This window comes from Sinohyriopsis cumingii, chromosome 3 (assembly GCF_028554795.1).
Source record: "Sinohyriopsis cumingii isolate HCF-2022 chromosome 3, ASM2855479v2, whole genome shotgun sequence".
Lineage (NCBI taxonomy): Eukaryota > Metazoa > Mollusca > Bivalvia > Unionida > Unionidae > Sinohyriopsis > Sinohyriopsis cumingii.
In genome coordinates this window covers 32,896,086-33,040,264 of record NC_142963.1, presented here as the reverse complement: position 1 = coordinate 33,040,264, position 144,179 = coordinate 32,896,086, and the positions used below count along the sequence as shown (strand labels likewise).

General features: G+C 36.1%; 2 protein-coding genes across 3 annotated transcripts; both read right to left on the bottom strand.

Annotated features, from left to right (window-relative positions):
• Positions 1-27,699: 27,699 nt before the first annotated feature.
• On the bottom strand, positions 27,700-28,229 carry LOC149802651 (uncharacterized). The gene is made up of 2 exons (XM_089953806.1): positions 27,989-28,229; positions 27,700-27,872 (listed from the first exon to the last, which is right to left on the bottom strand). The coding sequence occupies exons 1-2, from the start codon at positions 28,227-28,229 to the stop codon at positions 27,700-27,702; spliced, it is 414 nt and encodes a 137-aa protein (XP_089809932.1).
• A 3,692-nt stretch (positions 28,230-31,921) lies between these two features.
• Positions 31,922-136,734, bottom strand: LOC149802650 (uncharacterized). 2 transcript variants are annotated; one of them, XM_089952012.1, is made up of 26 exons: positions 136,690-136,734; positions 135,289-135,419; positions 133,994-134,140; positions 132,787-132,939; positions 126,362-126,898; positions 121,986-122,400; positions 114,796-114,963; positions 111,457-111,524; positions 110,591-110,729; positions 108,380-108,400; positions 96,668-96,717; positions 93,467-93,643; positions 92,437-92,684; positions 89,528-89,580; positions 79,504-79,577; positions 77,827-77,886; positions 76,021-76,138; positions 73,804-73,925; positions 71,861-72,046; positions 70,677-70,806; positions 64,970-65,052; positions 60,663-60,736; positions 59,091-59,142; positions 57,241-57,327; positions 53,503-53,594; positions 31,922-40,905 (listed from the first exon to the last, which is right to left on the bottom strand). In XM_089952012.1, exons 2-26 carry the CDS (start codon positions 135,400-135,402, stop codon positions 40,773-40,775), a joined length of 3,501 nt encoding a protein of 1,166 aa, XP_089808138.1. In that variant the 5' UTR covers positions 135,403-135,419; positions 136,690-136,734; the 3' UTR covers positions 31,922-40,772. The 2 variants fall into 2 exon arrangements, with proteins under 2 accessions (XP_089808138.1, XP_089808139.1); XM_089952013.1 differs by lacking the exon at positions 108,380-108,400.
• Positions 136,735-144,179: the final 7,445 nt, after the last annotated feature.

Here is a 144,179-nt window from a genome sequence, read left to right as displayed (position 1 = left end):
CACAGACACTAATTTTTGGTACATCATGCTTGGAGACTATCCATTGCTCTGAAGGGTTGTTCAGCAAGGAATTTCTACAAATACAAATGTTATTGTCATAAAATAGACAAATTATCTATCGTCCATACATATTCTAACAGGCATAACTTTTCGAAAAATAAAGGCGCCAAATCCTTACACTCAACAATCTCCGTATTACAGCAAAGAATGTTGTTAACGCTAAGTATTTTCATAAAACAGAGTTTACCCACACTAAATCTTAAGATTTTGGTTTTAATTCAAGCGTAGTTTTTTTTTACAAACACTGAACTAAGTATTTGATGTTATCATACCCGAGTGGAGAAAGTTAAAAGAGGATTCTAGTTAACTCTGGAGCTATCACTTCGAAACTGATAAAATCAAACAATCAGAACACAATCAACCTCTGCCGTGAATAAAATTAAAATAAAATAAAGTAGGATTTTTACTAAGTCATACGTCTATCAATTTGAATTTCATCACTGTTCCCCTCCAATTAAGTTTTTTTCAAAGCTGTGTAAATTACGTTACTTGCTGTACATCATTAGAGTTGTATAGAAAACATATTTACCCGTGCCTTCCCAACTTTTAATGGTTCTCCAAAAACTCTTAAGCGTAGCATTAGGTTCCACTCCAGTTTTCTTAGTATTTTGCACGGGGGTGAAATTCTATATAAAAAGAGAATCCTGACATTCAACCTACGGATTTGTATTTATTTAAAGACCATTCCGGAAATGCTCGTTAGAGTGAACCAGTTTTTTAGGCATTCAATATTGTTACGATTCTAGTCTTAAATTATGTAAGGGAAAGAAAGTGAAACCAGCAATTTATGTAAAATCAACAAGCAATATATTTTTCTATAATACAAAGTAAAAATTCAAGAGACACTTACAGCGGTGTGAATAAAATCTTCCTTAATGGTCGAAAAATATAGAATGTTCCGAATGAATTTCAGTAGCCTTGAACGTCCTGATGTAGAATAATAATGCAATCCAGTATGTCTCTGGACGAGTTCACGGTAATCTAAAGTAGTGTATATAAATTCAAAAGTGAATGAACACTTTGGTAATTCCAATGAATATTTTAAGTAAATAATTCCTCTTGAGTTTTATCCGATGTCAACAACAATGCTGCATCATTTCAACAGAAAATTCCATTCTGATTGTAAGCATGACTGAGCCTAGAATGATTCGAAACCAAATGTAATGTAAACATTATATTTATAACTTCCACTAAAGGACAAAGGTTAGCTTCGTAAACAATCTGTTTACAAATTACAACCATGAATAAAAGTTAAACACACAATTGCAATTAAATATACATAATAATATGTACCAGATGCTTTCGATATCTGTATATTTTGCTAATAGCTTCTGATGGGTCGGTGGTTATTTCCTAGTTCTTCCAAATATACTGACAGCCATGATTAGCCTATCATGTGCTGAAAAGTGGTGTTTAACCACAAATGCCACCACAAAAAAGTCCAATAAGCATGGGCAATTTTACGTTTTGCACAAAAACCCCACACATATTAACAGTTTTTACCAAGAATACTGGGGCCCTAATTGTCCGAGTGGTCTAAAGCGCTCACCGTTACGGATCACTGCCATATCACTTCTCTCTGCGTAGGTTCGAGTCTCGGGCTCGATCAATGTGGGTATGTGATAAAGCTAGGCAGTAGCTTCTCGTGGGTCAGTGGTTCTTTCCGGGGTTTTCCCGAGTTCTTCCTCCCCCAATTATACTGGCCGCCATACATAGCCTAACTTGTGCTGAAAAATGGCGTTAAACCCTACAACAACAACTAAAAATAATTGTTCCTCTTAACATACAGATGAGTGTAGGAAAAATATCCAGAACTGGATAGTAAATTGCCAGATAGCAGAGGCGCTTATTTAGCAGCGATGGTGCAAAGTGATGCGAATCCATTTATTCAGATTGCAATTTGGTTTTAAAAACCACAACATAGTAATAAATGTTTGAGACGAAATTAGACAAAGTTAATAAGGTTGGATTTCCTCAAATTTTGTCTTGAAAAAGTCAAATTCGGGTATTAACATCTCCATATGAGTGTACTTTTAGGAAACTTCATTTTGCCCGAACAGCGACAAGCAATAAATACTTTAAAAAACGCATTTTTTGGGTGGATTTTTGATGGTTTACATATCAGATTTAAATGGGTATTACATGATTTTGAGCAGCAGGGAGGATGAACAGACACATTTTGGAGCAAATCTTTTTTGAAAATAAAGCTTCATCAAAAAATAAAAAATGAAAATTCAAGGTCAATAACGTCAAACCGAAGCCTCTAACAGGTCGAGATTTTCTCTAATTGGGTTAGCTCATTTTGTTATTTTATCTTTGTCGTTTGTGTTTTTAAATTTGTATGTGTGTTCGTTTACCCGTCTGTCACGTTATAAGTACGGAACAATAGCCAAATTGCAACATGTATATGCTAGACCCTGAGGCTAATTATTCGCTTCATAAATGATGCGAGCGTCAGCCGACATCAAAGACGGGGGGAAGCCAGTTGTATATAACATAGCCATAGGAACTTGTTACTGGCGGCTTATTCTGCTGAATGCGATTCACAGGTAAGTGGCAGGAATTGCCGGTGTTGGCTAAAAGGAAATCAAGTGGGGGTCGTAAATCCACCCTTGACAGACTGCCGGGGAGGGGGCAACGTCTGCTAATTATGTAGACCATGGGTGAATCGACATCCACTCGGAATTAAGCAAGGCGTGGCCACCACTGGAATCGCAAGTTTAAATCTAGTGTCTTGAAACTAAAAGTCAGTAGTCGCTAAACCATCTTGCGGAAATTACATAAGGAAGTTCTAAGCTACTCCGACGTCATTCGAAATTGGCGGGAAACATTGTTGTTCTGGGAATTACAAAGGAGCTTCGGAAAGGAAGCTTTTAGGGACCGGAGGGAACTGTAGGAGACAGAGAATGGAAATACCCTGGTACAGTTGGTCCCGAGTCTCAGGGAGACAAGAAAAAGAGAGAACGGAAGTGGAGGAAGTGAAGGGTGAAGTACGTGGTTATTGGACTGAAGGTGTACTGGATACCAGTCAAGAAATACTACATATCAAGAGATGAGTAGAAACACAGGACAAAAGGAAAATCAATCATACTGTCAGATGATGAAATAGGCCGTCACTTGGTCGAGTGAAAGACGAGTGATAGGATTTTGAATATTGAATTTCATTTGAGGAAGGATTATCTGTAATTGAATGACATTAAATTTGTTGTTTATTTGAATTTCACCTTTTGTGTATTCAATAATTTAACTGTCGGCATCGCTGACTGGGGACTCGGAGCTTTGCATCTCTATCACTACTTCAATGTCTAACAAAAACGAGCCAGGTTGGGTCTTCTTTAATAATTAAAGATAATGCTGGGAGCACCCCACCCCAACCTAGGGTAGTCTACTACGAGACCCCTTTACACTGTCGGACACTCATTTTCGGTCACACCCTCCCTGCTGCTGTAGTGTGTGAGTAATTAAATCATTATTTTATCAATAATAGAATCTCACACAGCTAGATTAGCTCGAGAGCGACTAGACGCAATTAAGAAATATATCCCTGTTCGTGATGCTGTCAAGCAGCAGCTACAAGCGCGTCATGAGTCTCAGGTGGAATTTGTAGAAGGTACAGAACAGTTATTGAAACCAATTGTCAAACCAACAACAAAAAACTTTTACAGCAAATGAGGCGGCTCAAAAAGTTCTTGAGACATTACCTTTGGATATTATTTGCCGTTTTCAAGCAGCTCAACCACCACCCCAGCAACCTCCTCATCCACAACCTGAAGTTCAACCACAATCTCTGCCAAGTCAGAATTAACATTACAGATAAATTCACGCCTGAAGGTATTGCCGCTATCAAAGACCCAATCCAAGTAATTAATATTACCTCGTTTGGATATCATGACAGAGAAAAGTATGTAATATCCAAATATGTTAAAACTCTAAAAGCTGCTGATTGGGTCAGGGATATATATATCGCATCACTACTGATACTCCGCAGATCAGATCTGAGCAAGATATTAATAGTTTTGACCTTTTCCACAATACAGTATATGAATATATTGAACGAGTAAAGCAAGGAAGGAGACTAAGAGAAGAAAAAATGAAGCAGCAACTTGAAAAAGCAAAAGCAGAAAGGAAATCAGCCTCAAGAGCATGGTTGAAAAAAGCAGATAAAACTACAAGTGGGGAAGAAGGAGCAACTGGAAGTGGTATTGCTACTCTAGGAAGTGGCCTTATTACTCCATGTCCCAATAATGTCATTGCCGATGTTGAAATTCTGATTGGCGGAGGACGAGTCAGTAATAATTACCCATACATTATTAATGAAGAAACTTATATTTGTCAAATATTTTTACAGGCGGTATCATGGACATTATTGTTTATCGGTCCCTCATCTATGAAATCGCAGATGATTACCACAGTGATTAAGGGTATGCAATTGGATACAATGACTAAAATAAGATGATCATACACAATGCTCAACGTGGACCAATCGTGGTCAGGGTGATAAATTCGCGATTACCTACGTATAAAGTTAACTACAGAGATAGACTCGGCGATGTTATTCAGGATTTATTTAAAATGATAGCCCCAAAAGCGATACCGATTGCAAGGCAGCTGGGAATGAAAGCTATTGACGTTGTTCGTGAAAAAGGTATTGGTGCTGTTGGTGAAGTTGCTAGTAAAGCATTCTCGGCAATCAAGGATAGGCTAGCACGATTAATACGACGAAAACCGCAATCAGCGAAATGACCCAGTACCGAAGTTATGCCTTCAAATGTGAGTTTAAAAAAATCAAGCTGCAAATTAAAAAAATAGCAGAGTTGGCTGGTGTACCACTATCAGAAAACAAAAAAAAAAATACAACTGCTAGTCTGATAGCAGGGAGTGGTCTTCGTGTTAGATAATAACAATTATAATAAAATGTTTAAACGTGTATCTGATCCAGCATTTGACATAGATGCGCCAGTTCTCAAAGATGAGTCTGTGCTCGATTATCAGTATTATTCTTATGACGCACGAGAGCCAAATCAACGCGGACGAATCGAACTTCAAGTTTAGGATGCAAGAAAATACTTCTTACCCTCTGAGGCATTCACTAGAGTAGAAGGTACACTTTTACAAGCAGATGGTAAAGGAATCGTAATTGGTGATCGACCTGATTTTGTTAACAATGGTAGTGTGGCATTATTTAAAAGTGACATATACATGATTGACGGAAGACCCATTGAATCATGCCTGTAAAACGTCGATATTGACACGACGATACTTGGCCTTGCAAGATACAGCGATGATTACTCAAGATCAGCTGGTCCGTCAATGATGTTCGCAAAGGATACAACTGATCATCCAAAAGCCAGACACGTAAATATAGGTAACGTAAGAAACGCTGCAGGGGATGGACCTACTGATACATTAATACCAATGAACGATTAATTCCACTTAAGATTTGCGGCACGTAGATTAATGTCAAATGATGAAGAAGAATTTTCATGTGTGATTCCACTATCACATATACTTGGATTTTGTAGACATGTCAGAAGTTTATTTTTGGAGTCAAGCATACAGTTGTACTTGTAAGAAAAGACAATGACAAAGCAGCAGAGGGGCTGTACAGACCGAAACTTTTTGCACAATAAACCCCTCCAGGAAACTATTCCTCGATAGAGGGCTTATTTCGACGAAATAAACCCTTCTATTCAGAATACAGGACAAAAAAAAATGTCCCCCGAAAACTCGAAGAGTTTCCAGGGACAAACTCGTTGAGTTTGCACTGACAACTTGGGTTACTTCAATAAATCTGAAACAGTTTCCGTGGCGGGGTCGTTATTGAAAAATCCATGGGTCGGGTCCATCCCCTCTGCTGCTCTGGGAAATGAGTTTCCAAGGAAAAACATTTTTATGTTGCAAATAGTGTATCAAGTCCAATACGGTATCTTGTTCTGGGATCGTGTAAATTTATTGTCACAAATCCGTGAGGTTTTCTTTGAGCATGACTGAAGAAATTTTTAAATTTATTTAAATCCATATCGCCACCACACCAGGTTTGATGAATATTTCTCAGTGTATGTGTATCAACTCCATTGAATATCGCAAGAAGATTACAATTATCCCTGATTACTTTAGGAATTTGTGTATAACGCTGAGTAACATAAATCACATCAGTGTTTTTGTGACGTCCCCGGGAAAATATTCTTGCGGGATTTTTTTGCTTGTCCAACATAACATCATCATACACTACTAGGTTGTTAATTGATTCATCAAGATCCTCGACGCTGGGGGCTTCTTCGATATCAGTGATAAATTCAACAACATCCTCACCGTCTTTACTCAGCGCGCTTGCACTCTCATTAAAATCTTTTATAACGTTATAGCATCGTTGATCATCTACAGATGGAGCTATCAAATACAGTTTATCCCATTTCATCCACTTCATTATCAAGTTCAGCAACAGCTGTGTTTTACCTGAACCGGATGGCCCAATTATAATCGCGCGGATAGAGTTTGGTAGCACTGAATTATGCTTAACTGGCTCTTTCTTTTTTGTCGCAGAAAAATCTGTAATTTCCATTTGTATATAAAGAATAATAATTATGGATCTATATTGTGTGAAGTGTAAGGCACGAACCCCTACGAATGATCTAACAACCATTACAACAAAAAATAACAGACAAGCACTTTCTGGTAAGTGTACGCGATGTGGCACAAAAAAATTTAGATTTCAAAAAAAAAGCGAGAATTTAGCGGAGGTGACATTGCAGCCAAACTTGGAAAGCTGCCCGGAACTCCCTGGGCAAAGTATCCCGGAGAAAAACATCTCCCAGGATACAATTACTGCGGTCCAGGGACCCGACTAGATATCAGACTTGATGAACAATCTAAACCAAAACCGGGAGAGTATCCGATAAACGCTATCGACGCAGCGTGTCACATACATGATGTTGCTTATCGAAGTAAAGATCTACAAGACAGGCATATCGCGGATGTGAAATTAATTCATGCACTAAGCGCCATAAAAAATAAATCATTTAAGGAGTCACTCGCTAATTGGTTAGTAAGATCAGCGATGAAATCTAAATTAGTATTAGGCGCTGGATAATTAAATAAAAATGCAAGCGATTTATTATTCCCCAATCGGATACTGGAGAGGTAACTCAGCAATTAATAAACTCGCCAACGCGGCATCAGTAACACGCGAGGTTGCCAAAAATTGGCTATCAAAACAAGCAATATGGCAAATCTACTTACCACCACCTCGACAAATCAACTTTGCACATTTTGATGTTAGTGTGCCCAATGAAGTTCATCAGGCTGACATACTATTCCTGCCTCATGATACTGTCCGTAGAAAAATATACAAATACGCGCTAACAGTAGTTGATGTTGCCAGTAGATACAAAGAAGCAGAACCGTTAGCGACTAAAACAGCGTCCGAAGTCGCCTCTGCGTTTAAACGAATTTATCAACGAGGACCTCTAAACTGGCCACGATTATTACAAGTTGATCCTGGCAAGGAATTTCAGGGCGCGGTGTCATCACTGACAAAGCAGCATAACGTTACCATACGACGAGGACATACTGAAATTCATCGGGATCAGGCAATTGTTGAGCGATTTAATAGAACACTCGCTGAGAGATTATTCGGATACCAGTACGCGAGGGAATTCATTTACGATACGAGATCTCGTGAATGGGTTGCAAGACTGCCAAACGTGATAGCCGCACTGAATAATGAAATTACCAGAACAACAAACATGAGACCTGTAAATGCAATCACAAAAAAATATATACCCCGCGTCAGTGAACGCGGACAACAGCAACAAAATGTTTCAACGCAGCCAGGGACGCTAGCGTCCCCACTGCTGGGTAATGTCACCGTTAGGTATTTATACGAACCAGGCGAACTAGAAGGAGGAAAAAAAAGAGCAACCGATCCCACATGGAGTGTTACTACACATAAGATATTCAGCATAACCAGATCAACTGGGAGAAACGCAATCTACAGATTAGATTCGACTGCTCCTCAACGCGGATTTAAACGCGAGCAACTTCAGGTGATTCCCGAGGATACACAATTACCACCCCGATCACTAAAGTGATCCGCACTGAAGTGATTCAATCATTTAAATAACTGCAGCAACACCTCTGCGTCGGTTACACTCAAGACAGGTCAACATCACATTTTCACGTGTATGACCGCGACTGCTATCTATTCTATCTACGGTGAATTGCCTTGGGTCGTTTTTCGAATACTGCCACAGCAATAAACAATTACAACTCGCACAGTGATTATTCTGCTGTTGTTGTAATTGTATTACAAATTCAACATCCAAACTTTGTTTGGGATCAAACTCTCTACCATTTTTTTTGTCGCTCTGTTTGTAACCGGCTAATTTCTTTCTTATTGTGTCATCAGCGATTGAGCTGTCGTTGACAACATCATCTAATACAATTCTTCGTAACTGACCTATCCTTCTTACTCTTGACACGGCTAAATAAACTAAATTTGACCACTCGATGCGATCATCAACAATCCAAACTGTTGTATCTGAAATAGTTAGTCCCTGCGAACTGTGGATGGTCATAGCGTATCCTAGCGTCCACGGGGATTTGCTCATTTTCAGTGCCTGTTCAACAGCATCAACATCAACTGTGACAATATCATTTAATACTAAATTCTGTTTCTCCGGACCCGACGCAGTCAGGCGCCCTGGAATATCAACATCAATATTCTGCAATCGCGTATCAGCTGGTCTATAACACAACGGCACTGGCAACATGGGAAATTTCTTCTGATGTAACTGAAATAACCGCTGCTGAAGTGTGTCCCTGACTATCTTTCTACTTGCCACAATTAAATCACCTGGTTTCCACGTTTCCCAAAAGTCGCTCAGCGAAGTCTCTGGAATTATTTCACGCATTATCTCACACTGGACTTTATTGGTTTGTAGCCTGATCAGTGCCTTAAACTCTTTCAGCGTTTCATCGAGTGCTCTAACATCGTTAGTTATTTCCTCATAATAATCTACAAAAGTTTTCAGCCACTCGTGTGGAGATTCACCTGTAAATGGGGGTGGTTGACCATGATCGCCGCACATCACCACTGCGGTATTTTTCTTTAGCAGCCAATCCAGAAACTGTTTTAATGTATCCAACGGCACAGTGTCTATCTCATCCCAGATGATTTTCTCGGGAATATATTTCGTTCCCATTCGTTCAGGTGTCCACGTGCCGCCGCTGTATTTGAAAAAACTGTGATACGTGCACGCGTTAACATCCCGTTGTCTCATCTCCCTGGCAAGTCTGTGTGTGGGTGTTAGCACAATCATGTCAGAGTTTCTAAATAATTCAATCGCTCGAGTTGTTTTACCAGAACCACCAGGACCGTTCAGATAAACTGTTTTGTGTCTTGTAACAGGATCGTGCACCGGCGGCAACAACGAAGTTGCCCCCGACGAAACCATCGAAGATATTTCTGCGCTGCGATACTCATCCTCGATTTCAACATCAGCCGATTTACAATATCCGTGTAACATTTCATTCTTTATTCTCCACGAGCCCCACGATGGATCATCCGATATAACATTATCCAACAGCGCTGAGTGTTTTTTATCAATATAAAATGAATCCGTTGCAACTCTCACTGCGGCAACAGGGAATCTATTGATCATCGACAACAAATTTATGGATACATAAGCCAGCATCGAAGATCTCAAATGTATGTACTGAGATGATTCTCCGTCAATATAACTAAAAACAGTCCCTAGTTTTTCCCCGTTTGACAGAAACACATCTTTGCGGTTACAGAACATGTTGTTCGTGGCTGCATCAGCGACAATAAGATCCAATTCAGTCTTGTCCATGATTAATCGACTGTGATGTTGTTTATGATCATACGCTCCACCTTGAGTGAATTTCCCTATTATTCTTCGTCCTAGATCTTTTGCTGTGCTTTCATCATTTCTGAGTTTGCTTTTAAGTACTTCAGGAGCTTTCTTGATGATAGCGTCGATAGAAGTTTCTGGATATTCTCGTGACCAATCTTCGATGACTTCTTCTAACGTAACCGGCGTTGGAGTTGGCAACCAAACTTCGGTTTGACGACAATAACATATAATCGCTTCGCTGACCGTCAGCGACAACAGTATTCGACTGTCAAGCATGTATCGCAATAACACTATCGGTGCCCATCGCTTCTCAACGAAATGTCTGCCAAACCAAACATAACACACAGGATGTAAATCCTTAGCGAATTTAAACGACGACACACAAGCAAATCCGGTCAAGTCAAAATCGGGTAAAACACCGTTGACAGCTACTCTTGTCATGGTATTGCCAGCGTGGCCAAACCGTTTAAAATATTCGCTGCATTCTCCACGCCCAAGGAAACTTCCTGGATAACACGCCGTCATGTCCACGGATATCATACCGCGGTGATCATACTGAGTATTCCACAAACCGCCGTGTCCGTATTCGACACAGCTCTGCTGGATATCAGCAAGAAAACTTTTCGGAGTTGGTCTCCATGAATTTCGTTCCCGGGCTACATGCGCGACAACACCCGGGACAGTAAAACAGTGTGTCAGTAACGTATCAGTGTTGCCAGCATGATATTTTTCTGCGAGTTTTTTCATTTCCTGCTGTAACGCCATTGTTCTGTATATTTCCCCGTTGGGTCTCACAAACTGATCATATTCTCCATCTTCGCTACTTCTGAATAACCACACAGACACTGGATCGGTTTTACTTATCTGATAAATAAAATCAAACATGCTCCCAGAATTGCTTTGCAATTCCGGATAATACTTCACAACACGGTCTTGCGGAAATATCCTAACCGAGTCAGTCCAGGCGTGACTGTTATGATCGATAATAGTTATTGGTGTTCCACGGGAATTGTATTTACACTCATACAATACCTCACCGGTTAACGATGAAACCGTTATAGGAAATTTTAGTAATCGCTCTAGCTCAGCAACATCATTTATTGACGCTCCTTTATCCGCTACTCGTGTCGCCCACGCTGTTATTTTAGTTTGTCTTAGCGGTGTTAGGCCGTTTCCTCGCATTGCATTTTTAAAATGTTCCATTACTCGCTCAGCTACACAATTCAACACCGACACCTTCATCGGTTTGAGTTTATCAACGCGTGGTTTCTTCATCGGATAAATTCCATAAACAACTGCGGTCACAGGATACGCTCTGGCATAATATGGTATATCAATCCCAACAAGTACTCCCGGTTTTGAGTCTTTACTTAACAGAACGGTTTTTCCACGAACGCCTCTGGCATCAAGAACAGGGTCTAGTTTGTCTCTGATAATCCACGTTCCCTCGCCGACTCCAACAATAAATTTTATCTGTACGAAATATCTTCTATCGTCGAGATACCCAATTATGTTACGCGCGATTGTATCGTTCATGGTAGCATCAATGATACGGTCACGAGAAATGCTCGCGTTTCCGAGGATAATTTTATACGAAGACCACGTGTGTGCGGCACCATCACGACGAAACTCTTCTTTGGCATTCTTGATAACACCAATTACCTCTACTAACTCTCTTCGTCGTGGATCAGCGGTTAACCGGTCAAGATCGAATCTAGAACCTGATATGGGTTTTATTCTGGATAGTCTTTCAAAACCCATTATTATAATTAAGACAAATATTTAAATAGACAAATATATTATATGATGAACCAATGCAAGTGGATCAAACTAAATTCATCAGCGCCGTGTAGCAAACCCTGCAGAGGCGAATACTGTGGACAACATGCTCAACAGGTCCGCGGTGGGAGTCTAGGACCGATACCGTGTATCAGATGCGGCATTGGAGTACGAGGAAAAACGCAATTATGTTCAGCGTGTGGTGGAAAACGCTATCGAGAACTAAAACGGTATTATGATAAAAAAAATCCAGACTGTGATAACGCTCTCAAATGCGAGCGTGATTACATAAATAAGTTTTCAGACAAATTATGAATTAGACAATGATTTGCTTATAGTATAATGAATCAAGAATTCGTCCGACATCCAACTATTCCAAATTATGAGGCAAACCGAGATGGCATAGTGAGAAACTACAGGCTGAGGAAACAAGTTGGTACAGTTGATAATGCTGGTTATTTAAGATTTACTGTTAGGAAAGGGAGGTATTTATGTCATCGTTTCGTCTATGAGGTTTTTAACGGAGAGATCCCTAAAGGCCTTGTCATTGATCATATTAACGGGAACAGACTTGATAACAGTATTGAAAACCTTCAAGCGATCACTCAGAGCAAGAATACCATACGAGGAAGAGTTAAATGTAAAACAGCTATAAGAAGAGCAGTGAAATCTGTGAATGTTGAGACTCGTGAAGAAATAATATTTCAATCAATGAGCGCAGCCGGTAGGTATTTCGGTATTTGTCCACCTTCTGTACAGCATGTCGCAGATGGGATCTACAAAACAACATTTTCAAAGAAGCTCAAACAGAAGATTTCATTCTGTTATATAACTCTTATCGTTGACACAAACGACGATAACTCCTCCGAGAGTGTGTAACGCTTTGCAGAGTTGTCGTTGCTGGTCAGAGGATTTGCTTCCCCTAAGAAAGCCACCTTGATAAAATATTTTATCGAGTTCATAACATGTAATCATTTATTTACCGTAGAATATATATTTTTTTACAAACAATATCCTCGTTTTACTGAATATATCCGACTGTTTTGCTCTTCTGTGCTTGTTATATGACCGCGCTTAAGAAAACATACAATTAAAATATTTTAAACAAGTCCCGCCCACTGCTAGAGCGAATTTCCAACTCGCAAGTAACAGTTGGGTTATATACGAAATCGCTCCCTAAGACCTTTGGGTCGATCGAAAGTCAGCACGCGCAAGCAAAACCATAAATTTAATCCGCCAATGGCGGGTGTCTTTTGTGCACCATCCAATGGTCGATTCAATAGATGGTTTTGCTCTGCTGCTGACCGTAGAAAATGACCCACCTGTGTATGTTTGTGTCGTCATAGGATAAGGTCTTAGGATAAGTTAGGATAAGATTACATGTTCATTGTGCCTTTACTTGCTGTCATACTCGAATCAGAGGTTAAAGGTTGTCTGTTCTGTACCGTCTCTTAGGATAAGATTACATGTTCATTGTACCTTTGCTTGCTGTGATACTCGAATCAGAGGTAAAGGTTGTTTGTGTTGTCAAATAAATGTTTGCCGGGCCTGCTAGAGAACTCGATCCTAGAAGCCAGGGCTGTCTCGTCTTGTAAATAAATGTGCCTCTGAGTCACTTGGCAGTCAGAGGGGTCCGTCCTTAGGATAAGTTACGTGTTATATGTTTGTCCTTGTCAATTCACTAAACACGTCCTCTTGAGCCTATAGAACGTTATTTGACGATCTAGAGGCTCTTGCAGGGGATAAAGTGTTTCGTGTTACATGTTGTATTGTCATGTCGGAAGCAGTCCTCGTGGGGTTCTAGAACGTTATTTGACGATCTAGGCCCTTGCAGGGGATAAATGTTTCCGACTGTCTCGTTTTGTTTTGGAAAGCTAGCGTTTCTCATGCAAAGTGTTTCTATTAAAAATATAAAAATATATAATAATATGAATCACGAAAATATAAATACCATACTTGTTGAAATTAAAGAATTACAACAGCGAGGTTTTAATATTTTACTAGACACTGAAACAATTATGTCAGATTTTGAATCCTTGAATGAGCTATCACGCTTGGGGAAGAACAATCTCCCTGCTCGTTATAGGTTCATTAAGGGTTTGCAAGATCGTGTTTACAGATCACTTGCCGGGATAACTGAAAATCAGGTATCTGAATTTATTCCACTGTGCCGTGCAGTTGAGAAGATTCGTCTTGGATTGTCACAAGAGTATGAGACTCGAAAATTAATTAGCACCAGGGTGAGACGGTTAAAAGGTTATATAAAGAATCTAGACACGGAAATGCCTTGCATTTCTGACAAAAATACTAGTGTTTCTGACTACGAGGCCGACAAGGAAGTATAAACCGCATAGCGTGTGACTCACAGCACAAAGTGAAAGTAGAACCTGAGAACGCTAGCGCCCCCCCCCCCCCCGCTTGGAGTGTAAAGCACATTTCCACGGGTAAAAAAAAAAGTGTATTATTTTTTTTGCCCTTGGAAACTCAAAGAGTTTCTCAAGTGAAGGGCGCTTTCAGATTTTCAGGATTTGCTTAAGCGTTTCAACATCAATACAGGAATGAGAATAGTTCATAATCTGTTCTCGTTGACACCAAACTATGATCATATGATTTTGCTGTAGCTCTGTTAATTGTGACGGAGTTAACAAGAAGTCTTCGTCACCATACACGTCAATAACTATTTTAACGGGGAAATACTGTTCTGGGAATGTCTGTATTTGAAATGCGGTTTTTATTGCCTCGTAAAGAATTTGCTTATCATGAATATGAACTCGTGCATGAATGTACTCGGGTTGATACATTATACACAACCGTTTTTTTTTAAATGCGTGCTAGCACTTTCAACGATAACTTATGCTGGTTTTGATAGGGTATTTGCACGATAAAATGACGAAAATGGATCAGTGCAGAAAAAAAAACTATTATAAATATTATGGATCCCTTGACTTAGGACTTCACCAGTAAGTTTATACTAACAGTCTCGTCACGCAGGTCCAACAAATTCCCCCTCTGGTCGGTGAGTTTGAAATTTATCGTTGACAACCACGGGTTATGACACCGTAGATAGACCGGATTGATTGGTTCTTGCACAATCAGAAAACCAGGGGGGTCTCTTGGTGTGAACGTATACAGGATAAACCCCTGTTGTGCCGTCGTAGTATCTGATGCGCTGTAACTGCCATCGATGACGTCACATACAAGATTGACCGCAATAACATCTGTGATATTTACGATCCCGGGTGAGATGTGTCTGCCATCGGATGCTGTACTGTTGTCGTGCTTGAGAATAACAGGTTGTGGTTTTATTCGTTCGTACGCGGCAAGAATATCTTCGAAAGATTGATCGATGAGATCAGAGACTGATTTTCTCAGCTCGGGCACGTTATATCCAGGAAATTTAAAATCTGAAATATCATTCACTTGAATACCATATTTAATTGCAAAATCTGCTCTGGCTATCTGTCTATAATTATCATCGATATAGTCTTTAAGATCCAGTAAAGCCTGAATTATTCTTAGATTTATAGTTTCCATGGCCGATGCGAGTTTGTTTAGTTTTTCTATGGTTGTGATAATATTATCACGCGGACTTGTTAAATCAGAAATATAATCTTGGAAATATACTCGCAGGAGTTGTAGCTGTTGTTTATGTACTAGATTGATCGGAATAAATAATTCAGATTCTATATCATCTAGACGGTAAACACGGAGCTCCTGCCCCCCCTTAACACGTGGAGCTTCTATACTCCAAGTATCGGGCATTAAAGTACTTTTTCTTGCTAGTAATTGATCTGCAAGGAGTAAATAATAATTGTACTCGAGGTCGTGTAGTGCTTCTTTATAGGTCATAAAATCCGATTTTTCAGGTTTTGGTGGACGAGGTTTAACCTCGGGGGCCTTTGGCCATCCTAATAATGTTCGGATTGAGCTGTTATAAATATCCACGGCGTATCCTGGCGTTGAGATTTCAATGACCGCAGACAGCGTTGGTTCATGAGCTGTTATAGATATTTTGGCTTCCTTGCCGGTGATTCGTTTTATTTGGCGTTGTATCTCATTATTGATTTCTTCGATCTGATAACTCCCAGTGGGAAGTGTAATTGTATTCCAGTCAAGTTCACCCTGTTCGCCGGAGTCGGCTTTGCTTTTCCCGAACACGAATGAATTATTTGGCTGCAGACCACCAAATGATGCCGACCTAACATTGGGCCAGCTGTGATACACACTGAGCTTTGCTAACGCGATTTCACTCACTGGAATTGGAGTTCGAAAATTAATACCGAATTCTGGTGTCGTCGAGGACACTGAGATCATTGTGGTCCTTACCGGTGTTGTGTTTGTGACTATTTGTTGAAGCAGTTCTATTGACATTATTTATTTGTTTAGTTTTCAAATAGTCATTGTACGCATCTGACATTAGTTTGAATTCAGAATCTGATATCGTAGCGTCGCTACTTTGCACGTCTAACGATGATGATATCAGCGATGATAATTTCTGATATGCGGTCGTGGCTGTATTTAATTTTGTCGTGTAATCGTGTAATTTTGTGTTAGCACATGATGATATTTTTTTTGCTATGATGCCGAAAACTCCAGCTGTTGTTGTGGCCGCGGAAACACAGATCGTGGCGGCGACTGCTGCAGTTACCGGAGTGACCGCTGATAGTATTGCTCCGGCAGATGCAACAACGGCAGATACTGAATAAACCATAATATCCAGCACTGTTATGCGGCGCTTGTATTTTTTTACTTTTTGACTAGTTACTTCGATGACAGTTTTTAACTCAGATTGCCACTCACGGACTTGATTGTATCGATATTGTTGAGCATCTGGCGTCGTTGACATTATTCAATTACGCGGTAACCAATTGAGGCGTTGCAGCGACGAATTCCAAACAAAACCAGTAAGATGTTGCTGTTAAACTATCGTCCTCGGCTTCAAGCATAAATGTTTCCTCGGTTCCGCTGTTTAGTATTACAGTGCAAACCCCGGAATACTTATCGGTGGAATGTCTCCAAGGATATGTTGTGAAGATTTCAAATTTAGCGGCTGAAAACACAGACAACCTGTAAACACCGGTGGCTGTTGCTGTATATTTGATAGTGTTATTTTGTCGTGACCATGTTGCGAATCCCGATGATACCGTGAATACGATGTTGGTGATATGCCCCGGAGTAACTCCAGTGGGAACTTTAATCAAACTGGTTTTGTTAACGATATCAGGAATACCCGATACGATATCCTGCTGTGTTTGTTTGATCGTGTTAATGTCGGTCTTTACATCAGCGAGTTTTACATCGACGACTGGAGGAGTCCCAAAGAACTTATCCACGACCTCATCAGTTTTTACGAAGTTTCTTCGAAATCTTGTAAACGCGCCCACGTGAACATCATGCTCTGCACGCAGCGTATTTAGTTTACCGTTGACGATGTCCACGTATTGTTTGTTTGACGCATCCTGGTCGGATTCGGGATTCGCTAACGCGGTTATTTTGTTGCCGCTCATGCTGAGTTCGCCTGTCATCGTGTCACCGGCTTTTTTCACACATTTATCAACACCTTTATCAATACTGTCTTTGATGCTTGCGATTGATATATTCGAGTCCTTGATCCGGCCGCCATCACTAAATGCAACGAAGTTATCCTTGGTAGCTCCAAGAACTCTGCGAATTATATCATTCCACTTAATGTTGCTCGTTCTTAGTTTTCCTTGCCTGTCTTGGAAAATAGCAACTTCATCTGGGTCAACTCCAGCTATATTCAAAAGATTATCGACTTCATCTTTGGTCGCATATTTTGAGAGATCAGCATCTGTGCTTGGTTTACCTCCTCGTGTGAAAGGTCTTCCGTAAATATCCACCATTATTCTTATTGCTGTTTTTCAAATGCTAGCATTTCTCGATGCGGTATATTCATACACTACTTTATGAGGAGGAGTTGCTGGATTTCTTGAGATTGCATCAAGAACATTTAAAACCTCCCTCCCACAAATGGGCGGATCAATTAATGTTTGTGTTGGTAACGTCGACTGCCACACTGGAACATTAGAAAATCTGCTGACATACTTGAGAAACTCAACTGGCGGTGCTAAACCGTACGAATCAAAATAGATAATTCCACGTGGATCGATCGCGTAAGCAACCCAGTGAGTTCCCGGACCATCTTTGTTGTCGAGATTGATAATGCCAGTTTCTGGATTATTCGGTCGTTGCGGTAATTGATCTCGCATAAATACGCCTCTGAAATGTTTTACACGCAATTTTTTAACAGCATCGAGTAAATCAAAATTGCTCAACAGCGTTAGAATTTTTTTGGATACCATGATGGTGGAGTTCCTGGTAGTCTTAGACCGCGTCCCTTTTTTTTCTTGTATCCTTTTCCCGTTGCCTTTTTTAGTGCCATTCCAGCTGCAGTTCCAACTGCACCGAGTGCTGCGGCTTTTGCTACGGCTGGTGCTGCCGCGGCAATCAACGCCGGTATTGCTGCGAGAAGAGGAAATATTCCACCGGTTTTAGTCATGTCCTTGATAGCTGCAGCAGAGAAATCAAGTCGGACACCGGTTTTTGCTGTTAGTGCCTTATTAAACTGTTTAAGCTGAGTATTAGTCAACGACAATTTGTTTGGACCACCAGTAATCTGATCTCGTTTTAGTGTTATTGATGTCCCGCACGTGCTTGCGTTCTTTGATTGCAATTTCTTCGTTTGACCGGAAGTCAAGGTGACATTAACATGACTGTATGACATTATATCCTAAGTTTGATTTTAATTGCGTTACATATTCTCGATTGGAGCGTCGATGACCCTCATTCGTCCGCCAACACCTTCAAGCAGCATTGCTTTATCGGAGAGTATGACAGCAATCGCTCTGTAACCACCAGCAGGAACACCTACACGAGCTCGGAAATGTAGGTCGACAACAGATTGTTTAACCAGATCAAGATGTTCCAGCGAAAAGTAATAAATCGGATATAAACTCATAAAGTCTCGCTGTGATATTTGCAGGCCAGTGTCTACATTAAGGTCGCGCCCCATAAATGACATCAGACGATGATACGCGCGTGCGACACGATGATGTTCGAAATCTATTAATATATCCTCAGATGGCTCCTGATGCCCATTTATTCTCAACGAAACTTCAGAAACTCCAAGTGTATCAAATACCATTGGATTTCTTTCCTGGCTATCTGTTCTAGCACGGTATTGAAATGCAATGAAAATATGTCGTGGTGCTGATACTCCTTGTTGCGATGATATATGCCATGTAAACAACCCACCATTATCACCCTGAATAACGTCTGTGGTTGTTGTTTTCCAGGATAGCAGTGATTTACCGCCCGTGTCCATGAAAGACAACAGTCGTTGTTCTTCGGTGATTGACGGAGACAACACTGGCATCCACAACCACAGTTTAGTTAGTATTACCTGACCAGGGGCAACAGCAGCATCTCGCCAGATAGCGTCATTATCATCAGGTTTTCGCACAAGTACAACTGTGTGTTTGGCACCGAATATGACCTTGTGGACATCTCTGCAGAATCCAAAGATGTGAGACAATGGAATCACACCTGAGAACTCTTCATCTCCACTTAACATCGATCTACGTGTTGCAAAACCCAAATTAAAATTTTCGTTCATCGATGCAACTGCGTCACCGGCATTATTCATTGTTACATTCCTGTTCTCGGGGCTGTCGGTTATATCCTTTGCAAACATCATTGATGGTCCGGCTGATCTGGTGTAATCATCCGAGTATCTCGCCAACCCGAGAATTGTTCTGGCAACGTCGACGTTATCATGAATTGTTTCAATTTCTTTTCCATCTATCATGTAAATAGCGGATTTAAATAACGCCATGATGCCGTTGTTAACAAATCCAACTCGGTCGCCGATTCCGTAGTTAGTGTTATCATTCTTTAAAAGCCTACCTTCAACTTCGATGAAGGCCTCAGCGGGCAAGAAGTATCTACTTGTATCCTGGACCTGTAGTTCAATTCTTCCGCGTTGGTTAGGATCACGTGCTTCATAAGAATAATATTGAAAATCACGTACAGAATCATCTTTAAGTACTGGTTTGGACATATCAAACGCGTCATTGGATTTTCGTGCAAACATTATTATTATTTGTGATGATCTAATTAAAATGTTATCGTCACCGGAAACCACTACCAGCTATCAAATTAGCAGTTACACTATCTTGCAACGCTTTGGAGGTAATTCCTGCTGTTGCGATCTCAGCTAATTTCTGATTTACGGCCTTATTTACTACGCTACTAACATTTGCCGGCATAGCTTCAGTGGATGGTAGTTTTACTGGCACCAACCTCTCGACTGGGTTTTTTTTTCGTATCAGCTGTGCTAGTCGATCCTTGATTGATTGAAATGCTTTCCCGGCAAGACTACCAACAGTGCCAATGGCTTTATCCTTGACAACATCAGCGGCTTTCATCGCGAATTGTTTTGCTAACGGTCCAGCTTTCGGAGCGATTCTTGTGACTAAATCCCTAACAACATCACCGACTCCATCTCCGTAAACAACCTCGTATACTGGTAATCGTGAGTTTACTACTCTGACACTTCTTGGTCTGCGAAAAGAATCGTGTAGTATCATTTTATTTAATTATTGTTTATCTAACTGAATTTGCTAGCAAATTTAATTATTAGTCGCTGTGGTAACCGTCTGCGAGTTCATCAATGAGCCCCCGGTAGATGCTGATATCCATGATGCCACGCTGAAATAGTCTCTGACAGATATCTGCGGCTTCATTTATAATTTCCGGAGAATTGTTTCCGGCACGTCTTCCTCCGATGAGAACTTCCAACCGTGATACATCATCGATGATATTATTAGGGCAGGCAATAAAACCGGATCCTAAACCCTCCCCTGTTGATGGTACAATTCTTGGGGATAAAATGTCTTGAGGCAAACTTTCAGAAGGTGTTGTTAAGCTAATTATCGGCGACCTAGTTTGTTTGAATTTTTGGCCCCGCGGACTTCCTTCAGATGCAGCCTCGTATTCACTTAACGGAGTTAGGTCAGGATCTATTGCTCTTCGCCGTGAAGGATATTGTTGTCGTTCTGTGTGTTGCAACGGTGATTTTTCTTCTTGAGGTTGCGATGGTGGAATTTCAAGTTTACGTATAGCATCTACAAGTCTATCGTATTTTGTATCGTCCCTGCTGATTTGTTTTTTATTTTCACGTATACGATACGAATATTTGATAAAATTATCATCTGTCATAGAACCGTGTTCTGGGTTTAAAGACACATCTCTTCTAATCAATCCTAACAGTATTGTCTCAGGTAATTTCTCTTCTGGTACATTTTTAAGAAGTTCAATATAATCCGGCGTAAATCTTTTGGCGGGGTCAGTAATTCTCCCTGTTACTCGCTTACCAGCAGGTACTGACACAACAACTTCATCGGGTGGAGGCGGGGGTTTAAGTCCAGCTGAAATATCCTGTAAAATTTTCCTTTGCTCTATTAAAGCCTCTTTGGTAACAGCTGCGGATTTTTCAGTAGCTTTGGTCACGGGTTTAAATAATTCCTCCGTAGTCTCTGCAAAGCCTTCCCGTGCTTGCTGTCTTAGTTGTAATTTTTGTCTGACACTATCACGGACAGGAAGAAATTTCTGAATTGCTTCGAGACGTTCTCGAGCTAATCTAGTCGTATGTGCTTCTCCAATATTTGCCATTATTTATTTGTCAATGATTTAATTCCGCTAACATAAAAATGTTTTTCCTTGGAAACTCATTTCCCAGAGCAGCAGAGGGGATGGACCCGACCCATGGATTTTTCAATAACGACCCCGCCACGGAAACTGTTTCAGATTTATTGAAGTAACCCAAGTTGTCAGTGCAAACTCAACGAGTTTGTCCCTGGAAACTCTTCGAGTTTTCGGGGGACATTTTTTTTTGTCCTGTATTCTGAATAGAAGGGTTTATTTCGTCGAAATAAGCCCTCTATCGAGGAATAGTTTCCTGGAGGGGTTTATTGTGCAAAAAGTTTCGGTCTGTACAGCCCCTCTGCTGCTGACAATGATGCAATCTGGCGATCCGACGCTGTTGGTGTGTGTATAGTAAGACTAACAAAACTTTCCTTGTGGATGCCAGTAATGACTCCAACAAGATCTGAAGAAGAACGTCTACTCTCTTTCATGAGTCAAGGTAGTAAATCAACATTTTCATGGTTGACGATGACAACAGACAGTATTTCAAGTGAAGTTGCTGATTTATTTACATGGCAGATAGTGTGTTTTTGCACCGCGACATATATTTAACGCATTTCAGGAAAATGCATGAGAAAACACACAAACACGAAATCCAATGGTATTTGACACGCTTGGAGTTAATGAAGTTTCTTTAAGGATAAATGGGCATCAGGAACCATCCAAAGAAGCATTACTGAGTTTTGATCGCAATCATATAGCACGTGCTTATCATCAGTTGATGACATTTATGGGGCGTGATCAGAATGTTGATTCTGGTTTGCAAATATCTCAGCTCGATTTTACAACACTGTATTCAATTGTTTATTTTTCTGGTAGTTACAAAGCAATCGCTGTTATACTCTCAGATAAAACAATGCTACGTGAAGGTGTTGGTGGACGAATGAGAGTTATTGATGCCCCAGTGGAAAACATGCACTTAAATCGCATATGATATTATAATGTCATATTATCATGTTAGTGTTACTCTGACCCCATGTCAGATTTTTAAAAGAAAACTTCAGTCAAAACCAGCAAAGAACTGTGGAATAAAAATGTTACTAAAATAAAGAACAAATCAAAGTGGTCAAAATAAACTATCATTGTCAGAACGTCAACTCTGGCACTTCAATAAAGCTAAAGAATCACAAACCGGTGTCAGCCTTAATCTTTCTGCGGGTGCCATTACAGACGCAGTCAAGACGGGTGGTATGTTTCCACTTCTTGCAGCTATACCAGCGTTAAAAGCAGTTGAACTTGGTGCTGTTGGAACTGCTGCTGAGATGGCACTAAAGAAATAACAGGTCATGGAATAAAAACTTCCAAAAAATTGAAAGGGTCTAAGACTACCAGGAACTCCCTACTCGTGGTACGGAAAAGGTCTGAGACTTCCCGGGACACTTCGTTAGACGCAAAGTGTCTTCTTCCTATGTCCAATGGACATACTTAATGCTGATAAAAAAATTAAACATCATAAACTTCAGAGGTGCTTTTATGCATGATCAATTACCAAAACAACCAAATCATGTTGAAATCGGTATCATTAATTTCGATATGAGTTCTGGTCCAGGTACTCGTTGGGTTACATACGTGATTGATCCACGTGGAATTATTTATTTCGATTCGTAGGGTTGGCACCATCAAAAGAATTTTAACATATGTAAGCAGAGTGCAAAGGACTCATCTTCAAAACACTCCCGTCTGGTATTCCACGTTACCAACACAGACCATAACCGATCCGTCAATATGTGGCCCTGAAGTAATTGCTGTACTCGACGCTGTGTCATCATGAATAACACCACCTCATAAATTTGTGCACGAGTATACAAGTAGACGGTATAACCGTCCACCGTCGTTTTAAATAGATCTTAAAGTATAATGGTAGATATTTACGGAAGATCTACTCTGAGTAAGACTCAGGGCAAACCTCAAAGCGACTTATCTAAATATGCAACTCTTGACGAGGAAATCTTTTAAGTCTAGCAAATGTGGACCAAAAACGATGTCGTTGCTTGTTTCAGGATAAACAAGGACGATTAAAGACGAGTAATATCCAGTTGACTGAAATTATTCTGCGGGTTCCAGATGCGACCGAAGATAACATAGTGGTATTTGCTAAAAACGCTAAAATTTTAAACAAATCGGAGGATTCAGTCTTAACACTAATGGGAGAGATTACTGGACGCATCAGAACAATTGGATATATTATGCATGGCGATATCAATGAGTAAAAATACAACCAAAATCAGACGACGATGTGGTAGAAAAAGATACGAATACAGCAACAACAACACAATCAGAACGGAGATAAGTAATATGTTCCTAAAGCCGGTGATACAATGACTGGCAATCTCAATATGGCTAGTAATACCATTACTTATTTGAGAGAGAGAGAGAGAGAGAGAGAGAGAGAGAGAGAGAGAGAGAGAGAGAGTGTGTATGTGTGTGATTTAGATTTTTAACTTAGCTTTAACAATTTTTCAGTCATATTGCTAAGATGTCTGCAGTGTGGCAGTTTATAGGGATGTCTAGCAGTGGGGTATCATGCCGCAGACATGTAGCATGATGTCCCACCCAGTCACATTATCTTGACACCACGCTGACCAGTCCTAACACTAACCTCTTAATGCTGAGCGCCAAGCGAGGCAGCTGTTAGTACCATTTTTTAATATTTTTGGTATGAGTCGGCCGGGGATTGAACCCACGACCTCCCGCATCCGAGGCGGACGCTCTAACCACTAGGTTACCGGAGCGGTCATCGTATTTGAGAGACCCATTAATAGACGATGAAGGTGCAACGAAGAGGTACGTGGACAACAGCAACATTCCGATGAAGACATCGTTAATGACAATCAATGATCGATTGACCACATTTAAAACTGAATGTACAATCGTTTATCAATTTTCGCAAAAAAATAAACGGAATTGTTGATGATTTCTTTGGAAAGCCAACATTTATCGATATTAAACTCTCTGACATCAAAAATACACCGACAGTGTAGTATATACAGTAGCATCTGGATCAACATTTTGGACACCACTTAATAAATCCATCAAACATCGCGCTGAGGTTACCGCTATATACAGGTTCTCATTTCTCGGCACTACGACATTTACGATACCACAATTTTACGGCGTTATCCACTAACTGGATCCTCTGGATATATGTTTGTGATGTTGGAGCAAAAGGACGCGGAAACATTTGTGGTGGAACCCGAAGAAGAAAAAGAAAGTTTGTTCTACTATTGGTGTCTTTAATTAGCCGCTAAACTACGATCTACAATATAATGAACTCCCCAATCTACGTTCAACGTTACAGATACAATCAAGCATGTGAGTGGCAAACCAAACTTAAAAATATCGTTGACAAGTATACAGTAAAAGTAAAAAATATCGCAGATGTTTAGTTGTCGTTGACATAATTGTGCATTCGGCGTCCCCTGTTATCGCTGGAACCTGCGTATTGTTATCACCAGCAGTTGTAATAATTTGTGTTTCAGCTGTAACAAAAATTGCTGGTGTTCTTAATATCAAAGCAAAAAATATCTGCATGTACAATACAAAATTGCATGAGTATACAATAAAGTTGCACACAGCGACGCAAGCATACTCCAAATTATCTTCGTTGATATCATAAGGCCTTAGCGATGGAATTATAGCAGATACTGAGTTTACAGAAATGATTAAGATGTACAACAATGACTGTATCAGAATTTAAGTCCGATTTACACAAACGGGATTTAGAATCAGGATTTAACAATAACATCGTCAAAAACAGCGATGATATCAGCAAGCTCAACCAATCCTGAGTTTAGCGTCAACTTTCCAACTGCAATTGCAGCGAAAGAAATAGCACTAGCACAAATACGAATATATCATAGTTAGCCAAATATTAGATCAAATTCATTCGGTGGGTTGCAAGCAAACAAGTCACTGGTATTTGCACATTAAAATAATCCAGATGGAACCCCCCGATTGGCAAGTTACTAGTATTCCAACAGGTAATTATCAAATTGAAAAAAATCAACGATGAATTTCAGTACAGAATTTAATCTTACCACAGTAAGAAGAATCTAAAATAGCTATCACTGTTCACGAACCTACATTAGCAGCCGCGATAGAAATTAACTCTCTAAATGATGCTGTAGATATATATAAATCGTCAATCCGAACAGTATTAGGATGGTCAGATATACCACCTGTTTATCAAAAGAAAGCTGGTTTCCTGAGCCAGTGTTTTTAGTAGCGTATGACTTAATTTTCACTTGATTATATTTGGTTGGTTCTTTGTTCTGAGTGATCTTATTGTCACCATACTGATGTCCCAATCCTTCAATGACAACAAACCTGGCGCAGACAATTATACACAGAGTTGTATAATAAACGAATCTAGATCAAAATCTTCTTTACCTGCAATTATTTTCATGTGGAAAACTGGTATTAGCGCCAGTAACAATAACATTTGCTCCAGAATACCTGTCGTCTACGTAACTTTTGTTAGCGGTGTCCTTTTATCACCTGGCCCAACACATGTTCGCTAGCCAAGGTGCCGATATGTTAACACTATCTACACCTTGGAGGATTCAGCAGAATATATGTGCTTCGGGTCTGTGAATTTCATTGGATGCAGCAGCCAGCCACCCCATCCAATCAATTAAGTTGTTCCAATTTGAACACTATTCCTACATGATCGAGACAAGAGGAGCACACAACTTGAATGGATTCATAAAATAGAAAATTTTCCGCTACCGGTCCGTGTTTGTACAAATACCTTTCACTCGAATACACCTGTAGTGATTTCTCTCTAGTACGTAGTCATACTTTCGACGTTTAATATTAAAAACTAGCCTTGTGAAGTCAATTGCTTCCATTATTTTCGGCCGATGTACAATACACCGCTGTCGCACGCTAATGGTTAGTGGCATTGCTTACTAAGGGAGGCAACTCGTGAAATCCCATTGATGTCGCTAGAACAAAGCACACAAATATCTGCTCGATTCGCCAAGGTATAGATAGGTTGATATATATATATATATATATATATATATATATATATATATATATATATATATATATATATATATATATATATATATATATGCGATCCGATCGACGGTGGTCGCGCATGTGACTCCGAAGTCCAAATTTCGATGTACACAGGCGGTTGCAGGTGGGGCATGGGACACCGGGATTGGATGTGGCTGGGATACAGCTCTGTGACATCTCTCATGAGCTGCAGCAAGATGCTGGCGGCGGTCAGCCTCGAATGTGGAAAGGCTTTTCTCATCAGGCTCGCCAGTGGATTCTGTCTGAGGAAGCGAGCTCGAGCTGGTGGGGTCGAAGGTCTGTCCATTTGATGTGCGTCTTGAAATTGTCGTTGTAACTCTTGTGAGGGCGGTCTTGGTTTCGGTTGCACTGAGCTAGCTGGCCAAATAACAGCTGCTTTGGTATTCTGTTTTGATTCATGTGGATGACATGGCCAGGATTAGTTTTGCTTCGATGCTTGTTGTGTTGGCTCTGTCATGGACTTTCTGGTTGGCATTCGGTCCTGCCACTTGATCCGCATGATGGATCTCAGGAAGCGCCGGTAGAATTGATCCAACTGGCTGATATGCCTTCGGTAGACAGTCCATGTTTCACAGCCATACAAGAGAGACGTGAGGACAAATGCATTGTATACTTTCATCTTTGTTGACAGGCGTATGTCCTTGTGCTACAAGACCTTGGATTGGAATCGTCCGAGTGCTTGACTGGCTTTTTGGATTATCGCAGTGATCTCTTTGTCCAGGGAGCCATCACAGGACATTGTGCTGCCAATGTATTTGAAACTGTCCACATTCTTCTGCTGAGTTTCGCCAATGGTGGTACAGGATTTCTGAAAGGACAGTGTTTGGGGCGGGCTAGAAGAGGACTTCTGTCTTTCCCAGGCTAATTATGAGTTCAAATAGGCTGGAGGCTTCAGAGAACCTGTCCATGATTGCATGTAGGTGAGTCTCTTCGTCGGCCATGAGGGCACAATCATCTGCAAAGTGTGCTTCAGTGATGAGTCTTTCTAGCGTCTTGGCTTTTTTCAGCTTGGCGACGGATATCAAACACTGATCCATCCAGGCGATATCTAATGTAGATACCAAGGTCAAGGTCATGGATGACATGGAGCAGTACCTGTGTGAAGAAGAGGTCGAAGAGTACCGGAGCGAGTACACAGCTCTGCTTGACACCATTATATATAGGGAATTTCTCAGAGAGTTCTCCATCTGAGAGAATCTCTTCAGTTATTTCATCGTGGAAGAGCCAGATGAGGTTGGTAAACTTCTGAGGATACACAAGCTTCTTGAGTACTAGGTACCCACAGGTCTTCTCTGTTGACTGTATTGAAAGTCTTTGTAAGGTCCATGAAGACGGCATACAGATTCATGTTCTGTTTAAGGCACTTCTCTTGGGCTTGTCTCACTGCGAAAATCATAACAACGATGCTGCGGTCTGGGCGAAAACCACACTGAGACTCGGGGAGGTTCTATTCTGACACTGCCGCAAAAAGCCTGTTGAGAATGATGCAAGTATTTTGCCTGCTATGGAGAGCAAGGAGATGTCTCTGTAGTTACTGCAGTCCGCACGCGTGCCTTTATTCTTAAAGAGGGTCAAAATTTCTACGTCGCTGAGGTTGTCTGGCATCTCCTCTTCCGTCCAGACGCTGATTAGCACATTATGGAATGCCTTCAGACTCTGTTCACTGAAAGCCTTGTCCACCTCCGCTGAGATACCATCCTTTCCAGGTGCCCTGCCACAGTTCATTTGTTTAATTGCCATCCTTAACTCCTCTATCTTTAGCGGAACATAAAGTTGGTCGTGCGTTGACTTTTGGGGTATTTGGTCAAGAATAGATTGGCTGACCGATGGGGGAAGACTTAGGAGCTGACTAAAGTATTCTTTCCATCTGTCCTTAATGCCATTCTTCTCCTTTATTAGTGTAATGCCATCTTCAGCAAGGGGGCAGAGCCAGACTTTGAAGGGCTGAAGATTGACTTGATGGCGTTGTAGACCTTTTTGGGGTTGTTAGTGTTGGCATAGCGTTGCACTTCATCAGCTTTCCTTTACCATCAAAGGTTATGCATCTTGCAGATTTCTCTCTGAACCTCAGCTTGATAAGATTTGAAGTGGTCTTTTTTAGTGATGGAGTTTGTGTCATTCTGCCAGTCCATGAATGATTTGTTCTTTCTGGCAAGCAGATCGTCAATGGCACCGTTGTTCTCGTCGAACCAGTCTTGATGGGTTTGCTTCTTGGGGCCCAGAGTCGCCATAGTTGTTTCTCTTATCATGTCCCTAGCGTGTTCCATTTCTCGGAGGCATTTCCACATATAGGATCGTTGGTGGACAGCTTGTCGTCTAGGCTCTTCTGGAAATTAAGCTGCATGAAAGTTTGACGATGTTCAATGTTGTGCGCACAAGCTTCGGACGCTTTGGGTGATGTGGGGCAATGTGCAGCTTTAGGCGAGGTCAGACAAGTCTGTGATCTGTCCAGCATCCTGCTCCTCGCATGGCCTTGGTGATGATCACATCCTGAGCATCGCTCTGGCGAACTATTACATAGTCGATTAAGTGCCATTAGCGAGATCTGTGGTGCATCCAGGTGTTCTTGTGTTTGTTCGCCATTCTGAATACTGAGTTTGTCATTAGGGGGTCAAATTATGTGCATTTGCTGAGTAGGAACAGACTGATGTTGTTCATCTTGCTGATACCATGCTTTCCAAGCACACCTTTCCATCGGCCATAATCGCAGCCAACATGGGCATTGAAGTCCCCTAGTAGTATGATCTTGTCAGCTGGAACTGAGCACAGTACAGAGCTGAGGTCCGCATAGAACTAATCGATGGTTTCTGCTGAGCTCGAGAGGGCAGGGGCATAGGTGCTGATGATTGTTGCATAGTATTTGTGGCTGACAGGTAGTTGCAGTTTTAGTAGCTTTTCATTGATACCAACAGGCATGTCTGGAAGCTGTTTCAGAAGACTTGATTTGGTAGCAAGGCTGACTCAGTGGATCCTGTCCTCATTTTGGGCTTTTCCTATCCACAAGGTGTAGCCACTTGCTAGCTCAATCAGAGACCCTCCTCTGCGAACCTGGTTTCACTCAAGGCTGCAGTGTCAATATTGTAGCGTGAAAGCTCCTTAGCAACTAGGGCTGTTCTCCTGTGAGGTCTTGCTATGTTCTCTTTGTCCATGAGAGTATGGATGTTCCATGCTCCAGTAAGTTTTTTCTTTGATAGTTTCGACCACAAATATGGAGATCTTGCCAGCTGCGGCAAGCTGGCCAGATTTTGAAGGGCAAGCCATTTTTTAGGCTACTTTTTCTAGGCCGCTCCCTATGCATATGTATGTATATATGTATGTATGTATGTATGTATGTATGTATGTATGCATGCATGCATGCATGCATGTATGTACGTACGTACGTATATATGTATGTATACTTGCTAGAGTTGTTGTCCTTTATGTCCTACAGCTGAAAGCATTATAATTCACAATTTTGTGAATGAAACTTGTCTTTTTAGGGACTGCATTTAAACATGGTACACGTGTTGGCCATCATCTAAAGAGTTATTGCCCTTTATGGCCTACAGCTGATATGACAGAATTTCGTTAATGCAACTACTCTCACTATTCAGTACATATTATGGTAATGATCAAATGATATGCATGTTGACCAATGACTGTATTCATCATATTTTCAGAGTATGCACAATTTTGACGATAGACTGATCTCTTTTACGGGTGTAGGGGTCAGATCTATGAGGCAGGGATATATATAACTGAGCAAATTGTTCATGATTCCTCAACTTATACTATTTTTTAAACAATACTTCCTCAAAGGGATTCATCTTCTACTGCACAAAAAGAGTGTCCAGGAATTTAAGATAGGACCATTTTTTTTTTAAACGCAACTCTAGTAAAGTGCCCTGCCCAAGGACACACCATGGTAGCTCACCGAAAATGGTCTGATGATATGATTTTAACTCACACACTTTCAGTCTTGTGTCTGGCATGCTAACCACTGAGACACTGCAGCTCAAAACAATACCCAATGTTGAAGACTCTCCATCATGGAAGAATAGCAATATGATTGTCAAGCTGGTCACAGTAGTGGCCATACTGGATAACAGTAGTGGCCACATTGGATAACAGTAGTGGCCACATTGGATAACAGTAGTGGCCATATTGGATTTTTATTTTAGACCAACTAAATCTTATCAAAATTCTACCAGTGAAAACCCATACTATAATGACTTTTCATTCTGGGGAAGAAGCAGAAATAGTTTTGAAGCTGCCTGCTTTGGTGGCCAAATGGACATTACATTGGCACCATTTTTATTTACGACCTACTCGACATCATAAGAAGTATTCTGTGAAAACTCCATGCCAATATGACTTTCCATTAAGGTTGGTGATTTGGTTTTTTGGGTCTAACACTATTTTTCAGCACAAGATAGGTTATACATGATGCCTGGTATATTTGGTGGAGGAAGCACTCGAGAAGAATAAACGATCCATGGGAAGCTACTGGCATTCAGGAGTAGCAAATAAAATAAGATTTTCTGGCGGCTGATATGGCATTCATAGCAGACATAGATCAGTACCATTTTCCCTTCAGATCAATCACAGGAAGTATTTCAGTGAAAAGCACATACTGATACGACTATCCGCATAGCTGTAAGGATAAGATTTTCACACTTGATGTCTGAGGAGCACCATTTTCATTTAGGATGAACTATACACATCATAGGACATCTTTCAGTGAAAAGTCCATATTAATATCCCTGTACTTTAGGGTTAACAAAACTAAGATTTTCATAATGGATGTTGCAGGAGAACCATTGCCATTTGGAACAACAAAACTTTGGGGTGAATATGTATATCAAGTTTCACAGCATAGTTTGTGACCAGTGATAACACTTGTGCACTAATGAATAAACAGATTTCAGATGATGTACAACAGGCCATCCGATAAGCTCTTCTGGCCTATGACCAGTACAGTTAAAAACACAGAATCACTATTTTGCATCAAATGATTTTTTTTTAATGAATGATGTAATTTCATCTGCTGCAATGACATTCATAACAAAATATATTCCAGCATATTCTGATGTATCTTCTGTCATACAGAGGGTACATTAAGGATAATTAAATAATTATTTAAAGGTCTTTGTCGTTGGAAAATATTTCATTCCTGTTGACTACTGCATCACTGTCATTTATAGAATTGGTTTTAATGAATGCCATGTCACTGACACTATAGCTGTTGAAATCTGTTTTACGTAAGGAAGTGTCTAACATTTCTGCAATGGTTTCATGAACTGGATCATTTCCTTTTATCCTTGATTAGTACTATTCCTACACAGTGAAACAAAACCAGGTCACATGTTACCTATTTGCCAAAAAAAATCAATAACTGAAACTTTTGTTTTTTTACAGTCTTGTTAGGTAAACTGAAGAAAATACACACGAACTGAGCATTCAGCTTTTATTCGCAAACAACGACATATATATAATTCTTACAATTATAATTCAGTTTTTGTATAGTAACAATATAAAAACATTAGCATCAAAACCAAAGTATAGTTATCAATTCACAGACCCTTCATTATTATATTCGATTTAATATATGATTTAAAATGGAATCATATAAATGATCTTAAAAAATACTGTGACTTCATTATTTTTTGCTGGGTATAAACTTTAGTGGATTCTGTGGTTGCTAAAAACCTTGAATTAAAATACCGTACATACTCATTTATAAGCCATGTCCAAAATGGAAACACAGATCCTGCTCTCCTGTTGCATAATGTGTCAGCAGATCAGGGTCTGTGCAGTTTGTACCTGGACTCAACATATAAGTACATTAGGAATAATTCTTCTGTGGCAAAAGATGACACCATCCCATCTCCATGAATTTTAGTACAAAAAATAGCCATATTTAGCAAAAAGGAAACAATTGCTATTCACAAAAATAAATGAAGTCACCGCAAATACAAAATCAGAGTATACAAAGCTTGATTTTTTATAAATGTTTCAAAATCTGTATCCTTTTTTGTTCTTTTGCAGCAATATTTTGTAAAATAAGACAGGGGACAGTGTCAATGTAAATACAACCAAGACTATAAAAGTTACAATGAGTCCAAATACACAATAGAAAATAATATTTAAAGTCTTAAAAAATGTCCAAGTAAAATGTTATCTTTATTAAGAATTTAAAACAAGATGGATAGAGCTCCATAAAAACAAGTATAGTAGTACAGATGGAGAACATGTATGTAGTTGGGATGAAAACCATTTGACATTTGTGTTTCAACATACATGCTGAAATATATGCAGTCAAGTAAACAAGTGTTTTTTCGTTATAATTTATGTCACAAGATCATGACTTAAGACATGTGATAACTGTCAATCAAACCAAATAGACTTTTTGATGTGACAGTACCACTTTGGCCCCCAGGTAGCCATATGTAAACTCTAACTGATATGTAAAATGATTATTCAGTTGTCCCGGAATTATTTTTTTTATTATGCAATATTTAACTGGGCAATACATTCCATGATTAGCCATTCTTATTTGTAGACCTAAACATATTGACAATAAATAAAAAATCAATTAAACTTTCATCCTAAATAAATCCAAAATATACACTGGTAAAGTGAAGACATCTCCATACACACATGCTACATTTCTTCAATGGTAAATACATACTCTTCACATGTACATTCATGCATCACATAAACATTCACACAGACACACACATGTATGCACAAACACATCCACACAATTACACATATGCAGCACAAATACATTCACACAGACACACATTTGTATGCACAAATGCACCCAGTCATATATATGTATCACAAAGGCATCTAAAGACATGCATACACTGCAGACAACAACAGATATCTACCAAATTAATACACCAGTCTAAATGCAGTTTTAAATAAAAAAAAACAGAACTTCAAATTACAAATAAATAAAGGTAAACGTTTTCTCAGTGTAGAACATAACAAGAGTTTCTCAGTGTAGTGCAGACAAGAGTTTCTTAATGTAGTACAGGAAATAGTTTCTTAGTGTAGTACAGAACAAGATTCTCTCAGAGTAATACAGAACAAAAGTTTCTCAGTGTAGTACAGACAAGAGTTTCTTAGTGTAGTATAGGAAAGAGTTTCTTACTGTTGTACAGAACTGGCTTCTCTCAGAGTAGTACATAACAAGAGTTTCTCAGTGTAGTACAGACAAGAGTTTCTTAGCGTAGTACAGGAAAGAGTTTCTTATTGTTGTACAGAACTGGCTTCTCTCAGAGTAGTACATAACAAGAGTAGTCTCTCAGAGTAGTACAGAATAAGAGTTTCTCATAGTAGTATAGAACAAAAGTTTCTCAGAGTAGTACAGAAGAAAAGTTTCTCAGTGTAGTACAGAACAAGAGTTTCTTGGTGTAGTACTGAACATGAGTTTCTCAGCAGTCAGAACAAGAGTTTATTAGAGTAGTATGGAACAAGAGTTTCTCAGTGTATTATAGAACAAGAGTTTCTAAGGGTAGTAGATAACAAGTTTCTCAGTGTAGTACAGAACAAGACTTTCTCAGTGTAGTACATATCAAGAGTTTCTCAGAGTAGTATAGAACATTGTGTAGTTCAGAACAAGAGTTTCTTAGAGTAGTACAGAACAATAGTTTCTCAGTGTAGTACAGAACAAGAGTTTCTTAGAATAGTACAGAGCAAACATTTCTCAGTGTAGTACAGAACAAGTTTCTTAGAGTAGTACAGAACAAAATTTTCTCAGTGATGTACAGAACAAGAGTTTCTCAGTGTAGTACAGATCAAGAGTTTCTTAGAGTAGTAAAGAACAAGAGTTTCTTAGTGTAGTACTGAACATGAGTTTCTCAGTGTTTCTGAGAAACAAGAGTTTCTTGGATTAATTCAGAACATGAGAAGGAACTGGCTATAGTAGTAGTTTCAGACTGAGGTATTAATTTTTGTCCTGAGATAAACCATAGATTAAGACAATGTGTGTCAAAGATTTCAAAAGAGAATTAAAAACATGCAGGAGTTAGGTTGTTGATTTCATAAACAGTCATTACAGTGTTGTAATTAATCCACTGGCGCTGAGCAAGCTTAATTCTTATAACAGTTAATTACAATACAGGTGTGAATTGCTATAATTACAGTTAAATATAATACAGGTGTGAATTAATTCTGATAACAGTTAATTACAATATATGTGATATAATTCTTATAACAGTTAATTATAATATTGCTGTGACATAATTCTTATAATTACAGTTAATTACCTTACTGGTGTGATTGTATAAAAAAATCAATGCTAAGCTGACTCCTTAGTATCTGACATTAATCACAATCAGGTCATTCTCGATGCCATGAAATAGGAAGCATAGGAAAATCCCCAACACTGGGTAATCTTAGGTGTTGAGAGTGAAATGGAACAATGGAGAGTGGAAATAGAAATATTGTTTGATGCAGCAAGGGGGATGCACCAAAAGGCATTCTTACCATCCCAGTGATATAAATACTTAAAAGTCTTTTGCCTAATATGTTAATTACCATCCATAATCACTTATGAGTCCAACTGCAAGCTGCACAGACCCAGATCTACCATCAAATAATGCAGCAGTTGATCAAGGTCTATGCAGTTTCTTTGGAGTAATCAGCAGAACAAACAAAAGAGACCCCAATCTGCTGGAACATTATGCAATGGCAGATCAGTGTCCATGCCGTTTGCAATTGGATTTGACTTAAAAGAGAGTACAGTGAAGCGTGTCTAGACTTAACACTGTTGAGACTCAAAATTCTGTCCATATTACAGAGTTTGTCAGTATAAAAAGGCTTTATTAGAATGGCTTTATTGGCATAGCAGTTGCCATTCATATTCACCTGGTATACCCAGTAATCATTAAAAAATGTCTCAAGGTTATATTTTTAGAAATGGTTTACTGGAATTTAAAGTTGTCAGTTTGGCTGATTGGACATGTACAATGTTCATGTTAGCAGACTTTTATGAAATCAAGTTTATTTTTAGAGATTTATATCTTTTACAGACATTTGTGATTATAACAAATCATATAACATGTATGACATATCTGTTACAGTACATGTATATAACAGAAGCAAAGAAAAATTAAAATTATTGGTTCTGCCAAAACAGACTGGATGTATGATCATTAAGGTATTTTTTGTCCAACTGTATCAAAAGATACAATAATTTTATAAAGAATAGGTTATGCAGATTCATTTTTCAAAAATACTGAAATTATAACATGATGTGCCCTTGGTGTTTATACACCACTGACAACAAAAAGTACTGTGAATGGTACATTACATGCCTGCCCTGTGTCTAGTAGTCCTCTAAGTAAGCACTCATAGGACATTGTTAACTCAGGAAATTACTGCACAGTGGGTCTCAATGACCTTGAATTTGGGCATGGTACACAATCCTGAATTAAATTTACTGTGAAGAAATCATTATTTCTTATTAGACTTGCAATGACCTTGACATTTACAGAAGTTTTGTCAAAGAACTTACTCTGGAAGGAAAGTTACTATGAAGAATGGAAGCAAATTTGCTGTGTAAAATCTAAAATATTTTTCTTGGAGACACAGTGATCCTGATCTTTCACATTTTGACCACATATCAAAAGACCTCTTTCTTGCCTTAAGTTTAAGCATTCCACAAATGTTATTGAAGGTACATGGTCTACAAATAAAATGTTATTATGTGAAAAATAATATTATTCTTCCAGTCACAGAAATCATCACCTTTCATTTTTTGACCCCAAATATGCATAGGCTTCCAAACCTAAAGTAGTTATCCAAAAGGTACATGGTTGAGAACTGAAGGTTTTGTGCAGAACCAATTCTTAGTTTTCAATCACCTTGACCTATGACCTTATGACCCCCCAAATCAACAGACTTCTCATTTCTCAAAGTGCAAATCATCGACAAAGTTTAGTCTGGATCTGTGATGTAGAACTACAGTTATTTTTACCTTTAACACAAAAACTGTCAGGCTCTTCCTTACCCCAAGTGCAAGCCATGTAGAAAGCTTGGTCCAGGTCTGTGATGTCATTTCATTCTTTCAGTCATAGTGATTCTGACCTTGGACATTACTAACCCAAAATCAATAGGTTTCTTTCTTACCCCAAGTGTAAGTCACCCACAAAATTTCGTTGTTGTTGTTGTTGTAGGATTTAATGCCATTTTTCAGCACACCATACACTATACATAGTGGCCAGAATTAATGGTGGAGGAAGAACCCAGGAAAACCCTGGAAAGAACCATCGACCCATGATAAATTTCTGGCAAACTTTCTCACATACCCACATTAGCTGAATCCAAGACTCGAACCCATGCAGACAGAGGTGAACAAAATTTGGTAAAAAGGTAGATAGTGTATAACTAAAGTTAAAGTGCATAACAAAAAAGGTAACTGATAAACAGGGAGATGGTTGCTGGATGTAGAGATAGACAATGCCCTAGCATTATGCGCTCTGCCTTTGGTGGGCATACAAAAAAACATAAGCCTCTTATCACCTGAGGTGTGGCAGAGCATGTGTCACTTACATGAATTTCTGCTATTTTGTATGTCACTGACAAATTTACATGCCTTTTTGTTCTGTTGTGTGTCACTTACAAATCTACATGAGTTTCTGCTATTTTTGTATGTTGCTGACAAATCTACATGAATTTCTACTCTGTTGTGTGTCACTGACAAATCTACATGGATTTCTGCTATTTTGTATGTTACTAACAAATCTACACGAGTTTCTGCTGTTGTGTGTCATTGACAAATCTACATGGATTTCTGCTATTCTATATGTCACTGACAAATCTGCATGCCTTTCTGCTCTGTTTTGTGTTGCTGACAAATCTATATGGATTTCTGCTATTTTGTGTGTCACTGACAAATCCACATGGATTTCTATTATTTTGTATGTCACTGACAAATCCACATGGATTTCTGTTATTCTGTATGTCACTGACATATCTACATGGATTTCTGCTATTCTGTACGCCACTGACAAATCTACACGCCTTTCTGCTCTGTTGTGTGTTGCTGACAGATCTACATGGATTTCTGCTATTTTGTGTGTCACTGACAAATCCACATGGATTTCTGTTATTTTGTATGTCACTGACAAATCCACATGGATTTCTGTTATTTTGTATGTCACTGACATATCTACATGGATTTCTGCTATTTTGTACGCCACTGACAAATCTACATGCCTTTCTGCTCCGTTGTGTGTCACTGACAAATCTACATGGATTTCTGCTATTTTGTGTGTCACTGACAAATCCACGTGGATTTCTGTTATTTTGTATGTCACTGACAAATCTACATGGATTTCTGCTATTTTGTATGTTACTGACATATCTACATGCCTTTCTGCTATTTTGCATGTCACTGACAAATCTACATGGATTTCTGCTATTTTGTGTGTCACTGACAAATCCACATGGATTTCTGTTATTTTGTATGTCACTGACAAATCTACATGGATTTCTGCTATTTTGTACGTCATTGACATATCTACATGCCTTTCTGCTATTTTGCGTGTCACTGACAAATCTGCATGGATTTCTGTTAATGATTTTCACTCCTGAGTCTACAATTCTATGTACAGTGATAGAGTGTATCCATAGGTGCAAGAAGATGAAATTCATGCTTTGGCAACAATTTCTCACTAATTTCTATTCCTTCAATTCTTAACAATATATCCAAGTATAAATTCAATCAACAGGTACAACAGGATCATAGTTCAGTCAACAATCAAGATTCAGTAATGAAAAGTTAACATTAGGAAAAACATAGATATTTCTCTGTTATTAAATGGTTAGTTGGCATAATATTAAAAATCATTAAAAGTGAATTTTATAAAAATGTCACATAATCATGTTTAATTTACATTCAATACAAAACAAAAGACTACTCAAACCAATGAAATATTGATTCCTCTAAAAGTAAAATTCATTTTTTACTTCAGAAATGTAGCTACAGTGAAATAAATCTTGAAAGTACACAAAACATTTATAATAATTTTCATATTATGAAATATGTAAACTAGGATATAACGTACAAAAGAGTATAATTAGGTGAACATTTTTGATACAAGTTGGTGTAAAATTGTCTAATTAAAGTCAGTTTTTTTCTGGTACTACAGTTGTTTTATATTAATTTACTAAGACACAATGAAGCTATGTCCAACGCTGGCAGTGAGTTGGAGAGGGTTACCATACACAATCACTTATAAGTTAGGTTCAACTGCAAATTGGATAGAGCAAGATTTTACAAGATAACAGACTCCTCCAATAAATTACACAAAGACCTGTTGGTCAGTGAGTTTTTTATCGGAATGTAATGATTATTTAGATCACAACAGTTTTTTTGCAACAGGTTTATGGCAGGTTGTAAATTGTTAACAATTTCAAAAGGTCTCATACACTGTTTGTTGACTTTACCATTACTTTCACAGAATTGTTACTGTAATTATTAAAACTGTTTAACAAATTTTAATTTTCATTATTCATTAAGAGATAAAAAATTTCAACCATGTTATTTTATGTCAAAAATTTTTCCCAGAGTTCATAGCTATATGATATATACCAAGATAAAAAGTGGCATAACGATGATGTCAAAATGAAATAATCATGTCGTTTCAAGCTGAACAGTAAATGTTTAATGCAAAATCAAATCAAAATTGACAGTGAACAGGGGGTGCCCTGATCTGATGACTTGTTTTATGATGGCAAATCTAGATCTGCACTGTTTACTGTTGGGTCAATACCATCCACTGTTTACTGTTGGGTCAATACCATCCGCAAGCTGATATTGTAGTACATATACTACTACCATATATAACTGCTTACAAGTTACGACTGATTTCAAACAACATAGCCCCTGATCTGCCATTGCATAATGCACCAGAAAATAAGGGTATGTTATTCTTTGAACTGATTAATCCTAACATCATTGACTCAGATCTGCTAGTGCATCATGCAATGGCGGATCTGTGTCTATGTATTTTGCAGCTGAATCTGACTTGTATGCAAATATATACGAAACAGTACTGTTATCCCTCACTATAATGATATCCAAGAGCTATACAAGTGTACTGTTATTAGTGAGGTCACCTTATACTGGTGTACACCTTGATGAGGTCAGCTTATACTCGGGTACATCCTGATGACGTCACCTTATACTGGGGTAAACCTTGATGAGATCACCTTATATTAAGGTACACCCTGATGAGGTCACCTTATAATGGGTTATAACTTGATGAGGTCACCTTATACAAGGGTATACCTTAATGAGGTCACCTTATAATGGGGTACACCTTGGTGAGGTCAACTTCTACTGGGGTATACCTTGATGAGGTCAGCTTATACTTGGGTACACCCTGATGAGGTCACCTTATACTGGGGTACACCTTGATCAGGTCACCTTATAATGGGTTATAACTTCATGAGGTCACCTTATACAAGGGTATACCTTGATGAGGTCACCTTATAATGGGGTACACCTTGATAAGGCAACCTTATGATGGGGTATACCTTGATGAAGACACCTTATGCTGGAGCACATGTTGGTGAGGTCACCTTTTGTGGGGGTACATTGGTCAAATCACCTTATACTGGGACATGGCTTGATCAGATCAGCTTATACTGGGGTACACCTTGATGAGGTCACTTTATACTGTGGTATACCTTGATGAGGTCACCTTGTAATGGTGTATACCTTGATGAGGTCACCTTATACTGGGGTATTCCTTGATGATGTCACCTTATAATGGGGTATACCTTGTTTAGGTCACCTTTTATTGGGGTACACCTTGATGAGGTCACCTTATACTGGCTTACACCCTGACAAGGTCACCTTATCTGAGGGAACATTATACACAGTATACAGATCACAATGTAATTGGATACTTCTCCCTCCCCAACCACAACCCAGGTGATAGATACAGAGTTCCCCCCTCATAAACTCTGTTCAAGGGATCCACACAAATGTATTGTGTTGTATATATATTGCTATTACATAATCTAATGGAATCCAATATCACACTCACCTTCTAATGAGTAAACTTGTAACAAGGGACAAATAAACTTAAATTAACTTTAACCTAAGTGCAGTGACTGTATTTTTTGTTACAAGAATTCACAGTAGCCCTATTTAATTTCAACAAGGATGAAATAATTCCAAAGTGAGCTCTGCTAAGTTTCGCGTGCTTTGGAAAAAGAAATTTCCCAGAATTCTCTAGTAGTCATGTTCCATTTTATAGCCTATCAGACCAAGTAGCCTCACGTGGTCACTGTTGGTGTGTACTGTTTGACTGGACTTTGGCCATGTGGAGTGGACATCATCGACTTTCTCCCATGAGGAGTAGCTACCCCCATTAGGCTTTCGAGAATTTTCAATGCTTTCCTTGATTCTCTGTGAAAAAGAGGTACAAAAAATGAGGAGGTACAAAAAAATGATCTTGCATTGGAGGATATTCCTAGTTTTCCAGTTAATAATAGGTTAATTTATATTATCACTTCTTTTGATGACATTTCTTCTTTCTCATCAATGCAGTTATTCATCATTGTTTTATTACTTCACTTTAGAGTTAGCTGATATTACAATCATCAGAAATATCATCACCATTATCATTAGTATCATACTCATCATTCATCAGTTCTCTAGCATGTAATATATATCAGCCATTTCTTGCTGTTGTTTTTAAATTTTTTAATTTGACTATTTGAGTCTGCTCTATTAGAACTATTACCTGGTATTCTGCTAAATTGCTTCAACAGAAAAGATGCTTATGCAAATTATTGTTATTTTACTCCTCGTTTTTCATAACAAAACAGTACTGTTCAAGTGAAGTAAGATGTAGGTGAAGCATTAGTATTTCAGTTTCTTACATTTTCAAAAAAAAGTCTATTTAGCCTATTGCAAATCTCTCTGACTGAAATCTCTACTTAATGATTCTTTGTTCCCATTAGATGACATTTCCACACAAATATCTTAAGGAAGTACTCTATATACTTGCTTGTAAGTCAAGTCAAACTACAAACAACAAAGATCCCGATCTGTCGTAGAAAAATGCACCTGCAGATCAGGCTTCTTGTTTGTTGTTTGTTCTAATGATTACTCTTAACAAATGCAAAGACACAAATCTAATGATGCATTATGTGACAGCAGATCTGGGTCTGTGCAGTTTGTAAATAAACTTGTCTTATAAACGAGTATATACAGTTATGCCTGTTCCAAACTTTAGTAACAATATGAGCAATTTTTAAAACTAAGCTGCTGAATTTTATAATAATAATAACAAATACTGCTGTTGGGTATGGAAGATTTAGAACTACATTAAAACATGACCTCCATACATGACCTTTACATTTAAAATCAAATTTATAAGAGTTCCATGAAGAGTCATATTTTGTTGGTGAACATGGTTGTGATGATACTACTATGTCCTAATGCAAGTATTTCAAGAATCCTGGCATTTCATCATACAAAACTCTCACCATACATCAATAATGTGTGTAAGTTTCAGCTGCCTAGAACAAAAAATATAAAAGTGATGTGACTTTCAAACCTATAACGCTGAATCTGAAAATTGTTGATCTGCCACCCCTGCTGTGACCTATACATGCAACCTAGGTCTCATCAGCAGCAAAATGCAGGCCAGATAAAACAAATTGCCTGTTAAATTCCATGATGATTAAATTATAAATAAAAGCAGCAGCAAATATATTCATCAGTACAAGCTGACTGACTGTTCAGTATAAGCATCTGTTATCAGCTGGGATACAGTACAAACTTGGTGCAACCCATGCAAGAAATCTTCACAAGCCCTGTGCAGTACATGCAAGAGAATGTCTTATTAAATTCAAACGCTTGAAGTATTAAGCAGAGAATAAATAAACAGCATATTACTGAATTCAAATGCAAAGATTATTGTATTAGACAGAAAATCAATGAAAATAGCTTGTGATTTTGGGAAAGTGTTGAAGAGTGAGGAAAAAGTTTAACTGAAAGCCTTAGGAAAATTTTGCGTTTTGTAACATTTGTATTTTATGGAACTTCATACAAGCAACTGAAAGTGCTGCCCATGAAAATAAGCTATTTATATCAATGCAAATTTCAAGTCAGCTGACTTAACCATTGCTCTCATAATGAATGCTTTTCAAAACTTTAATGTGCTTCTTTCATCATTTCTCAAATTGATACCCCTCCCCCAGGTAGAAAATTACAAAAACATCACTACAGCAATATTTTACAAACTGTAGGACATATAAAATTAATCTGCAATTTTTCCCTATCAACCTACTGCATTATTGTATATTCTGATTTAAATCTGACCACACAAACATTTCTAAAAACATTATTTGTGCACCAGTCACAAACTGGTTCCCTGTTTCATAAATATTGCTTTGACTAAACTTCTCATAACAAAAACCATTCCAGAAATGAAATCTAGCAGCAGAAAAGAATGAAGAATACATTCCATTATAATATGAGCAGCATATTTTACTTGCTACCAAAAAAACTAATACACCTATGTAGGTCACTGCAACCTAATTGGGGGTCAAGGTAAGAACTTTCCAGACAAAGCATAGGATCGATGCTTAGTTCAGTCCTTCTTTATTATTTACCTGAAAAACACTTTTTCACTATTAAAATATCACAGAAGAAGACATGCCACTGTGAACTAATATGCTGCAAATCATAGTTTTGGCAGACAATTTAAGTAATTTCATAGAATTAATACCAGAGGAATAGTGATTAAGTTGCTCACAGAAATACAGTACTCAATCCTTATAACACTGTCCACAGGAGATATTGAATATATAATGACAATAATGTTTACCAAATTTTATTGCATCCATTACAAACTTTAGGATTAGTTGTGTTCATCAGACTGTGTGCAGGATGGATGGATACAGAGATGAATGAAGAGACACAAGGATTTCTATATGCCCATGCTGGGCCATACAAAAGTACAAGGTGTGTCTGTGAGTATCAGTTGCAGGCAGTGTTTGTTGGAAATATTTTTGGGTATTTAACTGAACCACATTACAGACTAGAGATTTCTTAATTTATCATGCACACCTGGCTGTTCACTTTCTGCATACATTTATCATGCATACAAATTTTATACTTGACTACCTTCTGCATATGTTTACCATGCATACACATCTTATACTTCACTGTTCACATTCTACTTAAATATAACTTTTTTCTTTTCTTTTCTGATCAATGCCAGGTAATAATAAGATTCAAGTCATTCTATGCCAAATATAGTCTTTTATTAGTTGTCAAACTGCAAGCAATACAGACCCAGATCTGCTTTCGCCTAATGCACTGGCAGATCTGAGTCTGTGCAGTTTGTTAGGTGCAAACAATAGAACAAAGAACATGGACCCTGACCTGTTGGAACATCATGCAATGGCAGATCAGGATCTATGTGGTTTGTTAGGAGTAAACAATAGAACAAAGAACATGGACCCTGACCTGTTGGAACATTATGCTATGGCAGATCAGGGTCTATGCTCTTTGCAGTTTATACTACATATACTCGCATACAAGTCAAACTGCAAACTGCACAGACCCAGATCTTCCATTGCATAATGTGCTGGCAGACCTGGATCTGTGCACTTTGTTAGGAGCAACCAGTAGAACAAAGAACATGGGCCCTGGTCTGTTGGTGCATTATGCAATGGCAGATCAGGATCTGTGTTGTTTTGCAGTTTGACTTGTATATGACTACTATATATATGGTATGAAATACAATATTTTCTAAGGTATAAGTAAATGCTAATTTCTACCTTCTACATCAGATGAATCAACCTAAAGGTGTCTATATCTTGTGATAACAATCAATGCACAAATTATGCAACAACTACACGGAAATTTCTAGTTTTGGTGCAATCACTATTTCCTAGGTTTACAAATTTTCTGTATAGACAATTGTGTGAAATAGTTGTTATTATATAGCAATGTGATTAAGAGTTAGATCTCTGGTGCATAGGAAGAAAAGATGTGCCATGCTGGAGCAAGTGGTTATTCATCAAAATCCTGCAACACAAGGACTATGGTCTAGGAACAAACCAATACATCAGAACGTAGAGAACATAAGCCCAGCAACAATTACAGTAGTGATTTTGCTTTTATTCTTTGAGGAAAAAAAAAGAAATTTCCTGCCAAATTATCTCATTGGTAACTTCTAACATTTGGCATTGTTCTAAGTCCATATACTCTGAAATTCTAAATTTATGTTCTTATTGTTGTTGTTGTTGTTTTGGGTTTAACAATATTTCTTAGAGCAAGCTAGACAACACATGATGGACAATATAACAGGTGGAAGAACCTGGGAAAACCTGGTAAGAACAATATTTTTGTAGATTTTCCATTGTTGATATGATATGATAAATATTTCTTGATGAACTAAAACTGTCAATGTTAGGTGTATCACAAACTTTATTACAATTTATTTGGCATAGTCTTAAACAAAAGAACTTGTTTCAGGAAAAAACGCTAGGAGAATGGGCATTATGGGGCCATAACCCCTCTAAAAAATGACATCAAATGCTGGAAATCTGACTCATCTGTACAATAATCCTTGGTAAGGTGATGTATTGGAAATCACAGACAAAAGGACAGACAATCAGAGGGTCATATCTCCTGTAAATAATGTAATGGATTGCTAGAAATCAAACTTATTAAATGTTTCATTAACATAATGATGCATGTTACATTTTTATTAAATTTCAAATAATTTTGGCACAGTTATGATGCAGAAACAAACCTAGAAGGGTGGAAAATCAGGGGGAATAACTCCTCTAAATGATCCTGTTGAATGCTGAAACTCAAACCCAAGATCTCTTCAATATAAATATGCATGCCAAAATTGGATTAAGTCCAACAATCATTGCCAAAGTTGCACTAAAAAAGCCAAAGTCAGGACAATAGGCATTCAGGAAACAAAAGTCCTGTAAATGACATAGTGTAGTGCTTGAAACTGAAATGTCCTGTAAATGACATAGTGTAGTGCTTGAAAATGAATACATCAAAGGTCTCGTCAATATAAAGCCATAAGCCAAATTAGGTTTAAATCCAACAATCCATGAAAAGGTTATGATGTGGAACCATAGCAAAGAGGATGAACAATCAAAGAGCATAACTCCTGTAAATGATTTCTGGAGAGATAGAAATCAAATTCATTCAAGTTCTCGTCAAGATAAAGCCATTCACCAATCTGTTTCAATGAGACAAATCTTGCTTTAAATTAAGTCATGTAAACTAGTGTCAGAAAGTCAAGCAATCAAGGCATAATTGCTACAAATAATTTTGTGAAATGCTAGAATCAAACTCATTCAGTATTGCTTTAATATAGAACTGCATACCAAATTTGGCTGAAACCCAACCATCCATGGTAAAAAAATGGAAATAAAAGTTAGGAGGCTAAGCAATCAGATAACATAACTCCATTAAAAGTCATGATGGAATGCAAGAAAACAAATTCAGGGTCTCATAAAAAAAAGCCATAAGCCAGTGTACGTTTAAATCAACAAACTTGACAAAAGTTAAATCACATAAAGTGATAAGGACAGGCAATTAGGGGGGCATAAATCCAATGATTTTATGAAATGATGGATATCAAACTCAATTAGTGTCTCTTCAATATAGAACTGCACACAGTTATATCTGGTTGAGATCCAGCTATCACTGATAAAGTTAAGCTACATTGCAAATTTGGTTGACATCCAGCTATCAATGCTAAAGTTCAGCTGGATACCAAAAATGGTTGAAATCCAGTAATTCAATGGTAAATATGAAGAAATGAAAATTAGGAAGATGGGCCATCAGGGGTAACAACTTCTCTAAATCAAGACATAAAATGTTTGAAATCAGTCATTTGAAGTTCTACAGTTATTACATACTTCTGAGACAGGGACTGGTATAAGGTGAAGTTTTTTACATTGGCAACATGCACAGTGGAGAGAATGTTGTCATACCTCTATGCTACTTTCAAGTACTGTGACTGAAATTTCTTGACGTTTGGTAATTATAGATAAAATGGCTGCTCCCATATGCTCAAAAAAAGAGCCTGAACTAGTCTGAAAGTATGGGAAAATTAATTTTGCACAGTAGACGATGCCAGCTTCCGAAAGAGCACTATATGAATTACAAAATATCTAAAACGTCAAACAAAAGTTATCAGCTCATTTATTTTTGAAGTCCAGGATGTGAAAATAACCAAGTGGAGCAAGCAATCTTTTGAGAGGTGCACATTTTAAGTAAAGCCAATCTGAGTAGTCTATAACCCAAATTACACCAATGAATCATACACCAAAATAAAGAGAACAAAAAATTATTTCAACAATACCTGAGATATACAAGGTCCTTTTTAAATAATCAGAATAACCAATGAGAAAAACATGGAAATTCTTTTTCTTTAAAAAAACCAAAAAAAAAAATGCAAAGTGTGAAATTATAGAATATAACCTAAATGGACCTTTCTAAAATTTTCTCTAAGTGCCACCCATGTTTTTTACACAAGAAATTTTCTTTTCCAATGTACAAATAAATATGTATTTTATAGACTTATTACTTAAACAAAGGTAATAATAAGGTAATCTGCAAAATTTTAGAAAAATCAAAGGAGTAATTTCTGGGATATTTGGGCTCAATATTACTACATATTTCCAATATTTTAGTCCAGGTTGTTGTAACAATTCCTGCCTGCATATAGTCAAGGATTACATAATGTGATCCACCTATTCACTAAGTCTCTCACTGGCACAGTGCTAAGCATGTCTGATTAACATTTTGGAAATGTCTTTGTAAAGCTGCATACCAGTTTTGTTAAAATCCTACAATTCCCAGTAAAGTCATCATGCAGAAACCAGATAACTGATGGCTGGACAACATCATTACAAGTGGGTTTCACAAATTTTGTTCAGTGGGAATTTGTAAATTATTTTCTTGGAAAAATGGCTATATCAATAAATATCAAACAGCTAGATAACTATACATTTATCAACAAATTCATTTATCTCTGCTGAAGCTGAAGTGGTTTATCTTATATGGCTTACCCTTGTGTATTGATTTTGTCAAATGCAGAACAGATTTAAAATTAAGGAAACAAAAATATGTACCCATAATGCAATGACTCCACCTCGTAAGAAGGAAACAAAAAAATGTACCCATAATGCAATGACTCCAGCTCATACAGAACGAAACAAAAAATGTACCCATAATGCAATGCTCATACAGAAGAGTCACACAATTATATATGAATTTCAACTGGTTTACTCCTTACGAAAATCAGCTCTGAGAATTGCCAAAATAAAACAAATCTTGCACATTTCTTGAATCTGTGCAAATATTGACTTAAGTACAAAGCATTATCTGTCATACTAGTAGTTCCAGCCTACTAAGTAGACATCGGATTAAAAATACTAGATTAGTTTCTAGTTGGTGACCTAAAAAAACAATCTGCACAAAAATAGTTTCCAACAAACACTACCTGCACATACTTGGATCTGCTATCACAAAATGTACTGGCAGATCAGGGTCTATGCAGTCTGTTTAGGACTAATAAGTAAAACAAATAACACAAACCCTGATCTGCTGGCATGTTATGTGATGGCAGATCTGGGTTTATTTTGTTTGCACTTGGACCAGATTTAAAACCAAGCACATACAAAAGTGCACCTGACTTTTCAAAAAGGGACATAAAAAAGTGTTACAACAAGGTTTATGTGTGAGAATGTTTATGGGTCCACTGCAAAAACAAAAGATATATATATATTTTAAATTCCTGTAATGGAATGACAATCTAATCAGGTTATTTATATATGAATACAAAATTTTAGTCATCAACTTCAAGTGGTTTTGGCCTAATCATGATAACAATTAAGGACTTCACAAGTTGTAATCCAAAATGTTCAAAAAAATTTAACAAAACTTAAAGATTCTGTAATGGTTTGAAAATCCAATCATGTCATCTACATTTGCATTAAAAATTAATGGCAATATTTCATTTGTCTACACGGGGTGTTTTTTTGCACAATCTTGCTAACCTCGTTTCAGATGGACAAACATAAAGATGACTGGTTGAATAGGACCAAATCAAGACACCCCTTCTGAAAGCGCTGGAGAAAAAAACCAGGGTGAGCTATGGTACAGATGAAGAAGAGGCAAGAGACAGGAAGAAAAGAATACCCAGAATCAATGAGAAGCAGCTTACATCACCATTTTTGCTTCCACATCTAAGTGCATGGTTCAAGACTTAAGTTATATATATATTGTTTATTTTTGTTGCCCTACCTTTTGGTGGCTAACATAATTCATTCATTTGCCACCCAAGCTAACCTATCTGATAACCCAATTATGTACCATGATTGCAGAAGATGTTGATGTAAACTGAGTTTGAAAAAAAAAATGAAAAAGATATTCAAAAACAAACAATCTCCAACCTTGATGACATCCTTCACCTCACTCCTTTAGCAATGAAATATATCAGATGTTATTATTACACAAAAGACACCTGTAGTTTTTCTGTATCTGATGACAAAGTAGATCAGATAATATCAATGTAATACAGAAAACACATGTGATTTCTAATCATATAATAACATGTGCAAAAGCAATTCCTGAATATTAGGAAGCAGAGGAATGTTTTATACTCAGGTATTTTGTGGTGATTCTTTATTAAGAGCATCATATTGCCAAAAACTATTACATTTTATGGATAAAGGTTTAATGAACACTGGTATGTGCTGATCTAGTGATGTTACCAGGTTTTTGAAATAGTACTTTATTCAAAATGATTCCAGGAAGGACAGTACAAATTTAAAATGTTGGGTTTAAGTAAAAAATAGCTAATTAGCAAATTTTGATGAATACAAAAAGACATTTTCGTGTACAAGCAGATTTCCAATCTGTATGACACAAATCAGCAATCCTCTTTCACTTGAATGACATGAAGGTAATCTAGCAGGTAAATAGCTCCCAAATTCTTTGAAATATTAGAAATGATTTGCATGTTTGAAACCTTCATATCATAGATGATTCATTTTGACTATTATTGTACTAAAATGATACATTTAAAATCAGCTCAACATTTAAAAATAATAATAATTTAAATTTCCATAGGGCAGTTTGCATGACTAATATGCAACCAGTTTTCAAGAAGTACTGAAATTTTACTTGCCAACTGTATGCAGTTATTTCACTGCATTATTCATTCCTATCATACATGTACAATACATGTATGATACCAGTGCATCAGTACAATGGCTGTAATTTTGCCAATATTTTAATTTGTATTGCCTGAAAACTCATTTTTGTTACAATATGCATTTTACTAATTGCAAATGATTGCCTGAGCAACCTTTAAATCATTGAATCCCCTACAATTTCTTCAGGTCAAAATTTTCCCTCACATTTCAGCAATATTTGGATACATGTTATCTATGTATGATCTCTGTATTGAATCAAGGCAGAAGGAAAAAATGGATATAATGTATTCTTTCAGTAAAATGAATATGAGATTTAACTGTTTATGCATCATGATATTTTGAACTTAATAAAAATGGACCTAAATAAGTTTTCTTAAGAGATCGGAGTTAAGAAGTTTAACATGAAACTTAAGTTCCAAACTGAAGTATATCTGACAGTTCAAATGCTCTAGGCTATCAAGAGAACAAAAGTGAATGAAAATGAAGTAATGTATATCATGGTATTGAACTTTCCTACCCCAATTAGACATGTGGAAGGTTTAATCTTTTTCCCTCAAGTCTAAATAAATTTTTGCATCTAAGAGGCAAGATTTTGCTCAATGACAAGAATCACTATAACATGAACCTAAAATTAAGTAGGTGCCTTGAATGATATAAAAAAATAAATACATCTCCCTTAAAAAGCAAGATTTAGTGAAATTATATAAAACTGTGTTGGCATCTTGAATGATATAAAAAAATAAATACATCTCCCTTAAAAAGCAAGATTTAGTGAAATTATATAAAACTGTGTAAGATCTGAAGCTGATACAAAAAAGAATAAACACCTCCCCCTCAATACCTCAGGCACAATGAGGTCCAGAACAACAGACCATGATAGTGAAGGAAAATAAAGATAAAACCAGTGTAAAATAAATACATATATTACTGAGTGGAATATGTTGCAAATAATTTGACATGTTACACTTATCCATCATTTAATTAAGTCCATTAATTCCATAATGCTTGACATTTTAAATCCAATTATATGAAAATTCAATTACAGGATTCATACCAGTATAAATATAGTAGCCCAGACTGATTGATCCAATTCCCAATATGCCATATGTTAATTCATACGTTTTAAGACTAAACAATGAAAGTCAAATGCACACTTTCGTGATTCATTGTATCCCATAAATATTGCTAATATCACCTGGCACAAAACACAAGAATTGATCCTGGTCATCATAATCATTGTCCAATTCTGATTTGTCATCTTTGTTGTCATCTGCAAGTGTTATGTGCAGACTTAGCTTGGGCTCAGTAAGTTACACTTTCAGCATATATTTGTGAAACCTATTAAATTATATGCCACAAAAAGAAACAGGTGTCAACTGTGTGGCATGATCACAGGGAGTTCAAATAAACTCTGTTAATTGAATATGGACTCTGCATGGTACTGAACAAGTATCAAATGTGCAGCTCGATCAAAAGGAATGTCAACTGTGAAATCAAAGTGAGTGCTGCCTTTGCAAACTAAGGACTTTGTACTGGCAGATAACTTTAGAAATATTACTTCTGATTTAGATCTAGCTTATGAAAAAGATAACTATAAATCAAAATCAAAACTTTTATTCTATCAAACACAAACAGTGAGTACGCATCAATGTGTATAATGCAGGTTGTTCAGACTCAATCAAAAATGTAAGTTATACTCTAACAAGTTAAAAACCTGGGGAAAACAACAGTTAATAAGATAATACAAAGCAGCTCAATTTTAATCAACTATTACAATGCAACAAACATTTCCCAAAAGTTGTAGATCAAAATAAAGTCATCCTTTAACTAGGTTCTCAAAGAAGAGCTTGCATGCATTGATGTGATAGCTGAATGGCCCTATTCATGTTTGAATACAAGAGAACTAACCATGATTACAATGAAACAAAATTTTGAGACTGAAACAAGAATTTTCACCCGACAAGACTTCTTCAGTTATGTTTATTTCTCTTAAAGATGCACCTGTTAGCATTTACCAGCATTTTTCAATGAATGCTCTTTCAAGATATGTTTTTATTTACTAAGCATTAAGAAAATATTTTTCCCTAAAAATCTTCTTAAAACTTGTTAATTTTATGATGATAATTCTAAATTTTCTGCAAGTAACAACCATTTTTGATGATAAAACAATCGATATATCAAGGTCATATTACTAATTTTAGTAACATCCATATTTGATGATAAAACAATCGATATATCAAAGTCATATTACTAATTTTAGTAACATCCATATTTGATGATAAAACAATCGATATATCAAGGTCATATTACTAATTTTAGTAACATCCATATTTGATGATAAAACAATCGATATATCAAGGTCATATTACTAATTTTAGTAACATCCATATTTGATGATAATACAATCGATATATCAAGGTCATATTACTAATTTTAGTAACATCCATATTTGATGATAAAACAATCGATATATCAAGGTCATATTACTAATTTTAGTTGCAATCTTCTTCTCATTGAACAAATAGAGACCAATTCGTATTTTTATGGATTACAAAAATGGGACCTATGCCTGACACTGCATTAAAAGCAGATTTGCAAGTTTTCTGGGTGTGAGTTATCAAGGGAGTGGTGTAAATGGTACCATTCATATCTGCCTGTAATCAACAGAACAAACTATATAGACCCTGATCTCCTGGTATATTATGCAATGTCAGATCAGGGCCTATGTTGTTTACCATTGGAATCAGGTTTCAAGCAAATATGTACAGTATATCATTTATGATACAAGAATGTGTGAGTTATAATATACTTTCAAAGAAATAAAAATATACTTCTACTTACTGTAAAGTTAAATACAAATCAAAGAAATATGAAAACAAATTAGTAATCTGACTCTTTGTATTACTTTATATTAAATGTCATGTTTTTCTTCACATTTCCCTTCATATTCAAATACAGTGAATGCCATGTTCTGATTACTAACAACTACAGGGACAATATTTCTTTTTTGAAGAAATGAACAAACAACTAAAATCAAGTAAACTTGACAGAGCATGTAGCACAAAACACACCAATATGATTAATGTAAAAATTATAAACCAGCTTTTCCTCACAACGTCAATACATTAATCCCATGTCCATTCATTTGTTAAAATCATTAGCACACTCCAAACATTATATTTTTTAAAAAGAAATACTACATGATAGCAATTCAGGAAATGTTAATAACATGCACTAAGCCCATCACTATAATGATTTTCCATTTGTCAGTGGATTTTTCTTTAACTAAATGTGACACTGAGATGGGGCAAATTTGTCAGCAAATGTAGGGCTATCACAAAGTTACTATATTTTCATATTGTTATTATCTATGACTTAATCAAATACTGACATATCTTTCTGAAATATTAGTATATAAGACTAATAAACAGCTGAATGGAAATTAATTTTTTATATTTAAAACTGCTTTTTAAAAATTTAGTGGTCATTATCTAGAAGTTTATATTATGTTTAACCCTTTACTGGCTTGCCAACATATAAATTTCCTTCACATGTATTAATCCCTTTCATCTGTAATCCCTTTCACCTGTTGCAAGATACATAAAAAAGAGGTGAACAAGTTGGTACTTTTTTACCTGAGAAGAACACAATGTAAATTAAAACACTGATTTATAATTAAAGACTGGCTATCACCAGCTGATATGTCAGTATTCTGATATAGCTATTAAAACAGCACTACAGAAAAAATTGTTGCCAAAGACACTGAGTTGTCTTTGAAAAAACATACCTTGCCAAAGCACCTTCCACCTTGTCCCGTTCACGTAAAGCTCTCACAATTCGCTTGTCTGTCATTTTTAGGACTGTGAATGTTCGAGCAATCTAGGTATGGTAGAATGAACATACTTTAATCATACAGACTGAGAAATGTAATGTTGTTGTTGTTGTTGTAGGGCTTAACGCCATTTTTCAGCACAATATAGGCTATACATGGCGGCCAGTATTAATGGTGGAGGAAGAACCCGGAAAATCCCCGGAAAGAACCACCGAACCACGAGAAGCTACTGGCAAGCTTTCTCACATAACCAGATTAGCCGAATCCGAGACTCGAACCGACGCATGAGAAATGTAAAATGGCAGTATAGTTCAACCTTTCTTAAGAGACCAAATGCTATGAGACCAACTGTCTTGCAAGACGAGGTTCTCCATTCACAGATTTATTGATGGACTTGTCATGAAAGACCAACTATTTTGACAGACCATTATTTTGTTGCAGAACTGTCTTCAAGACAAGTTCTAATTTATATCCTTATCTTGCATGTGTCCTTGATAAAAGGTGCACAGCTTGTCAACATATGATAGACACCAACACATTCTCTAGCATGGCGAGGAGTGATAAGTTGCATGTACACAGTCCAAACCATAAAGTGCAAAAGAAAGAATGTATTTTCTCTCATCGTGTGAAAGACCTGCAGCCTTCAGTAGGTCACAGAAACCAAAGAGCTACACAAAAGGATCAATTGTATCACATGTAAGACCTGCAGCCTTCAGTAGGTCACAAAAACCAAAGAGCTACACAAAAGGATCAATCTTATCACATCAAAGGCCTGCAGCCTTCAGTAGGTCACATAATCCAAAGAGTTACACAAAAGGATCAATCTTATCACATGAAAGACCTGCAGCCTTCAGTAGGTCACATAATCCAAAGAGTTACACAAAAGGATCAATCTTATCACATGAAAGACTTGCAGCCTTCAGTAGGTCACAGAAACCAAACAGCTACACAAAAGGACCAATCTTATCACATCAAAGACCTGCAGCCTTCAGTAGGTCATATAATCCAACGAGTTACACAAAAGGATCAATCTTATCACATCAAAGACCTGCAGCCTTCAGTAGGTCATATAATCCAACGAGTTACACAAAAGGATCAATCTTATCACATGAAAGGCCTGCAGCTTTCAGTAGGTCACATAATCCAAAGAGTTACACAAAAGGATCAATCTTATCACATGAAAGACCTGCAGCCTTCAGTAGGTCACATAATCCAATGAGTTACACAAAAGGACCAATCTTATCACATGAAAGACCTGCAGCCTTCAGTAGGTCACAGAAACCAAAGAGTTACACAAAAGGATCAATCTTATCACATGAAAGACCTGCAGCCTTCAGTAGGTCACAGAAACAAAAGAGCTACACAAAACGATCAATCTTCATATAGCTAATTGGATGACAGAAATCCAGTTGCAGATTACTTCTCTTTCCCTGGATATACTTTCAGTGATATTATACTAACTGGAATTCCTCACAACTGTAGCTAGAGCTTCAAAACCAGGATTGAAAAGGAATCTTACTGGATAAACTGCTTCAGAAAATTGAAACCATGTGGCTTAAACCAAGATTCTAAACACACACAAACAATATCATCTGTTTACAATTGTTTCAATTAAATAAATCATTAATTTGGCTCATTACTCAATCACTGCCATTTTAGTTACTAATATATTTATTGTATTTCTTATGGGTATTATGAATGCTATAATGTCATTATAGAAGCAATATCTTATCTGGGATACAACCTATGGTTACATCAATTTACATTAAGAAAACTGATTTCACAATTCTTCCTCCTTTTGTAAATGAATACAAATTACACTGCCATTTTTATCGTCTGAGTTGAAACCAACGAGGTGTGACATCATTTTCAAACAATACTTCCATCACACATAGTAACGTACACTTCTGTAATTTTAATGCTTTCTTTTCTGCTTATTGTTTGCCTAGTCTGTTTTGTGTAGACTCAATAAGAGTCAAAAACACTCATTCAAATTAAAGACTAGTTTTGCACTGTTTGTTGTTAGTCTGTTGCATTTATTTTAATCAATCCCTGACACACATGATCCCAGGCTGAATCCACTGCACTTAACATTGCTGTTATTCAGCATATGATTGTATTCTTCATGAATTAACCAATCAAAAAGTAAAAAACTTTTATACAATTTTAGTAACTGGAATTACTGTCCTATGAAAGAAAATTATGAAGTCAATAAAACATATACTAGACCTACAGAAACCTTTAACAATTATGACCTGCTGTAAATCAGTTTACAGGCATTCTGTTGCATAGCACCAATGCAATCTTAATAACTGTGTGATAGTAAATCACTCACCTGGCCTGCATACTTGCTGTGTTACACTGAATCAATAACCTAGCCTGTATACTTATTGTGTGAGAGTGAAATCACTCACCTGGCCTGCATACTTGCTGTGTTACACTGAATCAATAACCTAGCCTGTATACTTATTGTGTGAGAGTGAAATCACTCACCTGGCCTGCATACTTGCTGTGTTACACTGAATCAATAACCTAGCCTGTATACTTATTGTGTGAGAGTGAAATCACTCACCTGGCCTGTATACTTGCTGTGTTATAGTGAATCAATCACCTGGCCTGCAAACATACTGTGTGATAGTGAATCACTCACCTGGCCTGCATACTTGTTGTGTTTTAGTTGAATCAATCACCTGGCCTGTATTCTTACTATGTGATAGTGAAATCACTCACCTGGCCTGCAAACATACTGTGTGATAGTGAATCACTCACCTGGCCTGCATACTTGCTGTGTTATACTGAATCAATCACCTGGCCTGTATACTTACTATGTGATAGTGAATTACTCACCTGGCCTTCACACTTTCTGTGTTATACTGATTCAATCACTTTGCCTTCATTCTTACTGTGTGATAGTGAATCACTCACCTGGCCTGCTTATTTCCTGTGTGATAGTTAATCACTCACATGGCCTGCATTCTTACTGTGTGATAGTGAATCACTCACCTGACCTTCATACTTACTGTGTGAAAGTAAATCAATCACCTGGCCTTCATACTTACTGTGTGATAGTAGTGAATCACTCATCTGGCCTGCATACTTACTGTGTGATAATGAATCACTTACCTGGCCTAAATAACAGCTGACAATTTCAATAAGCAGTCTTTTGTAGCATTACAGGAACACTTCAAAATGTAACTATCTCTCGAATTCTATCAACTTATCTTGTATTTAATAAAAGGAGTCAATTGTCTTCAATCTGTGCAAATTTGATGAATTTTTAAGTACTAGTGACAGGGTACTTCTCCCCCACCCCACTCTTCCGATATAATGACTCAAACTTGTGGATAAATATGCAACTAAGAGTAGTGCAAGGAAATATAAACCTATTAATTCGAAAGTGATTTTGGATTGCTTTGATCCGTAGCTACGTAAAAACATCAATATCTAAACTCCAGCATTGTAAAAATGAGCATCATTAATCCTCTTATAATTTAAAGAGATCATTGACCCTGATATACCTGCATATTATGTGGCAGAAAATCTGGATTCATCTTGTTCAAAGCTACAGTATACAATGATCAACAGGATGTCTTCAAAGATTTTATCACATAATTACTGTAATACTAATATACCCATATCATACTTTTTAATATTTTGCGTGTGTGTGTTTGTGTGAGTGTGTGTGTGTCTTACCATAAGTCTAACATAGTCACTGCTGTCAAGTTCCAGCATTTCTAACAGCAGACGGATTATCTTTTCATTTTTCATCTCCAATGTACCCTGAATAAAACAATAGTGAAAAGCCAGACACACTAAACTAAATCTAAAACAGGACTTGAAATCAAAATGCTTTTGCAATTGAGTTTGAATATCAGATTTTGTGTCAATCAACCAGAACAACTTTTATTTCTGCAGGCTATTTTTGGATCAGCTGATGGAGAAGACTCAAACTCAAGTTTGTATTTTTTTAATCTACTGACCAGACATAATATTTAGAGCTTTTTGCTGAATTTACTGGCTAGATTTAATTTTTTTTTTAAACACAACTGGCCAGATGTAATATTTAGAGTTATTTGCTGAATTTACAAGCCAAATGTTAATTTTGGATTTTTTTATTAAACCTACTAGCCAGATGTGATATTTTAGATGACATTTTTGTTGAATTTAAGGTCAGATGTAATATTTAGTGGATGTTTTTGGTTAAATCTACTGGACAGATTTAATATTTAAAGTGTATCAATAATCAGAATATAAAGAAAAGAAAAAAAGGGAACTAAATATACAGGTGCTGACTATCCCGACCAATTCCAATATGAAAGAGCTCATGAGATCAACCGTTACTTTGCACTAAACCAATATATTAGAATCTAATACAAAATTTTCTAATTTGAACTATATTCATTTAGCTTTAATGCTAAATTTCAAGATTTCTAAACTTAACAAATTTCAAGATTTCTAAATTTAACCAATTTCAAAATTTATGAAAATAAGAAATATGAGACACATTAGTTGTGTTAACATTAAAATGCATTCATCTTATTCATAAAACAATTTTAAAAAAAACAAATCCATGAAAACTAAAACAACATCACCTCAGTTTTAAAATTATTCTGAGGCTCACACAAGAGACCTTACATTTTGACCTTTCATTGACTTTCCACTCTGTAGTTTCACAATTTTGTGCAGGGGTTCAAAATTTAAAATTTTGTGCAGGGGTTCAAAATTTAAAGAGAGTGTATTTCCCTGATTTTCCAGAATTCATAAATTTTGTTAATAAAAATATGTGTATATCATGTGAGTGTATTTTTAGAATTTTTAATTTTCTTGATTTTGATATCTGAATGATGTGGGTTCATTTGGGTTTGAGGGTACACATTTAGCTCTTACTTCTGATGTGCATTGCCTGGAAGGCTGCTAACTTTGCAGAGCTATTTTTGTTATCTGAACTTTAGAATATTATAAACAAAAGCACAACAACTTTTTTCACCTTTATGATTTTTTGAACTTCATAAGTGCACTTTCAGAGAAATGTAATACCAATGCTGTGAAAATTCTTGTCTGAAGATCTAGAACAAGTAAAGTTAGTGTACATTGTGCTATTTCAAGTACATTTCCCAAGCACACAGAAGTAGTTATTTTCACCAGCTGTCTGCTTCAGACAGCACATGGTTTTCCTAAAAGGGATAAAATAAAAAAATGTCAATCCATGCAGGTAAAAGACACAGAATTGCATATTAACTTTATTCATGCTCTACCCCACTTTCAGCAGCAATTCAAAATGTGAAAGTGGGTCCTACAATATTTTTTCTGGACATAGTCCCTCAAGGTACAGGTGTGAATTTTACCAGCTTTGCATCCACTAGCAAGCCTGTCAATACCACAACAAATAAAAGTTATGGACATAATATTTAACATTTCAATAAAAAGGTCAATCTGCCAGGTCACTCTGCACAGCTGTACAAGAGTTCTAATATGCTATTTCATGTCATCTGTGGGTGAAAGAAGCTCAGAAAGAAGGAAAAAGGAAAAAAGGCAATAGTTACCACTGAGATGACTGCTTCTGCTCGAACATCTTCATCAGGATCTTCAAGTTTCCTAAGAGAAAAAAAATCATGGAAGAGTTACAATTTTCAAACATGTGATTAATTATCTCTTTTGTACACAAGTATAACAATTTTTGAAATGGGTACAATTATGTATATTTTCTACATTACTTTTTAAGACAACTATTGAATCAAGACATCTTTCTCCTGCACATAAAAATACTGACTACAATCAATTATTTTCATCCTAACGAGAAACATTATTACTTAGGCAATCGAATATTTTTGCATAAGGAAGCCTGTCCAGGACCACAATGTTCTCTTGCATTGATGGGTCTCACCATTTTGATATGTTGATCAATTCACTCTGGGCTTGAATCTCTTGTACAGAAACTACAAAACCTCTTTATAATGAGCACCTTGTTAAAGTGAACTATTTGTGATTGTGAGAGACTGTTGTAGTTAAGTTATATTTTGAAATAAACTGGGTGTGTAGTTTGCAGTTGGACTCTAATTATGAGAAAGTACGCAGGGCATGACTTACAAGAAAGTACATGGGACTTAGCTTATAATAATGGCCATGGGACATGACTTACAAGAAAGTACATGGGACTTGACTTATAATAATGGCCATGGGACATGACTTACAAGAAAGTACATGGGACTTGACTTATAATGGCCATGGGGCATGACTTACAAGAAAGTACATGGGACTTGACTTATAATAATGGCCATGGGACATGACTTACAAGAAAGTACATGGGACTTGACTTATAATAATAGCCATGGGACATGACTTATAAGAAAGGGCTTGGGACTTGACTTATAATAATGGACACGGGATGTGCTTTATAAGAATGGACAAGGGATTTAACTTATGAGAAAGGACATGGGACTTGACTTAAAAGAAAGGAAAAGGACATGAAACTTGCCTTATAAGAAAGAGCATGGGACTTGACTTATAAGACTGGACATTGGACTTGACTTATAATTCAATTTGTTAATTAACACACAGACTCATTAAACCAAACAGATAAATGTATATTAATGGATTAAAGTAGAACTTTTCTGTAGCAAACCTTTCAGGACCACCATAATTACCTTGCTGTATCCAAAATTATTTATATAATTTAATGTGAATTGATATATCATACTTCATCATGTAAGAAAATTGACTTTGAATTAACCATTAATTATTCTGTATCTATGATGATACTATCCATGTTTTACTGTACTTAAGTTTAATAAATGGCTCATTAAAAACAATTATTCACATGGACATTATAATTACCTGTCCTTACCAGGGGCTACCCCAGAAGTTACTTATCCTTATAAGTGGATACAGAATATAGAAATAAATTTTAACAAATAAATAAGAATTCTTTTTTTCCAAAAATATGTATTTTTGTCACAGAATTTTTATTTTAGATAAATGAATATTAAAATAACGTTATTTTAAAAAAAAATCCATGACTTATCTATAAAAAAAATTATCTCAGAATGAAACATTATTATTTGGTCTGTTTGTCTGAAATGAATTAATTTTATGTGTCAGCTATGGAGATAACATACTTTTCAATTCTTTCACAGGCTTTGGAAAACATCCCCAGGGCAGTCAAAGCTTTTGCTGCAGCTACCCGCACATCCTGAAATTATGATGTATACCATCTTTTGTATTCAAACATCAGAATTCAAAATCTTGATTCAGTTTAGATTTATGTCTGACTGTTTAGTAGTCTTTAACTTTTTCAGACTAACAAAGAAACTGCTCATCTGTCTGTCTGTCTGTCTATTTGCCTATTTCTCACTGTTCCAATGATTAATGATTCACTATGCTTCAGGAAAATTCAACTGATAAGACATATGTAACAACGGATTTCATAACATTCAACATTAATGGTAATTTACATGCTTTTCAGCTGCAGACATGGAAAATGTCTAGTCCTCAAAGTGAACCAAAACCATCTGTACTATGATGTAAATAATACAACCAGTCTTAGGTACAATGAAACCAGTCTGAGGTCCAAAGACTTGGTATAAGTCACATGAACAAATAAATCAACTTTTTTTCTAGAAATCTTCATCCCTAGGACAATTGTTAGAATGGTATGAATATTCTGATGTGGACAGCAATGTATCTTGTTCAAAAACAGAAACCTATCGAGTTCAAAATATAAACACATACCCTTAACTCAAAAAATGTTATTATCAATTCTTACATCCTGAATAAAGCTAAAGCTATATTCATTAAAATGTTGGTTTTATATATGGATCAGTTTTTCTATGCAGATTATTTTGTTCCTTGACTCTTAAACTACCAGTGTTGCTGTAGCACCTCTATGTTCTGCCACACTGCAACTGATTTGTGGACTGGTACTGGGGTCACTACTGTAGCTGATTTGTGGACTTGTACTGGGGTCACTACTGTAGCTGATTTGTGGACTTGTACTGGGGTCACTACTGCAACTGATTTGTGGACTTGTACTGGGGTCACTACTGCAACTGATTTGTGGACTTGTACTGGGGTCACTACTGTAGCTGATTTGTGGACTTGTACTGGGGTCACTACTGCAACTGATTTGTGGACTTGTACTGGGGTCACTACTGCAACTGATTTGTGGACTTGTACTGGGGTCACTACTGTAGCTGATTTGTGGACTTGTACTGGGGTCACTACTGTAGCTGATTTGTGGACTGGTACTGGGGTCACTACTGTAGCTGATTTGTGGACTTGTACTGGGGTCAATACTGTAGCTGATTTGTGGACTTGTACTGGGGTCACTACTGTAGCTGATTTGTGGACTTGTACTGGGGTCACTACTGTAGCTGATTTGTGGACTTGTACTGGGGTCACTATTGCAACTGATTTGTGGACTTGTACTGGGGTCACTACTGTAGCTGATTTGTGGACTTGTACTGGGGTCACTACTGTAGCTGATTTGTGGACTGGTACTGGGGTCACTACTGTAGCTGATTTGTGGACTTGTACTGGGGTCACTACTGTAGCTGATTTGTGGACTTGTACTGGGGTCACTACTGTAGCTGATTTGTGGACTTGTACTGGGGTCACTACTGTAGCTGATTTGTGGACTTGTACTGGGGTCACTACTGCAACTGATTTGTGGACTTGTACTGGGGTCACTACTGCAAATGATATGTGGGCTTGTACTGGGGTCAATACTGTAACTGATTTGTGGACTTGTACTGGGGTCACTACTGTAGCTGATTTGTGGACTTGTACTGGGGTCACTACTGTAGCTGATTTGTGGACTTGTACAGGGGTCACTACTGTAGCTGATTTGTGGACTGGTACTGGGGTCACTACTGTAGCTGATTTGCAGACTTGTACTGGGGTCACTATTGTAGCTGATTTGCGGACTGGTACTGGGGTCACTACTGTAGCTTATTTGTGGATTTGTACTGGGGTCACTACTGTAGCTGATTTGTGGACTTGTACTGGGGTCACTACTGTAGCTGATTTGTCGACTTGTACTGGGGTCACTACTGTAGCTGATTTGTGGACTGGTACTGGGGTCACTACTGTAGCTGATTTGTGGACTGGTACTGGGGTCACTACTGTAGCTGATTTGTGGACTTGGACTGGGGTCACTACTGTAGCTGATTTGTGGACTTGTACTGGGGTCACTACTGTAGCTGATTTGTGGACTGGTACTGAGGTCACTACTGCAGCTGATTTGTGGACTGGTTCTGGGGTCACTACTGCAGCTGATTTATGGACTGGTACTGGGGTCACTACTGTAGCTTATTTGTGGATTTGTACTGGGGTCACTACTGTAGCTGATTTGTGGACTTGTACTGGGGTCACTACTGTAGCTGATTTATGGACTTGTACTGGGGTCACTACTGTAGCTGATTTGTTGACCGGTACTGGGGTCACTACTGTAGCTGATTTGTGGACTTGTACTGGGGTCACTACTGTAGCTGATTTGTGGACTTATACTGGGGTCACTACTGTAGCTGATTTATGGACTTGTACTGGGGTCACTACTGTAGCTGATTTGTGGACTTGTACTGGGGTCACTACTGTAGCTGATTTGTGGCCTTGTACTGGGGTCACTACTGAAGCTGATTTGTGGGCTGCTGCTGGGGTCACTACTGTAACAGATTTATGGACTGCTGCTGGGGTCGCTGGAGCTGATTTGTGGACTGCTACTGTGGGTCACTACTGCAGCTGATTTGTGGACTGCTGCTGGGGTCACTACTGCAACCGATTTGTGGACTGTTGGGGTCACTACTGTAGCTGATTTATGGACTGCTGCTGTGGGTCACTACTGCAACTGACTTGTGGACTGCTGGGGTCACTACTGTAGCTGATTTATGGACTGCTGGGGTCACTACTGTAGTTGATTTATGAACTGCTGCTGTGGGTCATTACTGCAGCTGATTTTAGGACTGGTACTGTTCACACTTAAAACAACTCCAATATAAGTGCACAATGAACAGGCGTAATTTTGAAAAAATGGTAGGAAAGACATTACCACAAATATCAGCCAGAATTCATTATTTGTAAGAGAAACACTGAAACATCATCACAAAAGCATTCATTTTTAATGGCATTGCTTGAGATTTAGATTCAGAATTTTCATTTTTCTTCTTCAAATATATAACCCAATCAAAATACTTTAGGAGAACTACTACTACCAGTCCAGAATAAAACTTTTACCTAGAAAAAGAAACCTAGGTGTCAGTTACATAGAGTGATCTCCACTTAATACAGGGACTGGCACCAAATACTGTGAATACTTCAGTTTCTACTTCTATTCATGCTGAGCAGCATGCTCTCTACAGAGAGATAGGCCTCGCAGATAAACACATATAACTAAAGTCTGAATGGAACATGTATCTGATAATTGCTAATTCCTTTTAAGACAGAATCATGTGTATGTGATTAATGTGCGTGTGATTAATGTCTGCAGTGTGACAGTTTATAGCGATGTCCAGCACTGGGGAATCATGCCGCAGACATGTAGCATGATGTCCCACCCAGTCACATTATTCTGACACCAGGCCGACCAGTCCTAACACTAACCTCCTAATGTTGAGCACCAAGCGAGGCAGCTGTAAGTACCATTTTTGTAAGTCTTTGGTATGACTCAGCCAGGGATCGAACCCACAACCTCCCGCTTCTGAGACAGATGCTCTAACCACTAGGCCACCAGAGCAGTAAGACGGAATGGTTTATCACAGCAGGAATTTGATGACCATGGCACTACAATGCTAGCTTCACCATTACACAAGTTTGGCTTGAATTCTTTAATGCACAACTTTACCATATAAGTCTAAGGAAACCAGTAAAGATTTATAAAGCCTTGTTTTGACATACAAGATATTGGATATCATGGATTTGTACAATTAGCTCCAACAGAACAGGGACATTGTTTATTCAGATCTTCAAAAGTTAGAACAACAGCATAAATAAATCCAGACTTGTTACAACTGAAACTTCACCAGCAACTGGACTAATAAAATTATTAAAACTACAGGTCTGATAAGAAATTTATTAGAACTGGGCGTGCAGACTACCACTAAATCTGAACCATATTATTACAAATTTGAAACTATGGTGTCTGGAATATTAGAGGGTCAATGATGGTATGTGCTCAGATGATAGGCACATAAAACCATGTGGTCAGCTGAGATTGAGGCTTACAATGGAAATTATGTTATGCCCTGACCATAGTTACCTTATTCCATGCAGTCCTAAACTGATACCAGCAATCCAACTGCATATCAATATCCAAGTTGTTCATTTTTACTCACAGACACTTTATGCCATTTACATTAGAAATGGCTCCATTTTTGTATAAATCTGAGATTGGGAAGAAGTGCATACTTTTTGCATATTTATGTACAAATACCTTGCTTGGGTCGTCCCAGAGTTTCTTCTCTAATAACAGATAAACTTTCTCTTCTTGACTGCCAATACACACATGTTTACGACCTACAGAAATAGAGAAAGATATGACTACTACAATTCTATCATGCACAGTTTCAACTAGAATGTAAAATTTACACATAAAGCATTCTTTCTGCATAAATGGTTACACATTAGCTTGATTTCTAAACATTATTTTTACAGCATGTTTATCTTACTTTTATCAAATTACAAAAATGGCACCTTGTGTTCAACCTAATTTAGCTATTAAAACTGTTCAACCTAATTTGGCTATTAAAACTGTTCAACCTAATTTAGCTATTAAAACTGTTCAACCTAATTTAGCTATTAAAACTGTTCAACCTAATTTAGCTATTAAAACTGTTCAACCTAATTTAGCTATTAAAACTGTTGAGATATTTCATATTCTGATGATCACTGTGTGTGTTTGAAGTATTACAGTAATATATTTGTGACCCAGAAAAGAATTTCTCCAATTTTTCTTAAAAAAGTGACAGTTTTGTGCTTCAAAGACTAATACTTGGAATTAAGCAGTGCTAAAAATAAAGTATGGGATCATGCTGCCCATGAAATCTTTTAAAACGTAAGAAATTTTACAAACTTCTTATGATTCTTTGGTGGGTTTTTTTAAAGTCTGGTTTGGTATCAAATCTTAGTAGAAACTGTTTCAGCAAACACAAACTTATAAACCTTTGCAAAGCTTGTAAGACATTTTAAAAATTGTATGGACACTTAATTATGCTGGAAATGACTGTTACTGAACTGTATGATTGAAAAATTGACTGAAAATTCCAAATTTTATCAGAACATACATACAAGGTTGATTTTTTCATCTCTTTCTTTTACACCTTCTATAATTTTGCAAAGAAAACAGTTTGTCCAAATTTTTTATCTCATTAGCTGTTGACTTTTCACTATTTCCCAAGAAACTGTATACCAGATTTATTGTCATTTTTGCACCCTTTAATTTTTTTAGATACAATGTTGATCAAATAAAGTTATAATAATTTTTTTACACAAATCTATTGCACAGAGAAGTTTGTTTTATAATTGAAAACTTTTCTTTCTTTGCATAAATGAAGTTGAAAATACAATGATTGAAGTATTTGACAATCTATTCGAATAAATATTGGACAAAAAAATGGCAAAAAAGTTGATCATACCTGAAAATCTGTTCTAGTCTCTACTGTTACAAGTCAGTTAATGCCCTTTTTTCACAAGACGTGATGAGTCTGGGCATTGCATTATAGAAATCAGAGTACAGTACATACTCATTTATAAGTCCAACTGCAAACTGCACAGACCCATATCTGCCATGGCATAATGTGACAGCAGATCTTGGTCTGTACAATTTGTTTTGAATAATCAGCAGAATAAACAAAATAAACCCCAATCTTCAGGTCTATTATGCTACGGAAGATCAGGATCTATGTTGTTTGCACATGGGTTTGACTTATGAGCAAGTATATATGGCCAGCTGCACGTGGAAACAATGAGGTAAACACTCAGGACCTAATGTACAAGCTTATTATAGGTTCCACCTGAGTAGTGATTTTTAGTATAAATTCATAAAACTTGTGTGAACTGACTCAGCTTCAAATAACATGTGTACTAAGATTCAATCATATTCTCTACAGGAACCACATTACCGTATTTCATGTAATTTTTTGTACACAAAAAAATAACTATTAATTTCAGTGTAAGAAAAATTATATGCAAAATAAATAATAATCATTTGGTGGTACTGACCGTGTATGAAAAATAAAAGGGATCGCACCTGAACAAGTTCTATGGAACACATGCTACTCGAAAACCTAACAGTACAAATGTACGCAGTAAACAGATATTTTGTCTCATTCTGCTCCCAACTCAAGAATCTAATTAAAATTAAAATAAAAGCACTCAAAAAGATTTTTGTTGTTATTAGTGAATGAGAAAGAGAGAGAGAATTATGTCTCATTGTGCAAGCTCGTCTATATTTAGAGCATATGTAGCTGTAATGTTGTGTAATGTTGTCAAAATGATTAAGATGGTTTGAACATGTATGGGTATTATTTATTGGTAAATTGCACACAACAATGTAAGTCCACTTTGTCAAGAAATTAAGTGCAACTTGAATTTTTACAGCAACAATCTCATTATTAAATTACAATAAAAAAATAAAGAACCTGAAATCATGTTTTAGTTAATATGCGTGAGTGCATGCACACATGCATGTGTGTGTGTGTGTGTGTGTGTGTGTGAGAGAGAGAGAGAGAGAGAGCGAGAGAGAGAGAGATAAAGAGAGAGAGATAGATGAAACAAAACATTTTCAGTGTATAAGACCGTATTTATTCAGGGTGGTTTTGATTTGTAGCTTTTTCAAAGAGAAGAAAAGAATATTTTCAGTTAACTGATGATTCTGATAATCCACATGTATTATGACCCTACTATATTCCATTAGCAATAAACACCGCTAAACCAACAATTCATTCTTGTATTAATTACGATGTACATTGTCACAATAACCACATGGCTATGCAGTGTTATTTACATGGTAATTAAACATGCTTAGTGGTTTGGGTTATTCCAGTTTAAACCAGATTGAGGTCAAGAATGGACAGAGGCTCTCTTTAGGGAAATGAAAATCTGTCAATGTGCTATTGAAGCAGATGTTATAAGGACAAGCGATCACACACAATACTTGTTATTTGAACTTGCCAATAATAACAGTGGGGTATATTGTAGAACAGATTTGCAATAAAATGTTAATTATATCCAAGTCAAAACAGAACAAGCACTTAAAAGATAGTACATATATATATATATATATATATATATATATATATATATATATATATATATATATATATATATATATATATGAATGAATTGCTTTAACAGAGTCCATGACTTTCAAATTTACGATGGAAAATGACATGATTTTTATATTTTACATTTTTATGACTATAATGAAACAAAAATACTAGTTGACCGATGGTCTGTGGTCTTCACTTTAGCATCTAATGAGATGTAAGTTTCGTTGGATAAGCAAACATCAAAGGGTTTCCAAACTCATTTTAAAATGCACGTGGTGTTTTGTTACGGTGACAGTCTTAATAAGGAGAACTAATTAATGATAATACTTAAAGGTATGGTCTGTGAAGTCCTTTGTCCATTTGTTAATAAACACCAGTAGATATTGTAATAACAATAAGAGAGCTTATGCACATGGGCGCCCGCAGGATTTTTTTGTGGGGGTGGGGGCATCAGGGCTTTTCGCGGAAAGAGGGGGTGAATCTTGTGCTTCCTCTGCATGATTAAAGTTGTCGGAATTTAGATATATAATTTATATATATATATCTGTATATATTTGCAGTATGATTCTGTGGGTCATGTGACCCCCCCCCCCCGGGCCCTATGCTGCAGGCACCCATGCTTATGCATCAATCATTGTATTTTCTCACCAACAATTAATTATTAACTTTCGTAAAAACAAAATGGCAATACAGTATTTTTTATCTTTTTTGCAAACGTAAATCTTCTTAGTAGAAATTTTATATCCAATAATTTAATGGATTTTTTTCAAAAAATACAAAGTGATATGTATGAAAAATTATATACATTTAAATAATTATTATTTTGATAACTGGATTGTGTATGAAAAATTAAAGGGTATGAAAATATACATGAAATATGGTATAACCTACATTTTTTCCTAGGTTTGACACTTAAAGAAATTAACACTGTTTACTAATCAATGTGTATTACACTCAGTTTTTTTAAACTTGTATTGCTTGGTATATAGTTTTGATTTTCTTTGTTTCATTTAAGAAAGTGTATCTATGTTAATGTATATGGTAATGCTTAGTATTACCTGGTGCTACTCATGGAAGATTCTTAAGCAGCGCCATCTTTGCACTCACTGACAGAATTTGTAATTAATGTAACAACTATGCTTGACAAAGTGCTGACTAACTACAGGAAAAGTATGTGCAACAGTTTTTAGGGGGAATGTGGACATTCTTTTACTTGCAGAAGAAACAGCACAGCATTTTAAATGATAGCTCATGTGACTTGGACAAAATGGAGTTCATGTGGATATAAACACTGTGAATACATACATGCGATATAACAGAGAAGTTAGGAGATCTGCAAAATTTGATCTGAAGTTTTGCCTTCAAAAGAGGGAGGATTTTAATGAGAATGGTGAAATGTTCATTGTGGTACATGTCTTCGACTTTCTTATTCAACAGAGGACCCAAAATTTGGTCACTATGTGAGTAGTTTTCTTCTGTTCATATGAGAACTTTTGTGCGATTTCCAAGTCAAGAAACATTTTTTTACTAGATCTGAAAACATGATTTGCTACCATAAATGGGAGATTACATCTGGTTATAAAGTTGTCAAACAGTGTCTTGGCAGGTATATCTTTATCACATTTTATATTGATTCTGTGAACATGGATTTCAGCAATGGCATATTTTTTGCTGCGTTTAATATGCTTTAATTATCATGTATCATGTGTAATGCAATTCTGATCACCATAGCAGATCTTAAAATCAGAATTACAGGAAGTTCAGAATGCATATTCATGTCCTTTGAACTGGTTTCAACCAAAGAAATTCCTGTTTCCACCCATCATTGAATTCTGTGTGATATTTCTGTTGCTAAAATGTGTGATAACACAAGCTTATGCATCTCAACAAACTTTAAACCCAAAAGCCAGACCTGAACCTGGATTTAAGCTGACTGAGCTCTTTAGTAATCTAATCATAATCAATTAATGTCTTTAATCCTTTCAAAATTACTGCTGATCATACATAATTCATGTTGACAAACTTTAAACACTGAAGCCAACTGACCCTGCTGACAGAATCAAAGGGTTTTAATTGTTTATGCTGATTGAAATTAACAACTAAATCATCTTAATTGGCTAAAGCCAACTCTCAGTCATGTTATCACAGGCAGAAATACTGTGAAAATATACTACACTGGAAGCAAGATGAAAAAAAATGGGGGGAAAAAACAATTTTTCAATAATAATTTTGCATACATGAGAGATATCAGTGAGTGTCAGGAGGGACAGGAGACACATATATTTTTCTATTTACCAAATTATTACAGTATTCTCATTGACAAAAGCTTCAGCTAAATGGGGATAGGAAGGTACACTGAGCAAAATGGCATGAAAAAGGGCTGAAATCTCTCTCTCACTCTCTCATATTAAGGCATATTTTATTTGGATTATGAAGTGAAAGAAACAAAATCTGTTACAATGGAACACCTATTCCATGCTACAAATTATCTGTTTTCGAAATTATATATTCCAATACACATGTAAGCGAATTCAAGCATTTTGTACAAGTGCATGCTTTAGCACAATTTGGTCTGATGCATGTAAATTTAATACTGAAAATCATATGGATATTTTGGCTCCATCATTTTTTTATACATTATCTCTTCTTCAAAATGATAACATTTTTACCCATTATAATTCAGACTCTGTAAAAAGAAAATTATCTTTTGTTCTTTTTCAAAAATTACAAGAAATATGGTAAATATCTCAACTATATACTGATCAATCGCTAGACAAATTAATCACATGGAAGCCTGGATGAATAAAATACTTTATTTTTCAAAGATAAAATATTTGATGTTAATTGAAATACCCCCAAGACCATTATTACCTAGGACAATAAGAAGGTCTGCAGCTAAAGCTCTGTACTTCCAGACTGGTGATTCCCGAAACAAATCCAGAAGGTGGTACACAATTTCCGGAGAGGTTGCAGTCAGCTGCTTTACTAGGATCTCTAGGGCCTGAAAAATTATTGAATGTTTGGATGAGTATGGTACTCTTATGTTAAGGTTGTCATAAATCACAAGTGTCATCTCTAACTAACTATCTAGCACTAAATACAAAATGTACTGAATCCACTGACATATCAGAATGGTCAATGGACTCAAAGAATATGAAGAGAGGGTATGAGATTTAGGACTTTGTTAAATTTTTTAAATTCATTGAAGCATTTTTCATTCTACAGTTTGAGTCATGTAAAATTCATACCAAATTAATTTTTTTCTGTTTTTGTATGAGCAGGTTGTGAACAAGCTATTTCTTAGTACCCTTCTAATCTTGTTAATTATTAGTTTTCCTCAAAACCAATTTCTTAGCAAATCTTAATTCTTCCAAATTTTAGTTTTTACTTAATCTGATGATTTTCAGATAGACTTTTTACTAATTTAACCAAGCTTTTTTCCAACTAGGATATGTTTTTCTTTTGTCTCACGCTAATGTTTTTTTTTTCTTCAACTAAATAGACAGATCGAATTGGCCTAATTTTTCTATAAATCATAGCAAGAATATTTTTCTCAAGCTGTTTTGGAGCTGACAATTTTTTTAGAAACCCGTCCAAATCAGAAATTAAATGGTTAGTCCCTAAATTAGCCATGGTATAGTTGTGCTTGTGATGAAATATAATGGCTGAAAATGGCATTATTCAAGGAAACTGAGAGAATAAATGTAATTTCTGGACTAGATTTTTTATGCATATGGAATTAACAGAGACTGTGTACATAAAAAGTCTCAAGTTTATCATCTATACTCACATGTAAGTTGGGTTCAACTGTAAACAAAATAGACCCTGATCTGGTGTCATCTAATATGCCAGCAGATCAGGGTCTTATTTGTTTATTCTACTTATAAGTCCTAACAACTGCATAGACCAAAATCTACCAGTTCATTATCTGATAACACATATGGGTCTGTACAGTTTGAAGTTGGATCCAACTTATAATTCAGCATATATGGCACAAATAACAAATGAATTTGATTGGCAGATAACTTCAAAACACTATCACTATCACTACTTACCTTAGCTTTAACATGTGTATCTTGGCTCTGCTCTAGGGCTCGTAGAAGCCTGAATTTGGCATTCTCATCCGAGACACACAGTCTTCCAAGCAAGACTGCAGCATCAAATGCTGTCATATCATCTGGATCGGGATTACGGCAGAAGTGACTTAGGACTTTCACCAATTCTGTGAAGGATGGTATTTTCTGCAAATTAAGACTCCAACATATATTATATCACAACTGAAAGTCACATAATTATCTTGATATTTGAAATGTCGTTACAAAGGCATAAAGAATATGAGTGCAATATTATGAATTACAAGATTGTAGCCTTTTCTGTGAATAAAGAATCAACCTATCAAATGGTATTTCACCCTTCTTAAGTCAAGTGATGTACCTGTTACAGTTTGAGATCATATTAGATTACCAAAGGAAATATATAAATGCAAATTTTTCACTTTGCTTTTTTCTGCGGTGGTTGACAGATGTTTTTTCTGTTTATTGATTTAACAGTTTATACCATGACAAATGCAGCAATGAACAATAATAAAGTTTTATAATTGCAATCATGAATTAATTTTCTTTAGAAGTCATTGGTTTATTTTCTGTTATTGGTTTTAGCAACTGATAGCTTAGTCTGTGACAAATGCAGCAAAGAACAATAATAAAGTCTTATAACTGTAATCCTGATATATTTTTCTTTAGAAGTCATTGGGTTTTTCTGTTACTGATTTAGCAACTGATAGCTTATACCATGACAAATGCAGAAATGAAGAAATACTAGTCTTATAATTACAATCCTGAATTAATTTTCTTTTGGAGCCATTGTTTTTCTCTTTTCTGTTTTCTGTCGTTTAAAATCTTGTCATTGTAAAGTATTTTCGCTTTACTAATCAACTATTATCTGCCATACCACAAGCCCATAGCTTGAGTATTCATTATCAGCATTTGGTATTCATTATCAGCACTGGGTATTCATTATCAGTACTGAGTATTCATTATCAGCATTGGGTATTCCTTATCAGCATTGGGTATTCCTTATCAGCATTGAGTATTCATTATCAGCATTGGATATTCATTATCACAATTGGGTAGTCATTATCAGCATTGAGTATTCATTATCAGCATTGGGTATTCATTATCAGCATTGGCTATTCAGTATTATTAGATCAGTGTATACCCCATAGCTTCAGTATTCATTATCAGCATTGGGTATTCATTAACGTCATCTGGTATTTCATTATTATTTGATCTGTGTATTCCCCATCTGCTTTGAGAATTTATTATCAGTTTTGGATATTTATTATCTAGATTTCATCTACAACAATTACACCATGAAGATTTAGTAAATAAATGCAATATCCCCATTATTATCTAGATTTCATCTACAAGAATTACACCATGAAGAATTAATAAATAAATAAAACATCCCATTAACTCAAATACATATCAGAATAATCAGTGTTCATACACCAGTACAAATTTCAATGATAACTTACTTAATTGATATTCTGTACATTTCTGCCATCTGTCAATGGTGTGGATGAGGTCCAGTCAAATCTTACCTTATTGACATACCGTACATTTCCGCCATCTGTCAGTGGTGTGGATGAGGTCCAGTCAAATCTTACCTTATTGACATACTGTACATTTCCGCCATCTGTCAATAGTGTGGATGAGGTCCAGTCAAATCTTACCTTATTGACATACCGTACATTTCCGCCATCTGTCAGTGGTGTGGACGAGGTCCAGTCAAATCTTACCTTATTGACATACTGTACATTTTCAGCATCTGTCAATGGTGTGGATGAAGTCTAGTCAAATCTTACCTTATTGACATACCGTACATTTCCGCCATCTGTCAGTAGTGTGGATGAGGTCCAGTCAAATCTTACCATATTGACATACCGTACATTTCCGCCATCTGTCAATGGTGTGGATGAGGTCTAGTCAAATCTTACCTTATTGACATACTGTACATTTCTGCCATCTGTCATGGTTTTGATGAGGTCCTGACGAATCTCTGTATTACCTATTATTAGGTACTTTATTATCATCTGTAGCACTTCTTCTTCCCAGCAGCCTGGAAAAAAGAAATCAATGTTTACTGAAGTATTGACACCAGCTGCTTACCTTGTGAATTGCATAATTATCATGATCTGCATGCTTACAAGTTGGATCCAACTGCAACCTGCATAGACCTAGAGCTGCAATTGCATAATGTACCAGCTGATCTGGGTCTATGAAGTTTATCTGGAGTAACCACAAGAACAAACAACATAGACTCTGATATGTATGCGCATTATGTGACAGCAGATTAAGGTCTATGTTGATTGCAGCTGGACTCAACTTATAAGCCAGTAAATATGTTACTTCAGTCACAAGCACACAATTGATGTTGGTTCAGATTACCTCCCTTGCAACTGTCTTAATCACTGTTAGAAAGAGAGAGACTGACCTTGAGGAGTGTGTGTCCAAAAGCTTAAGAATAAAACTATAATTAAAAAAAATACATTTTTGAGGTGTTTTGATATATAAAAATGTATCATTTAAACAGAATGTTACAACCATGTGTCATGAGAGAAAGAGAGAGAGAGAAAGAGGGGGGGAGGTAAGAACAGAGACCAAATCCAATGAATTCTAATCAATTGGCACATTTCCATATATATATTTAATAAACAATAGCTGTTTTAACCAGTTCATTATATAACAATTTTTATACTCCCAAAATCTGAACTTCAAGCAACTCCATTATCGTATTCCATTATCATCATTTATTTTGCAGGTTGAAAGCCACCAGAAACTCAAGCCAAAATTTCTTTCACATTCTAAGCTCATCAAACACTTCTGTTTAAACATCTTCTAGGCACTTTTTTTCAACACCTATAATTCACCATGTGATTAAAAAATTAGTTACAATGACTAATTTGTTCAATGCATTACATGCATGACTACTTTGAAAATAATTGCAGCATATGTTCTTAGGAAAATTATATGCATTAGACAGTGATTATAAATCTACAAAACCCCCATCACTTAATTCTGTTTTCTTAGATGTGAAAAATCTGTATGAAGTATGTTAGGAAAGACACAAGCCATACAGTCAGGTTTTAATTTTGTCTCAAATAAATAAACACCAATTTTGAGTCAGCTCAGGCATCAACCATTTTGTGTATGTATTTTTGCATTGGGGTTTTAATGGCACATCAGCACAGCAATGGCTATATGGTGCTGATCAAAACTTAAAGTATAAAAAATGTAAATAATTGCAAAAAAAAACTTGCACAAGATAAACCTTCCAAAAAACATAAACATGAAGTATTACAAGATAAAGATAAAAGGTATAAATGTTAAAATTATGATAAAGGTATATAAATAAATATAAAAGTTAAGAAATATGTGTAGTTTAAAAATTGGGCCACACATTTTTATATAACTGCATACCCTCCAAGATTCCATGATTTTCTCTGGTGGTTCATTGTCCCAATGTTTCTGAACTCATTAGCCCCTGGTGCCGTATTTATGCATCAGGAGGTAAAAGCCTACTAACGAGCTCTGTAGCATCAATGTCATGTATGATACACTAAAGTGGGTGGTATTATAGAAAGGTAGATAGATGTAGCTATACAATGATACCAAATAATCTGGACGTTCCAGTTGCTCTACAAAATACAGATGGAAAAACCTAATTTTTTAGACCCAATTCTTTTTAACCCAAAATTCGCCGGTGGTCAGAATCCGATTTTGTGTTTGGACTTCTTACTTTCTGGCTTCAGATCTAAAGCAGACCAGTCCATTAAGCAAAAAAAAAATTAGAATGCCAAAGTTTACCCTTTTGCTCATGCTCATGCACAATGCACGAGCAAAATAGCCAATGAAAAACAATGTTTCTAATACAACTAGGCATTAGGTTAATGGGAAATTTCTTTTAAGTTGATGTATTAGTACGTATTGAGAAATTGTCCCCAAAATGTGTTTCCTACTTGCATTTCAGGTAAAAACGACAAAAACCTCCAGGGATTAATGAGTTAATTGAGCTCACATAAAAAATTATGTCACCACAACCTCCGATCACCCAAAACCAATGTTTATTTGAGAAACTGACACCTAATAGGTATGATTTACTTTTGTATACATAAAATATTATTATAATTTGTTCCTATCGTTATATGCCATACCCAGTAAGATGAGGGATTTGGTTGCTTCATAGCAGACCCTTGGTTCTTCATCATTTTTCAGTCTCTCCTTCAGAGCAAAGAAAACCATGGCATCTCCACACCTCAATAGTCCAAGATGCTACAGACAATAAGACAGAAATAATGATAACCTATGTATAATTTTCAATTGTGAAAGAGTCAACTACAAAAACCTGCATATATAAATATATGTGTATAAGCTGACATCGAACATTGCAAAACTATTATCTAATTAGCCTGAAGATTTTCAACTCTTTAATGAGTCTTTTTCAAAGGCAAATACAAAACATACATAGACAAGACGGGGCCCCGAGTGGCCAAGTGGTCTAAAGCGCTCTTCGTTACGGATCACTGCCATCTCACCTCTGTCTGCGACGGTTCGAGTCTAAGATTCAGCCAATGTGGGTATGTTAGAAAGCTTGCCAGTAGCTTCTCGTGGGTCGGTGGTTCTTTCTGGGGTTTTCACAGGTTCTTCCTCCACCATTAATACTGGCCACCACGTATAGCCTATCATGTGCTGAAAAATGGCGTTAAACCCCACAACAACAACAACAACATAGACGAGACAAACAAATAAAACAGAAAAATGGTTATGTTTGCAAAACTTTACATGGCTGTTTCTACAGAATTAAACCTTTAACTTTATTATGTTTTAACTAGTTTGTTTCAACTTGTTGCTGATACTGGAAAATAATTTTATTGACCTTGAAATCGATGAGCCATAACGACATCTGTTATTTTATGTAAATTTATGTAAGCGCAAATTATATCCCAGATATTTCTTTGTTATAGTAGTCATTAAAGGCTACTAAGCAAATTTAAAAAATTATTTAAAAGAAAATGTGTTGGCTGCAAAAGATAATTTTATTTTTGCATGGCTGTCTTTTTCTAGTCTTCTTGGTTTAAATCACTTGGTTTCAATGTTCTAAGTTGGCGTAACCAGTAATATTCCTTTTCTTTTCTGCTTTGGGAACTCCAGCTGGGGTTGAGAGCAATTGAAATAAGTATTATATCACTGAAAGTGTGGCCAAGGGAGAAGTGTTCTGCAACCGGGCTTCTGTACAGCTCTTTTGTCATCCAATCACCTTTTTTGCCATCCAATCAGATCTATGAAGGTTGATACTTTTGTGTAGCTTTTCAGTTTCTCCAACAGACTGAAGGCTACAGATCTTACATGTGGTGAGATAAATGACATTCTTTGCTTTGCAAGTTATGTTTGGACAATGTATGTTTAGTTTTTCTCTAGTCACTGTGCTAGAAAATGTCCTGGTCTCTATCATATGTTGACAGGTTTTGCACCTTTTATCGCCACAGGGGCCAGGTTGACTAGGATGGTCTTGATTAGTGATTGGTGTTAGCTTCGCCCTGACTAGGATGTCCTTGAGGTTTTTTGGTCTCAGGTTTGCAAGGGAGGAAATATACATATGCATGCACTTACGTATTAACATTTTCTATAAGTGCATTTCACGATAAGAAAACAAATACAAAGTATTTATAATAAGTACACAAATTTCCATGACTGAATTTAAAAGTAATTATAAATAGGTAGTGGAAGGTATTAACAAATTTAATACTACTGTCAGTGTCTAAATTTTACACAGTTCAAGAATTTACACAATACAATATTATCCAGAATAATTTATTACATTAATTTATCCAAACTACTTGTCCCCTAAAATAATACAATTTAACCAAACTTTTGTCAGGACCTCAAAGAACTGAGGTACTGTACCAAAATAGCATTGTATGTTCTGTAAATGCAATAAGGAATAAGCAAGAAATTAATACCTTGGCAGCATCTATTCTCTCAACAGGCTGGTTGGAAACAAGGTTGACATGAACCATGTTCTGGAATAATAAAAATAATAATAATAATATTAATAATAAATAATAATAATAAGAAGAAGAAGAATACTTTGAGTAATGCAAATTTGATAAAGATATCACTGGCTTATTTTTTATATTTTCCTTCAAAATGCAAAAACAAGCACTGGATAGGAGATAGCCTTGTTTATGGCTGATCTAGAAGTGACAATCTAGAAGTGACAATGATTGTTAAAGTACTTATCCTATTTTATGACCGGGGGTGGTGTGCGTCTACATTTTATTTGCCTTAAAATGTTGGTGTGGATAGTAACTGGAAAAAAAAGCTTTCTTAAATAACATTTGCCAAAGTTATGTAAAAGAGTGGGCTTAGTATGAAGCATGGTCATATATTTGGAGAAATACAGTAATATAACAATCCAACTTACACAAGTAATAACCAACATCTTCATTGCTTCAAGATAAAGAGAGTATATAAACTTTAACATTTTTTGCATCCTTTATTCTTTCTTTGAGTAACTAGCTTTAAATCTGTTGTATCTTTTACTGTCTCTTTGGGAACAAAATTTAATGAAATAAATGTCATAGATAAATATAATGAATGACGCAAGTAAGGAACTCAAAGTCATTAGAATTCATTTATTGCATACTTTTTAAAATTCTTTGTAACTTCAATTATTGCAAAGCTCAATATCAAGCAGAAAATATTGTTTTTTTTAAAGAAGTGTGAGTTTGTAATCTGGATTTTTAACGTAGCTTTAACAATTTTTCAGTCATATCACTACGATGTCTGCAGTGTGACAGTTTATAGAGATGTCTAGCACTGGGGCATCATGCCACAGACATGTAGCATGATGTCCCACCCAGTCGCATTATCCTGACACCAGGCTGACCAGTCCTAACACTAACCTCTTAACGCTGAACATCAAGCAAGTTAGTCTTTGATATGACTCAGCCAGGGATCAAACCCACGACCTACCGCATCTAAGGCGTACGCTCTAACCACTAGGTCACCAGAGTGGTTAAAGAAGTTAGAGACAATATAATTATTGAATGTTTGAAAGAAAAATACTTTAAATGGATGAAAACATTTTTAGACCCATTACATTTATCTTTATAAGTAGCTCTTTGAACATCCTTACAACTTTTAATAGATGATACTGGTTGTTAATACACTTGATAAGTTTAGAAAAAAATATTTTGGTCTACTGGGTCTGAATTTATGAAGAGGGAACGTAGAATTATGGTATCTTCTGAATCGAGGAAGCAATTTTGTAATGATCACTTTATGTAAAAAGTATTAGAATCCCTATTTTCCAAGATATGTAAACAATCTGAATGTTATTAATTTACAACTATGCTATATGACAATCTTTAATGTAAAACATATATCTACACCTATCTTTGTAGTCAGAAAGAGCAAAATATTCTATACAACTATGCCAAAAAATTGCATGTACCACTGTTGAAGCTAGTAAACTATACATGGCAATGGATGTGACACCAAGGATCTAAAAGAGTCGAGTTTTTTTTACAAAACATATTAGGTCTGTGGGTCATGCTTTTAATTTTTGTCTGGGAAAATGCAGATACACTGTCTCAATGATGGAAAGAAAAACAATATAAATTAATGTTTATTACCTTCACTCTCTCCCATTTAAGCCCTGGGTATTCCTTTCCTTTGCTAGATGGTTTAATTTTTCCCCATGTATTGACTGAAATCATACAGCATTCAAAGTGATCTTAAAGTAATTTCAGGTAAAATATCGGCTCAGATCCAACTAAAAACTGCACAGACCCTGACTGGGGACCACATAATGCCCCAATATACCTGGGTCTACACAGTTTCATTATTACTAATCATGAGAGCGAGCAATGATGGCAGTTTTACACAACTTGTAAGCAAGAACAGTGATATACTGATAAATAAATTTAAACTTAACATTTGAATACAGTACTACTTTATTATTGTTATTCAGAACCTGAATATTATTAGAATTAATTTCTTGTTAAATTCATAAAATCAGATACATTCTCATGGTAGGATAAAATAAATCTGATTAAAATTAGTTGTATGTGCATGGGAAAGAAAATAATTTCAGGCTGAGAAAAAAAACTAAAGTATATTGGTCACATCTGAGATCAGTTTCACTTTCAGGAATCAAGAAAGTTCAGTTGTGTAGTCATCAAGCGAACTAACAAGAAAAACAGGGAAAAAAGTATGCAGTTTTAACAGGCATTGATAACTACAACCATATTTATATGCCACTGATGATTAGACTGCATTCACAATACATATATTTTCCAATCATTTACATCTAAAGTAGCCACTGACCATGAATTTCTCCAGATGGCTACTAAATTTTATGAAATAATTCATTTTGGCTACTGCTTTGATGTTCTTTGTCCATTAAACAAAGATAAATTTGTTGTGATTACCAACAAAATTAGATGATTCTGTAATTACAGTTACTACTGAGAAACCTAGCATACATGCAATGAACGTAAGTAGAAATATGTCCATATGCCACAGTTGTTCCACCAATATAATGCGGTGAAAGGTTTTAAGTCAAACAAGGACCATAACTCCAAAAAATGTTGATAGAAAAAAGAAGAAAAAAATCAATTACTTGACCTAAGTGTTCTTAACATATACGCCGATATATGCATATAAAATCGGGTTTCAAATCCTATAGGTTCTTTAAAACTGATTAAAAGTTATATAAAAAACCATAACTATGTAAACTTTTGCTGGAAAAAGGTTAAAATCCAACTTTACCCAGGTTTCTTTTAGGCAAAATCTCATATTAATTTTGAATTCAATCTATTAAATCCTCCGAAAATTCTTAAGCTTAAACAAAATTGAAAAGGCCAAGTTGTAAGTCAAAACAGGGGCCATAATTCCATTAAATTTTGCCTAAATATGGTGAAAATTGAACCTGACTAAGGTTTTTGTAATGTAAAGCCTCTTACTAAATTTGACCTCAATCAAAATGGTCCTTTAAATGAAATGAAGGCAAAGTTGTAAGTCAAAAAAGGGCCATAATTCCATTAAATGTTGCCATAAAACGGTAAAATGACTATGACCATGGTCTTCTCAATGTAATGCCGCATGCTAAATTTCATTCTGATCCACCGAGTCCATCAAAAGTTATTGTGCTATTGTGCAGAAATGAAATTTGTGACAAATGGGATAGAATGTGAAGGAACAGATCAACGTGGATACCATGTGCAAATTCCATAGATATGGTGTGATCATAACCTATAAACCAGCAAAACTTGGACAAGATCTCAATGTTTGTATTAACAAATAAATTCATGAATAAAAACAAGAGTTCAAATGGTCGTCAAAAATTATGCTTGTTCAAACAATAATAAATGTATTATGCTGGAAAAACAACACCTACACTCAAAAGGGAAATAAGGAAGTGTATGTTATTAAAATGTGGGTTTGAAATGAAGTGTTTTTTCATTTCTTTCTTTCTCACCACATAAACATTAAAGTTTCAAACCCATTCCAATTTTTTGAGACTTTGTCAAGGACTCTCCATACTTAAATATGAAATGATTAAGAAAATATGTCTATAAAGTATTTACTCTTAAAGTTAAATTCCAGAAAATTACATGAATTTCTGCTTTTAAGTTTTTATTCATATTCAACTGTATCTTATCATTCTGTGTAAAATCCAATTAATATTATGATTAAAAGACATGAGTATGCCATCATTTCCTGGAAAGTCCAATTAAATTAATTATGATTAAAACATGCAGCTAATACTATTACTTCTTTTACACAAGAAATTCTGAATATTTATAGGTTACTGCATTTGTATGGGAAAATATGAACGAGTTTTTCTAATGAAAATACTGCACAACCTTGGGAGTGCAGTGTATCCATCCGACAAAACAAGGTTTTCATTTCAGATAATTTCTGTAAAGTCTGATAAATTCTCTTCAGCAGTTTTGTCAGAGAAGTCATTTAAAGTTTGTTTTTTTTTAAAAGGTGGATCAACATCAGTTGAACAATCCTGAAAAGTCTTCATGCCTGGATTCTTTCTTTTATGTTTGGTCAAATTTTATTATGTGCTTTTGGAGATGAAGTAATTTAGAGGTTTTTCTAGTTTGTGTTATGGCGGCCATATTTGATGGCAGACTGGCATCATTTTGCCTTCATGTCTGAATGCCTTTTGTCTGATTTGATCAAGATCTTTTAATCAGTTTTGAAGATGTCTTTTAAAGAACTTTGTATTCTGAGTAATAATGGTCATGTTTGATGGTGGAACAGTACCATTTGTAAAACATGAAAAGACTTTATGTTGTTGTTGTTGTTGTTGTTGTGGGGTTTAATGCCATTTTTCAGCACACGATAGGCTATACATGGCGGCCAGTATTAATGGTGGAGGAAGAACCCGGGAAAACCCCGGAAAGAACCACTGACCCACGAGAAGCTACTGGCAAGCTTTCTCACATACCCACATTGGCTGAATCCAAGACTCGAACCGGCGCAGACAGAGGTGAGATGACAGTGATCCGTAACGGAGAGCGCTTTGGACCACTCAGCCACTCGGGGCCCCCAAAAAAACTTTATGTCAGGATGATCTGTGCCAACCTGTGTTGAAAATGGTTTGGCTTTTGTGGCATATTAGAAAACAGCTATTGTTCACAAATGCTGGATGTTTACTGGATGCCATAAGCTCACTTGGCCTCCTGGCCTGGTGATCTAAAAATTGTGTGAACTTTGATTTTTCGGGGGGGTGGGGTTTCATGTTGTCTTTTCCTGGAAAATTAAGTAATATCAAAATAAATATGAGATTAATATATATTACTTCAATTATATGAAAAATCTGTAAACTATAAGAAAACAAGTATGAACACTTATGAAGCATCCAAACACAAGATATTCACACCAAAAAAAAAAAAGATTGAAAAGTAAAAGACTAATAGGAAATAGGAACATATTATCCATACAATGCATTTGCTGCAGGCATAAAGGAAAGAAGAACAAGAGGCTCAAGCTGGCCTAATATTGCTCACCTTAATTGCATATCTTAACAGCCAACCATTTCACTATTGAGACTTACATAGTAACTATACAGAACACAGTATATATCTCCCCAACTTTTATTAATGTAAATTTTACTTAACTTACTACAGTCTGATAAACATTTTTCTTCCAAAAATAAAGGCATAATTTGACATACATAGAATTCACTCATACTCAAACTCACCCCAGATCCTGATATATAATCCTATTTACTGAGTTTTATCAAAACTGAAAGACAAATAAAACCTCCAGAGAGGTAAGCTCAGCCAATCTGATGCGAAATAAACTCATCAATATGCACTGATCTCATTTTTTACAAAACCAGTCTAAGATCAAAATAATATACATGTATAAGCATATTCACCAAAGTGGAGTGAAATCCAATAAAAATTTTGTCTCCAAAGTGATGAAAAGCTCAGCCAATCAGATACAAGATTTTCTCATAAGCATGCATTGATCTTGGTCACAATCAAAGTGTATAATATCTGACTGATACAAAACTATTTAACAAATTTGATCAAAAAAGGTTGATCAGAAACAAATATGTTAGATTGCTGACCAGCTCAGCCAATCAGATACAATATCACCTCATTTTGACATACTCATCAGAGATCCTAATGATATTATCCTATTTACCAAGTTTGATCAAAATAGTATCAAACTACAATCTCTAGAGTGACTAAGAACAGCCAATTAGATGCAAGATGATCTCATTAATATGTACAGGCCTTGCTCATTACAAACCTTATCCAACATCTTGATGCCATTAACCTATTTACCAAGTCTGATTAAAATCAGGTCAGAAATATAGTATTTCAAGTGGTAAGAAACTTAGCCAATCAGATGCATGATCACCTCATTAGTATGCATAAATCTCACTCTTGATTAATTCAATGAACATCTTAATAATATAAGCTTAAACACTAAGTTTAATTAAAATCTGATTGAAAATAAAGTCACAAAAGTGTTGACAAAGACAGCCTGTTAGATGGATGTTCACCTCATGGATCTCACTTAAAACTGTACTCATCTGAGGGCTTAATTATATTAGCCTATATGCCAAGTTTGATCAAAATCAGTTCAGAAATATGGTCTCCAGAATCATAACAAGAAATTTTTAAGACAGGCAGACAATGCACGATGTATGATACTCAACGGCTGCAGGGCCATACAACATGCTCACTCAGCAAGGTTAGCTAAAACAGGAATGATGGAAATAGGATAGATACAATATTTCAAGTTTCATCAAGCAATTTTGTAGAGTGAAGCACTGCTACCACTGGTACAATGTAGGTCTTCAAATAATCATACAGTCGAGCCTAATGCTTTGTGGACCCCAGGATAAAATGATAAAGATAGAGATTGGAAGCTGCATGGTCTTTTGAAGCTCTAAAAGAAGTCCAGTTTAATATGTTGATACATATGGTGGCAGCAGTGGTGCTTCACTCTATAGCTATCACCAAAACAAGAGTCACTTGATGGGACTGATGTTCTACTGGCATACAATTTGCAGCAATTCATAAAATTAGTTTTTTCACCTTCAATCTTTTTATGAAAGCTGCAAATCCAACCTATCTCAGAAATTCTTGTGACATTACAATGTAGCCAAATGTGGTAACAAAACTATTTTTTCTTACATGTGTGAGTTAAATTCCTTCTCAGTTTTGTCAGAAATTTTGAGCTTTAAGATATCATAGATGGAAGATCATCAAACCCATCTTAGATTGGGTTAAGATATACCCACCCAATAAGTTTGCTTTAATCTATATTTAACTTTTTTAAAAACGAACTGAAATTATTGAACAGACATAATTTAATTTTTCAAAGATGTGGTTAATCAAAAAATATTCATACTTGTCTGTGTTATCATCCTCACAAGTGATTAAAGATGACAACAAAGGTCAAGACATTTGACCTTGAAGTCAATTTTTAAGTGCTGACAATCAACTTGTTTATTGAAAAAAGGAAATAAAAACTCTGGTCAAAATAATTTGCATATGCACATGACACTGTTCATAAGCTCAATGAGTAAAAAACATATAAGAAATAACCTTTAATTTGACTGTAAGGGGAGGTAAGTCTAGTTTTTAGACTTGTTCACAATAATGCAGACATGATGGTGGTCAGATCTGCACCATTTTCATTCTGAAAAGTTTACATACTGCATGGCATTTTTAAAATGAAACTCCATGTCAGTGATACCATTCTTTCAAGAAAGGTAGCAATAAAATGATTTTTGAATGGTCACTGAGGTTATCATCAGAACTGAACATTGCAGCAACATGTACCAATTTTCATTCAGAACCTTCTCATGTACTGTTATAGTGTTTTAGTGAGAAACAAATGTTTACAAAACCGTTCAGAAGAAGATGCCACAAGATAATGTTCAAAACAGCCACAATGGCAGCATCATTTTGAAATATGACCATCAAAATAGTGCAAAAAAGGTTTTAATGACAACCCCATTCTGTCATGACTATCCATTCAAGAGTAGTAGTCAAGACAAGATTTGTATGATACCTGCTGTGGTGGCCATATTGGGAGGTCATATCTGCACCATTTTCATTCAAGGCCAAGTACATATCATAAAAAGTCTTCATTAAAACTCCATGTCCGTAGGACCATCCATTCAGAAGTAGCAATAAGCTTCTCAAGATGGCTACCATTATAGAACTGTTGGAAGTCCGATGTAAAACATTTTTATTTCATAACATCTACATGTCAGGAGAAGTCTTGATACCACATCATTATCAACTTTTGTCATCTATGCACTAGGCGTAGGAATAACTAGAATTTCACATCAGCCACCAAGACGGCCATATTGGCTGTCATCATATTAATTTAACCATCCACCCTGAAGTAGTAGTGATTATACAATTTTCAACATGGCCACTATGGTATTCATGCTGGATGTTGAGTTTGGCCCCATTTTTGCTTAGGACCATGTACAAGTGATAATACGCATTTTTGTTAAAACGCAATTTAGATAGGATGACTTATTCATACTGTTCCTACAGTCCATGAGAGTTTTTGTTAAGGAGTTTTCAAGGACTTCTTAAGCTTTTCTTATGGAAACTTAACTTTCTTTATATGTTACTTTGTTTATCATAGCATAAATAGGTGCAGAAGTAGATTTTTGTTGTGGTTGTTGTTGTTGTAGGGTTTAACGCCATTTTTCAGCACATGATAGGCTATACATGGTGGCCAGTATTAATGGTGGAGGAAGAACCCGGGAAAACCCCAGAAAGAACCACCAACCTACGAGAAGCTACTGGCATGCTTTCTCACATACCCACATTAGCCGAATCCGACACTGCAGAAGTAGAAGGAAAGTCATAATTTTATGTCATTACAGCAAGGTACACTAGTAATGTAGCTGTAGAGTTTGTCCTTTGCTCCATGCAATATCATTCCAGTTTATTTTTTGAAAATACATAAATAACAATTAAAATTCTGAATTTTAAAAAGTGATACATTTTATTCAGTTTTAACATCTTGTATTCCCTCGGAAAAATGTATGGCATTTAGGGCAAACTTTGCAGAGTTTTTCCAAAAAGGTCAAGGACTTTTCAAGGATAACACAAACATCTGAAATTCAAGTATCAGGACCATCTATATATCATCATAAGTCCTTATGTAAAAAATCCATCTGCTAAGAAGGAGTAGCAAGAACAGCCTAATCAAGACAGCCATGTCATGAAAAATCTTTCTGTGAAAATCCCATACTGATATGAGCAAACAATTACAAGAAGTAACTAAAACAAGATTTTCAAAATGGCCCACATGATGGCCAGACTGTAGACAGAGGCACCATTTTCAGTTATGACCAACAATACGCAAGAGTACTGTTTGCAAAGTTTCATTACTTTTTTTCCACTTAGGAGTAATGATAACAAATAACTGTCAATGAATGTTGGACAGACAAAGCATGGATGTAAGCCCATCACATAAGCTCTTTTGGTCTTCAACCAGTTGAGCTAAACTTCAAGCACACTCTAAACACAAAGCTATGAGTTCTACATAGAGTAATATACCTTCATCATTCTCGTTATCTATAACAAAAATAGGACAAATTAACAAAGAGTCTGAATATTTCTCAGATCCTTTTAGTAAAAGCAATGAGATTAGACAATATTACAAAGCATTAACATAGTAAAACTGGCATATACCAAAGGAAGGGTGAGCAATCTGCTCATGTAAATGCAACCCCTGCCACTCCGGCATTTAACCCCAACCCCTATTAAGAAGATAAGTTTATTGGCAAAACTATTCTGAAAATCGCATCAGTGAACTGACTGATCAACATGTGTATTTTCTAACAATGACTAAATATTATATACTAAGTTTATAGCAATCCACTAAAAACTGTAAGAGTAGTTGTATTTATAAACTTCCGCCATATAATGCATCCAGTTGAAAGTAAAAAGGGCAATAACTCTTACAACAATCACTGGAGCACAAAAGACTAGATGATGACCATACATACAAAGATTAGATGATGACCATAATACATAAAAGAGTAGATGATGACCAAAATATTTATGAAGATTAGATGATACCATAATACGTACAAAGATTAGATGATGATGAAAATACATACAAAGATTAGATGATACCTTAATACATACAAAGATTAGATGATGACCAAAATACATACAAGGATTAGATGATGACAATAATATATATATAAAGGTTAGATGATGACCATAATATGTACAAAGATTAGATGATGACCATAATGTGTACAAAGATTAGATGATGACCATAATGTGTACAAAGATTAGATGATGACCAAAATACATACAAAGATTAGATGATGACCATAATATGTACAAAGATTAGATGATAACATAATATGTACAAAGATTAGATGATGACCATTGTACATACAAAGACTAGATGATACCATAATATGTACAAAGATTAGATGATGACCTAATATGTACAAAGATTAGATGATAACATATGTACAAAGATTAGATGATGACCATAATATGTACAAAGATTAGATGATGACCATAATATGTACAAAGATTAGATGATGACCATAATATGTACAAAGATTAGATGATGACCATAATATGTACAAAGATTAGATGATGACCATAATATGTACAAAGATTAGATGATGACCATAAAATGTACAAAGATTAGATGATGACCATAATATGTACAAAGATGAGATGATGACCATAATATGTACAAAGATGAGATGATGACCATAATATGTACAAAGATGAGATGATGACTGATGGCCATAATAAGTACAAAGATTAAATGATAACCATAATAAGTTTAAAGATTAGATGATACCATAATATTTACAAAGATCAGATGATGACCATACATAGATTAGATGATGACCATATGTACAAAGATTAAATGATGACCATGCATACAAAGATTCACAGTGATTCATACAAAAATACATGTTACATTCACAAGATTACAGCACACATTACATTCATCTGCAGGACAAAAAGGACTCTAATAAAAATTGCAATACAGTCCTACCCACTTATATCAACATCACTTAAGTCAACAAGCCGCCTATTCTGACAAAACTGCAAAGTCCTGAGTCTATAACTACTGGCAAATTTGCCATGATTATGTTGAAATTGAGATAAAAAATAAATGTGTATGTTGACAGAAGCCTTAGGTCTGAAAGTGAACTAATTCTTTGTTTTCTAATTATTTGTGTCAACAAGCTGCCAGTTCTGACCCATACTTCGTTCTACAATTATTGAATGCTGCAACTACAATGACAAACAGGCATTTGTTTGGTCCTCCATAGTTGGTTTTTCATGGTGACTTCAATAACACATGCACCCTTCATCAAAGCAAATTGATTACAATCTTCAATAAAAACGATGCACCTTTCATCAAAGGCAGTCAGCCAAACACTTGAATAAAGGCAGTGAATCTGATCAATTGCTGCATTTTCCAAAATGACTGGAAGGCATTTATTGTGCCATGAAAGCTTCCTTTTTGTAGTTAAAAAGTTTAGGCATATGAGTGCTATCAACAATGGTGTAAAACACAAATTAAGTTTCCAATCTTTTAAGACTTGGCCATCAAGTTAACTGATATCAGGATATCAAGGATGTTTGTGAAATGTTTAATTTGTTCATGTTTTCATTCTGCATCAACAGCCTCATCCCCTTGGTAACCTTGGCAATATGATAGCTCTCTCAGGTTGACCTAAAATTTAGGCCAATTTAAGTACATGTACATGTATTGTAAGCATACGGCCACATAATACTGACGACAATGAATATCAAGTGAATTGTTCAATGACGTGTTTGTTGACATTGGGATATAGATCAAACAAGGACAACCATTTTCGTTCATATTTGTTATATGTTTCCTAATGGGAAGTGACTAACATATGAATTTTCACTATGTGATCTATACTTGAATTCATGAATTTTTCAAATACATGTGCAGTACTTAATGCAGTGTGTGTGTGTGTGTGTGTGTGTGTGTGTGTGTGTACAAAAATATAATATGGGGAAAGAAATAGAACGTATCTTACATTTTCATGAAAAGTTTGGTGGATACTTGTGCAGTTTCTTTTTCAAAGATACTTATAAATGACTACACATAAATAACTGTACAAACCTTTTATTACTGTTTTAGCTACAGACAAACGAGAGGGTCTGGCACTTTTGTCTCTGTAAAATTAGAAAGATTAATCCAAATTAATTAATTTTGCAACCATATTATGTCATTATCAAGATGAAAAGTAGAAACTCATTAAGATCTAACAAGTTAGTAAGGAATGCTAATTTAAGTACACTTTTCTTGGAAGGAAAATTTAGAACAGTTAAATCATTAGCTGGTTGGATTTCAACCGAAGTTTCAACTGGCTATTTCATGCATATGGAATAGGAGCAAAGTGCCTTTCTCAGTGACATAATGAGGCAACTGACTTGGGCTGGTAGTGAACCAGTGACTCTTGAATTACGAATCCAGTGCTCAACGAAATTAGGTAAGACATTTCCTGCATTTAGGTTCAAATTCTGACACAATCCTCCCCATGCCAGCTGTGTCATTTAGCAGCACTCAGTCACGCCTGGAAGTAAAGGCCGTCCACTAATTAGAGACTAACTCATTTCCACATCAGCATAATATATGTTTACAATTTCCCCCTACCCCCTACCTTAAGAAAGGCCATATACCATCTTTTCTATCAATCTTTTCATCACAGGAGCTGCTTCATATAATGCTGATTAACATAGCTTTAAAGTTTTTTTAATTCTCTACTTTTTCATATCCTTCAGGGACAGGCAATGAGTTCAAAAGGAAAATCCTTCAGAGACAGGTGAAGAGGAAAAGAATTAATGTTTTACTAATTCCAATATATTCTTTTTTCTATATCATGCATAGGAAATATGAGCTAAGTTCAAAAATGACATTAAAATGCATTCTGCCATTCCTGTAATGTCAATTTTATGAAGAACTTCCCAAATTCGATCCAAACAGTACCAATCCTGAGCAGACCTAGCAGACAGTAAGCAACTTGAATTTACCCACAGGCAGGAAACAATTTTAACTTCTTGGTGGACTCAGTAGAGCTGTATTAACACTGCCACGTTCCACAGAGACTGAAACGACATTTTCTATTCTGAGGAAAATTCAGGTGGACTCGAGGAAACCTGAACTTAGAAATATTACATCATGTCCTGATTGTAGAGATAAACAACGATGAGGACTGCTACAAATATAATCCAGACAACAGTCTAATGAGAAAGGCAGAGATAAACACCGATGACGACTGCTACAAATATAATCCAGACAATAGTCTAATGAGAAAGGCAGAGATAAACACCGATGACGACTGCTACAAATATAATCCAAACAATAATATACTAAGAAAGGCAAAATGCTACATATTAGGACAGCATGCAAGGCAACAAGTTACTGTGAAAGGACTGATGTGATGAAATGATGCAAATAATACAGAATCTGAAATGTGTTCAACAGTTGTCATTCTTGTCCATCTACTTACCTAAAATCAGGTTGATGAAAATCCACCTGATTTTAAGTCAAAATTCCTAACCAAATTTTACAAATCTTATGTTACTATCCTAAGCTGACCTCTCTATTCTATCCAATTTATAGAGATGGGTTGAATTCTGAAACCATTCTGCACATCTGTGGATCACCCTTGATTTTATTCTCAAGTTGGAAGTTTATGTCTAAACTATGACATGGGTTATGTGTGACACTGCATTCTCAAGCAAGAACACCTGTAGATCCAATATAACAATTTCAACTTTGTATGTTAGTGACCTGGTATTGAATGACAGGAGTCATTGGGGAACTTTCCAGCTGACATGAGTCATTAGGGAACTTTCCAGCTGACATCAATCATTAGGGAACTTTCCAGCTGACATGAGTCATTAGGGAACTTTCCAGCTGACATGAGTCATTAGGGAACTTTCCAGCTGACATGAGTCATTAGGGAACTTTCCAGCTGACATGAGTCATTAGGGAACTTTCCAGCTGACACAAATCATTAGGGAACTTTCCAGCTGACATCAATCATTAGGGAACTTTCCAGCTGTCATGAGTCATTAGGGAACTTTCCAGCTGACATGAGTCATTTGGGAACTTTCCAGCTGACACGAATCATTAGGGAACTTTCCAGCTGACATCAATCATTAGGGAACTTTCCAGCTGTCATGAGTCATTAGGGAACTTTCCAGCTGACATGAGTCATTTGGGAACTTTCCAGCTGACATGAGTCATTTGGGAACTTTCCAGCTGACACGAATCATTAGAGAACTTTCCAGCTGACATCAATCATTAGGGAACTTTCCAGCTGACATCAATCATTAGAGAACTTTCCAGCTGAGGATCAGCAAGGATATTTACTGATCTGGTATCATTCCATAAAAGTCACTAACATACCATCTAATGAATTCACCCAACTGATGATTTTCAACTAACATACCATGTAACAAATTCACCCTACTGATAACTTTCAGCATACCATCTAATGAATTTACCCTACTGATGATTTTCAACTAACATACCATGTAACTGATTTGTGCTATGTATGACTTTCAACCAAAATATCATGTGACATGCCCCTCATTTTTTCCATATGGCAAACAAATCTCTGTTTAAAGATAGGACAAAGAAAGACCCATATTTTGATTCTGCTTGGACTGTGGGAAAATGAAAGAAAATCATGGGCCCATAAGGAAAACATACAATTTTGGTTACCATAGCAGACTGTATAATAAGGTGGATTATAACTGCATTGGACTAGCAGGGATTTAAAAAAAAATATAAAGTCTCCATTACAATTTGACATTCTAATAGATGAACTTCTTGATAGCAACTTCAAAATTTGTGGGAGGAGGTCTCCTGTTAAAATATGGCATTTCTTTTTTTCATACCTGGTTGATATTTATAATGCTAGTTTTGTAGAAGCACAATTATGAAGACAGGATTCTAATGCTATAAATAACTATGAAGAGATCTATCCATGGATTTATCTTATAATCAAGATTACATACACTGATTTATGACTTCCGGATTTCCAAGATCGCTCACTTTTGGAACCACTCCTTTCCCTCTCCAACATCATTCGGAATTTCCACTCATTAGAGCTGGGTCCATCTTCTGTGGGTCTAGCTGTCTCCTTAAATAGTGTGAGCTTGGTTTCATTCTGCAGATTGTGTTGATCAACAATCCTGTGTGCAGGCCTGCGTTCTTTGACATCAACAAATTTCTCTATGAGTTGTGGAAATTCCTTGTCTTTACTCTGCAACATATATTCATTGCACATAATTCATTAAATTAAATTCTGTCGCACACATTATCTTGTCATAATATTTGTTGTAAACTTCTTTGCAATGAACTATAAATTTCACCATGTCTTAAAATGTCACAGGAGTATTGCATCAAAATATTCCACAAAAAACCCGTAATTTATACTTTATATATTTGCATATTAGACCCAACTCAAACTTCACAGACACAGCTCTGTCATCGCATAATGCACCAACAGATCTTGGTTTATGCAGTTTGTTAAGACTAATCAGTAGAATAAACAACACAAACCCTGATCTACCTGCACATAATGTAATGGCAGACCTGGTCTATGTTGTTTGTAGTTAGACCTCACTTATGAGTGAGTACATACGGTAGTTACACACAAACCAGATGCAGGCCAAATATTTTTTCTCAAAATGAATTCACTGATACTGCCCTAGGAGAGCTAAGTTAAATCCAATACATGGAATATTTTTTATAACTGAAAAGAAAAAATGGTAATCTGATCTTTCAAGTATTTACAATGTAGAAATGTTACAGTACAAAATTTTCACTGCATAGTAAGAGCAGACCATTTGTGATCATGAAATATTTGTCAAGTTAAAAAGACTGAAAAAAAGATAAGTATTTGTTGACTATACTTAATATAAACATTTATCAGTACTTTGCTTACTGAGAAGTTCCCTAAATCCAAGTTCATTGTAATTTCATCTTATTACCCATTTTATGGTATCACTAATATATTTAACTGTTAACAATCATTACACTTACTGTTCTGGTGAGTGGTAAAACTTCTGGAGGTGGGATTGGTTTGGGATAATAAACCAGTCTGCCAGACTTTGAGGAACCATGTCTTCGAGACGGCATTGGCAGCATGACAACTGTGGACATGGTTTGTGATCTGCTTGATGCATCAGCAGTTGACACAGGTGCTGTTACCATGCCAGGCTAGAAGTAGATAATAATCAATGATATATAGTTCTTCTATTTTATACTTACCATATATACTCGCTTATAAGTCAGATCCAACTGCAAACTGCACAGACCCAGATCTGCCATACCATAATGCACCAGCAGATCTGGATCTATGCAGTTTGTTAGGATTAATAAGTAGAACAATAAGTTTGATCTGCTGACATCTTATGCATTGGAAGATAAGGATCTATGCTGTCTGTAGTTGGACATGACTTATAAGTGAGTTCATAGAGTACTGTTTTTATAACCAATTTTATTTCCAGCCATAATTTCTTGGTAATGGAAAGAGAATAAGATAACATTTGTCTTTCCAGTGCTTGAGAAAAATAATTAAGTTGTTATATATGTCTTGCTGAATATACAACTAAACCCTGACTATCTTTTTTTGGCTGTTCATACAGAAAACTGATGATGTCCATACCCACCCATCACTTAATAATATGAAAGGACAGGTGAATTTGCTTCAGCTGTGGCACCCAGAAATCTCAAAATGTTTGAGAAAAAATCTCATTTGAAAAGTTCAACCTTGATGATAAGAAATTTATTTTCACATTCTGTAACTTTAATTAGAATAAAGTTAACATTGTGGAAATTTCGGTCTCATTTTAAGCTTGGTTATCCTACCTGTATGCAAAGTGTCTATGGCATAGACTTTTGGCATGTTCTCCACTAAACATGTAGTATCTACTCTGGGGATTTTGAACTTGTGTTTCTTAAACAATAAGTCATGAGAAAATACAGCCTGATTCTTATGTGAAAAAAACATACAACATGGGGTAAGGGTATTGCACTGGATTTCTTAACATGAAGTTCTAACACAAAGGAACAAAAATGGGATTCCTTATTTTTCACAACAGTTTTAAGGAAATTGTTTGCCAAGATAAAATAATAAGCACATTGTCAAATCCCTCTCTGTAATGTGGATTTCTCTCCATGATGGCCACATATATTATGGTGCCAATCAGAAACTTAATTATTTCATAAAACCTGTTTATGCTGGCCATTACAGAGAGGTCCAAATTTTTTGTCGCATTTAAGCTGAAAAAATTTGATGGGTGATGCTAAGATAGTCATGCCCCTACACATTTCTACACCATAAACTGCAAGCAATGGTATTTCCTCAAAATCTGATGACTAAAATTCGATGTGACATCAATAAACAATGCATACCAGTAGCTGTAAATATGCCTTAACTCATGACCCTTTACACCAATCCCTCGATAACTCATGCCCTGATAACTTGCGAACCTGCTTATAACACAAGGTCAGGTGTGGATCCCTTTTTTTGTGTGACAGAAATTACCAAAAAATGTATCCCTAATTCTTGAACTTAAAGAAAATCGAGATCAAAATTGGTAACTGAAACACTGATATATCGCTCTTCCTTATGGTTGAAAACAGTAGATAGGACCTGGAAATTTTAATCAACATTTTGAAATTATCAACTTTCAATAAGAAGTCATATATTCGGTTACATTTTCTTTCTTAGTACACTGTAATTACAGATATTCAAGTAATTTTGGATCAATGAAAATGTCACTTACGCCTAGTATAGGAAGTACATTAATATTTAAATGCCAATTAAATACTTTTTATTAAGTGAAATTTGTGTTTTAATTCTATCTTTTAGTTCCTCTTAAGTGTAACCATTATAAATGCAATTTGTATTTAAACATAAAATGTGTCAAACTACCATCACAGCTATGTCCACAAGCATTACTCTGAGAACCCAATTAAGTGCCAACCATGGTTTGGTAACTGACTTGCAGAAGTATTTGTTGCATTGTTGCACTGAATTAAAAGCTGGCCTCCTTTGTATTATCTCGTTAATTATGTTGAATCAAATAAAGGTGGTGGAACAAAAGAAAATTTAAAAGGCATGCAAATCCTACATACTTAAAATCTAGTGGCCCCAGTCGTATGTTGGGTGAACTCACTTCAGTTGATCAATCAAACACTATTATAAATGTTATTGCATATGTAACACAATTAAACTAGCTTAAAATAACCAACTCATTCATAAATTGTGATCAGAGATAGCAAGGTGACCAAGCAAACCAAATACATCATAAAATAAAGAGCATGGTTTCACAGATACGGACCATTGTGGGCAAGCGAGTTTCAGAGAATTCCTGAACTGGCACTTCGAGATATCCTCAGTGATAATAAGAAGTTTCACTATTACTTCAAATGAAATCATGACATCAATACTGTACTAACTGAGCAATAAAAAAATTAAGTTTTGACTTAAACGATTGTCTCATGAAATAAATGTCACTAGTTTTTGGAGAGAAAAAAATCTTGTTTGGTGGTGTATCGACAGTTAGTCTAGTTCCATGCTACTTTGACTCCTGACTTAGCATTATATTATTAAATACCACTACAGGAATAAGACTAATACACAGATGTTTTCATGTACACGTGATGGTTGTTGAAACCAGTTGGAAAGATCTTTCACATGTTGTACGTTTTGAAAATAAATGTTATTTATACAGAAAAATGAACAACTTCATTAGTAAAAGCACATTATCAACAGTTATCATCAACGTAATTGTAAAATGAAGAGTTAGTCATTAAACAGCCCAGTTCCCTATCCTCCCCAGTGTTTTTCTCGATGTCTCAGCAGATATTTTCAATTTCTTTTAGGTCTCTCAATAACTCATGCCCTCGCTTATAGTGCAGTCTATGTTTGTGGACCCCGTTGTGCACAGGTTATCAAGGGAGAGGTGTATAATGGTATCTGCACTTAACTAAATACATGTCGAAAAAGTTTTATTTCAAACTGAAATCCTCCAAGACATTTGGACTAATTTACTGACAGCATTTCAGAAAACCAAGGTTTACAACAGTATCTGAACATACAGAGATTATTACTGCAGTCTGCACTTCAATTAAACCATTCAATTAACTGATTTTATTGAAAATTAAACAGTACTATCACTGTATCAACAAGATAACTATAATTCTTAGACTAGACAGAATCTTCACAATGCTTACCCTTCCACTTGTTGAAGTGCTAAATGGTGTGAAGGCATCTTTCGAGGCCACTGTGAATAGATAACAGAAATCAGAATCATAAAAAAATAATGATTATTTTCATAATGGTATCTTTCTTTCAGTCAGGTACATTGGAGTACTGTACTGTGAGATTTTACGAATCAATTACTGGTGTTACATATCACTATATTTCATAATGGTATCTTTCTTTCAGTCAGGTACATTGGGGTACTGTACTGTGAGCTTTTATGAATCAATTACTGGTGTTACATATCACTATATTTTATAATGGTATCTTTCTTTCAGTTGGATACACTGGAGTACTGTACTGTGAGCTTTTATGAATCAATTACTGGTGTTACATATCACTATATTTCATAATGTTATCTTTCTTTCAGTCAGGTACATTGGAGTACTGTACTGTGAGCTTTTATGAATCAATTACTGGTGTTACATATCACTATATTTCATAATGGTATATTTCTTTCAGTTGGATACATTGGTGTACTGTACTGTGAGCTTTTATGAATCAATTACCAGTATTACATATCACTATATTTCATAATGGTATCTTTCTTTCAGTCAGATACACTGGAGTACTGTACTGTGAGCTTTTATGAATCAATTACTGGTGTTACATATCACTATATTTCACAATGGTATATTTCTTTCAGTTGGATACACTGGAGTACTGTACTGTGAGCTTTTATGAATCAATTACTGGTGTTACATATCACTATATTTCATAATGGTATCTTTCTTTCAGTCAGACAGAGTGGAGTACTGTACTGTGAGCTTTTATGAATCAATTACCAGTGTTACATATCACTATATTTCATAATGGTATCTTTCGTTCAGTCAGGTACATTGGGGTACTGTACTGTGAGCTTTCATGAATCAATTACTGGTGTTACATATGACTATATTTCATAATGGTATATTTCTTTCAGTTGGATACACTGGAGTACTGTACTGTGAGCTTTTATGAATCAATTACCAGTGTTACATATCACTATATTTCATAATGGTATCTTTCTTTCAGTCAGGTACATTGGGGTACTGTACTGTGAGCTTTTATGAATCAATTACTGGTGTTACATACCACTATATTTCATAATGGTATCTTTCTTTCAGTCAGATAGAGTGGAGTACTGTACTGTGAGCTTTTATGAATCAATTACTGGTGTTACATATCACTATATTTCATAATGGTATCTTTCTTTCAGTCAGGTACATTGTGGTACTGTACTGTGAGCTTTTATGAATCAATTACCAGTGTTACATATCACTATATTTCATAATGGCATCTTTCTTTCAGTCAGATACATTGGGGTACTGTACTGTGAGCTTTTATGAATCAATTACTGGTGTTACATATCACTATATTTCATAATGGTATCTTTCTTTCAGTCAGGTACATTGGGGTACTGTACTGTGAGCTTTTATGAATCAATTACTGGTGTTACGTATCACTATATTTTATAATGGTATATTTCTTTCAGTTGGATACAATGGAGTACTGTACTGTGAGCTTTTATGAATCAATTACCAGTGTTACATATCACTATATTTCATAATGGTATCTTTCTTTCAGTCAGATAGAGTGGAGTACTGTACTGTGAGCTTTTATGAATCAATTACTGGTGTTACATATCACTATATTTCATAATGGTATCTTTCTTTCAGTCAGATAGAGTGGAGTACTGTACTGTGAGCTTTTATGAATCAATTACTGGTGTTACATATCACTATATTTCATAATGGTATCTTTCTTTCAGTCAGGTACATTGGGGTACTGTACTGTGAGCTTTTATGAATCAATTACTGGTGTTACATATCACTATATTTCATAATGGTATCTTTCTTTCAGTCAGGTACATTGGGGTACTGTACTGTGAGCTTTTATGAATCAATTACCAGTGTTACATATCACTATATTTCATAATGGTATCTATATTTCAGTCAGATACATTGGGGTACTGTACTGTGAGCTTTTATGAATCAATTACCAGTGTTACATATCACTATATTTCATAATGATATCTTTCTTTCTGTCAGGTACATTGGGGTACTGTACTGTGAGCTTTTGTGAATCAATTACTGGTGTTACATATCACTATATTTCATAATGGCATCTTTCTTTCAGTCAGGTACATTGGGGTACTGTACTGTGAGCTTTTATGAATCAATTACTGGTGTTACACATCACTTGGTGTCCTAAAGGCTTTAATTCTTTTATGCAAATTCAATGAAACCTGTCTATAAATGTACACTCTACAGGCAGGTGTCCTTTACACAGATGTTAAAAAGGCAACATAGGAGAAGGGACCTGTATAACTGACCCTTCTTGGCAAGTGTTCTTTATATAAAGGTTAAAAGGACTTTAAATGTTGAAAAGACCTGTATAATTGTCTTTTATGTGCACATACCCTATACACAGAAGTTAAAAAGACTACAAATATGTAAGTAGGGACCTGTATAATTGTCCTTTATGGGTAAGTGTCATTTACATAGAGGTCAAAATTACTATAAATATAGCAGAAGAGACCTGTAAAATTGTCCTTTATGGGTATGTGTCTTTAACATCCAGGTTACAGATTAGAAAGATTATAAGATATGAAGGGCCTGATAATTGTTCTTTATGAATAAGTACCCTTTGGATAGAGTTAAAAAACAACTATCATAGAAGAGACCTGTATCATGGACAAGTGCCCTTGACATAAAGATTAAAATACTATGTCAGAGAAGCAAGCTGTATAATTGTCCTTTATAAGCAAGTAGTCTTTATCTGGAGGAATGAACTGTAATGTAGATTTCCGTGTGTTCAAGGAATACTTGAGCAATAATAAATCTGGAAAAAGCACAATAAAAAATTGCAATATGCTGAGGCAAGACTATATAAACAAAGAATGAAGCCTTTTGGATCCCTTTGATGATATCTTTTTCTTTATAAAAAGTTTAATATTATTGGCTGAATTCTTAAGTTCCTAAATGAGAAACCTTATGAACTTCCTTCCCCAACTTTTTAAAAATTAAGAAATGATTAGCTATGAGAAGTTGAAAGCTATGGCCCATATTACATATTATTCTAACAAAGAAAACCATAACCACTTAATCAAAACTACTGAAACAAAAAAAAAAAATCATAGTACTGGATACTGTTAATCCAATAGTATATCAGCTGTTCAAAGTTTACAGGATTGGAGGTAAAACATATGAAAGAAATATGAGCAGATTGATGACAAAATGGTGGTTCAGACAGAGTTATGAAAATGCACTCTGCTCTTACATAGATCCCCCTTATATAATTCTGTCACTAAAGGTAAGATGTACTTTGTCTAGGTATTTAGATAATTCCAATCTAAATCAAGGTAATTGTAGGTAACGTACTTTATAAGCAAACGTTGCTGGTCAATTTGAAGATTAATTTCCTGAATATTTCATTTCAATGAGAAAAATATTCCCATTTTCTATAGATTTTTGTTATTTTATCCCATATTTTTTTTAAAATGCTGATAAACAGGAATTCCTTTTATGGGCTCCAGAGGCGTAACAAGCAATTGCTGATGGCTGTCCAACAAACAAAATATGATGCACAATGAATATTGAGCCATACCATAAGCAAGCATATATGGCTTTATGGCTGAGTGAGCTTAAAAACCAATGAACAGTGATAAAGAGGAATACCAAATAAAGACTCCTGAGTGGAAACCAAAAACTGTTGACTGACTGACAAATGATGAAATCTGATGTATGATACATGCCAGAATATATCATAATCTACAGCCATGTAAGCTAAAGAAAAAATGTGAAAAATTGGAAGACCACATGAATCTATACTGGTCTTGACATTAGAATCTAGTAAAGAAAAGCAGTGTGACTTCCACACAAGAAACAGCTGCTTGCAAGTAGCATGCAAGAAGCCTTCTAGTGTGGTCATAGTTCATAATTATACCTATTAATAGCTAGTCAAACAAGTGATAATCTGACTTGAAATTGGTCAATATTTGATCTGGCTATAACCTTGACTTCTGAGCCAAGCATTTGAATGTGGTACTCAATACAATGCATAATGAAATATACAACATATTAAAATATGGTACAAAATACATTGCACAATGAATACCATGTCATAAGATGTAGAACACAATACACTGCATAATGATTTATACAAAGTCATAAAATATGGTACACAATACACTAGATAATGATGATGTACACCATGTCACATCATGTAGTACACAATACACTACAGAATGATGACAAACCATGTCATAAAATGTGGTATAAAATACACTGCATAATGATGATGTATCCCATGTCATAAAATGTGTTAGGCCCTAATGAAAATAAGTAAATGGTCAAAGAATACAAATTTGCTGATATGACCTAGACCTTTCAGCAATGTATAGGATTGTGTTTTTTAATAAGTTTAATTAAAATTTCTTTTGTCCAGATACAGTTTTACTGAAATATCTATGGCTATTAAGTAGTGACAGAGTAGATAAGAATATAGATCAAAAAAGTTATCTTTCCCCAGATCTGTCTTACTAAACCTTGTGATAGATCAGTGTGACACAAGTTAACACAATGATGCAACTTAGGTAAAGTTTCAGCAAATGACTTCCTATTTTATTTCAATTATAAATTGGACACTTGAACGATTAGCATTCCAAACTGCCCCTCTTACTATAAATTGTTTTTTAAGGCCTTAAACAAAGGAACTATAAGTTGCTAGTTCAGTGTGTGTGTGATTTGGATTTTTAACATAGCTTTAACAATTTTTCAGTCATATCGCTAAGATGTCTGCAGTGTGACAGTTTTTAGTGATGTCTAGCACTGGGGCATCATGCCGCAGACATGTAGCATAATGTCCCACCCAGTCATATTATCCCGACACCAGGCCGACCAGTCCTAACACTAACCTCTTAATGCTGGGCGCCAAGCGAGGCAGCGGTTAGTACCATTTTTGTAAGTCTTTGGTATGATTCAACAGGGGATCGAACCCACAACCTCCCACATCTGAGACGGACATTCTAACCACTAGGCCACCAGAGCGGTCTGCTAGTTAAGGCCTTAAACAAAGGAACTACAAGTTGTTCTGTAAGGCCTTAAACAAAGGAACTATGCTAGGAAACCAAAATTAGCTGAATCATGAATTGATTATAGGTCAGATCCAACTTCAAACTACCAGACCCAGATCTGCTGCTGGGCATGGCTTACATGCAAATACATATGGTACCATGACAATTTTAAATGTCTGCTTTAATTCAATGGGGTTTTGAATATGCAAAGAATTGTGAAAGAAAATTCTTGATAGCTGGGATTATCAAACTGAATATTGAAATCTTGCTCAAAAACATTTCCCATTGGAGAAGCACTTCACTTTACCTTTAGAGTATTTCAGTTTGATTTGAGGTTGTTAGAAATGAATAGAATAATAAAATAAACAATGACTAGAAAAGGATAACTAGCCCAAGAGTACTGAGATATGCAAAGCAATGAAATAAGTAAAGTAATGCTGAAAAAGGTTTCCGTTTTGAGTATTAAATAGGTATTTGCACATGTACAACACCCACTCAATTATGAAAGTTATGACCCAGATCAAATGTCACATAATCTGTTGGCAATTCATCTCAAAAGTTGGAGTATATAACCTTTTTCAAAATTAATCTTTTATCATGACTATGAGTCCATGCAAATATACAGCTGGTGCAAATTTTCTTCTGCTTCTCTTAGCTGAATATATATCCCCAAGTACGTTTCTTTGTGTATAAAAGTATGGGGAGAGGCTCCATGTCACTAACTGCCCATAAATTGATGTCTGAATGAGTACTGAATACTTCATCATAGTTTTCACAGGTTAAAGATAATAGATTCCTCTTATCCAGTGTACAAAAAAAAAACAAGTTATCTAGTACAGTATGTTTCTTTGGTAATACCAGATCATAATACCTTAGGAGAACTACTAATACCTCACAAATCCAGACCTATCAGGTAAAAAGTTTAAGCTTAAAAATCTAAAAGTTATCTGACCCCCCCATGGCAGTTAGATTAATCTCACCCTGGCACAGGGATTAACAGCAAAATCACATGTATATCTCAGTTACTACTGGAGCAGAAGGCATGCTTTCTATATCGGTGTATCTGTAAGGAGGCTTATGTGCATTATGTTCAGGTAAGCATTTTCAAAGAAATGCATTTAACTAGAAATAAATAATCTCTTCTTCAAATAGGTTACCTGATCATAATACCTTAGAAGAATAGGTAAGAGGTGGAGGGAGATATATCCCTTTACCGTGAAGAGACCATCTCTGGTCTCCTAAGGTATGTGAGACAGCTTCTAGATAACCCAACTCGAAAACAGACTCCAAATGTCAGGGAACAGATTTGAAAGGGAAAAATATTCCCTCCCACAATCCAGCAGAAGTCATGAAGCCATGTCATTATGAAGCTGTAAAACTACTGGGAAGGTAACCTGCTGAGCTATGGCTATATGTCCCACCAGACCAACTGAGGCATTTGATATGAAAGATCTCTAAGATAAAAGTTGGAGAAGGCGAACTCAGATCTCCATCCCACAGCATGAATAATGTCAGTTAGAGAACTGATTCAATGAAATGCTATGCTTGTGGTGACTACTCTAGCCTCATGAGTTGAAATCAATAGTTAATACAGTTGATTTGGGGTTATTTCTTGATATGCAGAATGAATAACCCACTTTATCCAGGATGAAAGTCTGTGCTGGTATATGGTCTTGTTCCTTTTTGATAGGTAAGAAGAGGCATGATCTCCTTCAATGAACAGCTCATTAACATAGCATGTATTTTGTTGATTCTGCCTACTGTTGCCAATGCATTGAGGAAGCAGGTCTTCTTCTTCATGTTGTTGTGGGGTTTAACGCCATTTTTCAGCACACGATAGGCTTTGCATGGCAGCCAGTATTAATGGTGGAGGAAGAACCTGGGAAAACCCCAGAAAAGGACCATCGACCCACGAGAAGCTACTGGCAAGCTTTCTCACACATCCACATTGGCTGAATCCTAGACTCGAACCCACACAGACAGAGGTGAGATGGCAGTGATCTGTAATGGAGAGCACTCAGCCACTCGGGGCCCCAGCAAGTCTTGTATGAATGGCAAACCATTGAGGACCTTGAGAGCGGTTAAACTGGTGTCTTGTTCAGCCATGTTTGTACTCATGATAGGTCCACATTGGGTATGAGACAACATCTCTGGCCATGTATAATCAAAGTTGGACAGAATATCAGATAAGTCTTTGCTTTGTCCAATATCCTCTTTCTGAAGATAATGCATGGTGTCAATGGTTTATAGAATGGTAGCCTTTGATTGTACTTGGTACTAACTTTTTCTCATCAGAGAGCAAGTGGAAGAAGTTAGCTGATTGAGGTATTAATGCCTACAAAGGTACAATGTGTTATTGTGCATGCCATCTTGTTCAGATTTTCCATTTGCCTTCATAGGCTGTTAGAGTGGAGTCTGAGCAATTCTTTCCACCACTTTGTGAGAACTGTTTACATCTGAAGGTTTTTTAATATGATCCTGACATGCAGATTTAGTAGCTCTAGACTGGGATGAAACAACTGCCATCATGGTTGTTTGAGCAGAGGAGGGAATATCTAGAGTTTCCTGGAAGTTTCCATTGCAAGATTGATGAGATTGTTGACCCCTTCTGAGTAGAGCAATCAGGATGAGATTATACTGATTTTCTTATTTTCTGTATCACCTTTAAAATCAGAGGTGTTAGAGGGTAGGCATATACATTCAGGCCATTCCAATCTATGGAAAAAACATCAACTGCCCAGGCTTTTGAATTCAGATCTGGCGAGACAAAATTTGGGAGTTTGGCATTCCATCTCATCACAAATAGGTCAACCAATAGTCATTCCCATTGGATACACATCTGAGTGAAAACAGAGGATGAAAAGACCATTCCATCTATATTAGTTGATTGTTCCAGGACAAATAGTCTGCTAATAAATTTGGTTGGCCTGGAATATGACAAACTTGGACATGCATTCATTTTGCCTTTTCAGATAAGTCAACACCCTGGAGATGTTGGATGGTATGAGTACTCCATTTCCAATTAGATGTTCCTGCCACCAATGAAAGACATTCAAAATGGCATTTATCTCTAGAATGTTGATGCATAAATGCTGCTCCCTGGGAGTCCACATTCCACTGGCTTCCTGAAATGATGGATGTACATATGACCCCCAGCCCTCTGTGCTTGCCTCAGTGCAGACTATGATTTCTGGTTTCTGCAGAGGTATACCTGATGTGAGCCAAATGAGGCTGCTCCATTGCCAGAGATGGAATCTCATATTTGTGCAGACTGTGAGAGGTTTGTCCAAAGGGCAAAATCTGGGCTTCCATTTAGATAATAGAATCATCTGTAATGGGTACATAAAAAGGCAATCAAGGATGATCATGTCTGCTGTGACACTGAACAAGCCTAGTAAGCAATCAAATCTCAAAAGGGTAGAATGTCCCCTATAAGTAAAGAAGTCACCATTGTGCTGATTTTCAATGCTTGTTTCTGAGGGAGACATACTCTGTTTATTTATGTGTTGAACTCCATATATATATGAGCAAATGTTGAGAAGGAACTAGGTTAGATTCATCTTTCTTAACAAAGAAGCCCAGGTTGAAAAGCTGAGTAACAATGGATATCATGTCTTGCTCTAACATATAACTGACATGACGTTTTGTAAAATAGCTAGGGTATGTTGGTCAGTTTTGTTTAATTCACAGTCAATTCTGGACTCCCACGCATGTCCTGTGGGATTCAGAGGTGGAGAAGATAAGCTGTGTTCCACCTGTTGGAAGATTGCCATAGGTGTTAGATCCAATATAGACTCTACAGCCATGGCACTTCATATCAACTTCTGAATATCATTAAAAGACATCCAATCTATACAAATGGAGCATGGCTTTGTCATCCTCAAGGCTGCAATATCTCAGTGTCCATTACAAATACTGGAGTGTGCCAAAGTAAATTCGAGGGAATGCATTTTTATGACAAAAGTAGATGGCTGATGCATGGATCTAGTAACAGACAATGTAGGCAGTCTAAATGGTCTGTAAATCTCCAGATTGCAGAAGTAATTTGAAAGCAGATTCTTCCTTTCTAGTCCAGTGTGTAAATGAACAAGGAGGAGGGCAGAATTCTGATGTTAAGAATGTAGAAAACTTCTTCCACTGAAGCCCCTCAAGTTGTGATTTCAAGTATCATAGTAAAGTAATGACAAAGAAAATTGACAGCAAGCATCGTGGTCTTTGGATATAGGTCAGTAGCTCACTATACTCATAAAATATCCTGAATTGATATGGTGACTTCTAATCAGTTACTAATTAGTTCTCCCTTTGAGTGGCAAAGCACTGAGAATGTTGTTAAATGATGTCCCTTGGATACTGAAGCACCAAGCTGGGCATTGCAAGCAAAGAGTACCTAACGGAACTGTGTGGGTTAGATCGATCCATGTGATTGCCTGTATGGAATTTGTACATCAAACTGGACAAAGTGTGCTCTACTGGTTGCTTATGCGATATGATTAATTGTGGTCATGATCCATTATGATTAGATATATATGGTAGAGTCTGATCACAATGAAACAGGGCTATCTTTGCAGGTATGAGATTGTATCAATCAAGTGATTGGGATGAGGTACTGGATGCTTGATCCATGTCCATGAATAATATGACGTACTAGACTTAACTTAAGCTGTTTGATTTGCTCTCTATTTCACTCCCCAACAACTGAAATGGAGTCAAATCCTGATACTGAACAGCCTATTGGAACCATAATGTGGTGCTCAGGGCCAGAATTGTTTCTGAACTTGCTGATTTATAATGTTTTGTGGTACATGCACCATGTGCAGATTTATATCCTTCAGAAAGTATTGAAGACATATCACCATGTATACTTATGGCATCTTTATCCTTCATCATGTGCTTCTGAACCTTCTACTTTGGTACCCTGAGAACAGTAGCCCATTGACCTTCAGTCATATTCATAAAGTATTTGCATATTTTTTGCATTTGGTCTATCCATGGTTGAATTTGCAAGACATATGGAGCAGCACATATAAAAAGGTGTAGCCCTGCACCTGTTTACTTTTTTCTTATTAACTTAATGTCAGTACAGTACAGTACCTATTATGTTGTTGTTGTTGTTGGGTTTAACGCCATTTTCAGCACACGATAGGCTATACATGGTGGCCAGTATTAATGGTGGAGGAAGAACCCTGGAAAACCCTGGAGAGAACCACCGACCCATGAGAAGCTACTGGCAAACTTTCTCACATAAACACATTAGCCGAATCCGAGACTCAAACACACGCAGACAGAGGTGAGATGGAAGTGATCCATAATGGAGAGCGCTTTAGACCAGGAGTATGGCACATGTGGCAGCCACCAAACCAAAGCATTGAAGCATCACTATTATTACTTGTGAAGTAGATGCTACAATATCAATTAACAATATAACCTGTAGGAAGGCTAATGATGGCCAGTATAGGTACATTCAGTGAAGCTTTGGATAACGATGCTAAGACTACATTGGTATAGAAAACTTACCTGTATGTATCTGACCATAGTGGAAATTATACATGTATTATGATTTTTACAGAGCCCACACCAGACCTGCATGCACATACATTGTTACAGCCATAAATATTTGAGGGAATTCTACCCATGCAGGTATATATTTATATTTCACTATGATGATGGCAAGGTGATAATACTGCAAAGGCAGAACTTTGTCATCATTACAGCAAGAAAGAATACTTGGAAATATTTGATGGTCTATCCTTCCCTTCTGAAGCTAAGACACCTCCAACTTGTTAATGGTGGTACTTCCAGAAACTGGTAATGGAGTTTGTTGGGCCTCTTGCCAAGAATTATTAACAGTGGAAGTAGTAACAGAGATATTCATGGGATTTGCCACCAATCCCTGTGCCATAGCAGAAAACCTGGGAGGGCTGTATTTGCAAGGTAGTTTTCCTATGGCATTATGATCAGTTAACATCTATGAAGAAGTATGTTGGTGAGGGTGTTTTATTTTTCATAGTCTGACATTTATTGAGATAACATTGGTTTTCTGAAACAGAAAGACTGCACAGCTGATTTATGACTGGTTGTAAATTGCTAAAGATTTCCAAATGTCATTGAGTTTTATCATTTTCTTTCACAGGACTGTTAATGCAATTACTAAACCTGTATGCAAGGTTTTCTTTTCCATTATCTATTAAGAGTGATAAGCTGCAACCATGTTGTTTTTCATGTCAAATTTCTCTCTGAGTTCCTAGTGGTATAACACACCTTGGTAAAAAATGACATCATATTAATGATGTCATAATGTAATGATCATGTCATTTTGAGCAGCACAGAAAGCACAGATTTGACAGGAGTGGCCTACCTTAAGATTTCAATCCAACTGCGTGGACAGATCTGGGTCAATAAAGTTCCAAGTCTTTTTACATGTCATACAAAGATAAACATGGTAAAAAAGAATTAATTTGCAGAATTAGAAGTCTTGGTACAGAAATAGCAAAGGAAAAATTTGCCGTTATGACAAAACCTAGCCACATACAATGTATAATAAAGTAGCAATACAATTCTAGACCTAATACGCATGTAACTGGATTAATTCTACAAGCAATGATTGATACATCAGAGAATACAAGCTTACCTGATTCTTGGTCTTCTGAATCTGATGTGATAGAATTTTAATTTTAAAGCATCAAGGTGCTAGATGAAATTTCCAATAATTTATTTGTAAATTTACTAATGAATCAAAAGAGTAAGTCAGTCAAATAGTGCAGCAAATGTAACAAAAATCATGAAAGACAATAGATTCTGCATACAGTTAATACATACATCTGTAAAAGATGACCATCATATGTATCAAGTTCACTGTGATCTATAAAAACTAAGATGCCTTCACAAGACAATGTCATACACTTGATTCAGCTGCAGGCCAAAAAGGGAAATAACTAACATAACTTATGAAGCACAGTGATTCATCAATATGGGCATCCTCAAGTGACGATCATAATGCATACAATATTATCATGGCATTCCAATGAAAACTGTGAGACTAGATGCATTCACAAGATTCTACCACACACTAAATCAGGCTCCAAGTCATAATGGCAATAACACAAAACAAAATTCTCAGAGGCAAAGTGATTGTCAAAAGCCATATCTTCAAATGCAGACCATAATATGTATCAAGTTTCATAACAATCCATCAAATACCCTTAAATTATCCATGGCAAGTGAAAAAGGGCAATAACCAACAAAAATTGTGGAAGCAAATCATTTTTTTTAAATGTGCCTTAAAATGATGACCATAACATATCCCAACTTAAAAGGATGCTTCCTTGCTCTGGATAATTCATGATCATTAGTAATTTTCCATACTGGATAATTTATGACCATTAGTAATTTCCCATACTGGATAATTCATGATCATTAGTAAATTCCCATACTGTATAATTCATGATTATTAGTAATTTCCCACACTGGATAATTCATGATCATAAATAATTTCCCACACTGGATAATTCATGATCATTAGTAATTTCCCATAGTGATCATTAGTAATTTCCCACACTGGATAATTTATGATCATTAGTAATTTCCCACACTGGATAATTCATGATCATTAGTAATTTCCCAAACTGGATAATTCATGATCATTAGTAATTTCCCATTTTCAGAGCATTAATATCTTAAAGGTTCACAATTTTCAGCAATATCACACTGCCTTCATCATCAGCTAATGTTGATCTTATGATCATTAAAGGTCACATGATCAAAATTAGTCACCAATGGAGGCAGTATGATGTTGCAAAAAAAATTTCAAACTCTTAAGAAATTTATGCTCAGAGAATGGGAAATTACTAATGACCATAACATTTACCAGATTTCATGTTGAGGCTTATTGCATTCACAAGATCATGCCATACACTGCATTATTCCGTAAGACAAAAAGTACAGTAACTCTTATCAAAATTGTGGAAGTGAAGTGATCAGTCAATTTGTGCACCTTCAGCTGACGACCATTGTATTTGCCAAATTTAACGGCAATCTATCTAAAACTGCAGAACTAGCTGTATTTACATTTTGTATGGTGTGATGGTAGAAGAATGGATGGAATGATAGGTCGACAAATGAATGAATCAACACAAAAGTGTTTCTTTATATGAAGGCATTTTTACAGTGGCATGATTATAATAAATATATCCTCATTTGGTAATTTGCTCTTAATGTAATACTGTATTTCATAAAGACTTTCATTTTTTTGTTTTGGGGCCTTCTGATGAAAATGAAATGTGTGTGTGTGTGTGTGTGTGTGTATGCATGCGTGTGTACATGCATGCATGTATGTATGTGATTTAATTATATATTAACTAGCTGAAAATATGAATCTAAAAATCAATTGTTTTTTAACTTATTTTAGTTGGCTGATAATATGTCTTTGCTCTATTAAACAGGGTGTATTTGTGAGTGGAGTGTTTATGCCAGAATAACAATTTTACTCTATCAGAATTTTAAAAATTATTTAGTGCAATGGAACTTTCAGTTAATAACTTCCATTGTCTTAATATATACCAACTTATAAATTACATATAACTTTCTAAAATTCTCATAAGTTTTACTGGTTTATTTCTTTATTTTACAGTAATATTAATGATGCAGTTTTTGTTTCTCTAAGCAATGAAATATCTGTCATTATTAAAATGAGATTATAATCAAAATTATATCCCATGCCTCCAAGTTCATAATTCAATGTTTCATGGAAAAGCATCAATCTTGTATGTAACAATTCACTCATCTCATGTAGCACAGTTGGTGTAATTCTGTCTCAGTTGAAATTTTTTAAATGCAGACATACCCTCCATACTGGTGAAGACTCCAGGATGAGGATGCTTCTCTGCCTCGGCTGAGGAAGGTTTGACAGATAACATGGCAGCTTCAAAAACCTTGCCTGACATCATATGTAATCTCGATGCCAATTTATCCAAAGCTATTTTCTGTGGACAGAAGCAAAACAATATTTAATCAAAGTAAGTAATGCATGTTCTATTTACTTATCAACAAGAGAATAATTTTTTAGGAAAACTGCATTTACACACAATGTCAGGTTATTTAAATTAGTGCTAAGGAAACAAACTAAAGTAAAGACCTTTACCGAGATAAACACCACGGCAGCTGACCTGAGCTGATCCAGTGTTATAATTCAACTCTACACCCTTTTGGTCCCAAATCTGGCATGCTACCCACTGCACCTCCGTGGCTTCTTTCTCCAATAGTTGCCAATTATGATATACAATGTTATATAGTTTGTTGACTGAAAAGTGCAGCTTGTTTTCATAAGTTTTCTCCAGGTTAATTCTTTTAATCTTAAATAACTTATATTACTGTAAAAAAAAGTGAACATTTTGTTACTTGCCACTGTACAATGTTTGCCTGTAATTAATGTTTTTGGTTCAAAACGTACCAAATTGCTCTCCAGTGATAGTTAAACAATGCCACTGACTGTTGGGACTGTTAGACCCCAGGGTCAGCCTTGCTTGTAGTTGTTATTTCAGTCAACAAAAGCAGGTATTTCTGCAAGAAAGTGACTGATTTAAACTTGTGGCAGCAGTAGCATTTCAAGTGAAGCTAGAGCACCAACTGGGAAGCAGTCTGATCAGCAGAAGCATTTCAAGTGAAGCTAGAGCACCAACTGGGAAGCAGTCTGATACTGCACATACTTACATGAATATCCTGAATGTCACTTCCTTTTCTTTTTGGTCGCCATGGAAGTTCATCAAATCTTTTCTCACCTGCAAGAAATTTAAAATAGAAAAATTTGGCGAAGGATATACAGTGGAGCCTCGTTAATCCGGACTCCATTTATCCGGCAACCTCGCTATCCAGACATAATTCAATGGGAACGGAATTCCTAAGCATTAATTTGCTCCGTTAATCAAGAAATCCACGTTCCGGATCCGGAAATCAAAATCGGGGACCAAAGTGTAAAATTACATTAAAACCTGTCTCGATAATCCAGAAATAATCTGTCCAAAAATAAGAAAATTCGAAAAATCGTATGTGAAAATACAATCAGAAGAATAATACATAAAACACAATAGCGAAGCCCTTGACAATATATGGCCACTATCAGTAATCATTGCAGATAGATCCGCCAAAGAATCCAGGCAAACAAAGGTTACAGACTTCTTTAGGAAATTGACATAATAAATGTATGTACAGTACATACATGTACATGAACATAGTGTGATGTGTTTGATGTGTTAATTGTCTAAACTTCTATTTACTGTATATGTATGTACAAGCACATGTTATAATAATGTGAAATAAACACAAATTAATAGATGTATTCATTATTTTTTTCAACCATTATTGAATATACAGTACATTACATTTAAAGCTAGCATATACATGTACGTATATACGGTGGGATGATATCGTAAAATAAAAAATGTGCATGATTCAATTATCCGGAAAACTCGTTAATCCGGACATATTCGCTGGGAATGAATGTGTCCGGATTAACGAGGCTCCACTCTATCTATCTATATATATATATATATATATATATATATATATATATATATATAGTTCAAAAAAGGTCAAACACTAATGTATGCCAATATTAACTTTTACTTCATTGAAAACTGGGAGAGAATACCTATTAGACCATGCTAAAATGGCCCACAGCATGATAATACGGGGAAACTTGACAATAGCACAATGGTCGGGGGTCCAGAGAGTGCAATCATGTTATGTCAATATCAAAACAGGTCAGTTAACTGAGAAAAATGTTTCATGAATGTCAGCTAGACCTTACAAGATGAGGTATGGGGGTGGGCACAAAACTACAGGTTTCAATTACAAAGCTGCCAAATTAAATTGATGCATATTAAGTGAGAAATACTTAAAACACAGTGACTGCCTAATTAATATTTAAATTATGCAGAGAACCATGCATTCATACATACATGTATAAGAAAATTTGCAACTGATTAGCATCAATAGTTAGTTAAAGTACTTGTGTTCACCAGAAGATCTTAGTGCATTTTGTACAAGTGAATCAAAAGTAATTCCCTTGAAAATGTGAATCAATAGTAATTCCTTTGAAAATGTGAATCAATAGTAATTCCCTTGTAAATGTGGAGCCATAAAAATTCCCCTGAAAATGGCAAGCCATAATAATTCCTTGAAAATATCAAGCCATAAAATTTCCCTTGAAAATGTGAAACTATAATAATTCCCTTGAAAATGTGATTCCATAATAATTCCCTTGAAAATGTAGATCGATAATAATTCCATTGAAAATGTGAATCCATAATAATTTCCTTGAAAATATGCTCAAGAAGCATAATTTTTAATCTTCCCATGACAGAACATTATGTATCTGAATTCAACATAAAAATCATTCTAAGAATAACATAAAGAATGATATATCACCATTACATTTTCCTAAGCACATGTGTCATGGTAATTATTTAGTGAGTATAAATTTCAAACCACCAGAATTTTCTCTCCTAGATTCCATTTGAATCCAATTAATTAATTCCTCACTAACAAACTGACACATACTTATGAAACACATCTGAAAGGACTGATTTTATTACCAACAATGAAATAAGAAAATTGGACAGAGGAGTTTTATATAAAAGAAAAAAATTAAAATTAAAGATAATTGTTACAATTTAAATGTATACACAAATAGTGATATACAGTTTAATAGGTGTCATACAGTCACAAGGATTCTCTGTACATGGTACAATGTGATCATTCTGTTGTTGTTGTTGTTGTTGTTGTGGGGTTTAACGCCATCTTTCAGCACATGATAGGCTATACATGGCAGCCAGTATTAATGGTGGAGGAAGAACCCAGGAAAACCCCGGAAAGAACCACCAACCCATGAGAAGCTATTGGCAAGCTTTCTCACATACCCACATTAACTGAATTCGAGACTCGAACCCACGCAGACAAAGGTGAGATGGCAGTGATCCATAACAGACAGCGCTTTAGACCACTCGGCCACTTGGGGCCCCATGACCATTTTGCCCTGTTTGGGAGTGAACCATTAGATTATATAAGTAAAGAATGATCGCAAACAAACAGGTGAGTTATTCTCTAAAACAAAACGGCAGAAAGAATGTGCGTGTGTGTGTGTGTGTGTGATTTGGATTTTTAACATAGCTTTTAAAAAAATTCAATGTCTACAGTGTGACAGTTTATAGTTATGTTTAGCACTGGAGCATCATGCCGCACACATGTAGCATGATGTCCCATCCAGTCACATTATCCTGACACCAGGCCAACCAGTCCTAACACTAATCTCTTAATGCTGAGTGCCAAGTGAGGCAGCAGTTAGTACCATTTTCGTTAAGTCTTTGGTATGGCTCAGCCAGGGATCAAACCCATGACCTCCCACATCCAGAAAGAATAAATGAACTATTAACTAAAACATGTTGATAATGATGGTTTTGGGCAAATGCACATCAAAAACTGGAGCTTGATTCATTATGCAGCCAAGCCCTCCACCTCTATAAGTGAAATGGTTCTGTTCCAAGGTCCAACAATGGTGCATCTAACTAGAAACTGACATATTCATAATAAAGATGAAAGACAATCAAGAGAAGCTGGCAAAGCCGTACAAATTTGGGTGTGCCCACCACACCTGTTATATTTGAATCTGTGTTCCAATGAAGAGTGTTGAATATGGGTTTTCCTGTAGCTAGATTCTTTTAAATTTTGTTTGCATTAACAGGAATGTAACGACAGTTTTACAATTTGAACAGCCATGCAAAGTGTGCAGAAAATTACATTTCCTCAGGAATACTTAACCAATCAAAACAGCATATGAGAAATCAACTTGGCAAACTCTATAATCTGTAAATTTAAAAGATTTGTATGGCCAGGTGAGCTAACCAGAAGACAAATAATTTGTTAAATCAGGTCACTGCTGACTAACTATAGCTACATCCATCCACATCTAAACTATTATCAATACTTGTCATCCTCGATTTGATTGACACAGTCACTGTTATTTGTTTGATTAAAGTATACATTTCCACTCACTTTTTCGCAAGAAAGTCCCTGGGACTGCTAGCCCCATCTGGTGGTAAGACAAAGGATCTAATTCACAAAGGACCTCTGCAAACTCGCTATGTTCAAACTGATGATGCTCGGAGAACCAGTAATTTCTTGCTTCATCATCTTCTTCATCATCTATTTCTCGTAAAAATGCTGAAGAATTCAGAAAAATAAAGAATGATTCACAACCATATTAAAATATCTATTAAATGTATCAAACATTGGATTGATTTTCAAGTTTCATATATGACAATATCGATTGTCAAACTTTATGCTGCTGAGCTCCATGTAATTAAACGCAATGAAATGCTTTAAAACTGTTATTATGATTGATGATTAAATCAGGTAATCTAATTATACATACACACAAATGTTCTTAATTTATTTTCTACCCACAGTAGATTTTTCTAAATTGTAATAATAATTATTTTTACCACACAAAAAAAAGAGCCCAAAAAGTTAAAAAATATTTAAAAACTTGAAAAATTGCTATAACAGTCTGAAAATTCAACTATGACATTTACATATAAATAAAAAAATATACGTATTAAATTTTATATGTCTACTTCATGTGATCTTTGCTTAAATGTGCTAAATACTTTTTGGTCATAAAGTCTAAGCCAAAAATCATTAGCAAATTCTCTTTAAAAAAAACTGAATAATTGCTGTAATGATCTGATAATCTAATGAGATTATCTAAATATAGACAAAAAATATGCCTGCCAAATCTGATGCATTCCGTGGTTTTTGCTTCATCATACAAAAAAAGACCAAGTTGATAAAGTGACAAAATGTACAAATTTGAAAAATTGCTGAAAATGTAATGAAGTCATCTACTTATAATCATCATGAAATGGCCCTGAGGTTACCAGTGTTTTGTACTACAGCACTCAAATGGATTCTGTACAGATATTTAGCACTAAAATGGATTCAAAAAAGATATATTACACTTAAATGGATCAAGGACAGATATATGGCTTTATTATATATTATCAATTTTCTACTCAAGAAAGAGTCAGAATTTTGCCATCATTTCCTACAAACAGGAAACAATATGACAAATTGTTTTCCAATTCCATATTACCATACCCTCAAAATGGAGCTAGAACAACTTTATCCTAACTTTATCCATAAGGTTTCATGGTGACAATAGTGAACACATGCTGTTCACAATTAGGAAAGATATGGCATCCAAAGCTAACCTTCCTGAACAAAAAATGAACCACAGTGCACAAACATCCACCAAACTTCCACCAAAAATCCACTTGTACCAAACTTCTTCATGCTGCAGTAGCTCCTGCAACAATTCAACAACTTACAAGCCACAAAAATATGCAAAGCATGAACAACCATGCCACAGCCTCACTTGGCATGCTAAAGGAAATGAGTAACATTCTCTGGAACAAATCTGTATCATCAAGTTTCAACAATTTGTTCAATCCTGCTGTAAATAAATATAAAATAATGTTGCCATTCCCATGTTAAGTTCTAATCGAAGCCTCTCAAAATATCCCACCAGAAACAGTTCAACCATTATCAACTTGGCTTCAGAGAAAAACTTCCCGTGTGATTCAGCTGGTGAAATCTCTGTGAAGCAAAATTTCAGAAGTGCGCAATAACTGTAAATAACTTTAAGCTATAAAATATGAGTCTTCGGCTCCCACATCTTGAAGATTTCATGTTATGAACAATGACAATAGTCCATCTGAGTGACCATTGCTTCACAAACTTCATCCATAAAACAGCTGAGTGACCATTGCTTACCATGATTTATTCATATAACTAATATTCATGCACATTTCAGCTCATCAAAATGAAATTCAATTTATGCTTTAAAATGAAGTTCATATTAAAGAAGTTGAAATGTTGAGCAATGAGTGTTTAAGTTACATTTAATGATTTAATTAATCTATCTCAAAACTGAATGGTATATAACAAAAATATAATTATCACAGGAATGTGATTTTGATTGCTAGATCACGTCTCATTATCAGCATAAAAAATCCAGATGATGACTCAATAATTTGCATATCGTAATGATCCAGGCTTTCTTATTTTCTTATGCTTACAACTCAATGTAATCTAATAATAAAGATCACATTAAAGTGATTATGTATATGGAAGGACAGCAGCAAAACGATATATCATCCATACTCATTTATAAGTCAGGCCCATTCACAAACAACATCAACCCTGATCTGCCACCATTAAATTGTCTGGCAGAACAGGGGCTGTGTTTTTTGTTCTATTGACAACTCTTAACAAACTGCATAGACCTAGATATGGTAGAACATTACGATATGGCAGATCTGGGTCTATGCAGCTTGCAGTCAGACCCATCTTGTCAGCAAGTTTACACAGAGAAGGCATAAAAAGAGACATGCAATGGGATTCTTTCTTGTTATTTCTAAAGTAATCTAAAATACAAAAATTGCTCCTTTGTATCCTAACAGATAGTACAGTCGACTCCACTTAACTGCACATCGGTTAAATGAGAAACATATTTCCTGTTCTGAGACAAAATACCTACGAAAGAGACCAGAACTGAGGAAATAATGTCCAATTTTCCAACTGTGCATGCCCCTGAGCCTCACTATTTTTTCCCAATTTACACCACACAATGACTGAACTTGTATTTTACACTAGCTAAACTCACAATATGACTAATATTTCCAGTCCATTTACATTATGCACAAGTATTCATAATGAACCATAAATAAAACAATGTGTTGCTGCCTCATCTATTATCATGTGAAGAACACAGCATTAAATTTTGTCCCTTTACAACAGAGATCTCCATCTATCATGATACATGAGCCTGTCTTGTTTTCAGATGCCAAATAATAAAGAAGTGGTGTACCATCTTTATTCATGTTAGTATAACCATTATGTCCGACTTTCTGAACTTTTCACACAAAACACTATTGTCCATAATATTTAAGCAGGTGAGACAAAAAAAAGCATATCCAACTATAAAATTTACACCTATAGTAATATTGTAAAAATTTTCACCTGAATATAGAAACAAATGACAAAGATATGTGACCTTCACAAATTTTAAAGCACAGCTTTAACAGTGTGCACAACGATGAAACATGCTTTCTCTTTAAACAGGTGAGACAAGCAAGACAAAATTCAGATCTATAGCAATATAATACCAAAGTTTAGCTGAAAGCAGATACCAATCTATACATTTAAAGTAACTTTAACATTATTCACAATGATGAAATTAGTTTTTTTCAAACTGACATTGGAACTCCTCATATATTATGCTTTAAATTTTAGACCCATACCTATATTATCAAAGAGATTCCCAAATAATGTAGAAGATACAAGACTTTCAAAGCTTAAACACAACATTTTGGTAGCATTCTACATGTCTAAGCAGGTGATACAAGAAAGACTGGAACTCCTGCAATATTACAATCTGTAAACCTTAGACCTTGATGTCATATTATCACAGAATTTCACTTCAATGAAGCTCTTCGTTACGGATCACTGCCATCTCACCTCTGTCTGCGTTGGTTCGAGTCTCGGATTCGGCTAATGTGGACATGTGAGAAAGCTTGCCAGTAGCTTCTCGTGGGTCGGTGGTTCTTTCCGGGGTTTTCCCGGGTTCTTCCTCCACCATTAATACTGGCCGCCATGTATAGCCTATCGCGTGCTGAAAAATGGCGTTAAACCCTACAACAACAACAACAACAACACTTCAATGAAGCAATGATATAGAAGATTGGTGACTTTCAAAACTTTACTGTAAAACTGGCTGTATCTCACTGCTGATACATAATAAGACAACATCAAGCAAACACTTAAAACATTATCTATCAACAATGTTTTCTACCAGCAGATTTTAAAAACTTTAATCAGTTCTGTGACTGCTAGGTAACTATTTGTTTATAAAACTTTTGATATTTCTGTATAATTTATAAGTCAATCAACAAGTCTGGATATAAATGTAACTTTTAAATATTCTGAAATTTTTGCATGTTCAAATGTGTACACTATTACCATGCAGCAGTCCCTTCTAGTAAGAACCATTTCAATAGAAACCACGCATGGTTAGAGACCTTCTAGAATCCTGCACCAAAGTATTGAGTCATTTCTTTAAACTGGATACTTTTGAGATCAAAACTTTTTATTGATTTATGAACGTAGTCTTTATAAAGAGAACTGATTATCTGTACCGAAATATGTGGCCAGTCTTCAGAAGGTGGCCAGGTTATAGAGTGGGTCAGTATAGGGAAGTTTCTTTAATGGACCCCTTATGAGAAGCTATGCCCCCTCCCCCACATGGCCATTATTTATGAAAGATGGGTGGTGTGGGCAGGCAGGACAAATCTAATAGAGGGGGACCACTGTTCAAGGTCATTGCTTTCAATACAAAAGAAATAATGTATTCAGGGTAAAGTTTGTTGAAAACATCTTTATTTAACACCATAAAAACAGTGCACTTGAGTTACTAAGTCCTAGCATGGCACCATTTCAGGAAAAAAGATTAATTAGATGATAATGAGGATGACAATAAGGAAGAAAATCAAAGATGATAATGAGGAAGAAAAGAAAGAAGAAAATCAATAACAATCAAAATTATCATCAACACAACATGAAGCCCCATTTCCCTCTTAGTAAGCAAGATAATGAAAATCAATTGAGTTATTACAAGAGAAACACTCACTACATATCAGCATCACATTAGAAAATAAATGTAGTCATTAACATAAATATTTAATATTACTAAAGAATGCAGAAGTTCAGGTACGTTTAATTACATAATATTTAGTTATATTAAAATCATGAAAACTCTAATGTCAGCATTATCAGTTAAATGAACAAATACTGTTGAGTTCGTTGAGAAAATTTCAACTTAACAGCATAGATCCAAAAACAAATCTAAGAAAAAGGTAGCTGAATATAACCCTAAAATTTAAATTTTCACAAGTGGTAAAATGCATATGCATGTGAGACAGCATGATAGCCTGACATCCCTTCAAAGGCAAATGGAATGTGCTGGGATCATGTAATATCATTTTCAAAAGTGGTAAAATGCATATGCATGTGAGACAGCATGATAGCCTGACATCCCTTCAAAGGCAAATGGGTCGTGCTGGGGTCATGTAATATCAATCACTTCATGCAAAATAAAGTTACTTGTGCATCAACTCTGGCTGCATGTATCACCAGTAGACTCCAGAAGATCAAAAGGCTGAATATTACAATGGCAACATGCTAACTTTGCAACTATGTGGTCCCAGATTCAATCTGGTACAGCAGCAAGTGAAGAGTATGTGGTAACAATTCAAGAACTGGGGTTTTCTCCAGGTTTTCAAGTTTCCTGCATGACAAAAACCACATTAAAATTGCATATGTTCAGTTGGATACATCATAAGTTATATAAACGGGTAATAACAAGACAATACATTTATGCAATGAAAGATTCAAGTGAATCGAAATAACATCAAGAATAAATGGCTTCTGATGGCTATACAAGTCTGAATTATATCTGACTTTCATCAGACTGGATTCTGAAGTGTGTGTGTGTGTGTGTCTAGCACTAGGGCATCATGCTGCAGACATATAACATAATGTCCCACCCAGTCACATTATCTTGACACCAGACTGATCAGTCCTAACACTAACCTCTAATGCTGAGCGCCAAGCAAGGCAGCTGCTAGTACCATTTTTACAAGTCTTTGGTATGACTCTGCCAGGATTCAAACCTGTGACCTCCCACATCTGAGGCAGACATTCTAACCATTAGGCCACCGGACTGTCGGATTCTAAAGTATTTTGCACTGGTAATGACTAGAGCATATAGCAGTGTTTTAATAGCTGTGTTCAAATTAAATTCTGAAAAGGATGATAACACCAATGCAGAAATGTGTTATATTAAAAGCAAATCATCACTCTGAATTGGTCAGTGAAAGCTTTAAGGAGCAGCCTGTTTAGGATCATAAACCCAGCCACAAACGTTCTGACAATACTTCTGCATGTAAAACAATTTGAACATAGAGTACTCACATGGTCCTGATTGAAATCTTACTCTACGTCCTATGATACAAATTTAACATTATAGTACATGTATATTAAGCTAGGTTTCCCACACCTGAATTTTTTGTCAGCACTGTCCTTGTTTTTTACAGACTTGTAAAGGATATGGAATTTTGGCAGTGGATTTTTCAAGAAATATGTACATATATATAGTCAACATTACAGTAGGCTGAGTTCTTCATTTTGAAATACAGTTCTTGAAAACTTTGTCCTCAAACAAGCAATTCTTTTAGTAAAAGATCAAAATTTTCTTTTACACCCTTCGTAGGGAACTGTTTACACAATTACAAATTTCTAATTTATGGATTATTTTCTACATACAGTGTGGTCTGCCTGCCAAACAGTGTTTGCTGAATTAATTATACAGATTTATTATCTTGATTTTACAGAGTCTGCATGTCTAAAACAACAGTAAATGAACAGTTTGATAAATATGTAAAAAGTTAGAGATGTATAACTGTAATATTTCATAATGGGTAGCCGTAACTTTGTCTCTAAGTTAAATGCATATTGTACAATTATTTTTTGTACAGTGTTCATCTACTGCTACTTCCAAGAAATCCTTCAAGTAAAAGTAGAAGTTTACGTCTTGAAAGTTTGTAATTTTGATGACAGTACTAAATTAATAATGTGACATAATGTGTGAAAATGTAGTTTGAAACGGAAACAGTAAATTAATAGAGTTTGGCAGTTCTTTTTACAAAAATGATTAAGGCAGCAATTGAAATCTCACAATATCCATTCAGTCACAAAATAAATTGTTGGTGACCATCTTTACAAATTAATTATTTGTAAGCAGTGTACAATTTACCTGTATTTATTTTGCCATTATTTACCATACCAAATAGAAGTAAATATTTTATTTATATTTGTATCAATCTAAATTGTTTTTAATGCATCAACCATAACACCTGATGTGTGGTGTTAAACCACGAACTGACACATAAAATACTCTAATTCAAGATTATTTTACGTTTTTGATTTTTGGTACAGCATTGTTATCCATTTATTTCAACTGAAGTCCAGAAGCAGGGATCTGACTACCTGAAATTTTAGCACAAGTTAAATTAATCCAATTCTTTACTTAAACACATCTCAATTAAAATGGACCCTGGAAAGTTTACCTTGTCTTGTGTTTTCCCTAGAACGCTTTGGGGAAATAAGGGTGACACTTTTCCTCAAAGTGTGATCTGAAGGAAGCTTTACTGTGATGCCTGTATTTGATGCGGTCACCAGTTGTGATTCCTCCACACCTTCTTGGTTGTCTTGACCATCAGCACTGACCACCTTTTCCAAGCCTGCAATCCCCTCGACTTCTGCATCATCAACCTCTTTCTCTCCTCTGTCTTCAGTTTCATTTTTTTCTGAGTCTTCAGTTTCTTCAATCTCTTTTTCAGTTTCTTTCTCCTCTTCCTCCTTTCTCTCCTCATCCTCAATCTCCTCTCTTGTTTGTCCAATATGAATGACCATTTCTTTCCTGCCTGCATCAATCTTCTTCTCGTTTTCATCACTCTCCGCTCCTCCATGCACATACACCGCCTAATTGAAATGATATTGGAATAATGGTACATTAGTCCTTCACTTCAAAGAACACAAGTCTAATGTTGACCCTTGTATAATTTTGGGGCAGGGTCTATCCCTGTATAAAGCAACAGCATTATACTGAAGGACCTTGTTACCGGTTCAACATTTTTGTATTACCATAAATACAAATTGTTCCATTCAAGTAGTACCCTTTACCCAACTGTGTAGCACTGTAGTTATGCATCTTTCTTGGAAGTGGAGATTTGACCAATATAGATGATAATACATATAACAAGAAAAATTTAAGTCAGTTGTTCGTTTGCTTTGCTAATAAAATTCTTTGTAACAGCATAACTATTTTGATCTGCTAGATCTAGGTGTTACATTTTGAGAATGTCCAGTTTGATAAATAGTTGCAAAGTTCATTTACTCAAATGAGTAAATATGGATGTATGTATGCTGCAAACCTGATGTATTATTGCTCTCCTGTATACACTGTGTCAGAAGTTGAAAACCTAAGGAGATAGACAGCAAATGACTGTCAGAAGTTGAAAACCTAAGGATATAGACAGCAAATGACTGTCAGAAGTTGAAAACCTAAGGAGATAGACAGCAAATGACTGTCAGAACTGAAAATATAGTTAAATACTGTCCAGTGCCTTACATTTGGTGCAATCACCTGTCAAAAGCAAAAGCACATTGTTGCCACAACCCCACCCAACTGCCATAGATAAGCTTGGAACCCCAAACCACTCAATTTGAATTCAAGAAGTCTGGCTGATGAAAGTTAGACCATAATCAAACAAGTATTAGTGCCATTACAGGTGATGCATAAATGTGGCAGTGGCAGCAAATGGTAATGGAACATTAATGGCAGAACTTGATCAACAAGTGAACCTTGAGATTATCATACCAGTAACAGAGCCCACTCTATTGGTTTCAAGCTTGGTAGCTGTTCTTAAATCCATTCTGAACCACAGAGTGACAATAGATCCAACAAGGCAGCCACTATCCTCTACCTGCTATCAAAGAACTATTACCTGAGCATGGCTGAGCTAGAATCTTCAGCAAAACCAATCTCAAAAATAGATTATATCATGTCCCAATAGAATTTGAGATTTCTTTCCAAACCACATTTAGTTTGCCCAAATGCCATTGACTATAAATTAAATCTGGAATTTCAAACGGCACCAGAGGAATTTCAACATCATGGGTAATCAGGTGCATGTAACATGCACAATGATATTTTGATCTATGGGAAAGTCAGTCATTAGGAAGAAGCTATAACAGTCCAAAATGATAAGTTCTGAGCTCTACTGCAGATATGTAAGGCTCAAGATCTCAGAACATTGAACAGACTGAGTTCAAGACCAAGGAAATCTCATTTACAAGGCACCTGCTAACTAATACAGGTCTTTTACCAGATTCAGAAAAGGTGCAAGCACTTGCTGAAATGCCTGACCCAACAGATAAAGCAGAGATATGATGACACCTGACTCAACAAATAAAGCTTGGGTAAAGAACAATTGGCCACAGAATTTGATCTTGAAAGATTCTACCAGCTTACACAATGGTACACAGTTACTGTAGAAATAGATCACAAGAACTAAGAATCCATCTTCATGAAGCCAATACACAGTCTTCCCAAATGTCTGCAACATATGGTAATATGCCTTAAGAACTATGATCTCACACTGCAATATCAGCCTGGACAAGAAATCTACCTTTCAGATAACCTCTGCAGGGCAATCTCCAGAACTAACCGAAAGATGAATATGGGAAAGGAACTGATCAGTTAATATGGTCCGCTTTCTCCCCATCTCATATGAGAGAGTCAGAAAAATACAATAGACTGAGCCAGATTATACTATGCGATAGCTGAAAGCATCCATCCATGATGGATGGCCAGAACACAAAAAGTAAACCATGCTACATCACTGCTATCTTACTTGAACATACATGATGACCTTATCATTCAGGCATAATCTTCATGAGAAAGCATGCATTAATCCCAAACTACAGATAACCAGCATCAAGCTTGGCAACAGAAAGAAACACTCATTTCCCATGATGTTCCTGGCTGACCTTTGGCTAAGACTGGTCTTGACTTGATGTTCTGCTAAAACTGGACTATCTTTCTAATTACTCAAAGATTGATTTCCTTGAGGATACCAGAGCTCAAGCTGTCATGCATAAGCTGAGAGCATAGTTTGCTTGACATGAGATTCATGACATCTGCATCTCTGACATCAGCCCTCAATATGCTTCAGAGGATTTTCAATGCTATCCTTGTCTGAGGGAATATTAGCACTGTCCAAATTCACCAAGTTATCCTTGTCTGTGGGAATATTAGCACAGTCCAAATTCAACAAGTTATCCTTGTCTGTGGGAATATTAGCACAGTCCAAATTCACCAAGTTATCCTCGCTGCAATGGCAAAGCTGAACAAAACCTTGCAAAGACGGTCAGATTTGTCAGAAGTAGACATTTAAATAGCACTATTGGACCTAAAGTATACACTTACGCAAGGATTTTACACAAGCAATATCCAGAAGTAAATTTACAGATGGGCAAAAAGCAAGAAAAATTTAAAACCAATTCAGCGAGGTGTCCGGATGGCACTTAATAAAGCAAACAACAATAAATCCTGGAAGATAGCATTCGTCTGTGATAAAATAGACAAAAATAAATGTGTACCATAGGAACAAACATCACCTGGAAACCACCCAAGAGTACTTCAAAGAACACTACCACCAGCCTGATGGTGACTATGACAAAATACACTTTAATTTGAGAACTGGTACAGTGGCAATGGGTACAGCAAAAATGGTTCAACAACAACTGATACAATGCAAAATGGTACAACACAAAATGGTGCAAAGCATAAAGGTATACTGATATCTGCACATGCAACAGTAACTGGAAGTTTAATTACAGCCACCAGGAAACACAATGCAATATCTACAAGGTCACTTAAAGTTTCAAAGAAGCCAACCTATCTTGCAGTTTATGTGTAGCTGTCACACAGTGATAAGAACAAGGACAAAAGGGAAGGCTATAACAATATAGCTAATACATTCTGCTAAATCTTAGTGAGGTTTTTTGAGAATGGTTTTGATAAAGAGCTACAGCATTGACTTTTGATGTACCCAACTGATGTTTGCATGCTGCAAACCTAATGTGTTATTTGCTTTCCTTTCCCGCCATGACTCACACTTTTCCCCATGTCTCTCTATGAACAAGGTTAAACTCAATAAAGCTAACGCCATGACTGATAGATAACAATGTCACACACTGTCATGAAAACACTGGTCAAATTTGCTGCCAATTTAATCCTTGTCTGAATGAATGATATCCATGTACATGGTCTTTGCTTTTGCTTTTGGATCAGTCTATATAGCCCAATGGGTAGAACAGATTTGGGTCTTTGCTTGCAAGTGGTACAGTTTATTTAAATACATAAATAGTGAGACCATCCAAAGCATGTGTACCTATGAAACCCTACAGTCAACAAAAGACACTATTTATATATACTGCCTATGTACTGATATTATAAATGTACTAATGGACAGTGATTATTCTCATCCTCATTAAAGATCACAAACATGTACATTAATCTCTTAATTCTAATGAGTGCTGAATTATATGAAATTATTACTTGCAAATGCTGCCATCATTTATGTCAAGATACATTTGAAACTTAGTATAAAAATGTATGATAAATTATGCAACACTGATTAATCAAAGTAACAATTATCTGTAATTTTATGGTAAAATAGAGTATATAATCCAATGTCCTTGTACAAAAATATGCAGATAGGTGGACTCAATTTGATAGCATATCATTTTCTGATTTTATAGACAAGTAAATATTACAAAATGGTTTTAAAAAAAGACTGTTACACTCATCTAGATGACTACAAATAATGCACCAAGGGGTAATAGTCTGGAATTTTAGAAGCCATGATAGACAAACCTGTGTTGTCCCAACGTCTGAAGTTGCATCCTGGGTTTGCACTGAACCTTTGGCAGATTCAGATTCTTCAGATGCTAAACTGGGAGTCTGGGGCATCGGTTCGGTCTGAGGTAACCCTGTACTGCCCATAGATGGAAATGAAGTCATCAGATACATCTGTGATGTATCAAACTCAGATTCATCTGTCTTCCTCATCCCTGGTCCAAACATCTTTGATGCAGAAGCAACCATATAAGGTGTCTCTCTTTCTGTTGACGGTGTTTCCATCATACTAGGGTGTGTCTGAGGCATCATGGCATAGTTGGATCCTGATTCCGATGGAGAAAATACTTTTCGCTGACTAGTCATGTCTGGTAAAAACTCCACAGACATATTGTGTCCCTTTCTTTGACCATCTCCTTGGCCAAAACCAGCACCTCGTCCTCTGTCCAAGTCATCACTACTGGCACTACCACTATCACGGCGAGATCGGAATGTTGATGTTTCCTGGTCTGTAGAACGAAAACTCCTACCCCTCTGTCTCTGTAATGGTTGCCCCTGAAAAGCAGATTTGAACCACTGAGAATTACATTTTACAGTCACAAACCAATAATAATAATAATAATAACAATAATAGCAATAATAATAATAACTCCATGATGAATAAATAATCCCCCTTTGTGAAAAGAACACTTCATTAATATCAAACCTTGCGACTATTTGAGCTGAAATAATTACTGATGGAAGAACACTTGGAGACTTTTAAGTACAGCCAAGATTTGATGCCTGGACCCTGGATGAACTCTCAACTGAACTAGCAAAACAATTTTTTTAAAGATAACACTCTTAGGGAACTTCTGTGAAGACATCTTATTTAGCAGTAACAGAACTTCAGTGAAGACATCATGGTACTCAGCAATAATAGAACTTCAATGAAGACATCATGGTACTCAGCAGTAATAGAATTTCAATGAAGACATCATGGTACTCAGCAGTAATAGAACTTCAATGAAGACATCATGGTACTCAGCAGTAATAGAACTTCAGTGAAGACATCATGGTACTCAGCAGTAATAGAACTTCAATGAAGACATCATGGTACTCAGCAGTAATAGAACTTCAGTGAAGACATCATGGTACTCAGCAGTAATAGAACATCAGTGAAGATATCATGGTACTCAGCAGTAATAGAACATCAGTGAAGACATCATGGTACTCGGCAGTAATAGAACATCAGTGAAGACATCATGGTACTCAGCAGTAATAGAACTTCAATGAAGACATCATGGTATTCATAAGTAATAGAACTTCAGTGAAGATATCATGGTACTCAGCAGTAATAGAACATCAGTGAAGACATCATGGTACTCGGCAGTAATAGAACATCAGTGAAGACATCATGGTACTCAGCAGTAATAGAACATCAGTGAAGACATCATGGTACTCGGCAGTAATAGAACATCAATGAAGATATCATGGTACTCAGCAGTAATAGAACTTCAATGAAGACATCATGGTACTCAGCAGTAATAGAACTTCAGTGAAGACATCATGGTATTCATAAGTAATAGAACTTCAGTGAAGACATCATGGTACTCAGCAGTAATAGAACATCAATGAAGACATCATGGCACTCAGCAGTAACAGAACTTCAGTGAAGACAAACTGGTATTCATAAGCTACAGAACTGTTATGCATATTATTAATACCTAAAATTTCTATCAAGTGATTGGTCAATCCACATAAAATACTGGGCTCCACTCAAAATTAATTTATTTTCATGTAATATCTATTGATTTAATATCACTAAACTTTTTTTACAAAAATGGGGTCTTAGATCCTTTTTATACTGACCACAACCCTGTTTATTTTTCCACAACCTTTATAAATGTTTAGCAAAATAGCTTTAAATGAAATGTATAAAAAGCCAGTTAGTACATGTATACAGACTTAATATGTAAAGCTAACTGAGCTTTTTCTAATCTAATACCTGATACATAATAATATTATAAAATATATTCAACAATGGAAAAGAATTAATTAGTTAAAAGAATGGAAATCTTCCTTTACACTGGGTGACAGAAATATCAGAAACCAAGTTATAAACACTGTGTGAAGAGTAAAACTTTAGTATTTTAATAAATTAACTAGTACCCTTCAAGATGACATCAGTGGTTCAAAAGCTTGGTGGAATGAAGCCAAAACACTTCCAAAGAAGTATAAAGATGGATTATAATGAATATCTTCGACTTTATAAAGAACATTTATTTAAAAAATAATTCTCTCAACAATACTTTACAAAGACTTCCAGTACCCAGCCCGCTATGCCTCTTCCTGGCATTTAACTAATACTATTCATATGAGTAAGGTAGGAAGTCCTGATATTGCCCTAACTATATTCATATGAGTAAAGTAGGAAGTCCTGATATTACCCTAACCATATTCATATGCGTAAGGTAGGAAGTCCTGATATTGCCCTAACTATATTCATATGAATAAGGTAGAAAGTCCTGATATTGCCCTAACTATATTCATATGAATAAGGTAAGAAGTCTTGACATTTCCCAAACATTATTCATATGAGCAAGGTAGGAAGTCCTGATATTGCCCTAACAGTATTCATATGAGTAAGGTAAGAAGTCCTCATATTTCCCTAACAGTATTCATATGAGTAAGCTGGGAGGTCCTTATATTGTCATAACAGTATTCACATGAGTAAGCTGGGAGATCCTTATATTGTCCTAACAGTATTCATATGAGTAAGATGGGAGGTTCTGACATTGCCCTTACACTATTCATATGAGTGAATTGGGGGGTCCTGACATTGCTGTAACACTATTCACGGGTAAGCTGGGAGGTCCTGACATTATTTTAATACTATTCATATGAGTAAGGTGGGAGGTCCAACACTGCCCTAACACTATTCATATGAGTAAGGCAGGAAGTCCTGATATTCCCCTAATACTGTTCATAGAAGTAAGGTGGGAGGTCCTGACATTGCTGTAACACTATTCATGAGTAAGCTGGGAGGTCCTGACATTGTTCTAACACTATTCATATCAGTAAGGTGGGAGGTCCAACACTGCCCTAACACTATTCATATGAGTAAGGCAGGAAGTTCTGATATTGCCCTAACACTATTCATAGAAGTAAGGTGGGAGGTCCTGACATTGCTGTAACACTATTCATAGAAGTAAGGTGGGAGGTCCTGACATTGCCCTAACACTATTCATAGGAGAAGGTGGCAGGTCCTGACATTATTACTCTATTCATATGAGGTCCTAATGAGACCAACCTTAAGCTACTTAAGAACTTACCCCTATAGTATTATCACATAAATCAGAAATTTGTAAAAATTTGATCCAAACATCATATTTTTTAAAGTACAAAAACAGGCAAATGTTACCCTGATAAAAAAATTGATTACAAAAAATGTCTCTAATTAAAGACATATTTTCCTAATAAACTGCACGAATAAGGTCTATGGAAAATGTGTCTTCAAACATTTGGATAACTATTATAATTGCCAGCAATCTAATCTCCATCAATCTGTTTTCATCCCTAAAAATTCTGTAATTTTAAAACTGTGCATAAATTTTAATACATGTATCCTTTAAAAGACAGTTGATGATGGTAAAGAACAGGTATTTTGTAAAATAAATAAATCTTTCGACAAAGTCTGCCATAAATGTCTAATTTTTAAACTAAGAAATAATAGATTTGGTAGTAGATTACTGAAATGGTTTTATATGTATCTTTCCAAATGGCACAAATAGCTGTCATAGAAGGCTGCACTTCAGATCAACATCATGTCAGGGCTGGAGTGCCTCAAGGATCTCTCTTTGGACCCCTCATTTTTATTTTACATTAATATTAATGGCACTGTCAGTGATGTTCAGTCCTATATAAGACTTTATAATAATACTTTGTGTGGAAGAAACAGCCCTGGCTGTTTATGCTCTGAATGAAGACCAACATAAAAGCAAACTGTTTATTAAATTACATTTCTGCTATAATACATGATCACATTACAATAGGATAACTTTCTTTGCTACACCAAATCCACCCATCCTGGAAAGAAGGCAAAAATACATTTCTGACAATGCATTATATAGAAAAAGGGAAGCAACTCTTGCAAGTTAACAGCCCTTCCTACCAGCTACATAGCTACATTAGGAGAAAAGGTAAGAGGAAAAGAACATACTGAGCATCCTACCTCACCTGTGTCTTCCATGAAGAATATGAATGCTTTACTAATGGATGAAATCCTCCTAACGTTACTTTAGCAATGGGAAAACCTCATTTATCACATGCTATGGGATTCTGCGCTTTATTATAGTCTCAACCTTAAAGATTTTTCCAGACAAATCCAATACCACCTGGTTATGAGGTTGCACTGTAATAAATGTTTTTTTAAATACTATTTGTGCAGCTACTATTGGTTTGATGAGGTTCAGTTCTCTCCTCTGCATGGCCATGTATTGCAGATGAAAGCTACAGAAACTGGCATCTGAACAAATTGTTATTTTCTGATTGTGGGTACTCCTGTATTGTCAATGGTAAAGAAAGTGTTTTGATGTAGGCCAAGATTACAATATTCTGAACTAGATGGTCTGTGAAAGGTTGCCATTGGGCTAAAAGGGCCACTTGTAATGACACATGTAAAGGCATCAAAGATGTAACAAATCTGTCACCACACTGAACAGGCAGAGGAGTTGAAAAAACTCCCTCACTAAGATAATCATTTTTTAAAATATCTTTTACATAGCTTTAACAATTTTTCAGTCATATCACTACAATGTCTGCAGTGTAGCTGTTTATAGTCATGTCTAGCACTGGGTCATCATGCCGCAGAAATGTAGCATGATGTTCCACCCAGCCATATTATCCTGACACCAGGCTGACCAGTCCTAACACTAACCTCTTAACGCTAAGTGCTAAGTTAGGCAGCTGCAAGGACCATTTTTATAAGTCCTTGGTATGACTCAACCGGGGTTCAAACCCACAACCTCCTGCACCCAAGATGGCCACTCTAACCACTTAGGCCTCCGGAGCGGTCATACAAGATTGAGGTGTGTGTAGAACACTAAACCGAAATGAATAAAAAGAATAAGATCCAATTTTTGGACATTTAATATCCATTCTAGACTGCAAAATCTTGCATTTGTTGCACCATGTTGTCATCTCTGTAATTTAATGATAAACAAACAAGTGCATACAGTATATATAATTTAAAATAAATGCGTAATGCATTATAAAAACAAGTTATAATTATAGCAAATGCCTAAAGAGAGTGCTTGGGAGATTCCACTGGTGAAATGTATGTTGCCATTCAAGGTCAAATATGTCAAAAATGAATGGTACAATAATATTATAAAATATCAACAAAGTTACCAGATTTTACCAAAATGATGTACACACCAATAAAACAACATTGCGACTTACATTGCCACTGAAAAAGAAATGTGGACCATTAAATTTAAGTTATAAAATTTACTGAATTTTACTGGACATCATAAGAACTAGCTTAACCTGGGTATAATGGCAGCCACCACTAGAGGATAGATAGGAGTTAACCTGTAAGAGTTGCCTCCCTATATATGTGTGTGTGTGTGTGTGTGTGTGTGTGTGTGTGTGTGTGTGCAGGTTTTAGTAGTGGACTGTTTCACAACGGAAAATTATATACAGATTATCAATATTTCTGCCTTATTGTCTGATGTAGTATTTGATGTATTCAGTATTTCTTGATCTGATTTTTTATGTACTCTGTACTTAAGTACTTTCTATGATGATATTTGCAAATAAAGACTCTGAAACCAATGAATAAACATTCTTTAAAATTATGTAAGAAATTCAAATTTGTAACCCATCTTAAACAATAAAAAAAACTTTTACTCAAAATAATTTCTCATATATGTGCTATGTGTGTAACTGTGATTTTCAAATCATTAATTAAATTCTAATTAAAGAAAACGAAGCTGAATCTCTTAAGCTGCAAGTTCAAAATAACTATTTTTTAATGACAGTAAGCTCCAAATTCATTTGTCATCTCTATTTAGTGGTTTAAAAAAATACAACGTTAAAGTCATTATTAAAATTCACTGATTCCATGGATTGGGGTGGGGGTCTGTTTTTTTTCTTCTCAGAAATACCATGGATTTCATGGATTGGTGAAGGTATTCGATTATTTCCATTGAAGGACTATGATTTCCACTGAAGGACTAGTGTTTCCACTGTAGTACAACTGTTTAATGGGTTTTATAATTCATACCGTTAGTGAGAGTGATAACCAGAAAAATGTATACCCATAAGAAATAGTGATTTTGCAGAATAACTTACAGATATGTTGAGTTATTGATGTTATTTTATGCATTTAATAAGTACCATGATGCCACAAGAAAAACTGGTTGCATCTTTGACTTCTGATGCTTGACAAAAACACTTACCCTCACTCGTATTTTGCCACATAAAACTCCCATCCTATCCTCAAGCCACATCACTCTCTTGCGTGCCTCATTAACAGCCTCACTGCTATGATCCAAAGCATAATCCAGTTCCTCACGTGCAAAATGAAGCTCTGCATTGATTTTATGAAGGGCCTGTGAAATAACAAGTAGTATATGGCATAGCTAAATACTTCTGCAACTGTATTTCAAAAACAAAATAGACTTCACATGCACAATATAATGGATGATTTCTTCAGACAGAAAATGTGATTTTTTTTCCAAAAACTGGTTTTAAATTTTGCCAATTTACATAAAAGATTACCAATAAAGGTGACTTTTATTCAACGTATTGATAACAGCAACAAATTTATATTCTGTTATGTTTATAAACTAGTACGCAAGATTGGGTGTCCCTTCTCCATTTACCAAAAAAATACCATTTACCGCTATTTTTATCATACATACATGCTGAAAATTGCAACTACCAGATCAGGTATTTATACATTTTTATTACATTATACAGTGATGTTATTAACAATTAATACCTACTCGCTATAAATCAGTGACATGCATCAAAACATTGACATGCTGACTACAGCAAGCTCCTAATTGTCCATGACTAGTTTAGGACCTGAAAGTTGGCAAATCCTGGACACATACATATATTATAATTAAAAAGTAACCAGTAAGTTAAAATATGAATATTTATTACTTATTTGTTCAAACTTTCTTTAAAATATAAATATTCACTTTATCATGTCTGTGCAAGAAAAAAGCAACGCAAACTTTGACATTCGCAACAACATGGAAATGACATATGATAAAAGAATCATGACATATCAGGGTCAATACTGTTCACTTTAAATCAAAGATTGGCAAACAGTATAGATTCTGACCTTTTGGGGCAGGTCATGGTCTACACTAGTCACCTGAACTAATACATAGGTCAAAATGTATAGATATTGATCTAGGTGGGCATTAAGCATTATTTAAATCATAGGTAGAGCAGATAGTATAGCCCTGGATCTACTTGGGTGTTTGGCATTATGACAGATCAGGGTCTACATTGTCCACTTTAAATCATAGGTAGGGCAGAGAGTATAGACATAGATCAACCTGGACATTAAGCATTATGACAGATCAGGATGTTTTGCAATTAACAGCTGGGGAAGCATTAAACATAAACAAGTAATGTATTTAGTCATACCTGCAACACAGTGATTGCTTTTTCTGATTTTTCCTTCAGCTCTTGCACCTCAGTTCGATATTTATTCACTTCCTCTAATGTTTTTGCATTTTCCAGACCTGTCAGTGATTTTCTCAGAGCATCCTGACTTTGGCAGACAGCATTGATCTTAAATTAAAACAATTAGACAGGGCTGTCTCTTTAAAAGCAAAATAAATTTCTCGAATATAAATTGGTGTGTTGAACAATATAACTAATAAAGATCTTGATTAGAAAGTGCTGAAATTATTTGAAAATACATCGGTTAGCCTCATAAAACTCATAAGTTTGCATCAAAATTATCCAATAATACATTGGTTAGCCTAATAATAATGGTCCTACTTGCAATGAAATATTATGCTCAGGAGGTTCTGTTTGTTGTACCACTTCAGATAAATATTGTGGGCCATTTGAATGGGCTGCATCAGATTAATTACACAGATGGTATTCCAGGGTTCAATGCAAAAGTAGCTAATGTATCTTGCTTCATTTTTTTAAAAATGCACATGGAGATAAAACAAAGTGTAACAGACTAATTTGTCAATCTGTTTGATATGTATTAATTTAGAGCTGTGTAATTAAATGCTCAGTGTGAAATGTCAGTGTGTCAGAAAGCAACAAGAATATTTGATTCATTGCATCTAGGTCCAAAACAAATCAAAGAAATAAAGAAAGCAAAATTTCAAACTATGTAACAATGGCAATAATAGTTAAGGCAAATACAAAGCAGAAATAATTTCTATAAGTGGCTAAGCTAATGAATAATGATGGATATGGGACAGCTTAGGACTCAATAAAAGGCTTGACCAATCAGATATTTAATATTAAATACCCACTCCTTACACGATAGGTTACGGACCAATTCATTGTTCTCACAAAAATGTAACAACTGTCATTACAAAAAGAAAATAACATTTATTGCTCTTTTAGAAAAAAGTAGCATCCACAATGTAGAAATAATATGGTCCACAATGTATATGGGACAAGAGGAAGTGAGATCTATGTCTGTAACATCAATTGAAGTAAAATCTGCATTGAGTTCAATAATGTATAAAAATAAAGTGTACAGAAATTGATAATCACTTACAAATATACAGGATTCAAAAATAAAACTTGTGTGTACACAGTCCTTATAAAAGTTTATAATTTCTCAAGTTCCCATCAGGCTGACAAAAACGTTGGTAGCAACTCATTTTTGATTTGATCACTGACACATCCCCATGACATTAACAACTGGTCACACAAGTACAATAGAAGAAACTATGCTATTACTATACCTGCTCTTCCAAAAGAATATCAGATCTGTGCTGGACTGAGTATTGTGACTGAAGAGATACCTGACCTTTCATTGTATGGGATCGGTCTAAAACATGGACCTGCTTGGCTGTCATCTTTATTAATATGGCTTCTGTAAATGGGAAATTGAAAACTGCTGCTAACACTACCTCAAACATTGAAAATCTTATCCATATTTGTAGTTTAGAGCAAATAACTGTTTTTTGTCTAGAAAGATTCACTGCTAATGAAAGTAACAATTATTTACTATTCAATGATACATAGGTGGTCTTGTTATCATGTGTATACCCTAAGGGAATTCTGTATTTATTTTTTATTTTATTTTTACAAATTTTTACAATCTCCACTACCTGAGGCTCAGTATCAAATTTGTTTATATATCAGGGGTGGAAAATTTTATTTTAAAAAAAATTCAGCTTGTCCCATGGCAAACTGACTGAAAAACAGACCTTTCCCCAGGGCAAAATGGCCAGAAAACTAAAGTTGCCCAAGGGAGATTCAAGCTTGAAAAACGAATATGACAATATAATATCACCTTGAAATTGGTCACAAGCACCAAACCAATCATTAACAAACCAAATTTTGTGCACTTATCAATTAATGCTGAAAGTCTGCTATAATAAAAGTCATACATGTCATGTGTGTGCATTTACCCATCTTAAATTAAATATACTAACATCATTATAAACCTCAAATTTTCAGGAATATCACATACAACTGGCAACCAATAACAACGCTTTTCTACAAAGTAAAATTATAATGTTTTTGCTAGACTTTACTTACCCTGATGTCTTTTCTCTAATAAATTCAAATTCTCACAAAAGAAATGGACATGTGCTATGTCTTACATTGTAGGACTATATTGATGCCTAATCCATAATTAACAAAAAGCAAATGACCACAATTGATATGAATGAGCATCAAATTAGCTGATATTAATATTGGTTTCCATATCTCCTTCGTCAGTTGATAACAGATGAGTTCACGATATCTTAGCAACAAAAGAGCATATTGAATTTGTGTCAAATGGTTAATAATAAAAAATAAATTTAAAGTTTGATTTATTGTGGCCTCAAAAAACATGAAAATGTGTGCTATACAGTTGCAGTTTTCTAACCGTTATTTACAGATCAGTTGGTGGAGATGTGACTAATATAATATGATTGACCCTTTCACATTTAAAACTGCAGTCAGTTTGGTTGGCAATGTCAACAATATGGCGGCTAACAGGAGCGAAAATGTTGCAAAGGAAAATGCGGTTTAAAGGCGGCGATGCAAGATTTTCTTAATGCCATACACACAGTCTGTATCTCAATATCTGTTTTTATCGCATCAAGCAAAACCCAAGACAAGATAATTGTTTTACCAAATTAAACGAGTACCTGCTGTGTTAAAAGTCGTCAAATTGGCGACATATTCTGGGAGTTCGACCATTCGGAACGCCTTTGTTTCTTTCTAATATGATGCGAGTTTCTCGAAGAGACTTAGAGACATCGCCTGGTACTTTCAAAATTTACAAGTTTTGTGGGGACGAAGATCCGGCGATATGTGCGAAGAACATGGTCTTATGAATGATAAGTTGTTAAAATAACTCTCGACAACGTATCAGCAATAAATGGAATACATGCACATATAATTTTTAATGTTGTTCCTGCAACTTTGTAATAAAAACAAAAACTTTTAAGTGTCCACAACCACTGCTGTAGCTACGATGTCGTAGCCTCAACATGATTTGTTGTGGTCCACGAGGTAGGAGTAAGTGTACTAATATTAGTACTCCTGTAAGTGGTGAAACGTCACCCATTCGTTGTTACTCTGTAAAGTTAATCAATTTAAATAAATTCAGATATTCACAGCCCTTCACGTAGGACAGTGAAGATCTGGTTTTAATCAGATTGTGAAATTAATCTGCCGTAATAACAACACGTGTTTGAGAGCAGTCAAAATGGCCCTTATTTATAACATGCCATGGGAAAAGCCGATATCGTTCCGATTAAGAATTTATCTAAACTACAGAACACATTTTCATTTGTTCTCGTCCTAAAAGAAGTTGATATTCGAATGTTGTTGTTGTAGGGTTTAACGCCATTTTTCAGCACGCGATAGGCTATACATAGCGGCCAGTATTAATGGTGGAGGAAAAACCCCGGAAAGAACCATCGACCCACGAGAAGCTGCTGGCAGCTTTCTCACATACCCACATTGGCTAAATTCAAGGCTCGAACCCACGCAAACAGGTGAGATGGCAGTGATCCGTAACGGAGTGCGCTTTAGACCACTTGGGGCCCCTGATATTCGAATGACGTATTAACTCCATGAAATTTTGGACCATCCAGGCTATTTCTGCGAGACAAATTTATGCTTCAGTTGCATGTTGGAGCAGTAATTTACAGAATTATTTGGTCTCGCTTTGCGACCCTTTTGGCTAAGATCAAAATGTAGTGTATGTGTGTGTGATGTGGATTTTTGGTAGTGTGGCAGTTTATATAGTGATGTCTAGCAATGGGGCATCATGTCACAGACATGTAGCATGATGTCCCACCCAGTCACATTATCATGATACCAGGCCGACCACTCCAAACACCAACATTTTAATGCTGAGCGCCAAGCGAGGCAACTGTTAGTACCATTTTTATATGTCTTTGGAATGACTCGGCTGGGGTTTGAACCCGCATCCGAGGTGGACGCTCTAACCACTAGGCCCCCGTCTCAAAAGTGTAGTGTACAGGAGAATTTGCGAATTAAAAATAGCTCTGTGAATTCGCATTTTATTTTGCACAAATAGCAGAGATGGTCGGAATGCTTCACCTCAATCTTTTTGAGTGAATGATCGGTGTGTTCCGAACGATATCTTTAATCAGTCGGAACGTCCGCGGTTTATATGTCGAGAAAGTTTGTCAAACCACTCTACACCATCGTCGCTTAACAACGCCTCTGCTCTCTGGCGATTTACTATCCAATTTTGGGTATCATCCCCACGCCGATACTCTATGGTCACGTTTGTATGTTCAGAGCAACAAATTAATTCCAAACACTTAGCCCCATTACTTGATTTTCATGACTTATTAAGGTTATTAATAGTATTTAAACACCATCCAATTTCTTTATACTCCTCCCGTTTTAAAAACAAAAACCATCAAGGATATACAAAATAAGTGCTCAAAAAAAATTGTAGACACGTGCCCGCCTAGGGCTGGTGACTTGAATAAACTCACAAGCCCTGACTGAAATTCTACTCGAATTTTCACGTGCCCAAAATGTTCCCTTCTTTAATATTGTCACACAACGTTGCAATAGCTACAGTTCGAATATAAATTCAACAGAGCTCAAAGGGGTTTGAAGGTAGAGCAAGTGGTCACCACTATGCTATATTTAGCAGGGACTGGATGGTCCTGTTGTTCAAACTTCTCTGCTGGATACTCTGAGTGAATCCCGGTCAGAACCGAGTTGACGTATGTCGCTGTATTGCTTGCATTATGTGCAAAAAATTCATAAAAATACCCACCCAATCTTTGTTTTCGTTTTTTTAGCTGACGTACATCACAACATTAAACTCCGACAACCAAGAGAAGAGTTATGAAATTTGTTTTTGTTGGGTTTTGCTGATAGTTAATTGCTTCCTAAATCGGCTTTAAAAATGAATTACACTTTAACATTATTCCGACAACTGAAATGATCATGGTTTGCTTTCTATACATGCAGTAAAATCCTACTTCAAAGAAATGTTGCCGCTGTTCACAAACTTGTCAAAAATATCATACATGTGGCTTAAAACATTCTCATTCAGAGCAATATGTAATAACTTTTGTTCTTCGTCACGCATCTACCATCTCTTTGATTTACCTATAATGGATTGTTCCACTTCCTCATCCTATCTATGGAAATTAGCACAGTGGGCTCACCCACTGCAGTCTTCAAATACATCTCACTAGCTATTGTAAACGTGTGAACTGGTGGTTAGTACCTGACGTCTTTTGCCATTAATTATCATGATACTCAGCACACGAAGCCAGGCTTGCATCATTGAAAGGCCGATACCAGTGGAGAATATTAAGATAGCGGAATAATACAACAAAAATGTTTCGGCACTAAAAAAGTAGCATTAAATCGGTTATTTCCATGTGTGTCGCACCGGTGTTTTCGTTTTATTAGTCACAACAATGTCAGTTACAGAAGTACTGCGTGTTTGTTTAAAATGGCACTATGCAATCTTGGGATTTTCGTATATGGAGCATCATGGGATGCAAGGGTACCGGGCTATATGTTGTCAGGCTCTTTTATTTTGGAGGAAAGTAAATCTTGCATATAGTCCGCAATCCCATCAAGCTTACATGGAAGTGATCGGTTTTTGAAAACACTGGAAGTCATGAAGTTTGAGATCACAATTGCATTCACAACATCGAATCCAGTCATATCGGCTCAGATCACACTTATTTTTTCCATATAACATCAGGAATTTTTTAAGTACTGAACTTTCCTCTATGTCCAAATCATAATAAATCTAAAGTACCTTCAACGATGACTCATTGTTTAGTTTTTGTCATTAGTTATCCGGCATTTTGTTTCAGAGGATGGGCAGTAGTGAGTGGGGAAGCTTTAGCGTCAAGGTGAATTCTATGTTAAAGTTGGGTGTTTGACCTTTGACGTCAAGGGGAATTTAACATGGGTGGGACTATAGCGGGTCAAGGGATTATGATTGTCTAGCGTCAAGGGCTTGGGACTGTCTAGGGACAATGGATTGGGCCTGTCTAGGGACAATGGATTTGAACAAGGGTAGTGGACACTGGCAACATTGTTGCAAGAGGCTGTCTGTATAGTCTCCCTACAATGTCCCTAAATTGTCTCTATAATGTCCCTAGGTATGAGACATAAACAGAGATATAGATATATCACACAAAAAATCTTAGATTTATGAACATAAATCCATCACGCAAACAAATATACAACTGGCTTTAAAAAAAAAAAGTTTAGGCAAGAGAGAATATATATCTTTTCGAGGCAATGGAGTGACCCTGAAAAGGGTTGCTGTGTTGGTTGTGCCACCTGTTACCTGTACCACGCCGACGAGGAGAAAGTAGAAGAAATCAAATACCTGTTAGCTGTATCCTTAAGTATGCAAATAATGTCACTTTCCGCAGGGGTACCACATTTGCTGACGGAAAACATTGACCTGGACAACATTCGGCAGTACAAAAGATTGATTAAATATAAAGTCTTGCCTCCCACGGACTTGTACCATCCCGTTTTACCTCACCATTGCCAAGGAAAACTGATGTTTTCCTTGTGCCGAAGCTTGCAACCAAGACCAACATTGTCAGCACACCCAGGAATATCTCGCCATGACAGGAACGTGGTTCAGCGTGGAATTGTTCAACGCTCTGGACCTGGGATACCAGTTGCTAGAAGTGTACGAAATTTCGCACTTTCTTAACACAGAACAGAGCCACAAGGGCGGCGAGACTCAGAAAGGCATTTTCTCAGAAGAACTGGACTTTGTACAGGCCGACGAATTTAAAAATGTCATCATTGCAGCCTACGTGACAGCCCATGCTCGCTTAAAATTGTACGAAGCTTTAAAGTTGTTAGGAGATCGTGTGCTGTATTTTGACACGGACAGTTGCATGTACATTGATCGTCTAGGTCAACGTCACCCTGACGCGTCGAAGGAAACCGTTTAGGCGACTGGACGGACGAGCACTCCGACGACAAGATTCTAAATTTTGCTACTGGTGGTCCCACAAATTACGGCTACGAACACCGAGACCCCCAAGGAGAAATGTAAACCGAGTGTAAAGTGAAAGGATTGACTCTCATTTATCGCACCAGTCAGTTGGTGAACTACGGGGTATTGAAAGAAGCTTTGCAGTCTGAAGAGGATCGACATTTTAAAGTGACCACCTATCAGCCTCACAAGACTGTACATTTCTCTACACACCAATTATCAGTTGACCCTTGGGAAAACTATATCAAATCATGTACACCACAAAAGAGTGCGGCTTCTCAACCACTTCACTTTACCTTACCGACACATCGATATTGGTCAGCATATCAAAAGGAAAACGTCCAAGACTAATTGTTCATTGTGGCTACCATTGCCAGGCTAAAAAGAACAATCCTAACAAACAGACACCATTCAAGTTATTCACCAGTGGAAGCAGAACGATAGTAGTTAAGTGGGATAATAGAGCGACAATGAAAATTAGCATTACAGGACCCCTTGGGAACATATAGCGACAATGGAAATTTAACATGGAGAAAAATCGTGGGAACATATAGCGACAAGGGAAATTTAACATGGAGAAAAATCGTGGGAACATATAGCGACAAGGGAAATTAACATGGAGAAAAATCGTGGGACTGTTGAGCGACAAGGGGATTTGAACATGGAGAAAAATCGTGGGAACATATAGCGACAAAGGAAATTAACATGGGATTTTTTTTTTAAAAAAATAAAAAATAAAAAAAGGGGTAGGCAATGGAAAGACTATCTCTTTTCGAGAAATATGGCTGGCCCTGAAAAGGGCCTTTGGTTTATGTTAATATGCCCTTAACATAAAGGGCATTTGCGACATCTTCTTGTCCTCAAACTTCGTCTTACAGCAGGGCCATACATCAGAGTCCTCTTGAGGCAACCTTGTCTCTCTATATAGACTCTTCTTATCCACAGGCTGCTGCTGGTCCTGTGGACAACGGTCCACTTGGATCGGACATACATGAGTATGTCCGTCCTGAACATCATCGTTGACACAAGGGTTGAAGATTCAACGTCGGTCCACATGTTGAGGCTCCTACAATAGGTGAATCAATGCACTGAACTGCGCTTATTTATAGGGACAGGTAGGATTGAAACGGATTGAGTTCATTCACCAATCCGAACACGCGTTACAGAATTCAGTCAGCCCGCATCCAATCCGAAGAGAGCAGTCTGTGACGTCACGTAGTCAATATAGATCTGCTAGCGCTTGTGTGCAGTCAATCTATGCGACAGTGATTCAACATGACGGAAACTCAGAAAACGATCCAATGGGGTGCACCAGCAGCGGAGACCGCCCAAGGGAACCCGGACTTACTTTCAGAAGAGGTGAATTGGGATTTTGTCGATTTTCTCTCCTCGCAAGAATTTGTTCCGGAACCTTCGTTACCTTCTTCATTACCGCAAGTGGAGAATTTTAGACAGAGACAGAAAGAAGAATTGGAGAAATTTATGCAACGACAAAAGGAAGCGGAACAGGCTTTTCTCTTACAGCAACAGCAACAAGAAGAAGAGGTAAGAAAAAAACAACAGCAAGAAGAAGTAGCAGCAAAGAAACAAGAGGGTGAAAATCAAACGGTCACGGTACTGTTGGATATTTTAGCGGAGTTAAGAAGTCTGAAACAAATGTATCAGACTTCTTTATCACGACCGAAGAGAATACGACCTTCCCGAGCTAAACACGTCAACCCTGTGACTAAGCCTACCGTACCACCCTTAGTGATTTCAACCCAATCATTATCATCATCATCAACATTACGCAGTCCAGAAGTAGGCCTTGGCCGTGGCAAAGGCATAAGACAGTTAAAGTTGATTGCTTAAACTCACCCCTACATCGTAAAAAAGGCCCTTTTCAGGGCCACCCACATATCTCGAAAAGAAATACAATTTCAATTTGCCAATAACTCAAAAAAAAATAACCCACCCATTTTACCCTTATAGTACGTGTCTGTGTATGAGTGCGTGAGTGTAGCTTCTTATTTTAAAATCATAACTCAAAGACTCTTACCTTATATCATTCATTTATTCTTTTCTCCATTTTTTACAATCCAATTCACAATTCACAACACAACACTTTAATAAAAAGTTCATTGACTTCTTCTTTCTCCTTGTTTAGTCTCTCTGTTTTTTTAATTTCTTCACCGTCACACTCTTTTCCTCTTCTTCCTCCTCACTTTCTTCCCTTCTTCTTTTCTTCTCCTGTTTCTTTTTCTTCACCTGTCTGCTTTCTTCCTCTGAAGAATCCCTCTCTTCTTCTGAAGAATCCTTCTTTTCTTCTGACTCCTCTTGTTTCTTTTTTGGGCAATCTGGAGACCAATGTCCTTTTTCTTTACAATAATAACAGGTATCTTGACTTTTGTCTTTTTTAGCTCCTGTTTTTTGACGGTCTGGACACTCTGAAGACCAATGCCCTTTCTTCTGACAGATATAGCAAGTATCTTGACTTTTATCTCGAAAGGAAGGAGAGTAGTCCGTAGGCTGGTCTGAAGAGAATTTTCTAATGACCCCTCGCAAAGCTCTGACGAAACGTTCCATCTGGTTAGTCTCTTCCATCGTTGTGCTCGGCTTGAGAGTGAAATGAATAGTGAAAGGACAAGACACACACCCTTTTATATACGCTGGTCTGCTATGACTATAAAGTAGCTCATGGTGTTTCAACTTGAGTCATTTGACTTTTTGCTTTCAAGATGAAACGATCCCATTCATTCGAGAAGAAAGAAGAAAAAGAAAGTAAGAGGCAGAAACGTGATCTATCGCCTCGTACCAGGGCTGAAATCTTGGCACAAATTCATGCCAGTGATTTTGAAGAGGACATGAGTGAACCAGAATCAGAACCCTCTAAACCAAATTCACCACCCTTAGTCAACCCTGAAAAATACTATTCCATTCGAGAGACGGAAAAGCGCTCCTCTAGAAAATTTAGAACCACGGCTTACAAATACACGGTGAAGTTTAAAGATTTCAAGTCCGAAGTACCGTTAGAGAAAGCAGAAGGGTTCATCACCGGAGTGTGGGATTCTCTGCTCACTGCACTCAAGCGACAATGTCAACCCAAAGAAGACGATCGCTTGAGACTTTCCATACAACACGACGGTTTGAAATCCCCTGTTTGGATTGAGT

Bases quoted from the DNA above. Each gene is read 5' to 3' on its own strand.
- LOC149802650 (XM_089952012.1), bottom strand. From the start codon at position 135,402: ATGACAGCCAAGCAGGTCCATGTTTTAGACCGATCCCATACAATGAAA. The intron at 93,644-96,667 runs GTAAGCATTGTG...ATCTACTTCTAG, and splicing joins GCACTTCAACAAGTGGAAGG to CCTGGCATGGTAACAGCACC. The intron at 79,578-89,527 runs GTTTGTACAGTT...GTATGATTTCAG, and splicing joins AGCTAAAACAGTAATAAAAG to TCAATACATGGGGAAAAATT.
- LOC149802651 (XM_089953806.1), bottom strand. From the start codon at position 28,229: ATGGCAATTAAACAAATGAACTGTGGCAGGGCACCTGGAAAGGATGGT. The intron at 27,873-27,988 runs GCAAAATACTTG...TGATTTTCGCAG, and splicing joins CTCCTTGCTCTCCATAGCAG to TGAGACAAGCCCAAGAGAAG.